The following is a 107,952-nucleotide window of genomic DNA, read 5'->3' on the forward strand; positions in this document are numbered from 1 at the left end:
CTGCTGTCTGTGCTACAGCTGACCTGTGCCACTTGCAGCAGAACACCAAACATTAACCGTAAGTTCCTGACCCGTCCAGGTACTGAACAGTAGCTGTCACAGGGATGGCTGTGACTCAGGAGGTAGCGCAGGTCACCTTCTAGATGGAAGGTTAATGGTTCGATCCCTGGTTGTGTGCCAAAGTGTCCTTGGGCAAGATATTGAAAATAAAAGTGTAGACTTTTGTTATTCGCACTATTGCAAGCCATTTTAATATATTTCACATAATGTTGAGTATAACTACTTTTTAAATGAGTTTTATTTATGCGGGTTCATTCTTTCTCTTGGAAATTCTTGCTTTAAATATTTAACCCATTTATGGGTCAACTTGAAACAAATGCAGATGTAAAATTTAAAAGTGAGGTCAGAGGTCAAATGTGACATGATATTTGAAACCTGTGCTTTCTATATGTTGACAACATACAGCACACATTTAAGAATCCTAGTTTCTAAGTTAGAAGGCTTTCTGTCAATTTTGGACCAATAAATGATGAAGTTGACCTTGAAGGCCGTGAGGGATGGAAGCTAAATTTTAATGGCTTGTTAACATGACCCCACTCTGCACCCCTCCAAAATTTGATCAGAATTCATGCAAAACCTTTGGGAATGACACAGAGGTAAAACACGGAGGGTTCGGGATCTGTGGTACACATCACACAGGTTAGCTGCTCCACACACAGCTCAGGTGTGTAGTAGTGCAGCTCTCCTCAGGATGCATCCTGCACTATGCCTGGGTGTCCGTCAGTCCTCCGTCCTCACACACAGTTGTCCCTCACATCAAACCATAGCGATTCTTCTTCAAGCTCCTCTCAGTTGTCTCCACTGCCATGCTGAAAGAAATGTGTGTAAACCCTGTTGTTTTTGTTAGGACACGTCTTGCTCCCTCACACTCCGGTGTGCCCGTTTTTGATACCATTACTGAAATGAACTAACTGCATCATTGTATCATATATGATTTCATCCAAAGAACTTTCCACTGCCTTGGGTGCGTTTATGCGACTGCATCATCAGGCTCTTTTACCCTGCAGCTTTGACCTGCTCATCATGCCCTAAATGTCACTTTGACCACTCATTTTGTATTTATTGACTTTCTTGCATGAAATATGCTTAAAGTGATGACTGAATTAAGCTGTGAATATCTTATTTCCTCAGAAAAAAGAGTACATCAACAGGGTATTACACAATCACATATTCAGACCAACAGTTCATCTGCAACTAACGCAAATAAATGAAAAGCTGTATTTCGGTGCAAGGTTTCCATTTCACTAACTTTAACTATATAAAAAGAATCTCTTGACACTGAGAAGTGAAAAACACAACACATGTGAAAAGGGTTTTAAACTGCTGCTGCTGGAACAATTAGAATGACTAAGATTTCCTGTGCAAAAATGAATAAGCTTTTACTGTTGGTTAAAGGTGGGGGCTGGGTCTGAATGGTGCTGTGGCCATATTTGACAGACAGACGGACAGATAGATTGATAATATTACAGTCATTTATAGCTTTATTGGAAATGAATGTTTGAAAAGCTAATACATGATTTTATATGTTTTGTAAAACATAAAATCTGAAATTCAGGTGTAAAATACAAATTCAAAGCGTCAACTTCTGCTATGTCTTAATAAAACAGGCAAGTTGAACAGGTGCAGGCTGCAGCAGCAGTTTCAGAAAAGCATCTCTGTGGGATCGTCATCAGCGTCTGTCCTAGCTGTGGTCTGTCATACCTTCACACTTTTTACGCCTTCACAGTCAAAAATGCCCTTTGCCACCACATTCCTTATTGTTGACATTGACATATCTCAGCTATACTCCTTTGTGTGACATAGGCTTGGGTGATAAAACCTAAAAATTATATCATGGTATTTCAAGAAAATTGCGATAAGAATATTTCTAATATAGAAAAAGTAGATTCTCCCAGACTGCATTTATGAGCATTTTCCATCCTTCTTCTCCATTGAGCTGCTGTCATCAATGACAAACCTCGTGATTTGAAATGTGAGCCTCTAGTAGTTCCACAGCATTATATCCATTATATCAAATGTAAGCACAGATGTGACCCTGATAGTGTTTTCCTTCTAAATTTTAAATATGAAATAGCTGCTTAAAGCTTAACAATAACTCTTCAGGAGCCTGCACAATATTGTCACATAATAAAAGAGTTAAATATTTTCCCTCTGGGATGCTGAATCTTGGATTGAGCTTTTTAAACAGCAGCTTAAAGCCCTCATTTGCCACTATGTAACTGTATCACTACTTTCCATCCACTGTTTGTTCTTCCCATCATATGGAGGCAGTTCGTGAGTGCTCTAGCGATGCTTTTTGGTTTTTCTTGCATATTTGCAGAAGACTGAGCTTTGTGTGAAGTTGTTGAAGTATGGCTCTCGCAGCTCTCTCAAACATGCCGGGGCTCGCCTCATTCTTGCACACACAAGGGAATGTAAATACACGGTGTTGCTATAGCAATAATGTCATGATAAGACATTTTTATGTTGTGTAAAAAATGATACACGTAATATTGCGTACAATAATGTCACCCTCTTAAAATAATGGCCTACGTCACTTTTTTAACAAAAGTTTTATTTTGGTTCAGTTTTTTTGTCTGTTATTGTAGGGTCTTTACCCACAATACAAAGCGCCTTGAGGCGACCGTTTGTTGTGATTTGGCACTATATAAATAAAATTGAATTGAAAAACCTGAAAAAATTACTTAGGTCATGATTTTAAGAGGTGACATATGATATATGGCACAGCCCTCGTGTGAGGGGGCATAATTTGTTACAAACATGACTTTAAAGGTTAATTTAGTGCACATTTTCCTACAAATACTTTCACTGAGCTCTCTGTAAGTCTTATCAGTATCCATGAGTAATGGGAAAAATCAGCCACTGTTCAGCTGTTATTAAAGGGAAAAACTATCCGTACAAGGCCAAAAAAAGTTTGTAGTACCAGGGACTAAACGTGCTATTTGATTCTACGTGGACATTTTCAACAGAAATGCAGTTTTGGTGCTTTTAAAGCTTCAGAGGTTGCCACGCCCCCTTCTGGCTGTAAGCATTATAGGTGACATTTTAAATTTTTTGGATTATAATGATTAGAACCGCAGCTGCAAACTTCAAAAGCTACTGATTGAACATAATCAGTAGCACAAGAATAATCAAAGTCCTCGCGACTCAGCAGCCATCAAAAACCTTTGGGAGCTTGATTTGGCAGTCATTCTGAAGGGTACTGCACATCCGTGATGTGAATCTCCCGGTCCACCACATTCCAAAGGCACTTTAATGGATTGAGATCTGGTTACAGTGGAGACTTGAGCTTTTTGACACGGCTGTTCATCCTGCTGGAAGCAGCTGTCAGAAGACAGTGCACTGTGGTCATAAAGGGATGGACATGGTGAGCAAAAAAACTCAGGTAGGCTGTGGCATTTAAACCATGCTAAACTGATACTAAACAACCCAAAGTGTACCAAGACAAAATCTTCCAATCACCACCACCCCTAGCAGCAGCAGCAGAACTGTCGATGCAGGGCAGGCTGGATCCATGCCTTCGTGTTTTCAACCCCAAATTCTGACCCTACCAGAAATCAAGACCTGTTTCAGTCTTCTGTTGCCCAGTGTTGCTGCACCTGTGCAAACTGCAGCCTCAGTTTCCTGTTCTTAGCTGGCAGGAATGGCACCCAGTGTGCTCGTCTGCTGCTGTACTCCATTTGCTTCAAGGTTGGGTGCGTTCACACATGCTTTTCATTGGTTGCAACAAGTGTTGCCTTACAGTCAGCTAAAAGCAGGCTTACCATTCTCGTCTGACCTCTGACCTCCGTCGCTCACGGGATACTTGCTCCTTTTCAGACTGTTCTCGGTAAACCCAGAGATGGTTGTGCAGTTGCCAATTAGAACCTCTGGGAGAATGGGACAGGACTTTGAAAAGTGTGTTTTAGGCAAAGGGTGAAGCCATACACAGCATAAGTTACAGCTATTATAGTAGGGCCCTAAAATAAAATTATTAGTAGATAAATAAGCATAATAAGGACACTTATTGTGCTCATTTATTATCACACTTTTCCCTACGACACTGCAAAAAGTTTACTTAAATAACTTTTTGATTAAAAAAATTCTATGTTTCACAGAATAAATACTCAGACTGATCTATTAGTGTGCACACACACACACACACACAAATATATAATCATCGCACTGGGCATTCTTCTGCAGAAAAAAATATGACTTTGTTTGTTTAACCTAGTTTTCCTTGTGGTAGTGTACTGTTCTACTGATACAAAAATCAGTGCAACAGTAGCAGGGTGACTGTGGCTCCAGAGGTGGAGCCTAATCAGAAGGTTGGTAGTTTGATCCCTGCTGCCTCTATGTGGAAGCGAGGAATGTATTTACATATATTCCAAATACACAAGACTTCATCCAGTACTCAGTTGGTGATTAAGTAGCTTTGTTCTGACAAATGTTTAGTATCCTTTTGTCATATTGCTTCATTACAGACGTTGTTCAAAAATAACATAGAAATATATTTCAGTGTAAAGCATTCTCTTTCAATTGGCAGGCTTGGACAGGCTCAAGCATAGCTTAATCACATAAATAACATGTTTAAAAAAATCCACTGATCCATCTTAGGAGCCATAAAATATTACAAGTTCATATTCTGCCTAATATTATATAACATGGAGTTGGGTGATGCTTTACTACATGAGCTATATGTGACTTTTTATACATTAAAAACAAGATTCCATTGCTCGGCCTGTGGTGAGTTGTATAATTTCTGTTAGCACTTCCAACACTATCTTTGGCAGTTTGTGTTCCATTTTTAAAAGTGCAAAAGACTTAAAACCCTTCCTTCGTCATGCTGGTGTGGAAGCTCAGTTATCTGAAACTTTGACACATGCTGTCCTGCTTCAGCTCCGCCTTTGTATCATCAGCCTGAAGCAATTTTGCAAAGTGCCATCGAAAACTTCCTGAAATCCACCTATAAACAGCTCAAAACCCACATTTGACCTAAATTTAGCTGATCCTTCAAGGACACCTCGTCCTGCACCTCCTGACTGAGTTCAGTGCCTCTGCTGTTTTTAGGAGGCTTCTGAGAAAGCCACCCTGACCTCCTGTGTGTGTGGCAGACAGATTCAGACATCAGCCATGTTTTAAACTGTGCACACTTTCCCGTGGAGGATCGTAAACCTGGTGATGACAGGGAGCAGGATCTTTAGTGGCAGCCTGGAGACCCGAAAGCAGGTTGGACTCACTCATCAGGTGCATCAGGACCAGAATGCACCAGTGACCTCTCTTTTTTGTTACAGCACACTTCTACTGTAATGTTCTGGGTCATCTGAGGGACTTCCATCATGCTTGGGAGTGGTGAATTGTGGGTACAAAAACAGAATCTTCACCCAGCACTCACCTGTGCACCAGATTTTCTTCCTGTGATTTCCATCCTCGTCCCCAAAATACAATTCAAGTTGAAAGGTTGCTGTTGGACAAACGGAGGTGCAGCAGTGTGCAGTGCACGGGCACGAGTTCACAGACAGAACAGAACATGAAGGAAATGTGAAACAGCAGCAGGTCAAAACTCTACTGGAGGTGCAGAAGGAGATCGCCTCGAGAGGCAGATGTGAAATCTGAGGGATTTTAAGAACTTTCTGAGAGCACCTCATTTTAACATCTTCATCTGGTTTGCAGGAATTTATCCATCATATCTATTTCTATATACAAATCAAGTCTACTGTACAGTCATGAAGCCTTATACAGTCAGCTTTGCACTGTAATAAACCACAAAAATATAATAATGCATTTTTTAGCAGATATGCAACAAAATATCAAGGCCACAGCTGAGTAAAAATACAAATGTAATATTTTGAGAAATGTGCCATTTTATTCAGTTCAATTCAGTGTTATTTATATAATAACACAACAAAGTCGCCTCAAGGTGCTTTATGTTGTAAGGTAAAGAGGATTAATGCTAATGAAGTTATTAATAGTAGTAGCAGGAGTTAATAGTCATAATTTTATACAGTGAAGTTGTTTTGATTTAAAGAATAAAGCTGCAACTTTACAAGGAAAAATAAAAAAGCTTTATGAGACATGAAAATATGTTTTGATTCTATCAGGCCACCTTTTAATTCTTATAATTCTTCTTATTTTTTAATCTTTTTAGAATTGCAAAATAACTTCTGTAAAATTACAACTATAGCTATTAAGTTAAATGTTTCTTGGTAATGCAGTTATGAGGCTTGATGGCTGAATAAATGCTTCTAATATTATATGACCAGGTCTATGAAGGCTAAAGCAGCATTCATAATGTTTTTCCTTCATGATACTCTGTGTGTTTGTGAGTCTGCCAGGGTCCGCTTGGGCCCGAGTGACATAGATTTTGTCATGAGGCAGTGAGTGCACGAGTTTGTGCATCTGCAGGCCCGCCAGCTGTTCTGTGATTGGATGGAGTCATCTGTGGAAACTGTACATTACAATGCAACAACTGTGCATGCTCCCCAGGCAGCGCACTGCGAGGAAATCTAATGGGACTGAATACTGCAAGGAGAAACTGAAGGCTACCACAACTTCTGATAGTTCCACAGACATTCAGGAAGCTGCTCTAAAACACAACAGACTTTAAACTCCTGTTTGTGGTCTGGAGATCTGCTCTGTCAGCATCAAACATGTGCAACAAGATCCTTTATGAGCTTTGAGAACAGTGAAGGAAAACTTTTTATTAGCTACTGTAGGAACAACACAATTAATGTATGAGGACTTATGAGCTGTAAGTGTTTATATTTTAATGTAATAATTGCAATTTAATGAATTATACTGTTATGTATTTTAGAGCATTTGAAGACTGTAATAAAGCCTTAAAAATGCATCATAATGTTTGATGAATGTGCTTAAAATACACTGTAGCATCACACTGTCAAACTAACAATTACAGCTTTATTCTTAAAATAACTAATTTGTTAAAAAAGAATTTTATAACCTTTTCTAGTAGACAGTTTATAAACTTTATTTTAATATTAAGACTAAAGTGACGACCTTTTCATGAATAAACCTGCAGTATCTTTGACAGTCAGGTAAAAGTCAACGATACAAAGACACCAATCATGAAAAAGTTGGGTCGCTGTGTAAAATGTAAAAAACAAAAAAACAATGTTATTATTCACAGTAAAACACAGAAAATGTATCAAATGTTTAAACTGAACAAATGAGTCATTTTAAGAAAAATAATATCTCATTTTGAATTTGACAACATCAACATGTCTCAAAAAAGTTGGAACAGTTTCCACTGTTACCATCGTCTCTTCTTTTAATCACACTGAGGGAGCAGCTGCCGGACTTTGGGAGAGGAATACTGTCCCGGTCTTGTCTGATGGAGGATTCTGGCTGCTCAGCAGTCCCAGGCCTTCTTTGTCCTATTTACGGTTTCATGCTGTGCCAAATGTTTTCTATGACTCTTCTACTTTGAAGCCATGCTTTTGTAATAGATGGTCTAGTTACAGGAAGGCCTTCCCTCAAAAAGGAGCATGTTTCTCTAAAACCTGAATATACCTTTGAGCCAACTCCACAGACACCAGTTCATACCCAGTACCATCAGAGATGCAATCATAACAGCCCTAGTCATGTTTTCCAAAAATCTGAATTCACCTGACTGCAGAATTCTTCTGTTTTTTTATATTTTACACAGCGTCCAACATTTCTCAGAATCAGCTTTGTTCACAGGGATTTTTGAATCCTGCAAAATGATTTTAGTTATTTGTGAATTTTTAACTTCATTTCTATGTAGGCATGGACTTTTTTCTAAAAATATCACAATGTATTTCCCAATGCCGTGACCTTTACACTCTCACACAGACTGCTTCAAACCACACTAAACACAAAAAGCATAAAAAACAAGCTTTTGTAGTTTAAAATTATACATCTTTTAAATGTCTTCAGTTAATTTGAATTCATTAAAAGGTGGCAGTTGGCTGTGTGTGTGTGTGTGTGTGTGTGTGTGTGTGTGTGTGTGTGTGTGTGTGTGTGTGTGTGTGTGTGTTCAGCGGTTCAGCAGCATGTCGGGCAGCATCTTCAGGTCGACCTGTGGCAGCACCCAGAAACAGTAGAGCAGCAGCCACAGCAGCAGGAGCACACGTAGCTCCCAATTCCCACTCCACCTGTAAACACACACACACACACATACACACAAACACACACACACACACACACACACACACACACACACACACACACACACACACACACACACACACACACACAGGGGTGTAATTTTCTGTCTCTGTAAAAAAATGTTATGGTCAACAGTATCAAAAGCTGCACTGAGGTCCAACAGGACAAGAACAGAGATGAGTCCACTGTCAGAGGCTCTAAGAAGATCATTTGTAACCTTCACTAATGCTGTTTCTGTACTGTGATGAATTCTGAAACCTGACTGAAACTCTTCAAATAAACCGTTCCTCTGCAGATGATCAGTTAGCTGTTTGACAACTACTCTTTCAAGAATCTTTGAGAGAAAAGGAAGGTTGGAGATTGGCCTATAATTAGCTAAGACAGCTGGGTCAGTGATGGCTTTTTAAGTAGAGGTTTAATTACAGCCACCTTAAAAGCCTGTGGTACATAGCCATGTACCTCACTGGGAGCAGAGTTTAGGTAGCTGCTCTGCACTGTGTTGGCACTGAAGAGCATAATAATGAAGGAATTAGATCCATAAACTTAGTTACAGCACTTTCAGAAAGACTTCTACTGTAATAAAACTTATTCCCCACTGCTGTGTAATCCATTAAAGTAAATGTAAATGTTATTTGGTGCAGTGGTTAGCACTGCTTCCTCACGGTTAGAATACCATCTGGAAGGCCTGGGTTTGATTCCACCTTGGCCCAAACCCCTCCCTCCCTCTGTGTGTGGAGTTTGCATGTTCTCCCTGTGTCTTCGTGGGTTTTCTCCAGATACTCTGTTTTCCTCCCACAGTCCAGTTACTGGGGTTAGGTTAACTGGAAATTCTAAATTGCCCATAGGTATGAATGTGAGTGTGAATGTTGTTTGTCTCTCTGTGTTAGCCCTGCGACAGGCTGGTGACCTGTACAGGGTGTACCCTGCCTCTCACCCTATGTCAGCTGGGATAGGCTCCAGCACCCCCACGACCCTGAACAGGATAAGCGGAAGTGAATGGATGGATGGATAATAGCTAACGGTGGCTAAGCTACCTTGATCTGCTCCAACTACAGGGGCCTGGTTAGCTACTGGATTTTCCAGGGTGCGGTGCCGAGTCTCCAATTCACTCAGCTGGCCTCCAAAACTACAAACAGACTACATGTATTACATACATGTACACCGTTACTGCTAAAAGAGGCTGAGGAGTAACTAAACATGTGACACTCAGAGCCGGAAAGTGCAGCAGGGACAGCGAGAAGAAGCCATGCTGCTACTGGTCTCTGGAGCTTGATAAAAGGCGACTGGACTTCTTTTTGTTTCTTGAAGATGTTTCACCTCTCATCCCAAAAGTCTTCAGTTCTCCTCAATGGGCGTGGTCCCCTGGAGGTGGTTGTGACCCTCTATTGTTCATGTGCATAATCACATGTGCCAAGGTGTGAAAGGAGGCCATTACCAAAGGGTCATTACCATCAGTGGTTTCGTGAAACCAATTTGGGACTTCGCTCCATTCTATCAAGTGACCTATTGAGGTCACCTTAACAAAGGTGTGAATGGGGGTTGAGGTGCCTGGGGAGGGAGCTCATGACAGCATGTCACCAACTTTGCCCCACTTACAATGCTGTCCTGAGCTCCCTCAGCTGTCAGCTGACCAGGCAGTCGAGGTTCACTATACCCGGAGAGACCGCCTGATTCCCAGCACATCGTTTTCAACCCCCCACTGGCTTTCGCCACCGTTTAGAAATTAAACACGGACGATGTTTGGTTAATCTCAGTGTTTCATTTGTTTCTGAACAAATCAGTTTGGCTGTGACTAAAGTTAAGTTTCATAACTGGATACTTTTATTTAACTTTAATGTCCTACCAGAGAGCTGTCAATATATTTGGAAATTAATCATTTGCTGTCCTAATTTCTTGACATTGAAAAATGTTATACTTGTTTTAACAACTTATTTTGAATTAAAGCTGGCATTAATAAACCCCCAAAAAGAGCAGAAGTTCAGGCTCCATTTTAACGCCTTTTTTTCCACAGCTGTGCTTCACGCTGTCATGGTTGCTAGGCAACAGGAGCTATGCTGAGGTAAGGGTGCACATATGAAGGTTAAGCCGTCCAATTTCGCAGTCGCTCATTTCCAGCGCCTCGAAGGACCCAGCCTACGTAGAGTGGGTCCTTCAAAGGCTGTAACGTCTGAACTGTGACACAGCTGCAGAGGGACACCTGCACAGGTGAGCTGACAGTGCATCACTGCATCACACAGCAGGAAACGCTGCGCAGCAAAGTCCTGAAGATGAATGTGTCATAAGTGGCAAAGTTTTAAATCACTGCCGGTTTCAGTCATTTCCGGAGGAAGAAGCCTCTGAATTTGTTGACGTGCCTCACAGGTGTGATGAGCTACCTGAGGAAATCTGACAGCTGATGGAAAGTAAGTAAGAAATGGAATAAAAGAGAAATAACTTGTTGTTTCTGGACTTTTTGCTGATATCACATCACAATTTTTATCTGAATCCATCCATCCATCCATCCGTCCATCCATCCATCCATCCATCCATCCATCCATCCATCGTCCATCCATCCATCCATCGTCCATCCATCCATCCATCTGTCCATCCATCCGTCCATCCGTCCATATTTATGTATGGTATTGACACTGATATATATATTTATGTATATAGTGCTTATGTATATGTGTATAGTTTTTTTGCTATTTTATTTTATTCTATTGAATTTTAGTTTTTAGTTTAGTTATTTGTTCTTACTCATCCTTTTCATTTTTTCTCTGTATTGAGCTGCTGTAATGCACAAATTTCCCCATCGTGGGATTATTAAAGTTTTATCTTATCTTATCTTATCCGTCCATCCATCCATTCTCTTCTGCTTATCCTGTTCAGGGTCGCAGGGGGCCTGGAGCCTATCCCAGCTGACACAGGGCAAGAGGTAGGGCACACCCTGTACAGGTCGCCAAATATAATTTAATGTGTTGAAGAAAAAGTTTCTGTATTCTGGCCATTAAAATTCATATTGCTGATTAAAATATTTTCAGTTTTAGACTGTTGAATGAATGTTAATCCTGTTTGGCCCACAACTTTTCTGTGTTTTCAAGTTTGGCCTGTTCTGTGATTGACTGTGACACCCCTGGTCTAGCTGTTTCAGTGTGAGTCTGGATGTTGGCTGTCCCACATCCTCTTCCTGTAGCCCCTTTCACTGGGGTTACATGTGTAATTCCAACAGTTTCTGCTGGAACAAGTGGACACATTTCGTGTTCACTTGTGCTGTGTCCTTGTCCCAGTAGCCCACTTATTGTCAGTGTGTCCTGGTTCCTTAACACCTGATGTGGACCATGTTAATCCAGACGACATCCAAGCCAGTATAGCTTCATTTCTCATTCATATTTCAAGGTAGGTTTGGGGAGCATATGGGTGTAGCCTGGTAATGTAGCACTACCTAGCTTTTCTCTCTCTCTCTCTTGCTCTCTCTATGTAAATATATATATATATATATATATATATATATATATATATATATATATATATATATATATATATATATATATATATATATATGCAAAATAAAATAAAGCCCCACTGTGATTTCATTTCTAAGAAAGCAAGAAAGGACCCACACACAATCATGCAGTCTTCACAGGTATATTCACAGGTTCTTCAGCTAATCTGCAGGCATTCATATCTCTTCATACAGAAATAAATCCTACTTGTGTGTTGTTTGCCCACAAGAACACCATTAGAAGGTAACTACTAGTTAACAACTTTATGTACCTTTATGTACCTTGCAACATAGTACACATGTATCATTGGTGTGTTACAAACAACTAAAGCAAGGAAGGAAATGTTCTCACCAAAAATCAGAGTCATCGCTGTCAGCTTTTGTGGTCACAGCTCTCTGATTATCCTGTGAAAATACCAGTTACACACTCTCACTATACAGTGGTAATTAATGTGATCAAATCTCTGTGGAGGAGGAAGTGGAGGATTAAACTCACCACTGACTCAGGGTAGCGAGCCCCCTTTCTGTGACGGAGGACTGGTGGGATCTGGCTTTCATCCTGTCTGCTGAAACTTGTGTCACACCTGACAACAAAAAGTTGATCACTTTTGTTCTCAACAGGAGACCCAGGTAATGGGCCGACAAAAGCCCTTATGAAAACAACCAAATGTTCAAACCTCCTGAATCCCAGAATAAATACAGGTCTGAAAGCAACATTAAGCAGCTCCTGTCCCAGAAACAAATGTAAAAGATCTGTTTCCTGAAATTTGAGGTTTCCTGATCTTGTTTTCCTGTTGGTGTCTGATTGGAGCTAAAAACACTTGAACAGGAAAATAATAAAAAAGAATCAAGTTCTGTTGTAATACTAAAAGGAAGGAAACTTTAAAATGAATTTGTCTTCCTTCAGTAATATGTGTAATAGGGTTACACTGGTTAGAGTGGCACACTCAATCCAGTTGGAAAAGACTGAGAAAATACCAATCTATCAATGACAGCATGATGCACTGAGTGTTTCTTTTCATTCACCTCTTTTACTCTGTTTATACTCCACTCTGCATTTACTCATTAGTTATTATTAATCTCTGTCTCTCTCCCCCCTCAGCAGATGACCCCCCCTCCCTGAGCCTGGTTCTGATGGAGGTTTCTTCCTGTTAAAGGGAGTTTTTCCTTCCCACTGTCACCAAGTGCTGCTCATAGGGGGTCGTTTAGACTGTTGGGTTTTCTCTGTAATTATTGGTACAATATAAAGCGCTTTGAGGCAACTGTTTGTTGTGATTTGGCGCTATATAAATAAAATTGAATTGAACTGAATGGAGTTCTATTTTATTTAATACTTTGAGGAGTGTATTATTTCCTGGTGCTTCTGTGTTTTGTTATCTCTGCTTCTTGTTTTTAGTTCTTCTTTAGAAGGGGTTAGGATTCATTCTGTCCCAATCTTGTCTCTGTGTTTAGTCCTTAGTTTCTCCTGTACGAAGTCAGTCTGGTCTCTGTGTTTGTTACTGCTGGAAAAATAAGTTACATTAACTGCTTTACTTGACATGCATTTTGGTTATTTAGAGGCGGGAACAAGAGAAAAATACCATTCTGGGAGATTCACAAGAGCTATTTTGAATTTTAAAATAATATATTTGACTCACTTTTTTAACAACTAAGTTTACATTATGTCTTTACACAACAAATGTGGGTTTAAATAATGTATGGATTATTTTCAGATGGGTGGGGCAGGAAATGTCCTGCAATTTTAGAATAGCCCTTAATTTACCATTGTCTCTAATTCTCAAACCACAGTTTAATTTCCTTCAGCCTCCACAAATGACTTTTCAGGACCTTTATGGAAATGCCTGAGCAAATTAAAAGAGAAGAGTTCCATCAATTGCCATAACATTGCTTCCGTCTGGGTAAAGTGTGTTTCTGGGTGTACACCTACCTCACAGGCACTGTGTTTTCTCTGGCAGAGACGAGCTCCTGTTGCTCAGCCTCACTGGAATCACTCCTGCCTGCTGGAACATCACCACCTAAGCATTCATACAGCTTTACTCCAGGCAACAAGCAATGCTGCTGGGATCCAAATACATTGTTTGTCTCTTGGGTGGTCTTTGTGATCACCTAATAGGATAAAGAGTGAAATTTCAAAGTTAATGATTAGAACCACAACAATGTACCTCAGAAACTTTAAGATACTGATAAAATTTACTGATTGTTCCCACGCAGAGAATGGACAGGTCTTTAAAAAGACCAACTTAGTTGTAATGGGCAGAGTACCAAACCAGTAGTAGATAGGGCTGGGTGATAATTCAATAGAAATATGAGACATTAGTAAGCCAAGAGTGTTGGTGAGATACGTAAAAGACCAAGGGCTCAAAAGATGAGGACATTGTTGAAAAGAAAGGTCTGAGGAACTTGGTACTGTAGTATCACAGTATTTTGGCTATTTAAAGTCCAACAAAGAAGCAGAGCAGCTTACACTGCAAACTGTGTTGGAAGCATTTTTCTGGAAAGGCAGGTAACCTTTACCATTGGATACAGTGCCATTTGTACAGGGCACACACAATGCAATACTTTACAGTCCCAGACACAACCTGTACCATGCCCTATGACAAAACATGAAGACACACAGTGATATCACAAATGCAGCAGTCTACATTATTGTAGAAGACATGATGCCAGTGAGCACAGTCGAAATGTTAGATTTAATTGGCCGATTAAAGTAACTGACCCTCAGAACAAACTCCCGTGCCATAAACATTTTTGTCAGATGACACTTTCCCAGCTAAACGTAGAGTGTAGACAGACAGTTGAACAGCTGGTTTTGTGGGAAGTGGTAACACTTAAAATGGTCAAAAATGATCCTTCAAAGAAAATGAAACAAGCTCACATTTACCTTATCCTGCTCTTCTATCAAATCCACTTCAGTCCTGAATTCTTTGTCATCTGGCAAAGTGTTTGAAGCTGGTGCTGGCTGGAGAGCAGATACACTCAAAACAGAGGGCCAGTTTTGTGATTCAGTGTCAGGTGGCTCTGTAAACATGAGCTCCTCTTTGTCAGGGTAGAACAAATCCATGGGCTCAATAGGGTCACCCACTAGATCCTCTGTTGGAGAACCTCGATCAAAGTCTGTATACAGCACGTCCATGGTTCTAGACAAGGTAGCTGATTCATAGCACAACATCCCTGTCTTACCACTTGGTTTGGTGTTGCAAGAATCCAGTGCACTGAGCTGTGTGCTGGGTGTGTCACTGCTAGAAAAGGTGACAGCTACTTTGCTCTTTTGTCCATCAGGTTGGTCAGTTGAATTTATACCGTGCTCAGTATCCACAAGTTGAGTTTCAGCCTTTATAGAAAAGTCAGTTTCTCCCTGAGGATCATCATGAGAAGACTCACATTTATCGCTAACTTTACCCTGTGTGTCTGCATGTGAAGATATATTATGTTCAATGATATCATTTGAATGCTGATTTTCTACATCCCTTAGTTCTCCTGAAGATGTTGGTTTAACATTTTCTGATGGACTCTCCAGAGTAATATTATCTTTGCTGGAGGTAGAGCTCTCATCACCTGGGTGTTGAGGACTGTTGGAATGCTTGTCTGTTACCTCACTTACAGTCACCATTGGCTGGTCTACATTATCATCAGCAATTTCTTGTCCTCCTGGGTTACATGTTCTATCATCATCCAGTTCGTCTGGCACACTGACAATAGAGATGAGAGGAATAGTCATGCCTATGTTTGCATCCAGGCTTGTTATTAAGACTTCCTCTATGTTGGTAGAACATGCATTTTCTAAAGCTTTGCAGATCTCTGAGCCATTTCTGTCCTGAGAGTCTGGGAAGTCTTTTAAAAGTTCTGCACTTGCTTCATCTTGTGTTTCTACTTTATTGCTCTCCTTTAAGACTTCTGGTTCATTTCTTGTGTTCTCTCTTTCATTCTCTACAGTTTCCACTTCAGCCTCCTCAGAGATACTTGTGTCTTGCAGACTTTCAGTTTGACTGTTAGTTTCTCCTTCATGGTTCTGTGCATCCACAGCTTTCTCTCCACATTCCAGGCCTCTGTGAGCGCTCTCTTCTAGAATACTCTCCATCACATATTCCTCAGAATGGTCACTGGATGGCCGTTCAATTCTGGAGCTCAGTACATGAGCTTTGAGGAGGTCTTCTGCACCAGAGTTGGCCCGTATTTCTGCATCACACAGTCCAACTGAAGATTCCTGCTCTGTGTCATTTCGAAGCTGCTCAGACTCTAGCTTTATTACAGCCTCAGTGTTGCTGTGCTGAGGTTCCTGCTCTCTTTCCAAGTCCTGATTGTTTTTTTCAAGGTTTGCTTCTTTCACTTTCACTACTTGCTCTTGCCTTTTCTCGGCATGCCCCTGGTCTCTCTCCTGAATGCTCTCCAGTGAGCTCAAAGTGTAAATCCCTTCATCAATACAACATTCAGTCATTTGCTGTTCATCAGGGGCTCCTTCCTCTATGGAGGGAATAAATCCTTCATCAGTAGCAGTTACCTCCACAGGGGTCGCATGATACACATGCCAAGCTGTTCCACTATCACACAGGTAACTTTGGTTCTCACTATCCTTCTCCGCTGTCACCCCAAACTCACTCTCCACCCAGGAGTCAGGTGAGCTGATTGCAGAGTCGCCCATTCCTGACTCAGTGTTTACAGACTCAGGTACAGTTGAGCTGGTGGGTGACTGAGTGTAAGACAGCTGTGGGGCATTAGTGTTGTTTAAGACTTCTTTCATTGGTTTCTTGGGGTCTTCCATGTGGGGGGAATCTGTCAAAATGTCATCACTGGACCACGATCGCGTTGCGGTAACCTTGAAGGAAGGTGACATTACACTTCTGTCTTCTGATACCGAGGAAATTAAGATTTTGGGTGGGGGGTGGGCAGTGTCCTTCTGAAACATGTATGACCGCTCCCTGACTCGGTTTCGGTGAGCACTTTTACTCATGTGGTCAGAGTCACTGTCACGGAAGTAGAGTCGGCCCATAGAGACGCTTCGTTCAATTAGCTGGCAGGGCTCCTCTGGCTGAGAGAGAAACAGAGGAATATGAATTTTCAAATGACTGCTTTGTTAAAATTCAATGTCCAAGAGAGTGATTTTGTCTAGGCAAGAAATTCATACCTCCTCTATACCAGGGAAGTGCTCCAGGAACTGAGACACATACGTAATGATAGACTGCTCATCTGGTGCATTGATAGACACATCTGGGTAGAGAGAGAGAGAGAGAGAGAGAGAGAGAGAGAGAGGCAAACTTGTTTTTCTTTTCTTTTTTATTACATACATATCCTCTGTGCAAAAAGTTCCAGAAAGAGGCTTGTAAAAATCAAAATCCCGATCTGATTTCCTGTTCAGGATCATCTTCTCAGTCACGTCCAGACAGCTTCCAGTGCAGCCGCTCTTTTCAGATTGCTCACTGGAGGTCCCATGCTGATACTTGCACTTTGCCCTTTGTGATTTCACCACAGACATCAAACTGACCTAAATTTCCTACCTCTACACTTGTGATGAGACTTGGGTTTCCAGTTGCAACCCAGCGGTTTTCAGCAGTTCTTAGTGGAAGAATGCACAATTACTAATGTGTCAGGTGAGACCAGGAGCATGCTTATCATACTTGACATTCAGGGGTTTAGACTCAGGGGAAACATCCTGATGCATCTGAGGGAGTACATTCAGTAGAAGCAATCTGAACCATTAAGTGCAGAAAAACACATCTTCACTCACTACCTCCTCCACGTCCTGAAAGGGAAAATCAAGTTTAAGGATCATTTTGACACATTGAAGGAGATCGAGCATGATCGGACTTCCACGGATTGATCTAAAAAAAAAAAAACCCCAAAAAGCAGCCAGGATGAAGACAGCCCAGAGATGCATGAGAGGATGATCTTGCAGGATTCTATATGTCCTACCTCATTAACTACAACACTGGAGAAAAAAATGATGGGGCAATCTATGGACTACCTCGTGGGAAGAGTGTTTTTTTTTTAACTGTCTCTTGCATATCAGACCATAACAAATACAGCACTGCAGCTCTGTCTAAAAAGGCACTGCCATTACTCTGTTAAATCAGTGAAGGCAGTCTGAAAGGGCTGTTGTATATTCCAAAAAGCAAAGAAGATAAGCAGTCCACTGTCATTCTGACAAGAAAAACTCAACACTTTGACCACACTTGTTGACACACTGCCAAAGGGACTTTAATTTTGGTAGCACTGAAACCTGAATTGCAGGTTTGAGGTGATTTACAGCCCTCTGGCGACCTACAGTGGGTCATTCAAACTGTTTCCACTTTTCCTTTGAAAGAGCCAAGCTAAAAATGTTGAAGTACTGGCTAGTCAAATTTTAATGGATCAGTCCCAAATTACAGATCCTGATTCACTGTGATGGTAAGAACGACCAGAGAAAATTATTTTTTGAGATATTCATGTTCAGACATTGACTACAAAAAAATGACATGAAAGTGGGTCGACGAATCATTTTTCAAAAAAATATTCCTAAAGTTTGATATACCATCACCTTCTTGAAATAATAGCCTAAACCATTTTTTTGGGCCACAGCAGCTTTTATTAGCAGTGGAGAGTGACAGGAAATGGGGGAAAGATACGGGCAAGTTGGCGACAGGCCGGGACGCGAACCCCTGCCGGCATATGTATGTGGTCGCCGGCTTCACCACTAAGCCACCCAGGCGCCCAGCCTAAACAATTTTTTAATGAAAGTTTTATTTTTGCCAAAATCCTCATATTTTAATTTTTTGTCTTTTCTGAAAAAATGACAGGCCTTTATTTTAAGACGGTGACAATATGAAGCTAAAGTTTCACAGCACTCATTATATATTTCCAAACTTTGTAGCATTAAATTTTTATGCAAATTGGAGAGCAGATGGCCCATGTTGCTTTGGGATGGGGTTTGATGCATGTATGACCTGCTTTGGGAAGTCAGTCCTGACAACTTCAAAAGTCTTTGGAGAAATGTGTCAAAGCAGTTAAAAAAAAAACTGTATTGATCTAAATATGGCACGTCAGCGGAAGAAGTGAGGACATCTCTTAACATTGGGTTTTAACCTCAAGAAATGGCTCACACATTATAGAAACTATGTTACTATTGAGGGCAGCATGGTGGTGTGGTGGGGCGCACTGTTGCCTCACAGCTACACGGTCTGGGTTCAAATCCACCTTGGCCCGGTCCTCTCTGTGTGGAGTTTGCATGGTCTCCCTGTGTTTGCGTGGGTTTCCTCCCACTGTCCAAAGACATGCGGTTACTGGAGTTAGGTTAGTTGGTGATTCTAAATTGCCAACAGTTGCGAATGGTTGTCTGTCTCTCTGTGTTGACCCTGTGACAGGCTGGTGACGTGTACCCTGCCTCAGGATATGCAGAAGGGATGGATGTTACTATTGTTCTTGATTTCTCTTTTATCGGAATATCTGTAATTCAATAACATAGGGGACTTAAAATGCTAACTAGAGTAGTGATTGAACGGATAAGTATTGTCTTGTTACCTTCAGGTTCCAGAAGGCGTGGTATGCCCAGGCTGTAGTGGGCTATTCTGAAGGCATCCTCTAGATTCTCCCTGGAACTTCTCAGCAGGGCTTTCCTCATGTCTACCAGGCTGGAGTCAATGGACTTAATAACAGCCAGGAAGGCCAGACCACTTGTCCAGCTTTTGCTAAAGTCCTGCACTGCGACTCCATACCTATAACAAGAATCAGACACAGTCTGTGGTCAGGGTCCAGGAATACCACCACAGCACAGTTATTTTTGGCCTTTCATATGGCTGTTATTAATGGCAGTCCCACCACTTATACTACAAATCCCACTATGCACTGCAACCTCTGCTGCGCAGGTCAAGACCTGTGCGCTAACCCATTTTCCCACATTGCCAATGGCACGTTGATCAGTGGTCAGCGGATAAAAACATCGGTCAGCACTTTTTTTGACATTTAAGCTGTCCAACTCCCCAAAAATGGACAAATGAAAAATTGACTTTAATTAACATTCCTGGGGTTCATTTTCCCATGTATTTGGGCCCGTATAAGGGCCCTAGGATTGTTAAAGGGATTTTCAAAACAGGAGGTGTGCTGACAGTGTTGCTGCAGATGTATCATTAGCACCCCCGGTAGGTGGTTTTGTGGATTGTTTGGCATCACAGGAAGTTAAAAAAGGCAAGAAGTTCATGGAAGTTTACACATGCCACTAATCCTCATGCATCAGCCTTCCATCCTTCATCTTTGTGGCATTGTCTGTATGAATATGGCTTATTTGATACGTACCTCTAGTTCTGTGCTCATATTTTGTAAGATTAGTGAAGTTTGGTTTGTAACGTTGATAAACTGGTGAACCACATATTCAGAGCTTAGTTACGCTTACTTTTGCAATCAATGTGCTGCATAATGTTGATTTAGTTTATCCTATGTTGTGGATACAGTCTATATAGAAGATGTAATTTAAAGATTATACTTTACAATTGTAATTGTGTTAAATTTTTGTTTCAGTTTCACACTTTCTACATTATTAAACCTGTGGACAGAGAGCAAATGTCTCCAGAAATAAATTCTGAATTTGGTGACGTGCCTGATCACACAGGTGTGATGAGCTGCCTGAGGAAATCTGTCAGTTCATGGAAAGTAAGTAAGAAATGGAATAAGAGAGAAAACTTAATAGCTTGTTTTTTGTTTCTGGACTTTTTGCTGATATCACAGTTTTTAATCTGAAAACTTTGCTAATTTTTATCAGGTTGCAATATTTTCATTTTTCTTGATGTTATTTTTGAGGAAAAATAGAATTTTATATTTTATTTAATGTTTTGAGGAAAACGTTGTATTCTGGCCATTCAAATTCATAATTAAAATAATTTCCGTTTCAGATGTTCCGTAAAGGTTAATCCTGTTCGGCCTGCAAGTTAAGATAGTGTTTTCAATTTTGGCCTGTTCTGTGATTGAGTTTGACACCCCTGCCCTATAAATAAGCATTTGGAGACAATTGGAAGAATGATTGCCCTTTTCACAGGGCGACATCTTTAGCAGGACCAGACTCATGAGAGGCAGCCATCTACCTCGATCAGCTGCGGGGATGAGGGTAAAGAGGTGAGAGAATAGCAGAGAATAGGAAAACCACGAAGAACTGAAAGTATCAACCATAAATTTATCCAAAGAATTATTGCTTCTACAACAGGAAACCAACAAATAATCACATTTGTAATTATATAATGCATGTAACATATATATATATATATGTTATATATATATATATATATATATATATATATATATGAAATGTAAATTTGCTGTAAATGGCAGGCCCCAACTCACTTGCGTGTTCGCTTCTGTACCCATTGCAGTAACTTCTTGATGGCCCTGCTGTGTTCTCGCATGGCTGTGGTTGCTGACTGTCTCTCATCTGAGGGTGTGCTGCTGTGGGATGTGTCAGAATCAGAGCTGGTGGGAATGGATGAGAGGCTGGAGGTAGAGGGGAACTGGCTCCTGATGTTCCCAGTCAGTTCCTTAATCTGGGTGGCAGAGAGCTGAATTAGATTCGCCTTCATTCCTACTTTATTATCCACTTCAGCTGTTGAGCATTAAACTTGAGTATATTCTTCTACTGTTGTGTACTTACAAGTCAGAATATAACACGCTAATAACAAGTATACACAGTTCTCAGACAGTAAATGTGGGATTATTGCAGTCAAATCACAGAGTTTAGGATGGAAACTGTCTGAAATGTAGTGCAGACCTATTCTGGACTAACATAATGTATTATTACATAATAATTACAGTGGTAACCATGGATGAAATGGATACCCTTAAACAGATTTTTAAAAATTATTGTTACAACAGAACAATCTACGTCCACGGAGGAGTATACAGCGCTCGGGAGACTGAACAGTAAGAACAAGCAGCAGTGAGGACGGAGCACATCAGGAGGGTGGACAGGACCAGCAGCAGCATTGCAGGAGGAGACCCTCTGGAGGCCAGACAAGCCACCAAAGCTGAATGAAATGTCACCTTTGGTGGGCCAGTGATGATGAAGGAAGAGGGGACCCACAGGATCCCAGAATGCTGGGGCCGTGCAGGGCTCACAGCTGTCTCTCCTGATGAATGGGGCTGTGCAGGAGACACATTTCATTTCGGAGGCTGAAGCTGAGGCTGGGACTCAGCCATCATCACCCTAGGATCAGAAATGGGTGCAGGAACGGGCTGAGCCTTGCCAACCTCACCCTGAATGCAAGGACGTGTGCAGGGTGCTCAGTCTCCAGGAATACCCCAGGCAGTGCTACAGTCTCTCAGGAGGCAGGCAGTGTTATATAATCAGTCACATGAGAAACCTGCACGTGTGCCATAAATTGTCTCTGGAAATGCAGGCTCCAAAACATAAACAGTCCCTGAAGTGGCCCCCGGTGGAGCACAATAAACAGTTTCTGAGGTAAATCCCAGTGGGGCAACAGTCTCTGGGGAGGCCAGCACAGTTGGACCATTACCATTTTCTAGAGAGGCCAGCTCAAATCCACAACATACAGTTTCTGAGAGAGCAGGCACATATACATTATAGAGAGTTTCTGATTGAGCTGGCTCAAGGTCATTAGCAGTCTCTGATTTTACAGGCTGGCAAACACTAGACATAGTCTCTGAATGAGCTGGCCATGTGGAAAAAACTGTTTTTGATACAGTCGGCTCAGCTGGTAAAAGGACTGGTTCTTTCATAGCGCTTTTCTACTCAGCTTTGAGCACTCAAAGCGCTTTATACAACATGCCTCATTCACATACATTTATACAAGCACATCTAAGTGCTTTCTATCTAACATTCACACACTAACGGTTGCATCTGAGAGCAACTTGTATCTTGCCCAAGGATACTTTGGCACACAGACTGGAGCAGCCAGGATTGAACCACCAACCGCTTGATTAGTAGGTGACCGGCTCTACCTCTACCACCTGAGCTACAGGCCTGCAAACATGGACATTCTTACTCAGCACAAAGAAACAGCTGTGTGACCAGGCAATGTTAGCTAGGTCTCTGCTCCCTATAGCAGTTGACCAACTGAGTGATCATAGCTACCATGCTTTCAGGCCTGGCCTACTTTACTGTGATGAAAAAACGTCCATTTTGATTATTTCTTTGTTGTAACAATGCTTTTTGGCAAGAAATCTTATATGTTGGAAAAGCCGTTTATTTTCCCTAAATGGTGCTACATTTGTAAGGAAAATGCATTTGTGAGATGAGTTGCAGAGTTGAGTTTGTGGGTTGAGCCTGTGAAAAACTTGCCAAATCTTCTCTGCAATGCCAAACATCTTATTCTGCTATTGTCTCTCACTCAGCGTGGTTTATTGGATTGGATAATTGAAGTCTGAAGAAGCAAGACATATTGGCAATTTAACAATTTATTCATGTAACAAACATGCCTGGCACCTCCTCCTCATGCTGGCCACCAGCTTGTTCACACACTGCTGTGGTATGGCATCCCATTCTTCGACCAGCATTTGTCACAAGTCAGTCAATGTGATTGTGTTGGTAACGCTGGTGCGAAGAGCACACCCAAGCTGATCAAGTGCTGAGTGGGGTTGAGGTCAGGTCTCCTGGCAGCCCTATGAGACCGGAGATTGGCTGTGTGCACTATGTTCCGGATTGTTTGGGCAGAGAGCCGTCAGCCATGTTGTCCTGCAAACCATGAGTGCAAATCTATAGAAGACTGCTTGTGGTTCCTAAATGCTGACCGGGAGACACCACAGTCTTCTTGCGGGGTCGTCTTCTTGGGATGTCCACTTTGTGGTCAGTCTCTGATATCCCCCATTTCATATGGAATTTTTAGCCTTCAATATGGAGATGGTACTAGGGCTCACTCCAAATAATGCTGCAACTTGGTTCTGCGGAACATCAGCTACCAGAAGTTGCCCTATAGTATGGGCCCTATCCAGTGCAAAGCTCATGAAAATCACAATATTTTGTACTAGTATCCTCTTCTTAGTGAAAAGAGATGGGATTTAATAAAGAAGCCAGTTTAGAAAAAAATGCAATTACCTGGAAGAAGAGAATGATGTTCCAGATGAGTCCCAGGATGATGGAGGAATTTCCATCGGCAACATCAGCTGCATCGATACTGACCAGCTTTACCTGAGTACAGAATCTGTATGTCCTCACAGTTCATCAAGCTTTATAACTGCTGACCAACTGTAATACTCACGTTTCTCTCTTCAAGGAAAGACAGGACCTTAGCGATGTTATTCAGTCTGAAAATACGATGGGAGGACTTCCTGAACCCATGAAGCTGAAAAAACATAATTAAATGTCTTTTATAAAGCAACAACAACTATTGCACCAAAACAAGTACTGCAATACTAATCTTGCACTTAAAATTCAGTGTTACAGGCTGACCAGTTTGGAACCAGAGAGCTCCTCCAGCAGGGCCATGAGGATGTGCCCATCCCGGATGTCCTGAAAGAGGTCATGAACCTCTATGGGCGGGTCACACTGTGGATGGACAGAAATAAGAAAGAGTAGAAAGAGGGAAAATAGGGCTTTCTTTAAAAAGAGATACTGAGACAATAAAATTAGTCATAAACAATGAACAAGGCCCAAAAAAAGTCGAGACAGTATTTTTGATTAAATATGGGGTTTAAATTATTCACAAATCATTGCATTCTATTTTTATCTACATTTTACTCACATTATAAATTTCACATTTTTTTCTGAGCATTGACAAATTTGACAAATTCCTCATTTTGAATTTGATGAAAGCTAAAACCTTGAAAGGAAGAAGTAAAAGGCTGTGAGAGGAACAACCAAGAAATTCATTTTGTCAACCTTATTTAACAAGGAAGTGAAACATTAAGAATCTTTAGCTCGCAGTGGAACAGTTCGCAGCCGAGTGTGAAGCAGATGGCATAAGAATCAGCACCTCTAAGTCCGAGGTCATGGTCCTCAGCCAGAAAAGAGTGGAGTGCCCACTCTGGCTCAGGGACAAGTAGCTCCCCCAGGTTGAGGAGTTTAAGTATCAGGGGGTCTTGTTCATGAGTGAGAGGAGAAAGGAGTAGGAGATCAACAGATGAATTGGGGCTGCGTCTACAGTGATGCGGATGCTGCACCTGTCTGTTGTGGTAAAGAGGGAGTTGAGCATGAAAACAAAGCTATCGATTCACCGGTCAATCTACGTTCCTGCCCTCACCTATGGTCATGAGCTTTGGGTAGTGACTGAACGAAAGAGATCACGAATACAAGCAGCAGAAATGAGTTTCCTTCGAAGGGTGGCTGGCCTTTCCATTAGAGATAAGGTGAGGAGTGCAGCCATTCGGGAAGGGCTCAAAGTAGAGCTGCTGCTCCTCCACATCAAATGGAGCCAATTCAGGTCATTTGGGCATCTGACTAGGATGCCTCCTGGGGGCTTCTTTGGTGAGGTGTTCTGGGCATGTCCTACTGGGAGGAGGCCCCGGGGTAGACCCAGGACACGCTGGAGAGATTATATCTCTCAGCTGACCTGGGAACACCTTGGAGTACTCCCGGATGAGCTGGTTGAGGTGGCTGGGGAGAGGGAGGTCTGGGCTTCTCTGCTTAGGCTGCTGCCGCCGCAACCCAGCCCCGGATAAGCGGAAAAAAATGGATGGCTCTCTGGTGTTGTTATTCGTCCAGACCACAAAATAAAAACAGTTGGGGGAAAAAACTTTATTAACTTTTATCCAAACTATTAACATGAGTGTCTCACTATCAAATACAGACATGTTGTACTATTTAGAATCAATGATCCAGACGTGGATATATATACATTACCAGTCAAAAGTTTGGACACCTTCTCATTCAATGTTTTTTTTTTTTTTCCCACTACATTGTAAACTGATACTGAAGTCATCCAGACTATGAAGGAACACATAAGGAATCATGTAAACTTGAAGGTGTCAAATAAACCAAAATATGTTTTAGATTTTAGATTCTTCAAAGTAGGTACCTTTTGCTCAACTCTTGGCATTCTCTCAATCAGCTTCAAGAAGTCATCACCTGAAATGGTTTTCCAACAGTTTTGAAGGAGTTCTCAGAGGTGCTGAGCACTTATTGGCTGCTTTGCCTTCACTCTGTGGTCCAACTCATCCCAAACCATCTCAATTGGGTTTAAATCAGGTGATTGTGGAGGCCAGGTCATTTGATGCAACACTCCATCACCCTCTTTCTTGCTCAAATAGCCCTTACATAGCCTGGAGGTGTATTTGGGGTCATCATCCTGTTGAAAAACAAATGATGGTCCCACTAAGTGCTAACCAGATGGGATGGCATGTGGCTGCAGAATGCTGTGGTAGCCATGCTGGTTAAGTGTGCCTTGGATTTTGAATAAATAGCCAATAGTGTCACCAGCAAAGCATCACACTTCCTTCTATGGGAACTACCGTATTTTCCGGAGTATAAGTCGCACTTTTTTTCATAGTTTGGCTGGGGGTGCGACCTATACTCCGGAGCGACGTATATGTGACATTTATAACACATGAACCAAAATACTCCAGCCACTTGACATCTCCGTGAACTGCAGCTTTAAGGCAGTCTTGCGTAACCTGTGGGCGCAGTGGATGATGGATGGAAAGCACAGCTTAACGGCAACTGGGAGAATGCGCCACCCAACTTTCCTGGAAGTCATTGGATGGATCAAGAAAACATGGGCTTCAGTGACAAACCATCCTGTTGGGATTCAGAAAGGCTGGAATAATTGGAACTGCAGCTGACGACGAGTCTGACTAACGCGACACAGAAGAGGAAGCGGCGCTTCGTCTACGGAGTGTACGGAGTTGTTTAGAAGTGACACCGAGGATGAAGAATTCAATGGATTGATGGTTTGGTTAACTTGTTAGTATGTTCTTTATGCTATGGTTATCTGAATAACTTAATGTTACGTTAACATACTGTAGCGATTCTCTTAGTTAGAGAGCGTGTTGATGTTGTGGGATTTCGGACTGTTCGGGAGGTTCGTGAAGGCAGCATGGAGAGAGAGAAAAAGACCGAGAGCTTGCCTGTGTGTGTGTTGCTGTTCCGCTGTTGTAGTTGTGGTTGGCGTGGCTGTGGCCTACAGCAGCCGTTTTTCTGTTAATAAAGACGACCTTTGTTGTGAATATCGCCGACTTTGGAAGTGTGTTTACAACGTTACAATACCGAACACGTGTTCGTTGTGCGTCATGTAGCTGAATGTGCTACGTTAGCATAACGTAGGTGTAACCGTGTTCGTCCTGTTCTTTAATCCATTATTATTTTAAATTGCCGTTCAAGATGGAATTTGTGCTCTGAGTCTCGGATTCTATCAACCCCCCCCCCCCCCCCCCCCCAAAAAAAGTGCGACTTATAGTCCAGTGCGACCTATATATGTTTTTTTCTTCTTTATTATGCATTTTTTGGCTGGTGCAACCTATACTCCGGAGCGACGTATAGTCCGAAAAATACGGTACACATGTATGAACCATCTGCTCACCTTTTTCTGCGTCTTACTATGGCCCTTTTTCCATGGACGAGGTTCCAGTGCCGTGGCCGGTATTTGAACCGTTTAGCAGTTTTTCCACTGCAAACGCACTTGGTGCTCAGACAAAAAACGGGTTCAACTTGGGCCCCGCAAGCTAGCTGGTCTTGAACCAAGAACACGTGACGCAAGCGGCAGAAGGGCGCGACTCTGCCATCTCAATGTAAAGTTTTCTACTGCTGTTTCACTGCATGGTGTGTATTACATGAGAAAAGCAATGTGATTTTCATGGCTGTGAATTACGTTGGGCTCTAAGGCTGAACTTGCTGCTTTGTTCATATCACAGATAAAAGGACACAAAGTGCGTACTTGTCGTCTTGCTCTAATTGCTGTCTGTGTTTACCTCTGTGCTGCACACAGATGCTGCAGTAGTTTGGTTTGGACTGTAAAATATGTTTTCAGCACAAGAAAGCGGAGCGTGTTCTTCCACGTTTGTGCGCTTCGGCTTCCGTGTCCACACTCATATGTAAAGGATCAGCTCGCAAAGCATTGAAACCAACACCAGCACAGAGTGTAGACTGCAAATTTAAAATGTAATATCGAGCAAACTGCACAAACAACCTACATAGGTATACTGTATACAAATTGTTCATCCCTCAGTGTATTTTTAAGAACAAAACAGGGCAGGTCATCAGGCAGGAGAAACAGGATCAACTCCTCAAAGGCCCCTGGTGTTTCTGATTTCCAGTCTTTTGTTTTATAATTTGTACTTGGAGCACTCTATTATATATATTGAGTATATAAAGAAACGTTTGATATAGGCCTAATGTATGTTTTTTACATTAGTAATTCATTTGACACTTTAAAAAAAATTTAAATCTAAGGGGCCATTTGGGAGCCGAGACTAAAGAGCCGGCTCTCTGAAAAGAGCCGGAATTCCCATCAATAAATGAAACTAATAACGGAGGAAGCAAAACTGAACACAAAAGCTCGGGGAACACAAGACTGTCAAAATAAGGAATAACGGGAAGTGACTAGACAAGGTACACGTAGACTTGACACAGGGAAACAAGGGACTAGAAATAAACAGGAATACAAAAGAGAACTAAACATAATCCGAGAAAATAACTGAAATAGCACCAAAAACACTGGACCACCGGCCCAGGATCATGACAAAGGGTTGGCTTCATATGCTGCAAGCTTCTCCCTTATCAAAAACTCACAATCAGACAAAGTTTCATCCTTTGGCTCCAGCAGTTAAAAAAATAAAAAATAAAAAAAAAGCTTATTTTGATGTTATTTCTTTGTCAGAAATACAGTAACCCAAACAACAAAATTCAAGCTACTCTTTTGGCATTTTCCTGCAAACAGCATTTCTGGTTGGCCAAATGGTTTTAAGATCTGCGGGCAGCCAGTTGTCATTGTTCCTGGGTCTTGAAGCCAGAGTCTTTAGTTTTGTGTGTTCATGATTTATTTTAGTTTTGAGAACGGATTATGTTCTAGCTCTGTATTGGCTATGGCCTCCTGTTAATTATGTTTTATCATGTTCCCTGATGCTTTTGAGCTTCTTATTATTTAGTTCTTTGCTTGATTATAGATGGCTTTGGGTTTATTAGATCCCTTTTGTGATTCCACTCTGTTCCTCCAGTCTTGTCAATGTGGTGGTCGTCGGTGTCAAGTCTGTATGTTTGAGTCCTTGTCTCCATGTAAGTTATTTTCAGTTTTATTTTGGTGTTCTTGGTCTGTTGCATTTAGTATTTCATTTCCCTCGTCTTGTTAGTCCTGATTTGTCCCCCGTGCATCTCCCCCCTGTTTTCCCCTGGCCTCATTACTTTGTGTTTGTGTATTTAGTGTCTCAGTCTCGCCTTGCCCGTTGTTGCATTTGCCTTGTCTGTGGTTTCCACTAGAGCCGTAGGGTTTGTACTACCGGCTCCAGTGCAGCCTTTATTATGTAATTTTGTGTCATGGTCCTGAGCTGTTGGCCCAGTGTTTTGTGTTTTCTGTGAGGTTCTGTTTTTGTTGTAATTCTAGTTGTGTTTTCTTCGATTACTTACAGTTTAGATCCTCAGCTTGTTATTGTTGTGTATTGTATTGTGTCCTAGTATTAGTTATTGTATTTCACTCTGTTTTCCCTTTGTCCTTGTCTTCATGTGTGTGTTCCTGTGTCTGTTTTCCTCACTGTGTCTGTCTCCCCATGACTTGGCCCCCCGTTTAGTGTTATTCCCTCTTTTTCTCCCAGGCTTGTTATTTTGACTTAGTATCACCTTGGTTGAGATTTAGTTGTTGTTTTTTAGGTAGCTTGTGAGCCTCCAGCAATAAAGCTGTTTGAGTTTACTTCAGTTTCACGCATCCTGCATTTGGGTCCAACCCTGCTTGCCACACAGCCACACATGACATTTTGTGTTTTAGAAAGTCTCCAGCATTGAAGCTCTTTTTCAAGTTCACATCCTGTCACTTAAAGCCTGTATATTGGATCCATGTCCTGCCTGCCGCACAGCATTATCTGAAACATTTTGCTTAAAATATTGGATTTGACTCTCTGTTAGATTATACCTAAAGCCAACATCTTAATTGTGTATGCCTAAATGCAGTTTCATTAATACGACTAACAGGCAACTCTCCCAAGTTTCATGCATCACCACTACCCTTTCTTAACCACCCGAAAATAATAGTGGTGAGAAAAACAAAACGAAACAATAAAGGAAGTGCTGAGTTTTGTTTTGGGGGAGAGGAAACATGTGGTGGCACAGCTGGAGCAAATCACAGAGGACAAGACAAGGGAAGCAGAAGGAGGAGATAGCCCCCTCTTTGATGGGTGGTGACAGATGACACAGGAGTAAAGCATTGGTGGAGGTGACAGGACACTTCGGGTGGTTTAGTTGGAGTCCAACAATCAGAATCAGAATCAGAATCAGAATCTTTATTGTCATTGTACACAGAAGTTGCACAACAAAATTTAAAATGCATTCCTTTCTAGGTGCCTCAGACAATAAATAATAAAATAATAAAAATATGAGTGATAAAAATGATTACTAAAATACAGTGCACAATAGTAAATTAAGATGAATCTAGCCCCAATACACACACCAACGCACGCACACAGTCAGCACTACCACCCCACATCACTGTCCAAACCACACAGAGTTCAGGTCAATGATAGCCCTGGCATAAAAGCTGTTCCTCAGTCTGTTTGTTCTGGCCTTCATTGTCCTGAAACGTCTGCCTGATGGCAGTAGCTGAAACAAGGAGTGTCCAGGGTGTGAGGGGTCCTGGAGGATGTTCTGTGCCCTCCTCTGGCAGCGGGCATTGAACAGTTCCTGGAGGGAGGGCAGGGGACAGCCTATGATCTTTTGAGCCGTGTTGATGATTCGCTGGAGTGTTTTCCTGTCTGCTGCTGTGCAGCTGTTGAACCACACGCACAGACAGTAGGTCAGGATGCTCTCTACACAGCAACGGTAGAAGGACACCAGCAGATTCTGGGTCAGATGGTTGCTCCTAAGAACCCTCAGGAAATGCAGTCTCTGTTGGGCCTTCCTGTAAATGCTGGTCGTATTGATACTCCAGGTCAAATCATCCTGCAGATGTACTCCCAGGAACCTAAAATCTGAAACCAGCTCCACTTCATCCCCCTCGATGAACAGAGGTTGAATGACATGTGTTGTCCTCCTAAAGTCTACTACCATCTCCTTTGTCTTAGTGGTGTTCAGGATCAAGTTATTCTCACTGCACCACCTTGACAGCCGCTGCACCTCGTCCCGGTATGCTGACTCATCCCCGCCTGATATGAGCCCCACCACAGTGGTGTCATCCGCAAACTTAATGATGCAGTTACTGGCATGTATGGAGGTGCAGTCATGTGTGTAGAGGGTGAAGAGTAGGGGACTCAGCACACAGCCCTGTGGAGAGCCGGTGCTGCGGCTGATGGCTGAAGAGAGGTGGGGACCTACTCTTACCCTCTGGGAACGGTCTGTCAGGAAGTCCTTGATCCAAAGACAGGTGGAGCGTGGTATACCCAGATCTGACAGTTTAGTCACCAGTCTGCCAGGAAGGATGGTGTTAAACGCCGAGCTGAAGTCCACAAAGAGCAGCCGAGCGTAGTTCCCCCCCTGCTCCAGGTGAGAGAAGGCAGAGTGGAGGGCCGTGGCAATGGCGTCCTCTGTGGACCGGTTGGCTCTGTAGGCAAACTGGTGGGGGTCTAGTCTGGGAGAGAGACTGGAGATGACGTGAGCCCGGACAAGCTTTTCAAAGCACTTCATAACAATTGGTGTTAGTGCTACTGGCCTGTAGTCATTCAAACCTCTGATAGTGTTCTTCTTGGGGATGGGGACGATAATGGAGGACTTCAGGCAGGAAGGGACAGCAGCCTGGCTCAGGGACTGGTTAAAAATGCTGGTAAAAATACCAGCCAGCTGAGCCGCACAGACCTTCAGTATCCGTCCAGAGACACCATCGGGCCCCACAGCTTTCCTGGGGTTCACAGTTTCCAGCATACGCCTCACCTCTTGCTCTTGCAGCCTGAGGATGCTGCTGCTGCCTGCTGAGGGATGTTGGATGGCTGTCTCTGATTGCTGTACCTCAAAGCGTGCAAAGAAGCTGTTCAGCTCCTCTGCCAGATTGATGTTACGCTGATCAACTAACAGGCTGGGTTTGTAGTTCAAAATATGCCGAACCCCTTGCCACACCTGCCTGAAGTCGTGGCTCTGGAAACAGTCCTCAATCCTCCTCTTATACACAGCCTTGGCCTCCCTGATGCCCCTCTTCAGGTTGGCTCTGGCAGCGCTGTAAAGCGCCCCATCACCAGCTCTGAAGGCGATGTTCCTTTCTCTGAGTAAGCTCTGCACCTTTCCATTCATCCATGGCTTTCTATTTGGAAAAACCCGGATATTCTTGTCCACAGTTACAGTGTCGGTGCAGAACTTGATGTAGTCCAGAACAGCCGAGGTATACTGCTCCAGGTCCTGGTGCTTGAATACGTCCCAGTCAGTTGTTTCAAAGCAGTCCTGCAGCTGTTGAGAGGCACCTTCAGGCCAGGTCTGAACAGTCTTAGATGTAGAAAGAGCAGTTTTGCTGAGGGGGGTGTATGCTGGAATCATAAGCAGGGACAGATGGTCTGACTGGCCCAGATGTGGCAGTGGCACAGCCCTGAAACCCAGCTTGATGTTAGAGTAGACTTTATCCAGTGTGTTGTTCCCTCTTGTAGGGCATTTAACATGCTGATGGAACTTGGGTAGAACAGTCTTTAAATCGACATGGTTAAAGTCTCCTGCAATGATGTGTACAGCCTCAGGATATCTGCTCTGTTGACTGCAAACCGTGTCATGTAAGAGACTAACAGCCGAGTTAGCATTAGCATCAGGGGGAAGATAAACAACAGTGATCAAAACAGCTGTAAACTCACGGGGCAGATAGATGGGCCTGCATTTAACAGTCATGTACTCCAGGTCCGGAGAGCAGTGGCTGTTCACAGTCATACTGTCTGTACACCAGCTGTTGTTTACATACAAGCACACACCCCCTCCTCTGCTCTTACCGGAGGTCCGCATTCTGTCATGCCGGTGCGTTGTCCTGCCGGCTAGCTCGATGGCTGCATCAGGAATGGATGAATGAAGCCAGGTCTCAGTGAAGAGCAAAACGCAGCAGTCCTTCACGGTCCTGTTTGTAGCCACCAGCAGTCTCAACTCATCCATTTTATTCGGGAGTGATCTTACATTGGCGAGGAAAACACTGGGTAACGGAGGTCTATGAGGCCGTTTACGTAGCCTCTCCAAAACGCCAGCTCTGCCGCCTCTTTTCTGCCTCCTTTCTCTGCGCCGTCTCCGTCTGCGACCCCCCCTCACAGGGATGATGAACCACAAAGAGCCAGTTGGTCTGGCGATGTCCACCGGGATGTTGTGAGAGTGGAGGAAGTCAGCCATAACCGCCTGCTCACTTTGTGCTCCTATATGTAGGAGTTCGTGCCGTCTGTATGTTATAATGTCCGCCCGACATAATGGTGATGTGTTGAGCCACAGTTGAAGCACACATAACAACATACACAATTTCACAGAGCACCGAAAAGGAGAGCACTGAGCCGCTGCGACTATGCGCGCCGCCATCTTGAAAGACCCAGTGAGGATGCTTCAGTGACTTGACTGAGACAATGGGATGCTTTGGGTGGCTTGACTGGAGGCCGGCATCAGTGGAGGAGTATACAGTGCTCATCAGGAGACTGGACAATAAAAACAAGCAGCAGTGAGGACGGAGCATATCAGGAGACTGGACCAGCAGCAGCATCGTAGGAGGAGACCCTCTGGAGAGAATAGATGATCTGGAGATCATCTATTCATGTCCTGGCAGGGGGCCAGTGATGATGAGGGAAGAGGGGACCCACAGGATCCCAGAATGCTGGGGCCGTGCAGGGCTCACAGCTGTCTCTCCTGATGAATGGGGCTGTGCAAGAGACACATTTGATTTTGGAGGCTGAAGCTGAGGCTGGGACCCAGCCGTTATCACACACAGAGGAACAGAAATTGGTGCAGGAACGGGCTGAGCCTTGCCAACCTCACCCTGAATGCAAGGACGTGTGCAGGGTGCTCAGTCTCCAGGAATATCCCAGGCAGTGCTACAGTCTCTCAGGAGGCAGGCAGTGTTATATAATCAGTCACATGAGAAACCTGCACGTGTGCCATAAATAGTCTCTGGAAATGCAGGCTCCAAAACATAAACAGTCCCTGAAGTGGCCCCCGGTGGAGCACAATAAACAGTTTCTGAGGTAAATCCCAGTGGTAACCATGGATGAAATGGATACCCTTAAACAGATTTTTAAAAATTATTGTTACAACAGAACAATCTACGTCCACGGAGGAGTATACAGCGCTCATCAGGAGACTGAATAATAAGAACAAGCAGCAGTGAGGAAGGAGCACATCAGGAGGGTGGACAGGACCAGCAGCAGCATTGCAGGAGGAGACCCTCTGGAGGCCAGACAAGCCACCAAAGCTGAATGAAATGTCACCTTTGGTGGGCCAGTGATGATGAAGGAAGAGGGGACCCACAGGATCCCAGAATGCTGGGGCCGTGCAGGGCTCACAGCTGTCTCTCCTGATGAATGGGGCTGTGCAGGAGACACATTTCATTTCGGAGGCTGAAGCTGAGGCTGGGACTCAGCCATCATCACCCTAGGATCAGAAATGGGTGCAGGAACGGGCTGAGCCTTGCCAACCTCACCCTGAATGCAAGGACGTGTGCAGGGTGCTCAGTCTCCAGGAATACCCCAGGCAGTGCTACAGTCTCTCAGGAGGCAGGCAGTGTTATATAATCAGTCACATGAGAAACCTGCACGTGTGCCATAAATTGTCTCTGGAAATGCAGGCTCCAAAACATAAACAGTCCCTGAAGTGGCCTCCGGTGGAGCACAATAAACAGTTTCTGAGGTAAATCCCAGTGGGGCAACAGTCTCTGGGGAGGCCAGCACAGTTGGACCATTACCATTTTCTAGAGAGGCCAGCTCAAATCCACAACATACAGTTTCTGAGAGAGCAGGCACATATACATTATAGAGAGTTTCTGATTGAGCTGGTTCAAGGTCATTAGCAGTCTCTGATTTTACAGGCTGGCAAACACTAGACATAGTGTCTGAATGAGCTGGCCATGTGGAAAAAACTGTTTTTGATACAGTCGGCTCAGCTGGTAAAAGGACTGGTTCTTTCATAGCGCTTTTCTACTCAGCTTTGAGCACTCATTTTTCCATTTTTTTTTACCATTTACCATTTTTCTAGAGAGGCCAGCTCAAATCCACAACATACAGTTTCTGCTTCACTACAAGCAGTCCAAGAATGAGCCAGCTGGGGAACACAAAACGCAGCTTTGGATGGATCAGTTCAGTTTTATTGTGGACCGGCTTATGAATGAAAAACATTGTCTCTTTAGTTACTGGATCATACAGAAATTGTTCACTTTGGCCAGCTGGGAAACAAAATTAATGTCCGATTACTGGCCAACAAAGAAACTCTAGACAATGTTTTCTTTGCTGTCTCAGAAAAACAAAAACTCTGTTCTTTTATTATTGGCCAGCTCAGACTCCCAAAACTCCTTCTGTTTTGGTTACGCTCTGAAACACAAAATCCTCTATTTCTAATATTGACCAGATCGGAAACTAAACCTACAGCTTCGGCACTGACTGGATCAGAAGCAGAAAGCTCCACTTTATTGTGGTCAGTGTCAACAAAACACTCAGAAAATGGACCAGCTCAGGAACAGAAGTCACAGTCTTAGATTCAGCTGGATTAGCAAGATACAGAACAGTCTTTAAATTCTCAGAACCTGCTCTCTGTTTTGATTCTTTCTTCCTCAGAGAATATCCCACCAATATTGGAGACAGGCACATTTGTCCCACCCAAAAATTACACAACAGAGGAGAAAACGCAACATAGCGACGTGTCACTGCCCTCCCCCCGCCCCCCTCTGAACGGCTCTGAGTATTTGGGAGGTGGGAGACAGCGGCAGGAGTCAGAAACTCTTTGAATGAAGTAAAAACGGTCTGTCGGGAATGCTGCCATGAATATGGTTGTTTATGACGTCCTGTTGCCAGTTTACTTTCATAAATAGAAACCAAATCTTTTTCAGTCATCTTAATCCTGGGATGGTCACTGTCCAATATAATATTGGTGTGTGCCGCACACAGCTTGTCTATTAAATGTGAGAGGTATCACTTTTATTTATTTCTGTTGGTTATTTTTTTTTTTTTATTGATATTTATTTTTATTCATTAGATTTTGTTTTTGTTGGCCAAACAAACAGCGTTTCAAACTGAATAGGCATATTTTAATAGCTATTTTTTGACTTAAGGCTGATATTAAAAAGTGAATAATTTGTTCATTACATTATCTGTGAGGCTTCTTTCATGTCAGAACGTTGTGTAATTAAGGAACCAGTTCTATTGCCAGTCAGCCTACATAAATGCATTTTTGACTCGTATTAAATGTTTTCCACCAATAAAACATATCAAACTTTGCCTTTGCTTGTGCTACTGAATTATTTTTGTGCTACTGAAATATTTAGCTTGCTAGTACCAGTGCAGCCACCTGATAAAGTAAGCGTACAGTCTGGAATGACATGGTCATTATGCTTGATAAAAGACTCAAGCCACTTTGTTTGGTGACTTGCCCACATCTTACGATTATTAAACATATACATATGTAAATTATACATGCAGTAATATAGGTGTACACAACACTATTTTTCTAAGGAACATTTGAAAAAGAAGAAAGTAAAAGATCACATAGCATAGCCCTTGGCTCAGATTGAGTAGACAAGAGACTATCAAAATAAGACAGGAAGAAACTAACATTGAGACACAGACTCAAACATCTGAACTTGACACTGAGACAGAGACAAGATTGACTTCACACAGGGAGATGCAAAGGACAGAATAGAGAGACGACACTAGAACACACTGGACATGAAAAGTAACATTAAAAAACAAGGAACCAGGATAAACTCTGAAGGAAATATTGTGCTTGAAGAGCAAAGATATGGACCTAAAACATAAATCATATCTCAGATCCAAAATCACAAACTTACAAAACTCAAGTGTGATGTGGTCACTCATGTGGTTTCACTATAAGAGTTCTGTTTCCACGTGATAAATCTACCCAATCACAGCAATGTCATTGTTGACTGTATTGGTCCCCTGCCAAAAACATGGCTGGTGCGCAGTACCTGCTAATCTTAATATGTGCTGCCACACACTTTTCCGAGACCATTCCACTGTGTTTGTTAAGGGCAAAAACAGCAGTGGAAATGATAAATTATTTTCTGTGTCAGCCAAAATCACGTTCAAACAATTCAATTCAATTTTATTTATATAGCGCCAAATCACAACAAACAGTTGCCTCAGAGCAAGGATCTAATTTCATGCCTTGGGTTTATGTCAGATGTATCCAATGCTGCTGTGTAGAGACTAAGAGAGAGAGTGGGATGAGGATCTGCCACTGTTACTATTTGCCATCAGTGAAACCACACAGAAGCCTCTTGGCTTTGATCTGGCTGAGTTTGTTTTTGGGCAAACTAACCACAGACCACCACACACCAGCCCGGTGGAGACGTGGCTTATAGGCCCAGCATCACACACAACATGTTAGATTAAGTCAGTTCATTCAGAGAGTGTTTGCTTGTGAGCTGCATCCAGTTCTCTCTCCACTGCTCAGTCTAAAACACGTGTCAAACTCAAGGTCTGCAGGCCAGATCGGGCCCGTGCTATAATTATATTCAGTCCACAAGATAATTTAATATGGGTATGATTAATGGCCCACCAGTAAATAGCGCTCCCACCACTTATACTACAAATCCAACAAGGTACTACAACACCTGTACATTAGTAAGCTGATTACATCACAGCGAGGCGACCAAGGCTGTCCAAATTTGAAGCCTCCTCCAAATGCGGCCAATGAATGTGCCCTTCTTTTCCCCAGATTTGAAGGATGAGTCCGGTGTATCTCTCATTACCATATCTCGTGATTCATGCATGATTCATGCAGCAAAACTCAAACATGGCAATGCCGGAGGAGAGCAGCCAAAAAGTTTGAAATATGACTGTTTTCTGTGACACAAAATAAACTTTAAGATGTTTTGAAATGAGAAGGTAGATGTGTAAACCGCAAACATCTGCTCGATTTATCATGATATTGCTTATTTACAAAAATCTTCCAACATTTTTGGAGTGTTATGATCCAGGATCATGTGTTATTTCTGTTTAGGCCCTCCCACCAAAGTGTGAGTGGTGTGTCCGATTTCTCTCCTCCTCCAGGGTGTGTGTGTGTGTGTGTGTGTGTGTGTGTGTGTGTGTGTGTGTGTGTGTGTGTGTGTGTGTGTGTGTGTGTGTGTGTGTGTATTGCTGTAACAGGTGGAGCCTGCAGATTGGCCAGGCTGAGGAGGTGCCTGCTGATTGGATAATTGGATGGAAAGCTGCCTCAAATGCTCCAGCTGACAGCCACCTCGCCCCTCTCCTTTGCCTGAGACTTGAGTGTGCTCATCTCTGTGTGCTAGTCTTGACTGCCAGTGGTGCTCGTTTGTAAGGGTTGTACACAGTTTTGTAAATAGTAACCTGTGAAAGAAGACCACTGCCTGCTACAACTCCAAACAAAGAGGCGCGGCAATATTGATTAACAGGAAGGTAAACTTTAAAATTAGCAACACTACAGTAGACCCAGAAGGTAGATTTATAATACTTAATTATACTATTCAGAATATAGATTTATGTATTGCTACTATATATGGACCAAATGTTGATGACCCCTCCTTCTTTCATACCTTCACTCTCTGATCACTCTGACTCCACAGTTATAATAGGAGGAGACTTCAACCTGGTACTTAATGCAGATATTGACAGGCTCAGTACAGCAGTGAATCAGAGGAGCTGTCAGTCTGCAGACATTCTTAAACAGTACATGAAGGATTTTGGTCTTTGTGATGCTTGGCGTTCACATCACCCCACTCTGAGGGATTATAGTTTTTTCTCACCAGTACATCACTCTCACTCCTGCTTAGATTACTTTTTAGTTAGCAGCTCCATGATGATGGATATCACAGACACTCAGATTCACCCTATCACTATCAGTGATCATGCACCGGTGTCTATGTCTCTGACACAGAAAAGAGTCACACCACAATTAGGAACTGGAGATTTAATACATCATTACTTAAAGAACAAGACTTCATTAATTATTTCAAAAACAAGTGGGCAACATGTTTATAAAATAATGATCTTCCTGGAATATCACCATGTGTTCTTTGGGAAGCAGGAAAGGCAGTAATGAGGGGCAAAATAATATCTTACTGCTCGCATAAGAAAAATAACACAGTTGTGTTAGAACAGAAAATGAAATCTTTAGAAACTGCCTTTGCTGTTTCACCACAAACTGAGGAAACTAAAACTGGAGTTAAATGAAATAACTGATAAGAAGACACAATTTATGTTGCAGAGGCTGCGTTTGGAAAACTTTGAGCATGGAAATAAATCTGGAAAATTCCTGGCCAACCAGTTAAAATTAAATAAAGAAAAAACAAACAGCTATTCCTTCTATTAAAGACTCGACTGGGAACATTACTCACAACCCACAACAAATAAATAACTCCTTTAAAGACTTTTATGAAGCCTTATATTCATCACAGATTAATCCATCTGATGCTGAAATTGAAGAATTTCTTAACAGTATAAATCTACATAAGTTAAATGATGAACAGGCTGCAGCTCTGGATTCAATATCTGAATTTCATGAAACCTTAAAGCATCTCCCAAATAATAAAGGCCCAGGTCCAGATGGTTTTTCCAGCAGTTTTACAAAGACTCTTGGTCTGAGCTAGCACCCACTTTTTTTAGAATGGTGACTCAGATTCAGAACAATCACACAATACCTCCAAATATAAACTCCACCAACATCAGCCTGCTTCTTAAACCAGGCAAAGACCCCACACTTCCATCCAGCAAAACAATGGTTTTGACCAAAATCATTTGTTCTCAGTGATCTCTAATAAACCTTCTGTTGCTTGGTTTAAGTTACTAGACTCAAACAGTTCAAAATTTCTATGGAATAACAAACCATCATGAACAAGTTTAAAACTTTACAAAGGCTAAAATACAGTTTTGGTCTTGAACTACCAAATTTTTATCTACTTCTTAGCCAGTAAATCAGAATATGTTTCAAAATGGTTCAAATCAAGTTTGTCAGGCAGCTCATGGTTGGACCTAGAGCTTTCATTAGCTCCAGTATCATAGGTGTTTACACTAAGGCTTTAAAAGCCTTGGTAAAAGGGTGCTGTCACCATAGGCTGGGTCTGCTCTCCTCCACCCTGCAGTAGGGTGTGGGGAATCAGAGTACTTACAACACGTCACTCACGTAGGGTCTTGGGGGGGGCACATGTGGCACATGAGCCACAGTGAATAGAGCCATTAACATGGCTTTGCTCGCTGTGCCACATAGCCACCCACCCCTCCCTTTTTATTTACACTATAGACATTACAGCTCACAACACTTCACAATACATATAGGATGTTGGGGGGTGGGGTGGTGGTGGTGGTGGGTGGGTGGGTGGGTGGGTGGGGTTATGTTCCCCAGAAGTGGGGTGGTGGCCCCACTCACTACTTCACTGCTGTCTTGCCCCCCAATTTTATTTGCACCTTAGACATTGAGGTTTTTTTGGGGGGGTGGATGAGCACCTGACTGCCGATCAGCAGTGCTCATCGTGCATCTGTCCCCTCAGTTTTAATAACACTCTAGTTTTCATAGTCATACTCATTTTTTTTTTACACCTCATACACTCACATATTCCAGCATATGCCAGGTATTGGGTTGACTGCATTCTGGGGTGGCTGCTGGTTCTGGGGGCACTCATACGCCCACACGTTGGAAGATGGGTTGATGACTGGATGAGTGTGTCTCATTCTGCATTTGTCTTTGTGTGTGTGTGTGTGTGTGTGTGTGTGTGTGTGTGTGTGTGTCATGAAATTTGCTTGATAATGAGGGTGAGAAGCAGCAGCAACGACCCCGAGAGACAGAGAAGAGTGACCAGTGGGGAGCAAACATGTCCCACAGGGCCGAGGCACAGGAAGCTCCAGACCCAGAACCAACCATAAACACACACACATGCAACAGAATAAGTGTGTTTGCTATGTTCTTGTCTTTCAGGTGCTGTTTGTTTGTTTTTTGTGTGTGTTTTGTGTTTTGTCACAGATGCAGTAGGTGACCCCACCACCACCACCACTCTTTTATCCCCAACCCAAAAATAATTTCTTCCTGCCTGTCGGCTCTGGTGTTGTTGGGCCACGCCATTTAAATTTATAAATAAAGAAACAAAGAAAGAAACAAACAAGAGGAGCCTCCAGTACAGCTCCTCTCAGCACAGCAGTGTTTGGCACAACAGAGCATACACACAATAATTTTGTTTTCGTAAGCTGCCGGACAGGACAGGTCAATAAAAATCAGAAAACATGGTGATGAAGGGCATTAGAAAACTGTAGAAACTGTGTAACATGTCCTGTTATCAGCTGTGCAGTGAACCCCAACAGCTTCCTGAAAAGACATCACAGACTCACTGCTGTACACTTTCAGCATTAATGAGGAAATACATTAATGTTTTGTTGCTTTGAGTGAAACCAAACACATCAACTAGTGTAACCACAGCTTTATCTTCAACATCAGTCTGCCTGACCCAGCACTTAGCTCTGTTGTCATAACAAATCAGAACCAACTCAGGGATCTGTGAATGTGTCTGAATATGGTATGCGTGATACGTGGTGGAGGGGTCAGAGGGTGGGGGAATTAATGGAACTTTACAAGATGACAGCAGACAAATGTATGATTGTCAATTAGTGGGTCAGAGATTTGACACATGGCCAAAGAGTGAATAAGAAAAGAGAGGCTCATTGTGTGAGGGAAAACAAAAGGCTTGATCAGACACTCCGACTCACAGCTCACCCTGACTCAGCCATGGTTAGGAGCCGCAAACAGAAGCAAGAGCAAAGCTCCACAGTGAGATTCCACAGAAACACACAGTGTGGCAAAGACACCAACAGTCTCTAAGGGTTTTTTAATATTGGACAGTCTTTACCTGACAATATAAAGCAAATTGTAACTTAGTGCTATAAAAATCAAATTGAATTGAATTGATTTTACAGTAGTTTAATTTTCATGGAGAGAGACAGAATATTAACCACAAATACAGAAAAAACACATTACATGAAGTTATGAATTGATTGAAGAGCCGCGGCCGGGAGCTGAGTGGGACGGACTTCAGTGTGAACCATCAGTTTCCAAAGGAGATTCTGGAGCGACATAAAGCCCTGTTTCCGATCCAGAAAAAGTTCATGCAAGGAGGCTTCTGGGCTGCGATGTCAGTCAATAAACTCTGTGTCAACAGACAACTTTACCACAACCAGAACACCACTCCACGGCTGCACCGATCGACCAGGTGATCTGTGTGCACAACAACTTTATCTGATTCTGTCCTCTTAGCTCATTTTCAGCAGTCCACTGGATCAATAGGCACGTCTGGATAGAACAGTTAGTACTGGATTGATCAGCATAGTATGTTGTTGTTGTTTGTTTGTTTTTTTTCTTGTCGTTGATGTTTTAGATCACTTGTTTTTGAACTGTTCTTTCATTTATGTCACTCTTCGCCCCCCCCCCCCCCCCTCACAGCAGCATTAAAGGAAATGAGTGTGTTTCCTCTAATGCTGCGATTTTTCACAAAAACATACAGTACACACACACACACACACACACGCGCGCTCACGCCTTTAATGAAGACACAACATTCCACCAGTTAGTTTAAACATGAGCACACTGAGGTTTGTATGCAGAGCTGGTTCAAGAGAAAAGAGGTTAAAAATTATTAATCGGTTAAATGATTTACAGGCAGATGTTTCTACAGGAGACACGTGTCCAGAACATCTGCACACTCTCTCCTCTCCACAGTTCCCTCACATGTACTCAGCCTGCTACAACTCCAAACAAAAAGTGTAGCCATACTGATTAACAGGAAGATAAACTTTAACATTAACAACACCACAACAGACCCAGAAGGTAGATTTATAATACTTAATTTAACTATTCAGAATATAGACGTATGTATTGCTAGCATATCTGGACCAAATATTGATGAATTCTAATGTATTTTGTTAGAGCTAGCACCCACACATGGTCTCCAAACATGAACTCTGCCAACATCAGCTTCTTAAACCAGGCAAAAACCCAACACTCCCATCCAGCTACCACCCAATCTTTATCATAGATGCTGATATAATTTGCCAAAAGATTAGAAAAAAAATTACTTCATTCATAATTCATCCTGATCAAACAGGTTTTATCAAGGGTAGACAATCAGCCAATAATACACACATATTAATAAATGTAATAGACTAAAAATTAGAAACCACAGTTGTCTCTTTAGATGCAGAGAAGACATTTGACCGTGAAAACTGCTAAATTTTATTAGCAGTTCTACACAAATTTGGATTTGGTTCATCCTTCATAAACTGGATCAGAACAGTACACAGTTCTCCAGATGCACATGTTAGGACAGATGATCTTAGTTCCCAAAGCTTCAGTCTGCAGAGGGGCACCAGGCAGGGCTGCCCACCCTCTCCCTCACATCTTTATTGAGCCAGTGGCAGCAGCAATTCAACAAAATGCAAATATGAATGAAAACACAGACCATAAGATAAGACTTTATGCTGCTGATGTATTACTCTGATCACACTTATAGATAAGTTCTCATCTATATCAGATTACTCATCAACTGGAGGAAATCAACAGTTTATAAACCATCAATCACCCTCAGTCTGGAGTTCCACGCCAGATCTTCCCTCATGAGGTGAGGGTGATCATGAGAAAGGTGGTGGATCATTCCAAAGCTACACAAGAGGTGGTGGGTGGCTGTAGCTCAGTAGGTAGAGCAGGTCACCTATTGATCGGAAGGTCAGCGGTTCGATTCCTGGCTACTCCAGGTTACATGCCAATGTATCCTTGGGCAAGATACTTAACCCCAAGTTGCTCTCCGACCGTCCTGTCGGAGTATGAATGTGTGTGAATGTTAGCTAATTAAAAAAGCACTTAGCTTAGTAAACATGGAAGTGCTTGTATGAATGGGAGTGCATGGGTGAATGTAAAACATGTTGTGTAAGCGCTTTGAGTGCTCTGACTGAGTAGAAAAGCGCTATATAAGAACTAGTCCATTTAGCATTTTACAAGAGGAGCTTGTTAATGATCTGATGGCAGTTGGGACCACAGTAGGCCTAAATCCCTCCTGAGATGTGTGCAAACCTGGTGACAAACTACAAGAAACATCTTCCAGCTGCGCATGGCACCAAGGGTAGCTCCACTGAGTACTAAGACATGTTTTGCTTGGTGATGAAATACTTATTTCACTCAGTGACACGCAAATCAATTTATAACTTTTATGTAAAGTGTTTTTTTCTGGATTTTTGTTTAATATTCTTTCTCTCTCCATTAAAATGAAACTACCATAAAAATGAAAGACTGTTTATTTCTTTGTGAGCAAACTTACAAATTTAGTAGGAGATTGAATCATTATTTGCACTACGACGTAGGATCTTAGATTAACAAGAGACAGCCAAATGACCCTTTAATGCTGCACACAGGCACTTCTACACAACCACATACATCATTCAGAAGCTGTCCCTGCTGTTTATATACCATGTTCATGAGCAGGTACCTCTGTCTAAGATTAAGGAGTATTAACTGCAGTAACAGAGCATGAAAACCATGATTAATGTGTCTAGTGTTGTGTATGTTCTGCAGTCATAACATCTGAACAAACCTTTTCTAGGTGGAGGTTTATCCATCGGGTGAAGGTCCTCTTCTGAACCAGTTCTCTTTCAACTGCAACACAGAGAAACAAGAATTACACATTTACAGTACTTATCATAGAAGCTGGCAAACAAAGGCCTATGTGTTTCATTTGCTATTTAAAATATAAAATACCATTGGCTGCATAATGTTCCTCAATCACATTGCCTGCATATTAGAGGCCTTAATATTAGAGAGTGTACATTTTTTTTTACTTAATTTTAGAGTAAACTGGACCTCAGAAAGAAAAAGCACCACTCTTGCCTGTCTGCATCGGAGGGCTACTGTGGAGACAGTGTCCAGCTATAAATACCTAGGGGTAGTTCTATATATTATTATTATTATTATTTTCTTGTTATCTTTTATTTTGTTATTATTGTTATTTTTTAATTTATTCTTTACTATTCCTATTTATAGTGCCATTCCTATATAGTCTTTATCATCATCTGTACTTGCTGCTCAACAAGTCAATTTCCTGTCTGTCTGTCTACAGCAGATAAATATACACAGTGTTACCTTATTTCTTTGATTTCTTTCTTTTGAAATACTTCACCAAATAATGTTTAAAAAGAAAAACACAATTAAACTAACATTTGAACACCAGGCCAACAGCTCATTCAGTGGCCACTGCCCTAACATCCTGTAGGTCATGTTAGCTCTGGTAGTTAAGAGATGAACAAATGTGTGAAATGTGAAGGATCTCACTTGAACAGTATGCCTCTCTGGTATGAGCTTGAACATCCTGGGTCACGCATCCTTCTTAAGTTACGGCCGACATTAAAGTTTTTGCGGAACAGACAAAGCAACTATTGTTAAGTTGGACATAACCTACTGCGCATGTGTCTGTGGGTGGGGTCATGTGTAAACAGGGGGTCTGGGGTGTTTTTTGTTGTTGTTAATGGCGGCCATTAAAAGATGTGTATCCTAACGGCAGTGGTGGGATTATTGAGTTAACAGTGATGACAATAGCTTGACTTTTTCTTTGAAACAGCTGAGCTAATAATGTATAAATCTTTGGAAATAACATTAGAGCCTTTTGAAGTTAAGCTGTATATTTTCAAATTATAAAGTACCAAAAAATAACCTTTACACCCCACCGCCAACAGAGTAAAACTGTATTGTGTGTCATCATAAAAAGTCACAAACTGAATGGAATATTCAAACCATACGGTTATACTTCATGATTCCATCACAAATGATGCCCTCAGATAGGTTTTATACCACATTTTGATAGTTTGTTGCTTTTCGTAGTCCAGTGCAGTCATGTTAATTATACTTCAACACATAAAATACCTTTGTACACATAAGTCCCAGTGATTCATACGGAGCAATGTTTTATTAGATTAGGATTACACAGCTGAATAACAATTCATTATTATGGACTGGAAGGGGCACTGCAGTTTATTGTTTACTGTTAATTTTCTTGACAAATACTATTAACAGGCTCTAGCTGCGATACAGAAAGTGGATGTATGGAGGGAACCGCAGAGGAGAAAGTCAGCTGTTATTTATTTTTATGTCCAGAATGGCTCGCTGGAGGCACTAGAAGCTAATGCTACACTGTACACACCAAGGGTAGCAAGAGCTTATGCAGCTGTAATGATGCTGATTGCTTCACCATCCAGTGAACTGACACCACAGTTTGATGGGGGAGAGAGGAAAAAGTCAATATTGGTTGCATTTTTGTTTTAGAGCAGTAATATGTACAAGGCTGAACCATCTATGCCCCATCAGGTGAACATCAGTAGTACGTCCTCTAAGGGAAAGGCTTTAAAGGCAGAGAATTTCCCTCACTGCTCTCAGAGAATGCTAAATTTGGTATTCAAGTAGCATAGGTGAGGCTTTTATCAGAGCAGAGGGAAGAAGGATGGGGGGGGGGGGGTATGATGTGAGAAAACAGAAAGAGGATGACAAGAAGAGGAGGTGAAGAAGTGAGAGACAGCCTGAAGAAAGATGAGCATTATGAAATGAAGAGCATGCTCAAAACCACTGATGCTACAGACAGAACTGAGTATGAATTGTATAATTCATACTCAACATCACTGTTTCAAACAAGACACTATATTACCAGAAGTCTTTACTCAGCATCCAGATCACTGAGTTCAGCTGTTGCAGTCACTTCCACAGGTGTATAAACCGACACCTCGACATGTAGACTGCTGCTACAAACATCAGTGAAAGAATGGGTCGCTCTCAGGAGCTCAGTGAACTCCAGCGTGGTACCGTGATAGGATCATACCTGAGCAACAAGTCCAGTCCTCAAATTTCCTCACTACTAAATATTCCACAGTCAGCTGTTAGTGGGATTATAACAAAGTGGAAGTGATTGGGAATGACAGCAACTCAGCCATGAAGTGGTAGGCCACATAAAATCAGAGAGTGGGGTCAGAGGATGCTGAGGGTCATAGTGCACAGAGGTCACCAACTTTCTGCAGAGTCAATCACTACAGACCTCCAACCTTCATGTGGCCTTCAGATCAGCTCAAGAACAGTGTGTAGAGAGCTTCATGAAAGGGTTTCCACGGCTCAGGAGCTTCCAAGCCTTACATCACCAAATGCAATGAAAAGCATTGGATGTTCGCCACTACTGGACTCTGGAGTAGTGGAGACGTGTTTTCTGCAGGGACGAATCAAACAAACAAATTTGTGGACTTCATCACAGTTATTATGTCCTTCCACAGTTGATGAGATAAAGACAGGTGGCAAATAAAAAAGTTAATATATCTTAAGGTCCAGCATCCTAGGTGTAGAGAAGCTATAGTCTGAGTCCCTCATGCTATGTCCAAGGGGGAGCCCAGACGCTCTTTGCCTTTTCTCATGATTGTATCTGCAATTTTGATTACCCATGACTCGTGAAGACTTATCTTTTTGAACCACAACATCCACATTCGTGCATACTCACTTCTCCACAACAAGATGCCAAGATACTTGACCTCCTACATTTGACATTTGGGGCAGCAGCTCATTCCCAGCCAGGAGTGACCACCTGAAATTCATGGCTTCAGACTACAGAGTTCTACACTTACACCTTTATTCTAAGGTTAGTAAGTTTAACATGTTATATTCTAATTTAAATGTCAAGTAGGTATCAAAATCATCAGGAGCTCTGTTGGGCTAAGTGTCACAGAGAATGTAAGGCACTATGTGCTGTACTGCAGTACTTTGTTTTGCACAACTTAATGAGGGTATTAAGGGCTGGACAGCTGGAACACCATGTCACCTCTGAGAACAGACCATGCAGCTAACATTAGCTAAAATACACTCTTGGCCTCTCACAAAATAAATCACCAGAGCTTACAATGTAGTACATTCATAAGGACACACTGTTAGGTATACAAGTGAGTCCAGATACTGTGATCTAATGTTCCATAAAAGTGTCAGCCTTTGCTTCTCAGGATTCATCTGCCGACAGAAACCAGAGCTTTGGATTACACCTGGAAAAATGATCTCAGCTGCTGACGTTTCAGTGCACATAGTGGGCTTCTTTCAAACGCTCTGATTTTATTAGTCTGTGATTAATGGCAGATTACTTACAAACAGAGAAATATTAATGTATTGTGCAAAAGGAAAACTTGTGTAAAGACAAACTAAGCACTAGACTGCACTGCAGTGGATGTGTGAGTCATTTCTAGGGTTTAACTGAAAGTCACAAGGGAGTATTACATACAGTGGTAATCTATCTGCTTCCCCTCACAATTAAATACAATCAGTTTAGAGAAAAAAATACAAACTAAATATTGGAAATTGTTGCTTTGTTGACATATTGGGGCAAACGTGTCATCGTCTTTGAGATGATGCCTACAGATAAATGTGACTTTGTCGTGATCCCTAATCTCTTCCTGGGTTTCAACTTTGGAAATTTGGAGTTCTTGTTTATTTTTAGGTGGTCTCTTTATCATTTTTGGTTCTTTGCTTTATTTATTGTTTGAATTTGATCAGCATTTATTCACTATTCTTCATGGTTTCTTGGTTCTAGTTGTTGTCTGTTGTTTAGGTTTCATGTTGTTTTAGGGCTGCACCTAAAGATTATTTTGGTAGTCAAATAATCTGTCAATTATTTTATTGATTAGTCAAAGATTATTTCAATCTTACCTCACCTGTTCAAGCCTGTTCACCTGTTTACATCACCTTGTCTCTTCTCACAATTAAAATAATGACCCATAAAAATATGAGTTTGAAACTAATCAAATGTGTTTTTAACATTAATGTGACCATCACATTAAATATCAAATAAACAATGCATATTAAAGTGAATGCAGTTTTTATTTTTAAATGAAAATATAATGTGCAGATAAATAAAAATGGCCTCTGTCCAACAGTTTAAATAAGTCAAATTAAATCAGAAAATTTTTTCCGTCCAAAACAGCTGAAAAATGTACAGATCCACAACATTAGGACTAAATTCTAACAAGAAATAAATAAATCAAGATTAATAAGCCAAACTATGAACACCTAACAAACAAAGTCAAACACAATGTCCAACCCCAGATCATGACGCAATAAACAGTAACTAGAATTCAAATAGAACTAGAACTGAATGGTTTAAAATATGAAAGTAAAAACCCTAAAACAATTGAAAAAAAACAAAGAACATAGCGAATGATGTGAATAATGAAAGCAAAGAAAGAACACCTCAAGATAACTAAGAACTCATAACTAAAATATGACACACAGAGGGGGATTAAATATTACAAAACTCAAGGGCACAAAACTATCTCTGAATGGAAACAAGACCAAAATTCAAATATGAATCAAAACTGAAGCAAGAACCATAAATTGTAACAGAGCCTAAAATAAACCCATACACAAAGCCAGGCCTCAAAGCACGCGTATATAAACCCAAACTCAGAGATTAACTAGGAAACTAAAATGCACAAACCCCCAAAACAACCTACAGACCATGACATAAATAAATTCATAAATACTACAGAACCTTCCTGTTCCAAGTACAGATTTCCTTCTCTATGCTTTGTAGATGCTACTTCAAGCAGCACATATATAATGGCTATGCTTACTGTTCTAGACCATCAACCATTTAGTCAATAATTACAGACACAAGATGTATCAGCACTGTCTTACTCAATTTAGCTGTGCCATTAACCAGTAGGACGTTGCAATGTTAGGAAAAAACGTAGTTTTGAACTACTTCAAATGGTCTCCATTTAGAACATCTTTAATATAAGCTCATTTTAGAGGGAACTTGTCAAAACTTTCACTTACTCTAAACTCAGTTTTTGTCTTTGAAATTTTTTCTGTGACTACAGTTAATAGACTAATGTTAATGATAACAATAATGTTAACATTAATGTTTAATGTTTGGCCTTGTTCTTCCCAAGGTGGAGCAGCTCTGACTACTGTGCCAACTGGAGCCATGAAGACAACTTGTTCCAGTCTGACAAAACAGTAAAAAGCAATGCCTGCACATATTCTGGATCCACCCAAACATTCACTTTCAATGCAGACTCAGATGAATTACTGCTAATTCCCTGAGAAAGTCCTTTCTTTTAATGATCGTGATTGTTTTGTGTTTGGGGACCTAGGTGCTGCTGCACTTCACCATTGTGACTGAATGTGGCACAAGGTAACAGTTAGAATATGAAAAATACCAGAAGAGCTGTTTCACTGAAATATTCATTGAGCAGCTATGGCAGGATATCCCTTTAGACTGCAGTGCTGCATCAGAGGATTATATAACAGCAGAGTTCAAAGAAAGGCTCTTTCCCCATGCTTTCTCCCCTGTTCCCCGATGATTAAATCAGCACATTAGTTTTTATTTGCTTGTTTTGTTTTTAAAATCACCATTTCAGTGTCACAATGAAACAAAATACTAATCATTGCTTCCATGTGACATTTAAATTTTTTCTTTAACGATTTAAAATAAAAATCAGAAATTTTGCATGAAATTAAACTTAACCACTTGTTGAAAAAAATGATTCAAATACAACTGCTATACATCTTTTGAAAATGGTATACTAACATACTTATTTTAATGCAGTTAACATTTTCACAAGCTAATCAATAATCATAAAGAAAATAACACTAGAATTATTATGCAATACAATTGTTGTAACCAACTAATTATATTGCCCTAGTATTTACTATTTTTGCACTTATCCTACCAGTCAAAAGTTTGGACACACTTGTGATTGTGTCTAAACTGACTGATACTGTACAACACTGGCTGACACAACAGAATAAGACAGTGTGTCAGTTTGTAGTTTTTAGGGCTGGCCTGTATTATATGACAAAATATCAACAAGAAAAATGTTAGTCAACCAACTTCTAATTGCACAAAAAAGGTCACAATCCACAGGACTGTGTCTGTGACAGCCAGTGATAGAGAGCCATTATGGACCCTGTGGTTACTGGTTAGTAATGGCAGCCAGGAAACCCAGAAGTTAGCATCAGCCATCCATCCACCCCACTTATTCTGTTCAGGGTCACAGGGGGGGCCAGAACCTATCCCAGCCGTCACAGGGCAAGAGGCAGGGTACACCTGTACAGGTCACAGCCTGTCGCAGAGTTAGGATCATCTGAGAGGGAAAAGGAAAACCCATACTAGCTGCCATGCAACCTAGGTATTCAAACTATTTCAAACTGTTGGGAAACAACCCCACAAACAAATAGACAAAAAACATTCTGAATGTATCCTCAGTACAAATACAAGAAACTTTCCAATGGAAAGAAGGGAGAACAGAAACCAAACAAACTATTCACTCAACTGTGATCCGCTTATGCACCAATGCAAAACAAGAGTGAGTAAATAAAAAAGACACAAGAAGTGCAGTACTGTCTCAGTGAAGGCAGTGAGGCTTATTTATGGATCAGATGTGTGACTTGACCACATATCCAATGTGGCAGCAAAGTATGGTATAGCTGTACAACTGTCTCTCTACACTCCATTGGGAAAAGGCCATCTGAGAGAAATGTTGATGGCCAGGGAGCTGAAAACAAGGGTCAGGTATTTTAATCAGCTGCATAAATCTGACATTTAAGATGTGATGCTTTCTGGCATCATGTCTTTTACAGCAAAGTAGGCTTTCATGATATCACTCTGTCTTTTCATTTTTTTTGTTTTATCCTGTCACATAATATAAAGCGGGAGAATGCTGTTGTCATACCATCCGTACCATTATCCTCAGTACCTTTGTAAACTTTGGCTGTATTTATCTGAAGTGGAGAGTAAACAGCATGGAAGATTTCAGGCTGCTAATCCTATGATAATATATGCTAATGATATTCAACCTCTTTCCCATACCTGATAGCTTAATCATGTGATCATATTGTGCTGTGTGATTGGCTATACCTTGGTCCCTGAACAGCTGGCAGAAGCTGATGGTGAGAACTTTCCAGGTAAAGAGCCAGTCTGTTTATAGGAACATCAGTTCTAGGCTGCAGCCTGATTGATTAGCCTGTGATGCCAACTTCTGATTGGCTGAGCATTGTCTAACATGTTAGTCAGGGATGACTCATGGCTATAACCAGTATAGGCTGTCTCATCATTGAGCAATATTAAAGCCATACCTACTGCTCAGCAGTATTACTCAAATGTAAACAACATGGTTGTATTATGTTTTGTACATGGTTGCCTTATGATTATAGTGATGTTATACACTGCTCAAAAAAATAAAGGAAACACTCAAATAATACATCCTAGATCTGAATGAATGAAATATTCTCATTGAATATTTATAAAGTTGAATGTGCTGACAACAAAATCACACAAAAATCATCAATGGAAATCAAATTTATTAACCAATGGAGGTCTGGATTTGGAGTCACACACAAAATTATAGTGGACACACTACAGGCTGATCCAACTTTGATGTAATGTCCTTAAAACAAGTCAAAATGAGGCTCAGTATTGTGTGTGGCCTCCACGTGCCTGTATGACCTCCCTACAACACCTGGGCATGCTCCTGATGAGGTGGCAGATGGTCTCCTGAGGGATCTCCTCCCAGACCTGGACTAAAGCATCTGCCAACTCCTGGACAGTCTGTGGTGCAATGTGACGTTGGTGGATGGAGCGAGACATGATGTCCCAGATGTGCTCAATCGGATTCAGGTCTGGGGAACAGGCGGGCCAGTCCATAGCTTCAATGCCTTCATCTTGCAAGAACTGCTGACACACTCCAGCCACATGAGGTCTAGCATTGTCCTGCATTAGGAGGAACCCAGGGCCAACGGCACCAGCATATGGTCTCACAAGGGGTCTGAGAATCTCATCTCAGTACCTAATGGCAGCACATGGAGGGCTGTGCAGCCCTCCAAAGAAATGCCACCCCACACCATTACTGACCCACTGCCAAACCGGTCATGCTGAAGGATGTTGCAGGCAGCAGATCGCTCTCCACGGCATCTCCAGACTCTGTCACGTCTGTCATGTGTGCTCAGTGTGAACCTGCTTTTATCTGTGAAGGGCACAGGGTGCCAGTGGTGAATTTGCCAATCCTGGTGTTCTCTGGCAAATGCCAAGCATCCTGCACGGTGTTGAGCTGTGAGCACAACCCCCATCTGTGGACGTCGGGCCCTCATACCATCCTCATGGAGTCGGTTTCTAACTGTTTGTGCAGACACATGCACATTTGTGGCCTGGTGGAGGTCATTTTGCAGGGCTCTGGCAGTGCTCCTCCTGTTCCTCCTTGCACAAAGGCGGAGGTAGCGGTCCTGCTGCTGGGTTGTTGCCCTCCTACGGCCTCCTCCACGTCTCCTGGTGTACTGGCCTGTCTCCTGGTAGCGCCTCCAGCCTCTGGACACTACGCTGACAGACACAGCAAGCCTTCTTGCCACAGCTCGCATCGATGTGCCATCCTGGATGAGCTGCACTACCTGAGCCACTTGTGTGGGTTGTAGAGTCCGTCTCATGCTACCACGAGTGTCAAAGCACCACCAACATTCAAAAGTGACCAAAACATCAGCCAGAAAGCATAGGTACTGAGAAGTGGTCTGTGGTCCCCACCTGGAGAACCACTCCTTTAGTGAGTGTGTCTTGCTAATTGCCAATAATTTCCACCTGTTGTCTATTCCATTTACACAACAACATGTGAAACTGATTGTCAATCAGTGTTGCTTCCTAAGTGGACAGTTTGATTTCACAGAAGTTTGATTTACTTGGAGTTATATTGTGTTGTTTAAGTGTTCCCTTTATTTTTTTGAGCAGTGTACATAATGCATTGATATCAGCAGATTATATATATGGGTGCATTACGTAGTAATTTTCCTGTACACATGAGTATAATATGTTGTAAATACCTTGAATGTATGCATTACAGCTGGCTTATTGTTATAGATTATATAAATAGAAATACATTATGTAGTATACACCCTTGTACAAAAGTGCAGGATGTACTTTCTTTAATTTGTTTGCCATGGAAACTTTTTGTCTCCGTTCTAGGAGGTGGTTACCATAAAGCATTCATAGAAATGTTAAAGATAATCACAGAATATCAATGTCTTAAAGCATGTTTAAAATAGTTTTGATTTCATGAGTATTCTTAATATTGTAAACATATTTTGTGGAATATGTATTATATCTACTAACCCAGAGGTGACTACATTTGGATAAAAGTTTAGGGCAAGGCCTCCAAATTAGAGCAAAATCATTTTGCAGTCATAATAAGATGTCAGCTAAAGGGTTTTCTGTTATGAAATATAATGGTCTCCTGACTTCTACATTTATATTTTCATTAATCTCAGGAGGATATGCCCATCAGTGATGGGTTGTAAGGCATGGTACTGTAAAGCTGGGAGTGTCTGGGACTGTAAAGCTGTAAAAGCTTGCATTGTGTGTCCACTGCTTTGTGTGGGTAAACAGTCAACTGTGCAAGGATGTTCATTGCTTCAGATGGCAAAAAGAATTTGTGATGCTAAAATATCTAAAATATCTCCACACTAATGAAGTCCTCTGACCCTTCTTTTTAAGAACATCCTGATCTTGTGAACTTTGGGCTGTGGGGTCTCCAGTTCAGTAACACCATCACTGGAGTTGTCTTTTATATCAATCATTGGTTTGCACGGCTGCAGAAGCCCAAACATTAGCATGTGTGCTGCTGCTGATGGCTGCTCGTCCTGCATCGTGTTCCTCAACCTAAACTGATATGACTCTAACTCTATTCCAGCTTCATGATTGGTTCAGCGTGGCACTATTCTCATTCGCCTTTCGTGTTGTCTGTCATAACACGGATAACACGATATTTATATTGACCATGTCTCATATTTCTATTAAGGAAATGTTATATTGCAATAATTATCTTTATTGTTTTATCACTCAGCCCTACCTGAAAGCACACATGTTGCAGTTCAAAGGTCTCCCCTTCAGATGACTGTGGCTATCTCAGCGAATTTAAGAGACAGAAAAAACAGTCTGTACACTGATCTGACTTTTTGTGTGTTTAAATATTATCTATGAGTACAAGAGTTCAGCCCACAGCAGTGTGCAGACTATGTGTTCAATCTGTTCTTACAGTACAGAAGCTAAGCAAATCTATACAGGGAGAGATGAATTAGAGCACAGACTCCGCCATGCTGTGCTCAAACTGATTAATAAAATCTATGTCCATACTTTTAGGTGCAACATCTGGCCCGTATGACCTAGCTAATGGAATAAGACTTGCTTTACACACACACACACACACACACACACACACACACACACACACACACACACACACACACACACACACACACACACACACACACACATATATATATATATGCCTGTGATGGCTGCAAGGCTGCAGACACTTATCTCCTTTTCATTGCATGCAGATAGATAGATAGATAGATAGATAGATAGATAGATAGATAGATAGATAGATAGATAGATAGATAGATAGATAGATAGATAGATAGATAGATAGATAGATAGATAGATAGATAGATCGATCTGGTAGAGGACCTGAGCTTGGAGGGCAAAATAAACCGCCCATAGGGGCAAGCTGGGTTGTGTCCAAGTTTCAACCATCTAGCTCAGTGGTTCCCAAAGTCCACGGTGCTGCTTGTGAGTAATTTCTAACTGAATTTCTGTTATTGCTGCGGCCCCTCTGCAGTACCCTTGCGGTCCACCAGGGCCCACACTTTAGAACCACTGATCTAGCTGTTGAGGTGAGATGAAGCTGAAGACTTTGGGGATTCTACTCCACTTTGTGCACTGTACAAGTATGAGCCGCAGAGCGTGATGCTACCACCAGGTGTAACAGTTGAGACAGTGTTCTTAGGTTTGAAAGCCTCAGCTTTACCCTTCCAAACATAGCTCTTGTAATTGTGGCCAGATCTTTCAATATTTATCTCACCTATGCAAACTTCTGACCACAACTGTTACACCAGATGTAAAAAGCATCTGACAGCTTAGTAAAATAAACAGATTATCCAAATTAAAAATATCAAAATGCTTAAGATAATCTGCCACAAATTTACTACCATTCTGAAACATAATCTCTTCCTGTAATCAAGTCAACATGCTTGTTGTAACTGAAATGTTTGCTTTTGTATAATTGCCCCAGGATGGATGCACCTTGGTTTTAAAGCCCCAATTCCAAGAAAGTTGGGAGACTGTTTAAAATGTAAATAAAAACATATCAAATGTTTACTTTTACAATTTCATCAAAAATATCAGTACATTTCTCATCTGATGGCAACACATCTCAAAAACAGCTGGGACAGGGCCATGTTTAGGGGAAATGACACAGGAAAGAAAGAAAACAGACTAATGTAATAATAAATTAATAATTTAGTTAGTAATTTTTAATTTAACTAAATTATTAACTAAGACTAAAGAACTAAAGGCTCAAAAAATGCTTATGAATAAAAAACAAAACCAAAAGATCAATAAACAAAACTATGAACACAAACAAAGAATTCAACATAAAAAGTTCAAAAGCCAACAGTCAGACCCGGGATCATAATTCATCTACAAACTAAGTCCTTCTTTGCTCACAGAAATATTAGCTCAATACTGGTTAAAAGCTTTTATCACATCAACACCAGAGTAATATCTGTCCCTATTATATATTCTGATTCTCCATCAGAATATGTAATGCATACCTGTTGTTAAGAACGTGTTATGGATAACTCTACTGTAGCATCAGAGCAAGTTTACAGGTAAAGCTGAATAAGTTTCATAGTTTCATAGTTTGCTTCCAAGGATCCAGACTTTCTTGTAATTTTCTAATTGGTCTTGAACAATAGTTCAATAGTTCACTAATTTTCAGTCCAGTTCTTCTACCTGACAGCCACTTAACACTGACCTATGAATCATTCATAGTTCGGTGTTCGTTTTGTTGAATCTATGAAAAACGCCAATGATAACACAGTTTGATGGGCATAAAATAGTATTTTTGCACCAAATTTTGCATATCTCAGCACTGTGTACAGTGTATTTAAAAAAAATTGATGAAACTGGACAAGTTGAGGAAAAAAGAAGTAGCAGGCCAGGTGTCACTTTTGGAGCAAGAGCTTCTTTCTTACACTGTAAACCCGGATAAGTTCAATCTACTTAAAAAACCAAGGTAACTTGTTGCCTTAAATTTTTTAAGTAATGAAACAGTTCATTTAACTCAATTGACCAAACTTATCTGTTATAGTTCATGAAAAAATAAAATGTCTTTTGATCAATCAATCCCCCCCTATCCTTTTCATGGTTGCGTGGGATGGTGGGGGGTGGAGCCTATCCCAGCTGACAAGGCAGTAAGATGCAGGGTACACCCCGTACAGCCTGTTGCAGGGCTGACACAGACAACCATTCACACCTGTGAGCAATTTAGAGAGACCAATTAACCTAACCCCAGTAACTGCATGTCTTCATGATTGTGGGAGGAAACCCACACAGACACAGGGAGAACATACAAACTCCACACAGCAAGAGTCCCAGGCTAAGGTGGAACTGAACCCAGACTATCAGATAGCTATTCTAGCTGTGAGGCAGCAGTGCTAACCACCATGCTGCCCAGTAACACAGATATTTTTTACAGTGTTGAACTGTGTCTGTTTAAATTTGGTAAATAAACATGATAAAACTCAGCCCTGCTGAATGCTGGTACATTAACATTTACAAATAACTTTTGTCCATGGAACAATAAAAAACTATACGAGAGAGCATTGTGAACAAAAACCAAACAAAAACACCAAATGTCTTCTATTCCAAACAGCGAGAGGCCTGCGCCAAGCCGGAATTGAACCCAGACCTTCAAGCTGGTATTCTACCTGTGAGGTAGCACTGCTAACCATCATGCCACCATGCATCCAGTCTGTTAAAACTGGTCTAAACTAGATTTTTAGCAGGTGCAAAACTTGATGATATTAAGTTGTTTGAACTCAAACACATGATTACAATAAGATAGACCATCAAAAAGTACAGGCTACTCAGCATTAACAAGTAATGTTCACATTCTAGGCAATTTTAAGTAATATGATCTCAATATTTTTAAGTGGAATCAAAATCTGGGTTTACAGTGTAGTGGGTGTCCTCTTGGTTCATGGCGACACCATGGCGACACCGGGGTCACCGTCTACACCGAAGACGGTGACCCCGGTGTTCCAGCGATTTCCAGTTCATGGCAAGCTTAAGCCTTGTTGGTTCCTGGGTTGTTCCAGAACATCCTAACTAGACTGTGGCAAAGTGGCAACACATCCAGGTGTAGCTGTAGCTCAGGTGTTAGAGCTACTTGGAAGGTTGGTAGTTCAATCCCCGGCTGCTCCAGTCTGCATGCCAAAGTATCCTTGGGCAAGATGCTGAACACTGAGTTGCTCTCTGATGTGTTCATCAGAGTTCAAATGTGTGTGAATGTTAGACAGAAAGGACTTAGGTGTGGGGGGGGGGCATGCTTGTACAAATGGGTTAATAAGACATATTGAGTGCTCAAGTAAAAAGGCATTATGTAAGAAGCAGTTCATCTATGATGAAGTTACTCTTTATTTGATATGACTGCTTTCTAAATAAGAAGGTTAATAAATACCATTATCTAAGGAGGGACCATCCTCCCTCCAGAACACCTTCTGTTCAGCCATATTCATTATGAATAGCACTTTTGAAGTAATTTCACAGATGCATAATATTACACATAACATCTGATATATTCATTTTCTCATAACAATGGCACCAGTGATCTGCTAGTCTTAATCAAAGTCTCAGTTAAGATCTGTCTGGGCCCCTGTGCTCAACACAATGTAGTACACCCATACTGGGTTTGACAAGAGCAATACAAATGAAGACAGTGAGATATTACAACATCCAGTGGGCTGTCTGGACAGACAGCTTATACTGTAATCATTGAAGGCTTGAAAAAGTGGCCCTGAAATGGTTAAATAACATTTCATGTTATCTGTCAGCAGCATAGGCGGAGGAACCTGGGGGGGGGGAACCAATACTGGAGTGGGGCGCATTTGTCCCACCCAAAAATGACACCGCGGAGGAGAAAAATACTTGATTTTGAACTCTTGAACTCGCGTGCTTTTATTTTGAAGGTGCAACATAGCGTTATGTCACTGCGCTCCCCCGCCCCCCTCTGAACGGCGTGTTTGGGAGGAGGAGGTCTGTCGGGACTGTTGCCATGAATATGGCTTGTTTATAACGTTATAAACAAGCCATATTCATAGCCTAGGCTACTGTTTTTTAACCCTTTGTGTGCTCTGCGCCTGTTTGGCCAGTTATTAAATGCAGGGCTGTAAAGCGCAAGAGCAAACTGTGTTGTCAGTGAGGCACAGAGCTTGTCTATTAAATGTGAGAGGTATCACTTTTATTTATTTCTGTTGGTTATTATTTTATTGATATTTATTTTTATTATTAGATTTTGTTTTTGTTGGCCAAGCAAACAGAGTTTCAAACTGAATGGGCATATTTTAATACCTGTTTTTTTACTTAAGGTTGATATTAAAAAGTGAATAATTTGTTCATTACATTATCTGTGAGGGTGCTTTCATGTAGAACTTTGTTAGATTAAAGAATCAGTTAGTATCAGTGCGGCCACCTGATAAAGTAAGCGTACAGCCTGGAATGACATGGTTCATTATGCTTGATAAAAGACTCAGGCCATTTTGTTTGGTGGTTTACCCACATCTTATTATAAAACATATACATATGTAAATTATACATGCAATAATATAGGTGTACACAACACTATTTTTCCAAGAAACATTTGAAAAAGGAGAAAGTAAAAGATCAAATAGCATTTTTATGCTTTGCTCCGAGTATTTACTAATCTGTCCGGATTCTGATATGTGTCCCCCCCAAAATAGTAAACTCATTCCTACGCCCCTGGTCAGTAGTTATGGTTGGTGGAGTTCTCCATAGAACAATCATCCTATAGTATGCTGTGAGATCACTAATAACCAGTGCCCTACTATCATAAAAATGATCATATTTATTTGGATTTGATTAACCTGTTGGCAGACACTCTGGTCATCATTAGACCCTGAGATCATTGTCCATCAGCATAACCGTCTCCACAGCACTGCCTAAGTAGACAGCATGCCAACTCTGAGCAGTCACTCACTGGTAACCCCATGTGATGACACTTTGATAATTAGAATCTGCATAGTCATACAGTGCTGTGAAAAAGTATCTATCCCTTTCCTATTTTTCACACTGAAATGTTTCAAACACATTTTAATATTAGATAAAAATAACCCGAGTAAATCCAAAATCCAGTTTTTGAATGATGATTTTATTCATTAAGGGAAAAATGGCCCTATGTGAAAAAGGAATTGCTCTCTAAACCTAATTACTGGTTGTGTCACCCTGTGCAGCAAAAACTGCAATCATGCGTTTTTGATAACTAGCAATGAGTCTTTCACATCGCTGGAGGAAGTTTGGCCCACTCTTCTTTTCAAAATTGTTTTAATTCAGCCACAGTGGAGGGTTCTGAGCATGAACGGCCTGTTTAAGGTCATTCCAAAGGATCACAACTGGATTTGAGTCTGACCTTTGACTAGGCCACTCCAAAGCATCACATTTGTTTGCTTGTTTGTTTGTTTGTTGTTGTTGTTGTTTTTAGTCATTCAGAGGTCGACTTGCTGGTGCATTTCAGATGATTGTCCTGTTTCATAACCTGAGTGCCCTTGAGCTTCAGGGCATGAACTGATGGTCAGACATACTCCTTTATGATTTTCCAGTAGAATCAGCAGAATTCATGGTTCTATTAATTATGGCAAGTCATCAAGTCCTGAAGCAGCAAAACAGCCCCAAGCCATCACACTACTTTTTCTTGAATGCTGTGCAAGTTTTTGCAAAATCTAATGGGACTGAAACCTTCCAAAAAGTTCAACTTTTGTCTTGTCAGTCCACAGAACATGTTCCCAAAAGTCTTGGGGATCATCATTAAAATCTGTGAGAGGATCTGAACCATTTAAGTGTGACAAATGTGCAAAAGAACAAACACACACACAAAAAAAATCACAGTTTATTTACAAGTATGATGGTTCAACTGAAAATCTAATCTCTCACAGAGAAATTAAGTTATGTGAGGTGAAGGCTTGTCTATCTCTTCCCAGCCATCCCTGCCAAAGTTTGGATTTCTTACTCCAAGATGTCCATGTTGCTAATCTTGGAAATTAAAAGAAAACCTCTTAGAAAAAATAAAACAAACTTCAAGTCTCAGCTAACTTAACAGACAACACAAAATGATCAAACAGCTGTTGAAGCCTTATATCCAATCAGAGGGAGTCCTGTCTGAACTGTTTGAGTCATCTGAGAGCTGGCTGATGTCACCGTGCATCAAACATCATCCACATTTCAGCAAATTATGCAAAACAGCCATTACATCAAGAAAGCTCATAGGCAGGGGCGTAGTGGCCATCGGGAGTTTCGGGAGGTTTCCCGAACGGCCGGTGATCAGATTGTTTAACCCAGTTAAGCACAGCAGCGGCCACGGGTGCAGACAGTGATGGTCGGTCGTGAACGTTTGGGCTCTAAGAGCTGGCTCTTCACTGAGAGCCGTTTTTCATCAGGAGGGGCTACAAACTCATTCCAGCCAGCACACCGTAGGAGAGGCGCGACACCCCCCTTTGCTGCCCAGCTTTCACTCTCAGTGCCTCCACTCTGCATTCTTAAAAATATATAATAAATTATTATTATTATTGGTCTGTTTGGTAGATTTGTCTGCAGTGTTTTGTTCATTTGTTTTTGTGTTAAATAAAAATGAAAAGTTTGATCAAAATATTATACAAAAGGAAGAATGTCTGCTTTGGTAATAGAACAAATACATAAAATCAAGCAAGTATAAGGCTTCTCATAGAGGGAACACTGAATTCAAAGGGATCTTACAAAACATTCATATTTGCCAAGTTAAGCTAAAATATATGAGGCTGCAGATGATCATAAATGAAGAGCCGTGCTTTCTTTGTCATTACACACACACACAGTTGTTTTAATGCTGCTGAAAATACATAGTGTTTTTATGCTGCAAATAAAGTTCTCTTGTTTTAAAATTATGGTTTGTCTGTTGTACGATCGGATAAAAGGCCTCTCCAAACCAAGCTCCCGAGATGAATTTCAGCCCCAGCCCGCCCCTGCTCATAGGCATGATACAACTGATGAGGACACACATGCTGACCGATACACAGGGTCAGTGATCAGAAACCAAGGCAGTGGCTTAGAAGACAAAAAACTGGGTGAAGCATCAAGAGATAGAACCACAGCAGCTCAGGCTGAATATGTGGAGTCCCTGTTAGGTGGTTAGGTGGGTGTTTTTCTGCTGCACTTATACCTCCTCAGTGAACAGCCCAGGTCAACCTGAGAGCATCTCTCTTAACAACCAGTGCTGAGGCACATGGCTCGGCACCGTTGCTGTTAAGCCTTTGGAGGCGCTCTGCTTCAGTGCATGTGTCATAAAACCAGCTTTTCCAGACAATCACAGACCGGCTGCAGACAAGATAGAAATGAGAAATATAAATAAAATAAATAAGGATCTGATATTTACAGTGAGCAAAGGCAGCATGAATGGCAATAAACAATTTATTTACAACTGAATGCAGTGTGCTAAAGCGGCGCAGTGGATGTGCACGGAGACTGCCTGTTGGGTTTGATATTGTCCATGTTCAGTAAAAGCTCTTTTTCAGTCTTGAGGTCCAGGCCTACAGTGTCCCGGAGCGCCTCCCAGAAGGCGCAGGTGCAGAGGCAGTGCCCGGGATGTGTGCTGTCTCTGATTATGGCTGCGGCCCACCAGGTGCAGCGGGTCCTGTATATGTCCTCCAGTATGGAGGAATTCATGTCAAAATCCACAACTGGGCAAAAAGATATTCCACTGAAATAACTTCACCATTTGGATAAATGAAATGTCTAATCTCAAGGCCCGCGGGCCACATCCGGCCCGCGAGATGATTTCATATAGCTGTTATTGATGTAAAAAGCGCTCCCACCACTTATACTACAAATCCCACAATGCACTGCGACAGATGCCGTGCAGGCCAAGACCTGTGCACCAACCCGTTTCCCGTGTTGCTGATGACACTCATCAGTGATCAGCGGATAAAAACACCGGTCAGCACTTTTTACAGTAACATTTAAGCTGCCTGACCCCCAAAAATGACCAAACGAAAAGTAGAAAACAGGTGGGAGGCAAAGGGCCTGATCACTGACATCGGAGGCAAACCCGTGTGTCTTTTCCCCTCCTGCAATGTGCGGGGAAAAGAGCGGATTGGTGGGAGAAGCTGCAGAGGGAGACCTGCACAGGTGAGCTGACAGTGCACCACTGCGTCACACAGCAGGAAACGCTGCGCAGCAAAGTCCTGAAGACACAACGCGTCATTAGCACCGTAACACAGACAGTGAGCTTTGTAAGAGGCAAAGGTTTAAATCACCGACAGTCTTTCTGGAGGAAACAGTTTCTGAATGTGGTGACGTGCCTGATCACACAGGTGAGATGAGCTGCCTGCGGAAATCTGTCAGCTCATAGAAAAGTGAAGGAAAAGTCTCAGCAGGGCTGTGAGAGCCGGCCTTTCTCTGCCGCACAATGAAGCATCTTAATGTGTTAAACCTGCAGCTTCACGGACGGGACCACGTGATCACGCACGTGATGCAGTGAAAGCTTTTCAAGTAAAGCTGCACCTGCGAGAGGCGCAAATGCAAAAAGGGAATTTATGCCACTTTCCATGTTTCCAAAAAAAAAAAAAAAAAAAAAGGCCGTGTCTGCACCGCTGTTTGCAGCTTTTTGCTGATAAGCTGGACACACTGCGTTTTTCCAGCTGTGAAACGCAGAAATTCAAGTCACAGTTTTTACCTGAAAAAAATTGTAAATTTTCATCAGTTTGAAATATTCTCATTTTTCCTGATGTGATTTTTGAAGAAAAATATCATTTTATATCTTATTTACTGTGTTGAGGAAAACGTTACAGTTTTCTGGCCATTCAAATTCATATTGCTGATTAAAATATTTTTAGTTTTAGATGTTCAATAAATGTTAATCCTGGTCGGCCGCGACTCAGACTGTGTTTTCAGTTTTGGCCATTCTGGGATTGAGTGTGACAGCCCCGCTCTAATGGTTTGTAGTCTACTGTAAAGGGACAGCACAACCTGAAAGGTTTTAGTCTGCTTTCAGGCAAACAGCTTTGGGGAGTAGATGGTCAATTATATCCTCTCAATTTATCTAAGTACACTATTTGGACAAAAATATTGGCCACAGGACTTAATCTGACTCCAGGCATTTTCAGTATCATTGTCACAGGTGTGTAAAATCAAGCACCAGCCTGCAGTATGCCTCTGCCTTTGTGAAATAATCAAAGTGTGGTGCTGTAATAGGATATTGTTGCAACAAATGTGTCCATTTCGTGTCCTGCTAGACCTTAATGCAGCACTTAATACATATAGAGATTACAACACACCATTGTATTGAAGGAATTGCACTGCACTGGTCTGTCTGATAGATTCCAGCCTGTACCAGAATGGATTGTCATCTTTTAAGCTACCTGTATATGTCTGTGATATTTAAGGACTTTAGATCGAATTCTTCATTCATTATTTAGTAGTGACTCAAACAAAATTCTGCCATGGATACAAATTTTAGTGAGCATTAAGTTACATAAGGGCAACGTACGCTGAACGTGACATGTGAACCAAACGTAGGACACAACATGGCATTCGCAGAGGAGGGTGAAAAATTAACTTAATATATACAGAAATCAAAGACGTGGGATTTATAACAAATCTCTTTTGTAAAACAGATGCTGTTTTATGGCTGTATGTAACAATGTTCATGCAAAGTTTCATTTAGATTGGTCCACCTGACAGGGAACATACAGACATATATACACACGCTAAGATCATTATAGTACGCAGGACTGCTCACTTTCATCTGCACAATATTGCTAAAACTGAAAGGATCCTGAGTCTCAGTAATGCTGAAAAACTAGTTATTACTTCCCATTTGGATTCATTAATATCAGGTTGCACCAAAAGCTTTGGATCGAAGCAACTGTGAAAACTTGACCGTCTAAAAGAAATGAAGAAATTGTTGAAGGAAGAGAAGAAAGCAAAGAAGGAGAATACTAGAAGACACACGTAAAACAAGCATGAACCTTGGATATGCATTCACTTGATGTAGAGTGCTTCAGCAGGTCTACCTGTGGTTGGCCTTATTTCTCCCAGATCGGTAACAAAGCCTGTCAACTTGTCTGTTACAAACAAGTGTTTCTAAATGAGAAGTGATCTGGCCTCTGCAGTGGGAGAGCAGAGGGTGTAGCCTATTGCCTTTTTCATTTTTATCTTAAATTGAGATTGTAGCTCTGTGTACTAAGCATGTGTGTTGGTTGGGTTAATACTACTAAGATGCATGACAAACTGATATGACAGGAAGATTAAGAAGTGACATGAATGAGCTCTGATAAGTGGCTGTTTTTCACTGATTACAAATGTCTGTGCCACCTAGTGGACTCCCTTCTGTTTCCATGAAATGGCTGATAAATCTGATAAAAGTTGCAATATTCAAATCTCTCTATTCTTATAGGCAACTGTCCAGCTATGCTATTCAATTCAATTCAATTCAATTTTATTTATATAGCGCCAAATCACAACAAACTGTCGCCTCAAGGCGCTTTGTATTGTGGGTAAAGACCCTACAATAATACAGAGAAAACCCAACAGTCAAAACGACCCCCTATGAGCAGCACTTGGTGACAGTGGGAAGGAAAAACTCCCTTTAACAGGAAGAAACCTCCATCAGAACCAGGCTCAGGGAGGGGCAGTCATCTGCTGTGACTGGTTGGGCTGAGGGGAGAGAAAAGACATGCTGTGGAAGAGAGCCAGAGATTAATATCCATTAATGATTAAATGCAGAGTGGAGTATAAACAAAGTAAATAAGGTGAATGAGAAACAGTGCATTATGTGAACCCCCCAGCAGACTAGGCCTATAGCAGCATAACTAAGGGATGGTTCAGGGTCACCTGATCCAGCCCTAACAATAAGCTTTATCATAAAGGAAAGTTTTAAGCCTACTTTTAAAAATAGAGAGGGTGTCTGTCTCCTGAATCCAAGCTGGAAGCTGGTTCCACAGAAGAGGCGCCTGAAAGCTGAAGGCTCTGCCTCCCATTCTACTCTTAAGTATCCGAGGAACCACAAGTAAGCCAGCAGTCTGAGAGAGAAGTGCTCTGTTGGGGTGATATGGTACTATGAGGTCTTTGAGATAAGATGGGGCCTGATTATTCAAGACCTTGTATGTGAGGAGAAGAATTTTAAATTCTATTCTAGGTTTAACAGGGAGCCAATGAAGAGAAGCCAATATGGGAGAAATCTGCTCTTTCTTTCTAGTCCCTGTCAGTACTCTAGCTGCAGCATTTTGGATCAGCTGAAGGCTTTTCAGGGAGCTTTTAGGACAGCCTGATAATAATGAATTACAATAGTCCAGCCTAGAAGTAATAAATGCATGAATGAGCTTTTCAGCATCACTCTGAGAAAGGATGTTTCTAATTTTAGAAATATTGCACAAATGCAAAAAAGCGGTCCTACATATTTGTTTAATATGTGCATTGAAGGACATATCCTGGTCAAAAATGACTCCAAGATTTCTCACAGTGTTACTGGAGGCCAAAGTAATGCCATCCAGAGTAAGTATCTGGTTAGACACCATGTTTCTAAGATTTGTGGGGCCGAGTACAAGAATTTCATTTTGATCTGAATTTAGAAGCAGGAAATTAGAGGTCATCCAGGCCTTAATGTCTTTAAGACATTCCTGCAGTTTAACTAATTGATGTGTGTCATCTGGCTTCATTGATAGGTAAAGCTGAGTATCATCTGCATAACAATGAAAATTGATGCAGTGCTTTCTAATAATACTGCCTAAGGGAAGCATGTATAATGTAAATAAAATTGGTCCTAGCACAGAACCCTGTGGAACTTCATAATTAACCTTAGTGTGTGAAGAAGACTCCCCATTTACATGAACAAATTGGAGTCTATGAGATAAATATGATTCAAACCACTGCAGTGCAGTACCTTTAATACCTATAGTATGCTCTAATCTCTGTAATAAAATGTTATGGTCAACAGTATCAAAGCTGCACTGAGGTCCAACAGGACAAGAAGTCTGTGTAGATTCTCAGTCATCCAGGTCATAGTAGTCTCTGGAGCTTGAAAAAGGTGACTGGACTTCTTTTTGTTTCTTGAAGACGTTTCACCTCTCATCCGAAAGGCTTCTTCAGTTCTCAACCAAATGGTGGAGAGACCCAGGTATTTAAACCCCTGTGGGCGTAGTCCCCTGGAGGTGGTTATGACCCTCTATTGATCATGTGCGTGAACACATGTGCCCAGGTGTGAAGGGGGCGTGGGTCATATTTAATCAGTGGTTTCAGTTGAAACCAATTTAGGACTCCGCTCCATTGTTTCCTGTGGCCTATTGAGGTCACTGGAACAAAGGTGTGAATGGGGGTTGAGACGTCTGGGAAGGGAGCTCAGGACAGCACTGTAAGCGGGGGAAAGTTGGTGACGTAATCCACCTCCTCTGTTCAATGATGGTTGTTCACAGTGGACATAGATGGCTTCTTTCACTCCTCTTTCAAACCATCTGTTTTCCCTGTCCAAAATGTGAACATTGGCATCCTCAAAAGAGTGCCCTTTTTCCTTCAGATGCAGATGTACTGCTGAATCTTGTCCTGTCGAGGTGGCTCTTCTATGTTGTGCCATTCGTTTGTGAAGAGGCTGTTTGGTTTCACCAATGTAGAGGTCCGAGCACTCTTCACTGCACTGAACAGCATACACTACATCGCTGATCTTGTGTTTGGCGGGTTTGTCCTTGGGATGAACCAGTTTTTGTCTTAGGGTGTGACTTGGTTTGAAGTATACTGAGATGTCATGCTTGGAGAAAATTCTTCTGAGTTTCTCTGACAAGCCTGACACATATGGGATGACAATGTTGTTCCTCTTGTCCTTCCCATTCTCTGTAGTTTGTGTTTGGCCTTCATTCCTGTGCATCTTAGCTGATTTGATGAAGGCCCAGTTGGGGTAACCGCATGTTTTGAGGGCTTTCTTAATGTGTGTGTGTTCCTTATGCTTCCCTTCTGCCTTAGAGGGAACACTTTCCGCACGGTGTTGTAGGGTCCTGATCACCCCAAGTTTGTGTTCCAGAGGGTGGTGGGAGTCAAAGAGGAGATACTGGTCTGTGTGTGGGGGCTTCCGGTAAACTTCAATGTTGAGGCTTCCATCTTCCTCGATAAGCACCGCACAGTCCAGGAATGGTAACTTGTTATCTCTGGTGTCCTCCCTGGTAAAACGTATGTATTTATCCACTGAGTTAATGTGACGAGTGAAGGCTTCTACTTCTTGGGTTTTGATTTTGACCCAGGTGTCATCTACATATCTGTACCAGTGGCTAGGTGCCATCCCTTTGAAAGAACCAAGAGCTTTACTTTCCACTTCCTCCATGTAAAGGTTGGCTACAATGGGAGACACTGGGAAGCCCATGGCACATCCATGCTTCTGTCTGTAGAATCCATCATTGTATTTAAAATATGTTGTGGTAAGGCAGAGATCTAAAAGTGCACAAATCTGATCTGGGGTGAAGCTGGTTCTGTTCAGTAAGGAATCGTCTTCCTGTAGTCGTCTTCTGACGGTCTCCACTGCCTCAGTTGTAGGTATGCAAGTGAAAAGTGAAACCACATCAAAGGACACCATGGTTTCATCTGGATCCAGTACAAGATTCTGGACCTTGTTAGTAAAATCTGTAGAGTTTTCAATGTGGTGGGGTGTGATGCCAACAAGCGGTGATAAGATGGTGGCGAGGTGTTTGGAAATGTTGTAGGTGACCGAGTTTATACTGCTGATAATGGGTCGAAGTGGGACTCCTTCTTTGTGGATCTTTGGGAGTCCATAAATGCATGGAGTGGCTTCTCCAGGGTACAGGCGGTAGTAAGTGGGGCGGTCAATGGCTTTTTCCTTTTCAAGTTGTTGCAGGCAGCAAACAACTTTTTTCTTGTAGTTGCTTGTGGGATCACGTCTCAAGACCTCATAAGTATTGTTGTCACTGAGGAGTGTAGTAATTTTGTTGTGGTAATCCGATGAATTCAGCACAACCGTGCACCTCCCCTTGTCGGCTGGCAGTATGGTGATGTTTTGATCCTTGCTTAGGGCTGTGATGGCCTTCTTCTCCTGAATGGTGAGGTTGGATGGAGGAAGTCTTGCACTGGAGAGAGTGGCTGAAACTTTCATCCTGATCTGTTCTGCTACAGGATGAGAAAGTTTGTTATTTCTTATAGCGGTTTCTGTTGCTGTGATGAGGTCTACTATAGGAAGCTGTTGTGGGGCTATGGCAAAGTTGAGTCCTTTGGCTAGCACATTTTCTTCTGGTTTGGTGAGGACCCTGTCTGATAGGTTCTTCACCCACTTTCCTTGGTTTCCATTGCTTATCGTGTCGTCCTGTTTGTTAACAGATGAATGGTATGCCTTGGTTTGCAGAGTTTGAAATTTACGTAGTTGTCTTTCCTTGCCTTTGATGTGTTGTGCGAGCTGGGCTTTGTCCACAAATGTAGAAACTTCTTCTGCGATGGTGTGAGGTAAGAGTGATGAGAGTTTCTGCTGCGTCTGGTGGATTTTGTTCTGGAGTGCATCTATGGTGAAATGGACCTGTCTTATCCTTTCACTTAAAAGGTGGTTCTGTGCTCTCCATAGAATTTGGTCAGCTCTATGTCCTTTTACTGTGGACCCAAGGTGCAAACTCTTGGGAACCAGTCTGGACTGTCTGCATCTCAAGTTGAAACGAAGGTGGTTCCTGTAGTCCGCTAGCTTTCTTGAGTCCCTTTCATACTCCCGCACCAATTGAAGGGTGTTCCTCCCAAAGTGCAAGGCAATATGTCTGTGTAGATTCTCAGTCATCCAGGTCATAGTAGTCTCTGGAGCTTGAAAAAGGCGACTGGACTTCTTTTTGTTTCTTGAAGACGTTTCACCTCTCATCCGAAAGGCTTCTTCAGTTCTCAACCAAATGGTGGAGAGACCCAGGTATTTAAACCCCTGTGGGCGTAGTCCCCTGGAGGTGGTTATGACCCTCTATTGATCATGTGCGTGAACACATGTGCCCAGGTGTGAAGGGGGCGTGGGTCATATTTAATCAGTGGTTTCAGTTGAAACCAATTTAGGACTCCGCTCCATTGTTTCCTGTGGCCTATTGAGGTCACTGGAACAAAGGTGTGAATGGGGGTTGAGACGTCTGGGAAGGGAGCTCAGGACAGCACTGTAAGCGGGGGAAAGTTGGTGACGTAATCCACCTCCTCTGTTCAATGATGGTTGTTCACAGTGGACATAGATGGCTTCTTTCACTCCTCTTTCAAACCATCTGTTTTCCCTGTCCAAAATGTGAACATTGGCATCCTCAAAAGAGTGCCCTTTTTCCTTCAGATGCAGATGTACTGCTGAATCTTGTCCTGTCGAGGTGGCTCTTCTATGTTGTGCCATTCGTTTGTGAAGAGGCTGTTTGGTTTCACCAATGTAGAGGTCCGAGCACTCTTCACTGCACTGAACAGCATACACTACATCGCTGATCTTGTGTTTGGCGGGTTTGTCCTTGGGATGAACCAGTTTTTGTCTTAGGGTGTGACTTGGTTTGAAGTATACTGAGATGTCATGCTTGGAGAAAATTCTTCTGAGTTTCTCTGACAAGCCTGACACATATGGGATGACAATGTTGTTCCTCTTGTCCTTCCCATTCTCTGTAGTTTGTGTTTGGCCTTCATTCCTGTGCATCTTAGCTGATTTGATGAAGGCCCAGTTGGGGTAACCGCATGTTTTGAGGGCTTTCTTAATGTGTGTGTGTTCCTTATGCTTCCCTTCTGCCTTAGAGGGAACACTTTCCGCACGGTGTTGTAGGGTCCTGATCACCCCAAGTTTGTGTTCCAGAGGGTGGTGGGAGTCAAAGAGGAGATACTGGTCTGTGTGTGTGGGCTTCCGGTAAACTTCAATGTTGAGGCTTCCATCTTCCTCGATAAGCACCGCACCGTCCAGGAATGGTAACTTGTTATCTCTGGTGTCCTCCCTGGTAAAACGTATGTATTTATCCACTGAGTTAATGTGACGAGTGAAGGCTTCTACTTCTTGGGTTTTGATTTTGACCCAGGTGTCATCTACATATCTGTACCAGTGGCTAGGTGCCATCCCTTTGAAAGAACCAAGAGCTTTACTTTCCACTTCCTCCATGTAAAGGTTGGCTACAATGGGAGACACTGGGGAGCCCATGGCACATCCATGCTTCTGTCTGTAGAATCCATCATTGTATTTAAAATATGTTGTGGTAAGGCAGAGATCTAAAAGTGCACAAATCTGATCTGGGGTGAAGCTGGTTCTGTTCAGTAAGGAATCGTCTTCCTGTAGTCGTCTTCTGACGGTCTCCACTGCCTCAGTTGTAGGTATGCAAGTGAAAAGTGAAACCACATCAAAGGACACCATGGTTTCATCTGGATCCAGTACAAGATTCTGGACCTTGTTAGTAAAATCTGTAGAGTTTTCAATGTGGTGGGGTGTGATGCCAACAAGCGGTGATAAGATGGTGGCGAGGTGTTTGGAAATGTTGTAGGTGACCGAGTTTATACTGCTGATAATGGGTCGAAGTGGGACTCCTTCTTTGTGGATCTTTGGGAGTCCATAAATGCATGGAGTGGCTTCTCCAGGGTACAGGCGGTAGTAAGTGGGTAGTAGTAAGTGTCCTGAGCTCCCTTCCCAGACGTCTCAACCCCCATTCACACCTTTGTTCCAGTGACCTCAATAGGCCACAGGAAACAATGGAGCGGAGTCCTAAATTGGTTTCAACTGAAACCACTGATTAAATATGACCCACGCCCCCTTCACACCTGGGCACATGTGTTCACGCACATGATCAATAGAGGGTCATAACCACCTCCAGGGGACTACGCCCACAGGGGTTTAAATACCTGGGTCTCTCCACCATTTGGTTGAGAACTGAAGAAGCCTTTCGGATGAGAGGTGAAACGTCTTCAAGAAACAAAAAGAAGTCCAGTCGCCTTTTTCAAGCTCCAGAGACAACAGGACAAGAACAGAGATGAGTCCACTGTCAGAGGCTCTAAGAAGATCATTTGTAACCTTCACTAATGCTGTTTCTGTACTGTGATGAATTCTGAAACCTGACTGAAACTCTTCAAATAAACCGTTCCTCTGCAGATGATCAGTTAGCTGTTTTACAACTACTCTTTCAAGAATCTTTGAGAGAAAAGGAAGGTTGGAGATTGGCCTATAATTAGCTAAGACAGCTGGGTCAAGTGATGGCTTTTTAAGTAGAGGTTTAATTACAGCCACCTTGAAGGTCTGTGGTACATAGCCAACTAATAAAGACTGATTGATCATTTTTAAGATAGAAGCATCAATAATTGGAAAGACTTCTTTGAACAGTCTAGTAGGAATGGGATCTAACAAACATGTTGCTGGTTTGGAGGAAGTAACTATTGAAGTTAACTCTGAAAGATCAACTGGAGCAAAAGAGTCTAAACAAATACCAGCAGTGCTGAAAGCAGCCGAACATGAAGAATAATCTTTGAGATGGTTATGAATAATTTTTTCTCTAATGTCTAAAATTTTATTTGTAAAGAAATCCATGAAGTCACTACTAGTTAACGTGAAAGGAATACTCGGCTCTACAGAGCTCTGACTCTTTGTCAGCCTGGCTACAGTGCTGAAAACAAACCTGGGGTTGTTCTTATTTTCTTCAATTAATGATGAATAGTAAGATGTTCTAGCTTTACGGAGGGCTTTTTTTATAGAGCAACAAACTCTTTTTCCAGGCTAAATGAGCATCTTCTAATTTAGTGAGACGCCATTCCCTCTCCAGCTTTCGGGTTATCTGCTTTAAGCTGTGCGTTTGTGAATTATATCACGGAGTCAGGCACTTCTGATTTGAAGCTTTCCTTTTCAGAGGAGCCACAGTATCCAAAGTTATACGCAGTGAGGATGTAAAACTATTGACGAGATAATCGACCTCACTGGGAGCAGAGTTTAGGTAGCTGCTCTGCACTGTGTTGGCACTGAAGAGCATAACAATGAAGGAATTAGATCCATAAACTTAGTTACAGCACTTTCAGAAAGACTTCTACTGTAATAAAACTTATTCCCCACTGCTGTGTAACCCATTAAAGTAAATGTAAATGTTACTAAGAAATGATCAGACAGGAGGGGGCTTTCAGGGAATACTGTTAAGTCTTCAGTTTCTATGCCATATGTCAGGACAAGATCCAGAGTATGATTAAAGTGGTGGGTGGGCTCCTTTACATTTTGAGAGAGCTATGCAGCTATACAGTGTCTTACATCACAACATGAATGAGATACCACCACTGTGGAACGCTGATGAAAGCAGGCAAGAGTTTCTGGTTGTTTTTTTTGTTTTTTTTTTCCAAGTTATGTAACTTCACAGATTTGCACCCTGCTTTGCATTTAGAGCTGTGTAAGTACTGAAGAAATGTCTCTGCGTCCTGTCACTTTATCAGGCCGGTGCTCTTCACTAATTATTAAAAGAATCTGTTCATGAATCTCTTAGCTCCTGCATTAACATGGGATGGGATGAAAGATTCTGATACAAAGATACCATCACCAGAGTCTCTATAGCATAGTTCCCCTCTGGTGCCTTTTTCCCTCATTAGTCGAATAACACCACCGATTTCTCATCACCTCCTCCAAAGGAACCAGGGTCTTACTTATCTCCTACATGTTCATCATACAGTATGTCAGCCCACACTTCAGCACTCCCACACTGAGCAAACTGTCACTAAGTTTATGTCTCAATCTGCTGTTTTAGTTTGTCAGACAATGACAGTCTGAAGAAGGGTTACCATCTTTGGTAAGGCACAACAGAAAGGTTTTTCTAACGTGAAATCTATTGATTTGTAATAGAAAAATTGATTTACCAATTTAAAGCCTTCCTTGGATGGGAGCACAATGAGCACATTTCATTTACTAATGACCTGATTTATGTATTAGTATTTCATGTCAGCTCAGTGTGAAAGTCTCTTCTGTCTTTTGCTGCTCTCTGTTTCACTGTGTGTGGAGTCTAATTGTCCATCGGAGGAGTTTAAGTTAATATTTTAGTCAGAACAGAAACAGAGTAACAGGAATATTTTTCTGGAGGTCACCATCATGGATTCTTGCATGTTTGTGGAACGTGTTCACATATACTCACAACTTAGTATATTATATACAAAAATGTATGCAAGGCTGCATATAAGTCTAAGTCTACAGCGGTCTACACCTGTCTTCGATATGATAAGGGCTTTAGTGACTTTATGCACCTTGTTAATTACAAATATTTTAGGTATAATGATCACAAGTCAGTCCCCTTGCTGGATCAGGCAGGAGTTTCTTTCAAATTAGCATGTTTTGTTACAGAACTGCAAGTTTTAGAGTTGACTGGATGTTATGGAAAATGGATTGGTTCTTATATTGAGCTTTTCTGCTCTACTTTGAGCACCTTATCCAACATGCCTCATTCACCCATTCATACAAGCACTTCCTTCTACAGCTACACGCTTTCTATCTGACATTCACACACACTCATACTCCAATGGTTGCATTGCAGAGCAACTTAAGGGTTCATTGTGCCCAAGGATACTTTGGCACGCAGACTGGAATAGCCAGGAATTAAACCACCAACTTTCTGATTAGTAGGTGACCTCCTGGGCTACAGGAGTAGCAGTGTGTGCACCATGTGCACGCACACACAGTAATACTCTGTTAGTCTGTAAGTTTCAGGCTGAGGGTTTGTGTAGGGAAAGCTTTTTTTGCTCTAAAGTAAGTTGGCATCTGAAGTTTCTAAGTGTCTTTCCCCACAAACTGCAAAAAGAATGAGGAATGAACTCAAGAGAAGGGACCTTTGTTGACCTCCGGGATCCTCATAGGAGTGAGTGTGTGGAGACTCAGGCTCTGTGCCTTTCACCCTGTTCCTGAATGTAGGGGGACTGGGCAAAGGTTCAAGAATGCCACATTCAGCCCAGTATGAGCAGCAGAGGGTGTTTCTGTCTCCGTGTTTTGGCTCTTGCTGCTGTTTGTAGATGCTCAGACAGCAGAAAGTCAACACAGTCCGAGGACTCCTCTTCTTTTGGTTTGTCTGAACTCTCCCTGACATGCACTGGGTTCTAGTGGGAATCCTTCACGCACGTTTCTGCCTCTCAGATTAGATGAAGATGTCTTCTGTGCAGGTGTGGACTTGTGTACAGTGACAGATGTGGCGGCACACACCCTTCCAAAAGCCATTAAAGGCTCTTTTAGTGTTTTCACATGCTGCAGTTACACTGGTTAACGTTACACCTCAGAATTAAAAAAGAACTAAATTAAATACAAACTGAGACTCAACATTTATTTTTGAGACTGACATGGAAATATCTTTCAGTCACATGACTTTTTTATAAGCTCTGTGCACACAGAGTCCAAAGCTTGCTGACTAATTACCGTGTTCTCCTTTTATGTAATAATTTGTGCACAAAGGTAGCATTTTGTGGTTTCAGGGAAAAATGCATGCTGTGAGGTGTTCAGACCAACAAATAATACTAAGAATGAAAATTATAATAATACATGCTACAGGAGGCTTGTTAGGAAGCTGGGCTGCTTGTGAATGTCATGGAGTGCAGACGTTCTGGAAATGGTAGAAAACAATCAGACTGTGAGATCAGTTTACCTCATGAAACATCCATGTCTGTTTACTGCAGACGAGACTGTGAAACTTTGTAAAAGAGTCCGAAATGAGTCAATGAGTGAGTGAAGCTCACTTCTGTCCAATAACAGCGACGCTGAGGTGAGTGGTTGAGGAGTTCTGCTGACATTTTTCTGACTGCTAACTAACGACACCCTCCACAAGGAAGGTAAGCCACAAGGTCATTGCTGAACCAGCTGGCTGTTCAGAGTGCTGCATCAAAGTATATTAATGGAAGGCTGACTGGAAGGGAATTTGACAGGATGACCCTAATTTTGAGAGAACTGTCAACAAAAGTCAAATCAAGAAGTTGGGAGAGCATCACAGGCACTGGACTGAGGCTGTGTCAGAGCATCAGGAGCCAACAAACACAAAAGGGGCTACAAACTTTCATTTTTCATTACTATTCATCCTTTATGCCCTATTAAAGTTTTCTACAATTCTTTGGGCTTAAAGGAATCTAACAGATTCCAAACAGCAGATAAAGATTGACCAGGAAAAGCCCTGAAAATAAACTTCAGCTGAAGTCAACTGTGTTTGAAAGGTCAAGCACAGAACAGTACACTATGAGTCACACTGTTATCAAAAATGAACACCTGAGGCAACTGTGCAAAGATTAGATTTGAGTATGAACAACCCTGAAAAAACAAACTATATGTCAAACAGGGGGATGAAGCTGGATCCTGGTCACTGCCCTGTGGATAGTCCTGGACATGTCATAGAAATCACTCTCACACCAAATGAACTTTTATTACAAAGACTCAGCACATCATAATCAAGTTTACTATCATGGCAGGATTGCTGTATAAACTAGCAGAATGTAGTGCTTCAGCAGTGTGGCACTTCAATGTTAACTGTCCTCAGAAATCTACAGCGAGGTAGGAGAGAGCTGTGTGGGACGTGTGATGTGGGAATGCTCAGTATTGTGCACAGAGAGCTGCTCTCTCTCTCTTTCTCTCTCATTATGTGTTATGTAACAGCCCCCAGGCCATTGTTTTAAAGCGATAGCTGCTCTTAAAGCTTTCATGCAGCCACTCATCAGAAGGCTCCTGCTCATCTGTGGGTACTGTAGACAAAAGGGACCAAGGACAAAACCTGTGCATTTTAAGAAGCTGGAAAAGGTCCATTGCAGGCTTCTCATTAGAGCGCCTGCTCCTGTAGAGACAGCAAAGCTTATGGGCTGTTCATATCCCTCTGTGCCTTAGAATGTACATTTGGCCAAACAGTGACGCACATCATTACATCGTTTTAAATCCTCCCACAACATTTCATTGGGATTCATACCTGGGCCCTCATTTTCTTGGTGGATTTGCTGTGGAACAATAACCTGGATCAATCAATTCCACCCAATGAAATCCTGTTTGTTGTTTATTCAGTGTGTGAAAAACTCAGTACACAAACTGCAGTTACACAATTCAACAAGCTGCTGTCTGTGACATCCTGTTAAAACTCTTACTATGAATAAATATCAGGCGCGCGGTTGTTCGGTTTGATGGAACAGCCCCACACCTGCGTGAAAGGCCAACCCTAACCTGGTCGGCACTCACTGCATCGATCACAGATCTAACCTGCGGTTCATAGTGCTGTGACACACATCCAGAGCTAAGTCATTTTCACATACTTATGGCTTTACATTTCAGTAAATGGAGCTCACTTTCCAGTCTGAAATTTTACAGAGATGTGGGTAAAAGAGTGGGAAACTCTGCCCACTGTTTTCTTAGAATCTGCTGGAGCAGAATATTTATTTATTCTCTTTAAACTGACCACATGTTGTAGTGTCAACCTGTACTGCAACAGCTTGAAACAATAAGACTTCCTGGAGAAAACTTCAAAAAAAAAAAGTCACTTTTCTTCCTGTTTGGACTTCTTCTATTCCTAAACCAGCACTGCTGTGGAGGTGTTCCCTGAGTGGAGATCCTGATCATTCAGGAGAAGACTGCAGCAAGCATGTGACCCCCTCATGCGGGAGTCTGCTAGGGTCCAGGTGGGTCTAATGCTGTGTTTCCATTAGTACCAGGTACCAGGTAACAGGTACTTTTTTAGTACCACTCAGCTGGGGTTCCGAGTGATCCAAGGTGATCCAAAAATGTGACCTCAAAGAACAGTATGTCACTGATTGGCCACCAAGTGTCGTCACTAGCAGAGTTGTGAGAGTGACGCCTTCACCAGAATCAACCGCGCCATTTTAAACCCGACAGCAAGAAAATGGAGGCACGCAAAGCACCACCACCGTGATCGAATGACGCGGTGCAGACATTTCTGTGCTTGGTAGGAGATAAGATGAGAAATGAGAAGGTTTATCATGAGGTCTCCAAGCTAATGGCTGCTCACGGGTACCATCGCACAACACAGCAGTGTAGACAAAAAGCTAACACACTCTGAGTCGCATACAAATTACATCATGAGACCTCTGCCCACTTTGCTATATCGACTCCACCCACACCGGGGTGGTCCTCAATTGTAATGAAAACAAAACAAAACTGTGGTGAGTCGAGTCGATCTGCGCTGAGTGGGTACTAATGGGAATGCAGCATAAGTAATTCAAATGAATTTTCCTTATTAGAGTGTTATTAGAGGGGTTTTTCCTTCTCATTGTCACTAAATGCTTGCTCATAGGGGTTGTGTGATTGTTAGGGTTTCTTTCTAACATTGTAGGGTCTTTACCTTCCAATATAAAGCACCTTGAGGAGACTGTTGTTGTGAGTTGGCGCTAGATAAATAAAACTGAATTGATATTTGCAGGAAGTCTTGTGTGAAAACAGCTTAATTTACTACTCTGGCTTTTTAACTCTTCAAGTGTTTTTGCTCCACTCTCTATAATAATCTTAATCCACTATCAGCTTGCAGCTACTGTTCAGGAAGTCACATATGATAAAGCCTGAAGTCTTTGTCAGTTTTGATAAGCAATGAAACTAGCAACTATTTAATATTCAAAGCTGCCCATATCACAAAGATGCCCACAGAGACAAGTCTCCTCAGCTTTACAAACCTTCAGTTAACCTTTTAGATTCTCAAAATTACAAATGTACTCCAAATAAAAAGGTTAGTGTCATCTGGCCTCCCCAGCAACCAAACAGCTCATAGTCATAGTTATCAGTTAGCCTCTGAACATAATGAAGCATTTAGCAGCTAGATCTTTTTTTCAGGCGTTGGTGGAGACCAAACCCGGAGCTTTAACTACTGGAATTTTGATTTCTATGTTGTACTTTAAATTAATACTACTGTTGCTCAGTGTTTGTTGAATGTCTAAATAAAGTGGCCTTTTTTGTTGTAAGATATATGAAGTTGTAATTATGGGACTCTGAAACCTTTCACCTCAGTTCAGAGCCAGCGGTCGGTTTAGAGTTCTTCTCGGGACAAACAGCGAACATGACTGACTTTGCAATCTGCAATGAAAATATACTGTAAGAGCAGAAACTGTGGTTTCTGAACATAACACGAACTGATGGTTAACACAAATCAGCATTTAGGCCTAATATTTTCACTGCATATACAGCATATTTACCATGAGTCTGGGTTAGTTAATATGAGCCATGTTTGCATCTGTTTGATTTCATTGTCAAGCATACATAAAATGTTTTTAACCCTTGTAATTAAATATAAGACAATTACATATCATTTATGTATGTGAAACATGTTGGGCTGTAAGGAGTATTACAAATTTCCACGTTTGTGTTGGACAAATACACAGCTCATGGTAATATTCCATCCAGTTTCTATCTTATCCAGTTCAGGGTCACGTGGGGGCTGGAGCCTGTCCCAGCTGTCAGGGGGCAAAAGGCAGGATGTACCCTGGACAGGTCACTGTTCTATTGCAGGGCTATTGATACTTTGTATTGTAAAAGGACTAAAATGTTACTGCAATTAAAACATAAATATATAAATATTGATGGAGTGTTTGAAACTAATTTGAATCTTCGGGGTAAACTGGGTTAAAGCTGAACAAAGCTTTCTTTCTCAGCACACTCATTAAATCAATTACTTCCACTTAAAAGAGCAATTGTTCTTAGTCTGCTGTTCTAATCTTTGAGACGTCCTGTTTGGAAGCTGCCAACATATTTATTAAACATTCCCACGAAGAGGATTGCATCAGTTCAAATGGGATAACGGCCAACAGACCCCAGGCTGTGCTGTCACTACACTACTCATTTAAAATCAAATGTGCATAAAAAAACTGTCCTTGGATATGAAAATGAAGCCTGTAGCAAAGCACTGTAAAAAAGGTCAAAGGCTCATAAACCCACGGCTGGATCAGATGTGTGTTTCTAAATAATAAAACACAGCTTTCTGCTCATGTGGTGTAACCTGTTTCATTGGTTTCACTTTGCATTTTAGGCTCTTATTCATCTGCATTAGCCAAAGAAGACATGCGGTGACTGCAGTGGAATTAAATATCCAAAATGTTTTCACTGTTCTCACCGACATATAGTTTTGTGTTAAATGACTTCAAATCCACATCAGGTTCTGCTGTTTCACATGTGCTCTGTGACTGGAGAACAGGCAGAGAGAACCATTCTTCCACCCACAGTATCAAAAAATAGACTAACGCACCTACACAAGCAGGGGAGTTGTCTGTACAAATCAATGACCATCACCAACTAGCTGGTTAGCTCACACATTCACGCCTGCTTGCTTATAATAAAACTACAAGATCACCTCCTCTGTGGACTGTTGATTAATCAGAAGAAAACAAACTAAAAAGTGGTCGAGATAACGAATACTTTAACACTGCCTCAGGCTTTCAGGCAGACTCCAATTAAACTACAACACATTTCTGGGGGAGCATTACATTATTTGGGTTTTAGGCCCAAAGTGGAACTCATTCAATGGGGTGAAAAATATCCAGAGTTTGATATTTTGGACAACTGTAAACTGTAACTGTTTCTTTGTTTTTATTACACAGTTACAAGATTTTACTCAGCTGAAACTTTCCTGTATATTTAATGTGGATGTTCAATCAGCTGTGGATGTATAACACATGTGCCATATCACATCCTGTCATCCTCCACACTAGCACACCCTGACTGAGTTTAAATGTCAGCCCGGGTCATTTTACCTGCTCTAAGGGAGTACTGATAAAAGGACTGGGTGCTTTTAACAAATGTGGCAACAAGCTGACCAGCTGTAGGATACCTGTACACACACACACACACACACACACACATGCACGCACAGTAAAATAAATCTGTTTATCTGAACAAAGGATACTGTGTGACCATCTTGGACTCGGATCATTCGGACTACATGTGAGTAACAGTAATTAACTCGTTACTGCAGCTCTATAATCGCTGTCTTTGCACATGTGGATTCGAACCCAGGACCTTCTTGCTAACCACTACGCCACCGTGTCCTGTAAAGAGTCTGCCTTCCAGGGGCCAAATACAATGTGAACTTCACTAAATACCTTGCACACAGCAGAGCGGGCACTCTATTGTGTGTCGATTCCTGGGTGCTCACAGTCACGGAGGGCTCCTAAGGGCACAACAAAGCGCTGAAATACGGACCTGTTTGAGAGCCGGATTTGGAAAGTTTGGAGCGGCTCTGCACTGTGATAAGCAGCCAAACACAACAAATAGAAAGTTTCTCACAGACGATTACAGATTACAGCCATGTTCCACGCAGCGAGTCTCTGGACACTCAGCCTGCGCTGTGGCGGTGTATGCGTGGACAGGCCATCCGCACAGCTCTGTGCCATCAAAGCAGAGTTAAAGCTCCGGAGACGCCGGGATGTTCCTACCTTGCAGGTTCTGCACTCGAATGTCGCTGATCTGTCCGATAAACTCTTCCCGCTCGAACCAGTCTTCCCACTCGTGTCCAGCCATGTGGAGCCGCTGAGAGTGCAGAGATCTCGGACGGGAATACTCAGAAAGCTCCCCCGGCTAGAGAAGGAGAAGCTGCTGCTGCTGCTGCTGCACCGGGATGTCTATTTTCCGGTCGTCCGAGTAGGATCCATGCAGATAACGCGACAGTCTGACTCAGTGAGCGCACATAGCGGCGGTTTACTGCCGCAGAGCAGCGCCACAGACTCCGGACAGATGAGCGCAGAGCAGAGGAGGAAGGAGCTGCAGCACCTGGTTGGTATTTTCGAGGTGGGATGGAGCTGATTCAGTGCCCGCCCACCTCTCTCTCTACACACACACACACACACACGCACACACACACACAGAGGTAGTGGAAAATAACTGATGGTGCTAAACGAAGTACTTAAGAACAATTCTTAGTTACCTGTAGCTCATAAGGCGTTTCCAGGGGGAGCAAGCAGTGTGTGTGTGTGTGTGTGTGTGTGTGTGTGGTGCTGCACAAGACTTTTAAGGTATCTAAGCCTGGACAACTGTAAAACATTATTGTAATAAATGAACAAAATGACTTTGTATTCAAGTTAAAGTTATAATCCTGTTGAAGTAGCTTAATAATGCAAGAGGTAAATAATCAATAATATCTAAAGTAAACACATGCATGCTCCTTTTCAGAATCATAAACATTACTGAATCATTGCAGCTGCTGATCGTTTTAATTACTCATATATTGCTGGGTAACTTGATCTATATCAGTGCAATTTATACTCAAAGCAATTAGAAACACATTCTTTAAATGTTCATAAATATTATGGAGGACAAAGCACAATATTTGCATCCAAAATATAGTACAGAAGAAGCAGAAAGTAACATAATTTACTGCACATTTGGGCAGACAGGCTAACATTCACATCTGGTCACTGATCATTTTTTATCCAGTATTTGGAAATTCTTTAATACAACAGCTGAAATGATTATTATTCCATCCATCCATCCATCCATCCATCCATCCATCCATCCATCCATCCATCCATCCATCCACCCATCCATCCATCTGCTTGTCCAATTGAGGGTTGGGTTGGAGCCTATCCCAGCTGCCGCAGGGTGAGAGGCAGGGTACTCCTGGACAGGTCACCAGGCTGTCACAGGGCTAACAGCCAGAGACAGACAACCACCCACACTCACATTTATACCGCTAGCCAATTTAGGATCACCACCTAACCATGACCCCACTGACTGGTCAGTGGGGTCATGGTTCTGACCTAGGACCTGCTGTGAGGCAGTAGTGCTAACCACTGCACTACTGTACTGAATTATTATTATTATTATTAGGGTGATCACATGTTCTATGAAAATGTTTCCATGTATGTTCTGTCAGTGCAGGTGCTCCTCTGTCGTGCAGTAAGAGGTCACCACAGCTTCAGTGGGGTCACAGAGCCAGACTTCCCAATCAGCTCATTCAGTTTGTTGGTGTCACCAGCTCCAAGGTTTCATGTTCAAGGAACAACGTTTGCTTGGTGACATTATAATATTGGAAGAATATGAAGAGTATCCCAGCAAAATACACACGACCAACACAATAATCACATCACAGTATTTTTTTGTCATTCTCTCTTATTCTGTAGATCAAGAAATTTTTTCTTTCATGAATATTTGACAACTTGACAGTAACAATTCTGCCATAAACAGCTTTACTGAGATCACATTTTCTCTGCAGCCAGATCTTTGAGATCTTCATAAAATGAAGTTCCTAATTTCTGTGTGCAAGAGTTTAAATTGGTGGCTGAGAGAATTAATACTGACAAACATATAATTTCTCCTTCAGCGCTGTCTCCTGATATTGTTATTCCTGTATTTTATTTGCACTGGTCTAGTGCCAGCTGCTCTCAGTGTGCCTCATCAGTAACATGCAATAAAAGCTTTCTAACAAAACAACGTTAAACCAAACCTAGCCAAAGAGAGAGGGACAGAGAAGCTGGCAGGGAGGGCTTGGAGCTGAGTTATTCATTTTTGCAAATATACAAATTAAAGCTGGTGGCGTAGCAGACTTGAAACACTTCAAACTGCTGACACAAACTGCTATCAGCTTCCTCTTGGCTACGTTAGCTTTCCTATGAGCAGCCACTGCCCTGTTACCAGTGTGCGCTGTGCAGAGCAACATAAACTGAATAGAATAGTTCAGTTTAATATTATGCTTGTGTAAAAGTCATTGCATTCCAGTGATATAAGAAGCACTTCAAAGGACCTGCAGTGGGTGCTTGTGTAAACGAGTTCTAATTTGCTGCACTAGTTTGGGTTCCCTTTAATTTCACTGTGCATGAAGAGCAGCTAAACGAGGCTTTGATAGTAACTGTGATGCAGCTCTTTCAGCACTGCTCTCATTAAGGCCAGACTGAAGCAGCATCTGGTCTTTGTACACTGTCACCCCATGGGAAATGAGGATCATGTTAGTGAAGCATGTGTTTACACTTCAGACAGACCGTCATGTCCAGTTTACAGCTGAACTCTGGTGTTTAGGTGGTGCCGTAGGAGTAGTTCTTTTTTTGGGCTTGGCAATTTGAATGTTTGAAAGATGATGAAAAATGAAAAGGTTTAGGTTCAGGTTTCTCCCATGTATACTAAATATGAACATTTTAGAACAATTTAGCACTATATTAAGTGTAATATGACATAACACTCCCTCGTCAAGGTCAAATATGTCTCAGTTCAGGGAGCAACACCATATGTATTAACTACTTTGGTCCACAGCAATCTGAACAATTACAGCAAAACTGCTCACAAACTGTCCTCCTCTGCCAATAGGCCTGTTTGTCTCCCTCTACCTGCTGTCTTCCTCTGCCTGTCTGTCTCCCTCTGCCTGCTGTCTCCCTCTGCCTGTCTGTCTCTATCTGCCTGTCCCTCTGCCTGTGTCTCTCTATGCCTGTGTCTCTCTCTCGTCTGCCTCTCCCTCTACCTGTCTGTCTCCCTCTGCCTGTCTGTCTCCCTCTGCCTGCTGTCTCTCTCCGCCTCTGCCTGCTGTCAGTCTCTCTCATCTGCCTCTCCCTCTGCCTGTCTGTCTCCCTCTGCCTGCTGTCTCTCTGCCTGTCTGTCTCCCTCTGCCTGCTGTCTCTCTGCCTGTCTGTCTCCCTCTGCCTGCTGTCTCTCTGCCTGTCTGTCTCCTTCTGCCTGCTGTCTCCCTCTCTCATCTGCCTCTCCCTTGGGTAAGGGCATCTTCCTGTTCCAGCACGTCATCAGCTGACGCACCTGTAACCATTCACAATCTGCTTCCTGTTCTTCACCAGATCGTACCATCTAATAGTGTGGTAGTTTTACTCAGACAAGTTAAGTTTTACCATTTCCTGTGGTTTTTTTTGTTTGTTTGTTTGTTTGTTTTTTTGCCAAAGGCTTACATATCCTTTCTCTTCTCCATTACAGATTTCTCCCATGTGTGTCTGCTGGTGGCTCTGGTCTAACTTCTCTCCTGTATTGTTGTTGGAAACAGACCTTTGCTGAAAAGTCCTGTGTGCATTCCTGACCTCTGCAAATAAACCTTTTATCAGCTGTTAAATTATGTATTTGGGTATAATGCATAATGTAACATCTTTTGAATTTTCGGTTTTTCTGCATAAATATCATCTATATTATCATCTGATTTTTAAGTCCTTAAAGTAGATACACAAAACCACATTTAAAAAAAAACAAGGCAAATTTATTAGACTTGGACAAATATTTATTGCAATAAACAATGATCTTATATTATTATTGAATTCTGCATTCAAATTGTAAAGGGACATGTCAGGACATGTTTCTCTGAACTGAATCTTAGGAAGCCAGTGTACTCCTAATGCTGGTCCCAAGACAAATGGGAGTAAAATCTTTGCCAAATCAAACATTCAACTCAAAAATAAGATTTCCATCCTGGATCAGCTGAGGACCAGGTTAACAGTGATCACGTCCTGTGCTACTACTGCTGGCCAAAGACCGAGGATGTAGTGAAGGAGGACATGCAGAGGGTTGGTGTGATGGAGGATGTCAGGGATAGGGTGAGATGGAGGCAGGTGACCCCTAAAGGGAGCAGCCAAAAGAAGAAGAAGAAGAAAAAGAACCCAGGACCCTCCTGCTGTGAGCATCCACACATACCACACCAAGCTGCATTATTATTTCACTTTTTTCCTTTGTTTCTCGCCCTGTTGAAGTACGGGAGTGGACGCATCCTAGCTACATTGTATACTTTGGTCGTATACCTTCACAAAAATATGGGAGCAAAGAGAAACAGCTCACCTGTCTTTGTCCCGAGTTAAAAATGACAACTTCCAAATACCTGTGAAGCCCACAGACATTGCATCTGTATGCAAGTAAAAATGACACGGTATAGTTTTTGAAAGACTTATAATGCTGGGACTATTTCCCGACAAATTACATCTCAGTGCACTGAATGTGCAGCTTCCTGAAGTCTTGTTACTATGGTGAGGTTGTTAGGTTTGGTACCACAGTTGTTAACAGCCTCCCAGTGAATCATACCTTTGCTATTAACTGTTATTTATGCTCAAGTTCAGTTACAGCTTCAAAGCACATGTGTGATATTATACAACAAATAACTGTAAATACTTTTTCAAAAAAGAATTTATTCCAAAACTTGTGAAGTATATGCTCTGTGTATCTCGCCCCACAAAGAAACCCACACAAACTAAAAAGCAAACTGGTTTTTCTATAAATAAACAGAGAGAGGGGATATTTTCAGAAAAGGGGCACATTTGCATACTGGCTCACATTAGCCAGTGCAACAGCTAAGAGGTCAGCATCTCCTCATCTGCTATCTTTTACAGAGCACAGTCAGAGCACCAAAGCCCACACAACACAAAGCAGAGGCAGATGATACATAACCATTTCAGAGAGCAAATGCTAATCCTCCCACTGGTGTTTGTGAGGCGAAAGCCACTGAAGTGAATGGATCAACCTTAAAGCTGATCCTAATCTTTGGTGAACTAAACTGCAGGCCGATATCATCTGGAGTAATCTGTTTACCAGCCATCTGGCACATTTGACTACTCCCAGATGTCCTCAACAAATAATCAAATTACACAGCAAGACTTCCACCACAACTATCTATTTCTCAGAATTACTGTCATGCAATCGGCACACAGTGTATAACATCCAGTCACAATATGCTAACCATAGTTCTGCAGGATGTTTCACTGCTGTCTGCTCTTAAATGTGGCTGTGGCAGCAGGGTGTGGTTTAGGGCACGACTGCAGGGGAGGGGTGGGGCAGTGGGTTCAGGGAAGGATGGGCAGCGTGCAGCTGCCAGCAGGAGAATGATAGTGTGTGTGTGTGTGTGTGTGTGTGTGTGTGTGTGTGTGTGTGTGTCCTTTTTTACACAGTAGCTGGCAGGAGGAGAGGAAGGATGGTGCAGAGCAGAGCTGGGGAGGACACCTGACCGCACAAGGAAAAGTGGGAAAGCCAAGAGAGAATAAGGAAAGCAGTCAAACACTCAGCGTGTCCGTAGTGTGTGTTGGGGGACGAAATGGAGACACTTGTGTCACACTGGCACCCAACTGTCCCCGACACATAAATCACAGACCTGCAGCAGGTGCAAGTGGTGCAGGTGTTGGTGCAGATTATGGTGGAACACTTTTGCAGCCACTACCATTGATGGAGGTTCCATTCGAACACATTGGCATGGACCTCATCTGGCCATTTCACTGGAGTGCACGAGGATTTAGGTTTGTGTTAAGTCCTAGTGGACTATGCAACCCAATATCCTGAAGCAGTGCGATTGCACAGCATTGCTGCAAAGAGTGTAGCACAGGCACCTTTTCAGGTCATCTTCTGGGTCAGTGTCTCCAAAGAGATATTGACTGACCAGGGCACCTCGTTCATCTCTCGCACCTTACGGGAACTGTATGAATTATTGGCAGTGGGTATGAATTATTGGGCATTAAGTCTGTTTGGACCAGCGTGTACCACCCCCAGACCAACTGGCTGGTGGAGCACCTGAATAAGGCATAACGTCCATGATTCATAAGTTCATTCACGAGGATGAACGAAATTGGGATCACTGGATAGACCTGGAGTGGGGGAGGTGCCCCAAGCTTCCGTGGGATTTTGAGTTGCTGTTGGGCAGGAAACCCATAGGGGTGTTGGATCTGCTTAAGGAAAACTGGGATGAAGGTCCAAGCCCAAGTAAATTATTATGACATATTGATTGCAGAGTACATGTCAGAAATGTATTTATTGAACCGATGCTGTTGTGCATTGTCATGCTTTAATTGTTTCACAGCAATAATGTAATTCATGGAACACAGAATATGGCACAACAGCTAGAATATTTTCTCTCTTTTTAATGAGCTCATCATAAGCCCTGTACATGTAACTCTGTATAAGGACTGTGGAGATGTGAACATGTGAATTCATTCAGACACAACCCAAGTACCTGGAACTCTACCACACAAATGAATGACACTGTTCCCTCATTTGGGGCACTGAGACCACATCAGTCCAAAATATCCCATCGGTGTTCAACCAGTCTGACATCTCATGACCATGAAGGCCAGAACACATGATTCACACCATTATTATCAAACTATTAAGCTAACTCTTGTGACCTATTAATGGGACATTCTCATCCAGGGAGAGACCATCCCAATAACAGAAATCTCTCATCAAAAGATAACAGAGTCTCATCAGTGTTGGGGTCAGCGGTTCAGGTGTTTTCCTTTAGTTTGTTATCTGACTGTAGATTATGAGTCTGGCCAAATGTGGGTGGAAACTACAACTCAGCAGGTGAAGATATCAAACAAGGAAGTCATTCAAGTTCGTTGTGACTTTAGGATGACTGATATGGACATCTTGAGTCATGGTTAGAAAGCAGAAAAATGCTACACTCCTGCTTCTATCATTCATCTGTTAAAATGTACGGCTTTATGATTGTGGCCAAAATGATCATTATGATTAGTTTGATCAGTATTTTTCACAATTATTCACTGATTTTTAGTGTCAAAAATCCTTTTACTGTGCACTGCAGGCTGCTTTCACATTTGTACAAATCTTTGCATGAGAGCAGCACCGCTGTCACCTTTACACTGTGCTCCATTCTTGTTAATTAATTTTCTTTACAGACAAATAAGGTGTTTATTTACCTGGCCTGAGTACATTTCATTGTACCCACATGATGGATGTGAATAAAACTTGTCACAGGGTACTTGATCCCTCTATATTTCTTCTGCGACATTTTGCTTACCACACAGGGTTTTCCACTTTGGAAAAATAACTGCACAAAGGGAAAACATTATCGTTTGTCCAGTATTTTGATTTTCCTGAAACCTTCAGTACTCTCCGTGTTTAGTGGACTTTTATCTTTGGATATGCTGACAGTGTACAGCCTCCCGTTTATGGACATCCGAGTTGATGTTCGATTCATGTTAGCAGCCACTGCGTGTTTGTCTTGGCCTTCATCATACTGCAGTTTGTGGTGTGTTGCTTTGTGGTGGAGACACACTACAGCACTCTTTGCACTTGATTTTTTCTTGGTTAACATCACTTATCCTAAATCTGAAGTACAGATGCAGCCACCGAAAATTTCCGGCCGATCCGTGACGCGACCTTGGCCGGTCCTTGGCCGATTCGTGGCCGAACCTCGGCCTAAACGCGATCCCCCGCTAATGACGTAGGAATTCCGGCCACTGGTGGGAACGCCCCTAAGCAGCATTTGGGGAAAATGGTGGTAATGTCTTGTTTATCCACCAGGAGGAGCAGTAATAGTGGAAGCGCATTCATTTACAGCCCGCTGTATACTGTACCAAGGATCCTCACATCATTGAACTGTAATTGTAAGCGGAACTGTCCATTAAAAACAATAGAAAAATGAGAGTAAAGCGGTCATTATAGTGGAGCAGTGAGTATTGTCTGGAGGGACGGGCTGGACTTGAAGTTCAGCCCGTGACCTCGGACAGGCTGTGAGCGAAACTGGGTAAAAAAATAATTAAAATAATTCTGATCACCAGCCGGTTTGGCCTGGGAATGACCTGGGAAGCCTAATCCTCTCATCAGTGTCACATTGTTCTTCCAAGTCTTCACAATGTTAAGCTTTTTGTTTGTTTATATTTTCCCTTTTATTTTATAATCAAAACTGCGACCAAAATGACTCCTTCTCAAACTAATAATACCGGCAGTCGTTATTGTATGTTGAGCTAGGGTTAGGGTTAGTAATTGCATAATAAGTGGATTATTTACTTCTTTGACTCTCCTCCACCTGCTTCATCAAACCTCAGCAGTAACATATATGAAGGCAGCAGCTGACACAGTAACAGTGAGCGCAGCGCACTGTGCAGTCTAAACTCTGCTCTGATTAATTATATGAATGTACAGCGAGTCAATCAGGATTGTGAAACGTCAGCTGCAGAGCCTCCATTATCAGAGCCCTGCCCGGTTCATTTTCCATTTTATAAACAATACTTTAGAGGTTTTCGTGAAGTCACACTGTGACAGTGACGTGCATTAGTGTGTGTGTGTCATCAGTGGCTATAAAAGGCCTTTTCTTAAAGGATAAAGTGGTGTTTGAGCCACAGTTACGGCGGAGCGGCGGCTCCTTGAAATGGGACAGCTAGCAGCAGGAACCGGACGCGCCAGGTTAGCCTAATAAGCTACTGAGGCGTCCATGACAACCACCATAGAAACAGCCTTTTAAGACCGTTTTAAAAACATCCTCAGAGTTCAAACGAGCAAAAATATATGATTTGAAACAATTACAGCTGCAGAGCTGTGGCGGCTTCTTTAAACGTTGTTTACATAGATGATCATGAATGATACGATGTAGCTAGCAGTGTAGCTAGCAGTGAATGAGGTGACATCATTGTGTGCGCATTTCACAGCTGTCTGTCTCAGTCTGTTGTTGATATTACTCCAATTAACATGTGTTTACTTTCTCTGGACCATCTCAGGTCCACCGTTACAATTTCAGCCTACAAAATGATTTAAATATGAACATACACTCTAACATCAGTGCGCTTTATGAAGTCCAATCCTTAAAATAAATATTATGTTTGTAAACATTCATGTCTCTGAAATAAGTACAGATGTTCATGTTTGTCATTACCATTTTATTTGTTTAGAGAATTGTGAACTTCACATTGTGTATCTAATCAGAGTCTCAGCAACCTTCAGTCAGAGACTGAGACTGGATCACAGCTTTAACCTCTGCAGAGTCACAGACAGACACAAACCTTCCAAATCACACACAAGCAGCCCAGTCTCATCATTTTTGGATGCCTCTACTGTACACTACACTGTGATCAATATATTAAAAATTATAAATGAAAAGATAACATTCACATAAAGCTGTTTGAAAGTAAAATTAATAGGTACTTTCCAATAATATTTTTAAGGATCTCTGTCAGAGACCAGACAGAGCCATGACTCTCAAGAACCAGAGACTGAAATATGGAGAAAAAAAAAATCCCTATGAGAAATAAATGTGCAACAGTAAATATTTTGTCCAGTGGAAAATAAACGTTTTGAATCAAAAGCTTGGGATGTCATCAAACCAGAAAAATAGAACTCATTTTTTTCTTTAATAACACACCTTAGCATGTAGTAATGCCACACATTTCCAAACAACAATACATAGATTTTGTTCAATGTTTTGATTGTGGCAGTGAAAACACATGTTGCTGTGTGAGTGTGACTGGCAGCCTGTGCACTGAGACCATGAAGCACGCTTCTCTGAAGCAGCTTCTTCTTCTTCTTGGCATCAAAACAGAGGTGGGAGAAATCTACCAAAAGGAGAAAGAACATCTGAGGTGAAACCAGTCAGGACAAATGATTAAATTATATATAGTAGTTCAATACAGCCTCTCAGGTAGCTTTGTGTTGATTTCAGCTCACTGCTCCTGTCTGTGGACCCGTGGTTTTTATGTTTGTAACCACTTAACTTCCATTCATCTATTTAACTCAGGGAGGAGAAATGTCAGGTTGGTGCAGGCTGGTGAGTTTAGGAGGGAGGTGCGTTTGGTTCTCTGTTGTCATTATCTGAAAGATTTGGTTCACCCTGTGGCTGGGCTGTATCTGGGGTTACGTTGGACCTGTCACACTTAGCAAGTTTCCCAGGTTGGTGTTTATGGTTTAGAACTTCTAGCTCTGGAGCATCATCTGTGGCTGTGTAGGGTCCTGTTGGTTTTTGCTGTTTCTCCAGATCTGCGTTGGAAATTAGGTTATTGATCTCAGTGCATTCCTAAACAGGCTGAACAAGGTTATATATCGTCACCCTCCTAAAAAAAATGGTCAAAGACATTTTTTTTATTTTATTTTTGTCTAAATTAAATTTTCAACATTCGGTTCAGTTTTTGTGTTTTCTGAAAAGCCTGAAAAAATAAAGTAGACCATAATTTTGGGAGGGTGACGACATGTTTCATGGCTAAATAACATAACTGCTGCAGTCTGATGGTGATAGCAAGATCTGAAGCAGTGGGTGACGAGGAAGAGGAGGAATACAACAATTTGAAGAGATCCCTCAGTCTACAGTCAGCACAATGGCTACATTAGTGGCTGTTTGAGTTTCCTTCCATCTGCTGTGAACCTGAAGCACGGAGAACACAAAACATCTCTTCCAAATTTGAGATCACAATTACAAATATGTTCTTATTAAAGGTGAAATATGTGTTGTGACCTGGTTTTTTATACACCTGGCGACCCTGGGTCATCAGTGGTAACCCATCCCCACCCCCACACCCATCCCACACACATTCCGATCTACTGGCCCCGTGTACATAACAAAAGGTGGCCTAATGAGATGTAAACTGCCATTTGGAGGCGCTTGGTAGAAAAAGGAGTAGTGTGAAAATGCTGGTAGTTCTAGTGGTCCAAGTTGTTCACCCACTCTACTCTAAGTCTCAGAGTGGGCTTGGTTTGTGGCCTGAACTTGAGTTCAAGCTTCTCCAAACTCCACTGGTGTTGATCTGCAGTAGCTGGTCCTCCATCTTCTTTCTGTAGGTGTGTTTTCCATCCCTGATTTTCCTTCTGAGATCCTTCTGCACAGCTCTCAGCTCCTCCTTATTTCCTGATCTAAAGGCTCTCTTCTTCTCCTTCAGGAGAGCCTTTGTTTCAGAGCCACAGTTATGTACAACAAGTAATACTCAAGTGAATGTTAAACATGTATTAAAAGAAAAATGATTCAGCTCAGCTCACAAGAAACTGCTGGATACTATTCTGGAAATGCCTAATGAATACAAGGCCACTGTGAGCAATGACAAACCTTTAAACATGATAATCAAAAAGTACACATTAAGTATCATTGCTCACCTTTATTTATGAGAATGTCACTTCTCAAAATGATTGCATGCTGTCAGCTCTCATGGGTGAAGTTTGGCTTTGAGGGTTGGAGAAGAAGCTTTCCAGCACCTTTGGATTTCCAATTCAGTTCTGAAAGAGCAAAGACACAAACTACAATGATGTATGAAGCGGAAATGTTTGATTGTTGCTGCAGCACAAAACAGGTTTATAAACTGGTAGCTGATATAGCCTGAAGTATTAAAGATGAACCTCCTCTTCCACAAAAAAAAAAAAAAAAAGATTTAGTGCTTCTTATTGCTGTTCTCAAATCTGCTCCCTCCACTGATAAACAGCAACAATGTAAAACATATTAATGAATCAGTAACAAAATTATGGTGTTGAAAGTAAGTAGCCTGATGCTTCTAGATTAGTGACTCCAAAGCAGGCTGAGTCAAAACCTGAAATGGAGACTGGGTTTGTTTAAAGCTGAGGACAGTGACTCAGTCCCTGCTCACTGACAGGATTCCCAGAGTCTGGAAGCTTCTCCATGATGGGTAATACACTGTAAGTTTCAGCTCATTCTCAGGTGCTGGCAGGTTTCATGGATCCCCAGGTTTGTCACAGAGCCAAAGGCAGCCAGACTTTCAGTTTTATGTGTATAGCGCCAAATCACAACAGTCACCTCAAGGCTCTTTCCACAGAAGAGCTGAAGGCTCTGCATCCCATTCTACTCTTAAGTATCATAGGAACCACAAGTAAGCCAGCAGTCTGAAGTATAAACAGACTGCTCTTTGTTTAAATAGTGAATATAAGAAACTTGCTAATATAAGGTTTGTTTACAGTGAATATAAAGAAATCACGGGAACCTCCCCAGCAGTCTAGGCCTATAGCAACATAACTAAGAGAGGCTTCAGGGTCACCTGATCCAGCAACTGTGTTCAGACCAGTATCATTTTATTTTACATTGTGATAACCCTGGGTCAGTTCAGTGCAGATTAAATGAAGCACTGTACTCGCAGATATTGAATATGGATGCAGTGAAGCTCATCAGGATATTTATTTGGAATCTGTGGCTGAAAATAATCATTTTACTTAACTAGTAAGTCCAGAAGCTCATATTTCTGTCATAACATTGTTTAATAGTGAACGCTTTCCTACGATATCCGCTAACATTTGCACAAAAGACGGCAAAACCCGCAATAATCTCTACAAATGCATCTCAGAGTTGGGATATCAGCGCTCTCTTACACCACATTAATCTAATTTCAAGTGCTTATTGAACTCACTGCCTTAATAATATCACTATATAAACGCTGTCCATTGAAATCCTCTTACCTGAACACTGCAGCATCCGCCGGAAGTCAGCGAGCATGGCTTCTGTAGTCCTTCTTCTGTAGTCCTTCTTTGTCAGTGATCCTCCGTTAGAACGATAACTATCTTCTCGACTGACTACGAGGTGCAGACGGCCCTTGCTGGCCCATATTTAGAGGCCTGAAAACCGCTAATAAAGTCAGTAATTACCTGATAACATCCGAAGCGGGTGAACGAATGCAATTTACCTGGACAGCAACGGGAATACGCGTGACCGTGGTCACGGCCGATGGGGTGATGGGTACTGTAGTTCATTTATTTATTCATCGTTGGTTCATGGATTTAACACAGAGGAAAAACGGCTTCAGACCACGGAACTCAAAGAAAAAATTGGACACCGAATATAGCACTAACCATAAACACGTAAATATAAATTTAGACCTAAAAAGCCCCACAAATGTCATCGTTACAACCATAAGCAGCACCCCACATTAAATGAAACAAGGAGAAATTCATGTCAAAAGGAAAAGTGGCGCTTAAGGATCGCAATTAAAGGCATAATTCAGCTTCTGAGCTTCCGGTTCAAAAGAAAAGGGGGGAAAAAAGGGGGACAGGGCCAAAAAAAAAAAAACTATACTGCAGCTTAGAAGCCGTGCTCAGAGGCACGAACTTTATCCCACTGCATTTCAGGCAGAATAGAAGTCGTGCCGAGTAACACGAAAAAAAGAGGGAATTCGTGTTCATGAGCACGAATCAATAGATTAAATTTCGTGACTACTGCACGAACTGCCGTGAGACCGGGTTGGCTCAGCGCAGCACCGCTTCTTTTTTAACCTACTGTATTTATTTACTTATTTAGTTAAAAGATGAAGTGAAACAAAGGAATCTTTTGGTGATTCGCAATGGAAATGTGTGAAAGGTCATACTGACAAAAATTTTAGGCATCTATTTTAGGTTTTCAAAACTTGATACTTCACCAAAACTTTTTTGAATCACAGAACTCAACATTTTTGTTAAGAAGGCGCCACCTTTTGGTGACAGTCTACAATTGAGGGAAAGGGGTGTGTTCATGCTGGAAAGTAGATACGCCCAGGAGAAGGAGGGGGACTTCCAGCCCGACGACAGCCGGACGTCGGCCAGCTGGGGGCTGGACTTCAGCTGGCCGACGTCTGGCTGGATGCGGCAACTTTAGGTGGCTGCATCTGTATTAGCACAATGATCCACTTCACGGGACAAGCTCTTCACCTTCTGCTGAGCCAGACATTTGTCTTTTAACGCAGTGTTATAATCCTGACCAGTCCAGGAAACTTCACGCTGTGCGGTGCAGCCACGTGCTCAGGCAGAGTTCTGCTTTTGCTTTGCACACATTTTCAATTTGGCTCGACTGTCTTTATTTAATTGTGATCGAGATTAAAATTCGATTATTATTAATGCACAGCCCCAATGACATGATTGGAGCTGGAGAGGGAATGGCGTCTCACTAAATTAGAAGATGCTCATTTAGCCTGGAAAAAGAGTTTGTTGCTCTATAAAAAAGCCCTCCGTAAAGCTAGGACATCTTACTATTCATCATTAATTGAAGAAAATAAGAACAACCCCAGGTTTCTTTTCAGCACTGTAGCCAGGCTGACAAAGAGTCAGAGCTCTGTAGAGCCGAGTATTCCTTTCACGTTAACTAGTAGTGACTTCATGGATTTCTTTACAAATAAAATTTTAGACATTAGAGAAAAAATTATTCATAACCATCTCAAAGATTTATCTTCATGTTCGGCTGCTTTCAGCACTGCTGGTATTTGTTTAGACTCTTTTGCTCCAGTTGATCTTTCAGAGTTAACTTCAATAGTTACTTCCTCCAAACCAGCAACATGTTTGTTAGATCCCATTCCTACTAGACTGTTCAAAGAAGTCTTTCCAATTATTGATGCTTCAATCTTAAAAATGATCAATCAGTCTTTATTAGTTGGCTATGTACCACAGACCTTCAAGGTGGCTGTAATTAAACCTCTGCTTAAAAAGCCATCACTGACCCAGCTGTCTTAGCTAATTATAGGCCAATCTCCAACCTTCCTTTTCTCTCAAAGATTCTTGAAAGAGTAGTTGTAAAACAGCTAACTGATCATCTGCAGAGGAACGGTTTATTTGAAGAGTTTCAGTCAGGTTTCAGAATTCATCACAGTACAGAAACAGCATTAGTGAAGGTTACAAATGATCTTCTTAGAGCCTCTGACAGTGGACTCATCTCTGTTCTTGTCCTGTTGGACCTCAGTGCAGCTTTGATACTGTTGACCATAACATTTTATTACAGAGATTAGAGCTTGCTATAGGTATTAAAGGTACTGCACTGCAGTGGTTTGAATCATATTAATCCAATAGACTCCAATTTGTTCATATAAATGAGGAGTTTTCTTCAGACAGTAAGGTTAATTATGGAGTTGCACAGGGTTCTGTGCTAGGACCAATTTTATTTACATTATACATGCTTCCCTTAGGCAGTATTATTAGAAAGCACTGCATCAATTTTCATTGTTATGCAGATGATACTCAGCTTTACCTATCAATGAAGCCAGATGACACACATCAATTAATTAAACTGCAGGAATGTCTTAAAGATATTAAGGCCTGGATGACCTCTAATTTCCTGCTTCTAAATTCAGATCAAACTGAAATTCTTGTGCTCGGCCCCACAAATCTTAGAAACACGGTGTCTAACCAGATACTTACTCTGGATGGCATTACTTTGGCCTCCAGTAACACTGTGAGAAATCTTGGAGTCATTTTTGACCAGGATATGTCCTTCAATGCACATATTAAACAAATATGTAGGACCGCTTTTTTGCATTTGCGCAATATTTCTAAAATTAGAAACATCCTTTCTCAGAGTGATGCTGAAAAGCTCATTCATGCATTTATTACTTCTAGGCTGGATTATTGTAATTCATTATTATCAGGCTGTCCTAAAAGCTTTCTGAAAAGCCTTCAGCTGATCCAAAATGCTGCAGCTAGAGTACTGACAGGGACTAGAAAGAGAGAGCAGATTTCTCCCATATTGGCTTCTCTTCATTGGCTCCCTGTTAAATCTACAATAGAATTTAAAATCCTTCTCCTCACATACAAGGTCTTGAATAATCAGGCCCCATCTTATCTCAAAGACCTCATAGTACCATATCACCCCAACAGAGCACTTCTCTCTCAGACTGCTGGCTTACTTGTGGTTCCTAGGATACTTAAGAGTAGAATGGGAGGCAGAGCCTTCAGCTTTCAGGCCCCTCTTCTGTGGAACCAGCTCCCAGCTTGGATTCAGGAGACAGACACCCTCTCTATTTTTAAGATTAGGCTTAAAACTTTCCTTTATGATAAAGCTTATAGTTAGGGCTGGATCAGGTGACCCTGAACCATCCCTTAGTTATGCTGCTATAGGCCTAGTCTGCTGGGGGGTTCACATAATGCACTGTTTCTCATTCACCTTATTTACTTTGTTTATACTCCACTCTGCATTTAATCATTAATTGATATTAATCTCTGGCTCTCTTCCACAGCATGTCTTTCTCTCCCCTCAGCCCAACCGGTCGCGGCAGATGACTGCCCCTCCCTGAGCCTGGTTCTGCTGGAGGTTTCTTCCTGTTAAAGGGAGTTTTTCCTTTCCACTGTCACCAAGTGCTGCTCATAGGGGGTCGTTTTGACTGTTGGGTTTTCTCTGTATTATTGTAGGGTCTTTACCTACAATACAAAGCACCTTGAGGCGACAGTTTGTTGTGATTTGGCGCTATATAAATAAAATTGAATTGAATTGAATTGAATTGAATTGAATTGCAACATTAAAGTTTGCAAATCTCAAGTTAGGAAGCTGTAAATTATTAAAATTCTTCTGTGGTGAACATATTTCAGAAGCACAGGCAAAAGAAAAATATATATTGATTAAAAAGATATTTCATTCTGCACTAAAACTGCTAATATATGACAATTCAAGATTGTGGACCTAATGTACTTGTGTATCAGCGCCATCAATGTTATCCACACAAAATCTGAAAATGTGTTTTATGCATAGTGTCAGATATAGACATAAGACTTCTAATGAAATAATAGCCTGCTGCAAAAAGAAAAAGAAAGATGTGAGATTATTCCTGAAGTGAATGAATGATTTAACATTTCTGCAGTCTTTGCAGGAACATGATGTCATTCACAGCAGAACATTTGGCTGTGGCAGAACTGGCAGTGAAAGCATAAACAGGAAGTGAGCCGTAACTCTGCAGTTTTGTTTCTATCCATGGTTTAAGTTGGCTCCATGGGTGAGACAGACAATTAATTAATTAATTATGCCTCATTAACTGCATAATTAATCAATTAATTAAGAGAGATTTCAGTTTTTTTAATACGATGATGAACACTTTAGCATTTCATAGGGCTTATTGAATAGACTCAAGGCAAAATGAGCTATTTTTATACATTTTAAAATAAATTTGAAATCATATCTACAACACAGTAACATGTACATGAAGTTGATATTGGTTCAGCACAATCACTGTGTTGGTGAACCGCTGCCTATGACTCATGTATCTGTGTTTTTGTAAGGAGTCAGTCATCACTTCCAGGGAGCTCTTCATTAGATACCAGAGAAAACAGGCTAATGGGGCAGAGTCAGTCCTACCAGGCATTCAGCCAGTCAGAAGCAAGATGACACATTGCAGGGTCGGCTATATTTAACCATATCTGTGTCTGAGCCAAGAAATACTATGCATGTGAAATCATAACATTTTTGTGCTGAGAAGCATCCCAAGTCTGATAACCCAAACAAACACATTTAAACTACTCTGATTTCTTGTGTTAAAAATTATCAAAGAAATTGGGTCATTCTTGGGAATTAGTCCACTGAGAATAATCCCCCAACTCTGCAGTTCCTGTACACCACTTTGCCTCTTTTAGCTCAGTAGCCTTCACGTCTGACCCTGCTTCTTTGCTCTCGCTAACACTGTTGCAGCACCAGCCAGCTGGTTACACTGGAAACACTCTTACTGTTGCTGGAAAAACAGTCAGCAGCAACCAGACACAATCAGAAATCTGCTGTTTAGAGTCACAGTACCCAGAGCATATCTAATGTAGTATGAGCTGAGTCATGTAATATCGTGAAGTATGAATTCAATGAAGGTGTTATAACATGCTTCTCAAATAAATATTCAAAAACAGATAAATTGTGTTTTAACAAACAACATCAAAATCACAAAAACAAACATGTGTGTTTCATCTCCACAGCAAATGTCAACACAGAGTCACAAACACAACCCATTCCTCTCCCTTTACTCGGTGTAAGCTCCCTCCCACTGCCACAGCGTCCACCGCCCTGTCCATCTGTTATGTGCCTACCTGGATTCACAAGACTAAATGCATCCAGGGAACACACACACGAACCCACATGCATTTAGACAAAGGCAAAGTTGTCCCAGATTCAGTCTGTCTGATGTTGAACTGTCAGATTTTAATAAGTACTCCTGAGTGCCCACATTGAGTCTGTAACACTACACTGTGTGCAGAATTATTAGGCAAGTTGTATTTGATAGGAGTCTTTTTATTATTGAACAACTATGTTCTCAATCAACCCAAAAGACCCTGAAAATCCCAAGGCTTAATATCTTTGGAAGTTGGAGTGGGGTTTTTTAGATTTGGCTATCTTAGGAGGATATCTGTTTGTGGAGGTAACTATTACTGTGCAGAATTATTAGGCAACTGAATAAAAACCAAATATGTACCCATCTCACTTGTTTATTTTCACCAGGTAAACCAATATAACAGAAAATTTAGAAATAAACATTTCAGACATTCAAAAACAAAACCAAAAACAAATCAGTGACCAATATAACCACCTTTCTTTACGATGACACTCAAAAGCCTTCCATCCATAGATTCTGTCAGTTGCTTGATCTGGTTGAGATCAACATTGCGTGCAGCAGCCACCACAGCCTCCCAGACACTGTTCAGAGAGGCGCACTGTTTTCCCTCCCTGTAGATCTCACATTTTATGAGGGACCACAGGTTCTCTATGGGGTTCAGATCAGGTGAACAAGGGGGCCATGTCATTATTTTTTCTTCTTTTAGACCTTTACTGGCCAGCCACACTGTGGATGCATGTGATGGAGCATTGTCCTGCATGAAAATCATGTTTTTCTTGAACATAATGACTTCTTCCTGTACCACTGCTTGAAGAAGGTGTCTTCCAGGAACTGGCAGTAGGTCTGGGAGTTGAGCTTCACTCCATCCTCAACCCGAAAAGGCCCCACAAGTTCATCTTTGATGATACCAGCCCATACCAGTACCCCACCTCCACCTTGCTGGCATCTGAGTCGGAGTGGAGCTCTCTGCCCTTTATTGATCCAGCCTCGGGCCCATCCATCTGGCCCATCAAGAGTCACTCTCATTTCATCAGTCCATAAAACCTTAGGAAAATCAGTCTTAAGATATTTCTTGGTCCAGTCTTGACATTTTATCTTATGTTTCTTGTTCAAAGTTGGTTGGTTTTCAGCCTTCCTTACCTTGGCTATGTCCCTGAGTATTGCACACCTTGTGCTTTTTGATACTCCAGTAACACTGCAGCTCTGAAATATGGCCAAACTGGTGGCTAATGGCATCTTGGCAGCTTCACGCTTGATTTTCCTCCATTCATGGGCAGTTATTTTGCGCCTTTTTTTTTCAACACGCTTCTTGCGACCCTGTTGGCTATTTGCCATGAAACACTTGATTGTTCAGTGATCACGCTTCAAAAGTTTGGCAATTTCAAGACTGCTGCATCCCTCTGCAAGACATCTCACAATTTTTGACTTTCAGAGTCCGTCAAATCTCTCTTCTGAGCCATTTTGCCAAAGAAAAAGAAGTTGCCTAATAATTTAGCACACCTTTTATAGGGTGTTGATCAGTTTTTCTTGTCCAGGACTTGCTCTTGTGACTCAGGTAGTGATGCCACTCCCTGGCCAATCAGTGGCATGCATTCTGTTGGTATCAAATTGTTGGCTTGACTCAGGTCGTTTGGAAGCCCAGTGGAGTAAGTACTAAAAAAGTTCCTGGTACCAGGTACTACCATGTAACGGAACACCCTAAAAGCCGAGAAGAGTCGAGGTGAATCGAGCTGAGTAGGTACTGGTGAAAAAAGGCAATAGAATGAAAAGAGATGAGTGAACCAGAAACACTGAGTGTGCACTGGACTAGTCCAAAAGGGTCAGTATTTTCACCTTTTTAAATCTGTTGCACTTGGTGCTCATTTAGGAAGGGGATTCAAGGAAAATGGCTTTCAGGATCTCTTGTGAACACTGAATATATTATGCCCCTGCAAAACCCCATCTGATTCTTGTGATCTCAAAGTACAGATTTGTGTTTCAAAGGCTAGAAAAGGATCCAGTGGGAAAACTCACCCTTGCACTTTCACATGGAACTTTTTTTTATGATGTTAAATCATTTATTTTCTGCTTCCTTGTGACATCCAGATAATGGAAATATTTTCAGACAACTGTGTTTTTGTAATGTGGTAGTTTGAGATTTTGTGTTTTGCAGTCTACAGCATGGAGCTTTTTCAAAACTCAGACTAATCAATGTCTCTCTACCAGGCTGCCCAATACAAATCAATCCGAGCCCTAATTGTAACCACAGCTCTCCCCCCTTCACCCTGATCGGCTCAAATAGACCCTGCTGTCCCTGAAAGCCTGTTTCAAACAATAGATGCCTTTTTATGCAGCTGAGAACAATAAAGCAAAGAGCAAATTATATGAATACAAATGTTCATTTTTATGGTCATATCTAATCTCTCATTATTGAGATTTGTTACCAACATGCAGTATGATGAGTAATGCTAATACTGCTAATAATGCTTTACCAGCACAAGCTGGTGAAGGATGATATATGCATGTGCATGTACACTCCATTAATATCTACTCAGCGCGGGTCGACTCGACTCGCCACGGTCTTGTTCTGTTTCCATTGCAATTGCACAGACGTCTGTTGACGTAAATTGTAAGCAACTCAAAACACAGCACAACAATGCATGAGATAAAGGCACGCTAATATAGCTAATGCCAGTTTAATATCATCATCATGCATACTGTACAATGTTTTAATGGATGAAGGTTATCACTGTTAAGTATTAAATTATGTATGCTGTGTGTGTTTTAGATGGCTCTCAAGTTACAAAACTACCACTGCAAACTGTCAGTCTGGGCATTCAACTGAATCTCCCGGTGCTTTGTGCCTCCAGTTTCTTGCAGTCGGGTTTTAAAAATGGTGCAGTTGATTCTGGTGAAGGAGACTCTCTCATGACTCCACTGGCATGTTGTTCTTCAGCATCACATTTTCAGATCACTGTGGATTGCTTGGAAACTCGGCTGAGTGGGTACTAAAAAAAGTACCTGGTACTAATGGAAATACCTACAAAACATGGCTATATATATATATATATATATATATATATATATAGCCATATATAAATATATAAATAAAGAGAGAGAGAAACACACACACAATCAAATTTTAGCACTAGAAGTGCGTTTTCATGTGAATGTCCAGCACATTTGTGAAGCTGGTAACTATTCTGGTGCTTGTGTATTTGGCAGCAGGAGCAGAAGCACCAGATTGCAGAACAGCTCAGTGGGCCAGGAGGGTGAGGTGAGAACAGTGTAGGAGGCTGCATGAAACATGCAACCACATAGAGCAACACACTCAACAAGGAAACTCAACAAATGCCTACGGACGTATAGATTAGATGACAAACACAGCAATAGTGATGTCTGGCAAAAGTGGAATGGTAGCAACAGGATAAGTGAAAGGACACAGAAGTCAGAGGTACAGAATATCCAGGAAACTGGAGCTAGACTCAGATCTCATACTGGGACAATAAATAGTTGCCATAGGGGTTACAAAGGTGCCAGCTATGTAAGAATGTGTTTGACTTAAGTCTGAAATCACTCCCACAGCCTATCACTATTTATTACAAAGTGCAGAGACAAAGAACAGAAATGGAAAGAACTAAAACCAGTTTCTCTCCCTGTATCTTGACACTATTCAGTCTCATAATTCCCCTCTTGCCTGTTTGCATCCATACGGTAAATTACTGCCATCTTGCAGCCACAGTAGGCTATTGTCTCTGGAAACAGGCTTGACTCTGCTTGACTCCAAGCTATTGGAATCTATTGTATCTGTCATGTCCCCATAGCTTACCAATCAAGCACAGAAGCCCTGAGTAGTAAGAGTAGCTGGGAGGCCAGCAGCCTTTTCTGGTTGTTTTCTCATGCGTATTCTAGATAAATCACTGATATCAGATGGGAGACTGATGGGAAACTTGGCTGCTACGCAAGCTGCCACTGGCTCTGTTTTCAGTTCTCTGAGATCAGTTACCACATGCTGCCCTGTGTGGAAACAGGGCAGCATTAGCAAGTAAACGAGCCCTCTGTGATTTATCATCTCAGCGGTTAAGTTTCATGTTACTGATAAAATGGGAGGACAAAAGACACACTGTGGAGGAGAGACAGAGATTAATAATAACTAATGATTGAATAAATGCAGAGCGGTGCAAAAACACAGAAAGACTCAAAAGATGTGTGAAACACTCAGTGCATCATGGGACCCCCTCCAGCAGCCTAGGCTTATTGCAGCCTAACTGATGGAGGGTTCAGGGTCACCTGATCCAGCCCTAACTATAAGCTTGACCATAAAGGAAAGTTTTAAGCCTAATCTTAAAAATAGAGAGGGTGTCTCTCTCCCAAATCCAAACTGGAAGCTGGTTCCAGACTCCACAATCAACCTTAGTGTGTGAAGACTTCCACAAGTAGCTGTTTTACAACTACTCTTTCAAGAATCTCTGAGAGAAAAGGAAGGTTGGAGATTGGCCTATAATTAGCTAAGACAGCTGGGTCAGTGATGGCTTTTTAAGCAATGGTTTAATTACTGCCACCTTGAAGGCCTGTGGTATGTAGCCCATTAATAAGTATAGATCATATTTAAGACTGGAGCATTAATTAATGGTAGGACTTCTTTGAGCAGGCTTGTAGAATGGAGTCAGGTACATTGATGGCTTGGAGAAAGTAACTGTTGAGAATAAGATCAGACATTCAATAAGATGTAAGATTGAAATTTTGTTTGCATTTTCACTCTCATTAACCCCAGAGCACTTTCACCCATGTGATAATGAGAATGATACTGTACAACATTCACATTAGTGTTCTAGGTTTAACTTTGTGAAAAGATCATTAGGTTAGTCTTCTGTAACATTAAGCTTGGTTCAGCAGAAAAGCAATAACATAAGATTAAAAACACAATCTGGGAGAAAATGTGTTTAACTTGAAACATTACTAAAAATGTAGTGTATGAATATGAGTTTTAGGAGACCAAGTTGAACTGCATCATAGTCTCTCATCTTAAAGGCAGTGAAAAATACTTCAAAGCACAAACAATGATTCCAACAAAAAATATTTAATAGCTGAATTAAAAACAAACAAAAAATAAAACAGGTTAAATACAAGCACTCTTGAATAATATGAAGCACCCTCTTCTATTTTAAATCTACACTGCTCCAAAAAATTAAAGGAACACTTTGAAAACACAACATATGAATGCAGAAAAAAAAAAATGCTGGGTAATGTGTTAGGAATGAAAGGGTGACACATCATTTGATAAAAATGAAAATGATCAATGTACAGATGGCTGAATTCAAAGACTCCCCCAAAAATCAAAGTGCAAAAAATGATGCAGCAGGCTAGTCCAATATGCCGAAATTTCATTTCAGCAAGTCAAAACGGTACTTAATATGGCCCCCATGTCTGACAGTGTTGGGGTATGCTCCTAATGGGATAATGGATGGTGTCCTGGGGGATCTCCTGGACCAGGGCATCACTGAGCTCCTGAACAGTCTGCGGTGCAACCTGGCAGCGTCGGATGGCCAAAAACACGCAGTCCCAGAAGTGTTCTGTTGGATTTTGGTCATGCGAGTGTGGGGGCCAGTCAGTGGTATCAGCTCTCCAGGAACTGCCTGCATGAAACCAGGTATTGTCATGCACCAGGAGGAACCCAGGCTCCGTTGCACCAGCGTTGGGTCTGGCAATGGGCCCAAGGATTTCATCGTAATCCCTAACAGCAGTCAGGGTGCTGTACAGGCTAGGGCCTGCAGAGGTCTGTGTGTGCCTCCATGGAAGCCTAACCCGAACTGAACAATGGTACAGGCAGCATAGCGTTCTCCATAGTTGCTCCAGACGCTTTCACGTCTGTCACAGGTGCTCAGGGTGAACCTGCTCTCTGCTCTCATCTGTGAAAAGCACAGGGCTCCAGTGGTGGACCTGCCGGTTCTGGTATTCTATGATAAATGCCAATCAGGCTACACGGTGCTGGGCAGTGAGCACAGCGCCCACCAGAGGACACTGAGCGCTCAGGACACCCACACTGAGTCTGTTTCAGATTGTTTGTTCAGACATTCACACCAGTGGCTGCTGGAGGTCATTTTGTAGCTCTGCAGCGCTCATCCTGTAGTGACATCCAATATTGACACTGACCCCAGGTAAATACAAAACAAACAAACAAACAAACAAACAAACCCCAGAAAAGATGAGGAAGGAGAGAAATGTGAGTGTCCTCCACCTGTAACACCATTCCACTTTGGGGGGGGTCATCTCACTGTTGCCCCTCTAGTGCACCTGTTATTGATTACATTAACACTGATTAACAGCCCCTCTGCTGCTTAACTGACCACATCAATATCCCAGAAGTTTCACTGACTTGTTGATTAAAAAGTGTTCCTTTCATTTTTTTGAGCAACATATAATGTAACAGTATTGGAAACAAAAATCCTCCATCTCAGTGTTCACCTGCATCTTCATTATGAATACATCCATCTGAGCATGTTTTGCATATATAAGTACCAGTCAAAGTTTGGACACACTCGCCCATGAGTCCAAACTTTTGGCTGGTACTGTATTCTACCCCCTCTCTGCTGTTGTGCTCAGGAGATTCAAGTCATTTGACATGTTGCATAAATCATTAATGGACGCATACAGTCTGATTATAGGATCAGAGCCAAGCATTGCATAGGCTTTTCCAAAGGGATACATACAATGCATATTACAGGACAGAGCAGAGTAACAAGCAGCACTACCACAACAGGTACTCTTGGTTCAGCATACAGTTAAAGACCTGAAAGAAACACGTCTAGTCTGATTATGTAATTCGTATACTGTATGTATGGCACTAAGGTGTCACACAGTGAAGTTTAATGTAAAATTACAGACATATTAATTTTACTGTTCATTTTACTGTTTACTTCTAGAAGTGTAAAATCTGTTAAGTTTTGCCTACAATGCACACTTTACACAATTCAACAGTGCTTGAACTTCATGTAAATGAATTCTGAGAAATAAAAAAATCATCATCAAACATGAACACTGGGCCTGACAGGAACCACCATCCTCCCTTTGGCACATGTTACTGTGTTCTGACAGCATCAGTGCTCTGAGCTGTAGGATTGTGGAGCATGTCTGGGTGTTCCTGAGAAGCACAAGTTCTTTGATGAAGTGCAATGGCCTCTCACCTCTCACTTATTTCAGGTGTTATGCTAAGCAACTGCATAAAATAAATGGAACTAGATAAATATGACATCAGTGTCCCAGGAAAGATGTGAGATAGTTTTCAGGATATTAAATTAAATCTGAAGTCACCTCTGAAGCTGGGTTTGCACTGTGTGAATTTAAGGTGTCCCAGAAGACAACAACCATGTGCAAGAACTGAGGAGATATCTTTGGTCCTTGGCCCACATCAGTGGTCCAACGCTGTGCAGACAGAGTTTCAGTGTTGGCAGTAATTACTGATGACCATCACAACATGTGAGGGCTGACACACTGTAGACCAGAGGTATTCAACTCCAGGCCTCGAGAGCCGGTGTCCTGCAGCTTTTAGATGTGTCCCTGATCCAGCACACCTGAATCAAATGGCTGAATCACCTCCTCAGTATGCAGTCAAGTTCTCCAGAGTCCTGCTAATGACTTCTATATTTGACTCAGGTGTGTTGAAGCAGAGACGCATCTAAAACCTGCAGGACACCGGGCCATGAGGCCTGGAGTTGAAGACCCCTGCTGCAGACCACTAACAGGATCTGCTGATTGAGACTGAACCCAAACAGAACACATGGATGTCAAAGGTACCAATCAAAGTGCGAGTGGCCAACTCTGGGATCAAGTGTCCTATAGCTGTTAGCAGAAACAAAACAGAGTAATTGAAGTTGTTCAGCGTAGCCTACAGTTCAGTGGGTTTTATCGAATAGCACCCATACTGTACAAACTTAATGCCATGTCCAAGTTTATTAGACCCAATACATTTCAAATTAATTGCCAATAAAAGGCTTTGAAGCTTATAAAATAATTATGATTGTCCATCACTATAGAAACATGTTAAAAAAAAAAAAAAGGTCAACATAAAAACTGAAGTGTCAGAGTGATGAAATTTGTGTCACTGCCAAAACCTTTGACCACAACTGTGAAGAGAAACAAATGTGAAGGTGATAAATCTAGAAGATGAAGGAGTAAAAATGGCCATCAGGGTCAGTTTAGTCAAATATTTACCATCATACCTAAACCTGAGCACTTTTATTCCCAAACTAAGCTCAACTGACACCTGACAAGTTACAGCAAATAATAAAGACTATTTCTCTACAAGTAAATTAAATGTGATTTCTTCACTGGTGCCCTGACAGTAAGCCAAGAATTCACATATAAGCAGCCAAAGTGAGAAAGCAGAGGTGGTTTTATGCTCTATTTTAGGGCTTTGTGTGGTGTGAAAAGAGAAACTGCAGAATGTAAAATAGTTTGAGCTTGAGAAAAAAAGGTGATGTCATGCTAGTGATCAGAGGAACAGAGCTGATGTCTTTGGTATTCTGTGCTGTGGGGAAAAAAGCTGACGTTCAAGCCAAAATAACATCTTCACAAAAGACGAGTGGCTCTCATCAGATGTGTGCAGTTCAGATCAGGCCTAGAACCGCTCTAACCCTACGGACACATGGAAGGAATGGGAATGGTAATGCAGTATTTCTGGCAAAAACTACAGTTATAAAAGTGCAGAGATTATTCTGAGATATCCTGGGT

At 41.8% G+C, this 107,952-nt stretch overlaps 1 protein-coding gene across 1 annotated transcript; it reads right to left on the minus strand.

Moving 5' to 3' along the window:
* Positions 1 to 7,999: 7,999 nt before the first annotated feature.
* On the minus strand, positions 8,000 to 81,561 carry clmna (calmin a). The gene is made up of 13 exons (XM_030724996.1): positions 81,250 to 81,561; positions 44,392 to 44,453; positions 24,027 to 24,122; positions 23,836 to 23,919; positions 23,673 to 23,765; positions 20,969 to 21,165; positions 19,160 to 19,353; positions 16,791 to 16,873; positions 14,550 to 16,694; positions 13,596 to 13,774; positions 12,165 to 12,252; positions 12,021 to 12,073; positions 8,000 to 8,174 (listed from the first exon to the last, which is right to left on the minus strand). Exons 1-13 carry the CDS (start codon positions 81,332 to 81,334, stop codon positions 8,057 to 8,059), a joined length of 3,477 nt encoding a protein of 1,158 aa, XP_030580856.1. The 5' UTR covers positions 81,335 to 81,561; the 3' UTR covers positions 8,000 to 8,056.
* Between the last annotated feature and the right edge of the window lie 26,391 nt (positions 81,562 to 107,952).

The sequence above is a fragment of the Archocentrus centrarchus genome, unplaced genomic scaffold (assembly GCF_007364275.1).
Source record: "Archocentrus centrarchus isolate MPI-CPG fArcCen1 unplaced genomic scaffold, fArcCen1 scaffold_44_ctg1, whole genome shotgun sequence".
Lineage (NCBI taxonomy): Eukaryota > Metazoa > Chordata > Actinopteri > Cichliformes > Cichlidae > Archocentrus > Archocentrus centrarchus.

What these genes read in the sequence shown, in the direction of transcription:
- clmna (XM_030724996.1), bottom strand. Translation starts at nt 81,334, where the DNA reads ATGGCTGGACACGAGTGGGAAGACTGGTTCGAGCGGGAAGAGTTTATC. An exon ending in AGCTCTCTGGTTCCAAACTG is followed by an intron (nt 23,920 to 24,026) that starts GTCAGCCTGTAA and finishes ATGTTTTTTCAG; the next exon opens with CTTCATGGGTTCAGGAAGTC. An exon ending in GTACAGAAGCGAACACGCAA is followed by an intron (nt 19,354 to 20,968) that starts GTGAGTTGGGGC and finishes TTCTTGTTATAG; the next exon opens with GTATGGAGTCGCAGTGCAGG.